The 144,179-nt window shown below is 44.6% G+C and overlaps 1 protein-coding gene across 1 annotated transcript; it reads right to left on the reverse strand.

Moving 5' to 3' along the window:
- Positions 1 to 4,050: 4,050 nt before the first annotated feature.
- Positions 4,051 to 71,454, reverse strand: zbtb10 (zinc finger and BTB domain containing 10). The gene is made up of 5 exons (XM_070891030.1): positions 70,385 to 71,454; positions 30,916 to 31,888; positions 25,658 to 25,726; positions 10,593 to 10,768; positions 4,051 to 8,961 (listed from the first exon to the last, which is right to left on the reverse strand). Exons 1-5 carry the CDS (start codon positions 71,162 to 71,164, stop codon positions 8,617 to 8,619), a joined length of 2,343 nt encoding a protein of 780 aa, XP_070747131.1. The 5' UTR covers positions 71,165 to 71,454; the 3' UTR covers positions 4,051 to 8,616.
- Between the last annotated feature and the right edge of the window lie 72,725 nt (positions 71,455 to 144,179).

Below are 144,179 nucleotides of genomic sequence, written 5' to 3' on the forward strand. Positions count from 1 at the left end.
CCCAGCTTCCTCTGTTCCAAAGAAAACAACCCCAGCCTATTGAATCCTTCCTCATAACTAAAATTCTCCACTTCCGCTGCTTATTTCCACAATTCCATTAAAATTATAATCCTTGCTTTCCATTCTGTTAAAAGGTTGCACAGGAAACATTAACCAAATCTTTTCTCCCCCCCAATAGATGTTAACTGACCAAGTTACATATTTCCATATTTTCTGTTTGTGTTACGTATAAGTAGCAAGTTTTTAAGCTAATTTTAGAACTAATCTTTAGATGGTTCACAAAATGTCATTTGCCTGTTTCAAATATGTTCTTTTGCCTGATCCATACCTTTAAGTTGCATTCCTCTTCTCTCCCCTGACCCCACCTCCCCACCCCAAAACATAATTGTTCCTCCCTCAATGCACAAGGTTGTGGAGAATAAGTGCAAATTCTGTGTTAAGTAAGCATGGGCTCAGAGTTTATGAAAAATAACAAATTAAAGCAGCAGTAAACTGCAGATATATGAAGCAGGAAATACATTTTCTAGAAAGCATCTCAATAGAAAATAAACAACTCTATTTCATTAAAATTGCTAAAATTTAAGTTTAAATATTAACTCTGTTCCCTGAACATAATTTAATACATTTTCAGAATCGGCCACTTCAATAAATGTGATGCACCAACTGTCTGTATTGATAGTGGAAATCACAAATTCAACACATCTGTCTGATTAAAAAAATCATACGTTCTTATTCAATGGTGAAACATTAAAAAAAAGGATTAAAAAGGTCCAAGATATCAAAAACAAATAATTCAACATTTGTGTTGACTTTAGTACAAGTATAGCACCAGCTTAGACAAGCAAGAATAGTCACCAATAGGCAAGTCTGTACAAAAACAATTTAGTTTACTGCATACAATCTACAAACCGATTTATCAAATTTACAGGATTATTAAATCACATCAAATCTATCTAAATGAAAATTAGTGATAAGAAAAAAATGAATGTGCAACACAGAACCATTTTCCATTATTTAAAGTGAACCCTTTATCTCACATATCCATGATTCATGTAATTGTGGTTACCCTGAGGCCTTTGGAAAAGATTAGGAAGGTTTGGAGAGAAGGAAATCATTTATTTCTAAAAAAAAAAATTAAAGAGAGCTCCAGGCTTTAATGCAACTTATTTAATACACAGAAACACTCCTGGTTCTAACTCAATTTTATCATTCTATCTCAAAAGTAAAAACAGGTTTCAAACTGGATGTTTTATCTTACCTGAGGGCAGCCATTAAGTACTTCAAAAATACTTAATAGCCTTATGTCACTGGATGATGCCAGGATACTTGCTCCCAGCTACAAAATAAGAAACTACAACTTCTGTGGTTTGCAGTGTGTGCTCGTGTGTGCATTTACATAAAGAACAAACCAGATTAAAAAGACTTGCTTTTATATACTGTAACACCTTGTTTCAAATGTCTCAAAGTGCCTTGCATATAATGAATTACTTCAATAATGCAGTAACTTATGAAGATAACATAAATGCTACACACAACAGAATTCCACAAACAGCAATGAGATGACCAACCTTTTATGGTGTTGTTGGTTGAGGGAGGAATGATCATAAATGCTGAAAGAACCCCCTGCTCTTGTTTGAATAGTATCATGGGATTTTTAACATCTTCTTGAATAGACAGTGTCTTCATTTACAAGCTGACCCCCAAAATGGGCTCTCAGGAACATATTTTATCTGTTTCTTAAAACTCTGCCTTGGTCTGCTTCCTGAGATTTAACTTATTTTGAACAAAATTAAAGGGAAAACTACTTTGGTTTAATCACGAGTAAAATGTAAAATTTAAAATCTTGAAACTGCATTAGTGTGCAACTGAAAGCATACAATAGTGCAAGAAAAATATACAGCAGACTTCAGTGTATTAAATACAAGTGGTTCAGAGCTTGGAGTTTCTTTAACAAGTTCCAAAATTTAAAACATACAGAAATTACTAATCAATATTTTCCAAAGAAAAAAGTATTTCCATAATTTTACATACCAGCTACCCTTCCACAGCATAAAGAATTGTCCTTGGTGAACTTGTGTCACATTCATATTAACAAATATCTTGTGTTATGTTCAATGCTTCAAAAATGCACAAATTTAGGTACAAAAAGCCACTAAGGAAGGAATATGTGTACTTGGTGTCAAGTGTGTTATATATTTTGTCATCTACAAAAGACACACAGTTGATCTGGGTTTTGAAAATTAACATGCATAGTTTCCCAGTCAATGTTTACAAAACAATCCTCTGGAACTGTATCAATACAGCAAGATTAAATCTTCCTAGGCAATTATATAATGTTAATGCACACAATTCTTTTAGATTCAGGCTGTATGGTTTTTATTTTCTGTTAGTTTCCATGCACAGCTGAAAAAATCACTTTCTTGCTGCTCTTGACCAATGTGCACTGAAATCCAATAGAGTTTGTTACAAAGGTAGTGGTACAATGCTAACTCTCTTGTGACAATCTGAACTATAATTGGTTCTTCCATTCATTTTAAATTACAATTCTTTACCCCTCTCCCAACACACCTACACACACAACTACCCCTTTATGGTTCGCATTTCTTTCTCCTGGTTTTCTACTTTCCTCTCAAATCATTCCCCCTCCCATTTGTCCTTAATTTTCCACAATTACCATCTACTATTGCCAGGAAGTGGGAACATAATGAAATTAAGATTTCAATTCAAGAACACATTCAGTTCTGACCCAACAAAATCTGAACATTGACCAGTGAGCTTTTTGATCTCAAATATATTCATTTGTAAACCATTTTTGCACAGAAAGAAAATCCTCTGCCCTTAACTCTGCTATTAAATAACTTCAAAACAAAACACAACACAAATGTATATGAAGATCATTAATCCTTTTAAGAATTAATGTTTTTCTTACAACTAAAAAAGATGGTTTAAATTGAGCTGCAATCATACAAATAGGAAAATATATAGTTGTTGCAGTGTATATATTATTTGTATAAAGTGTAAAAAAAAAGCTTAATTTTCAACTTGTATTTAAGCTATGTTAGCTAAATGTGGTGCACTATGCAGAAGCTCTTCCTAATTTATCCTTTTGGAAATGACTCGCAGGTCAATTCTTAAGTGACTTAATATCATTTGCACTAGTGCTTGCTCTTTTGATAATTTTTTCTCTTCTTTTGGTACAAAAATTTGTTTTAAGATGTTTGGTCTGCGCACTCAAAGTCACAAAATAGTCCCAACATCAGTACTCTGCTGAACAGGTCAACCAGCCTGTCATTCAAAAGCCACAACTCCTAAATCTGAGGTAAATTCCATGGGCTAATTAGGATTACCATAATTCAATTAATTTAGAATCCTTCACAATGAGGAACTTTTCATTTCCTTTCTACAGTTTGGATTTAAGGTCAAGCCTGCAGATGTGAAGATTCAATCAACTCCTTCATCACAAATACTCCCTTCTCTCTTCCCCCTTCCCCAATATAAATAAATCACCTGTTTTATGCTGCCACTATATACTAGATATTTATTATACACAGCAATCTATACAGTGGAAATAAATCCATTGTGCTAAATAAATAATTGATAGGAAACAAGAATGGAACTAAAATTTGCTATGTTTAAAGGTTTGCAAAAATTACTTTCAAAAGCACAGCTTGTTAATTTTGTCTCATGGGTAATTAACATAACTGCAGTGTTACAAACTATCAGACTTGCTGATCACAATATACATGTTGTTTATGGATTAGACACAGAACTGCCTTAAACAATAGAATACTATGTTCCACTGTAATCAGTGGTGGGCAAATCCTCACAGGTCCCAATCCTTGGCATTATGATGTTCCTAAATCTTGCTTAGTCCCAAACATTTCAAAATTGTCACATCCCAGACAGAAAATTGTTTTGGTAAACTAAAGACATCTGTCAACATCAAATGTAAAATTACAGCTAAAGACAGTATCCTAATGTGTAATAAACATGTTTTCTTTACAGAATAAAATCACAATACACTAATTTGTTTGATCCTAATTTATACACTTAAATATTTAATTCACGCCAAAATTTTAAAAACATTTCCTGTTATTACCCTTCAAAAGAAAAAGAAAATTGTTTTAATAAGCTCATGACAGAAGTAAATGGAAGAATATCCAAGAAATGATGACTCAGCATTTAGCAATTTGCATTTCAGAATAATTGTCCTGTACGAATATTGTAAATGTACTCTGTCATCGCATATCTTTGGTAGTTATGGTTACTGAAATCTAAAGTTGAGGAAGATGGATTACAGTCCATCTTTGGAACAGAAAGTCTTACCTTACCAGCTATAGCCTGAATTATGTGGCAAGGTGCTTATTAATACGAAAGAACACTAAATCAAATTCTAGTTACTGGTCTAATACATTATTAGAGAACAAAGAGGAAGTTGCATGCCTACAATGTCAGTTGGCAGATAGTAAGTGGAAACCTAAAAGTTGGAAGAACATTAAAATGTCCTCAGAAGCAAATAAAAACAACCATGACTAGACTGCAAGGAAAGCTCTAGTGTTGGGGATGATCTGAGACTGCACTACATTCTGAAAAAAAATAGGCTGTAAAAGGAACTACTCAAAATAGCATTTTATGCAGACTTGACATCAAAGGGGCCTCAACATTTACACTGCCATTTCTGTACTTGCATTTATTAAAGCCAAGGTAAACATTTACTGTAACATGCACAATTCTTAATGTGGTGACACAACTGTGCCCCCATTTACAAACATGGTAAAGGGCAGCAATACGACCTGTAATAGTATAGTCAAGACTGCATAAAGGGTTACTTTATACAATTCCAAAATTATCTTTATCTTAATTTTCCACAAGACTGCTTCTAATATTAAAAGGAAATGCACTTTTCAGAATCCTAAAAGTAATAAAGGGATATATGTATACACGTAAGCTATCAGTTACCTCTTGTTTGGATTAAGAATTGCTTGTCAGATAGGCAGGAAACAGACATTTTGTGTTAAACCTCTCCTGAAATAGGATGACATCAATGATAGAGCCAACACAAATATACATGGAATACTACCAAAAAGTGGTATTAAATATTTGAAAAAAAAAGGATAAATATTTGAAAAGGGGGTATAAGGAAATGGCAGGGGAATGGGACTAAGTGTCTAGCTCTTTCAGAGAGCCAAAAGAGGCATGATGAGCCAAATGGCCTCATTTTGTTCTGTAATCAAAAAATTCAACAAGCCAAGATCAAACCTGGGACCTTGATCTGTATTGGTGGCGTCCAGAAATTTCTCATTATACCAAATACATTTCCTAATCTCTATAAGCAGAACTTAATGTTACAGAAAAAGATCCCCCACAACATCGCTCCAGAGCGTTTCTATTCAGTTCTAAAGTACAATGCAGAGCTCCTTCCATAGCTAACTGAGGAAATATTACATCTGATGTGGCACTGAGTTGTACTTGTGCAGACCAGGGGGTTCCAAGTTTGATTTGTGCTGAATTAGTTGATCTCAACCAAGACAACTATGGGAGAAAAATCAGCCAGCGTTCCTGATCACTTTCAGCAATACCAACCAAAAAGAACGTATGTGTCGATATCTGGAGAAAGTAGGATCAGGGTCAGCTTTGATGCCTCACAGGCACATATATGAAGACTGGCTACATGCTCACGGTACTAGAGATGCTGGAGCTTGTGGAACAATACATCAGGATCCTCAGATTAGGACAGAAGAAAACCTGCATGAAAAAAGACAAAGAGGGAATGCTGAGGAGACAGCATTCCATAATCCAAAATATAACAACGGGAACTATTTAACAGAACACAATTTTCCTTTAAATTAATGGTCTTTTATTTTCTCCAGTGCTGCAGTCTTTAAAGAAATTAACACTGTGGTTGCCTTATTCAGTCAAGTGGGTACGTGTACATGGTCTTTATAGAAATTTTGGACGTGTTAGAAATAAAGTAGAACTGGCTGCAGCCATATATCGAAGAAATCCAGTTTACCCAACAAGTTGCCATTCTCATTAGATGTCTGACCATTTATAGCAACAATAAATGGCAGCTATCAATAGTATCTAATTGTTTCCATTTCAGCCAGTACCATCTCTTTTCTAGAATAATTTGTTGAGATTGGACTCATGATTTCATTCTCAGGGTCTTTTAGATCACGGTCATAAAATGGTTGTTCTTTATTTCTCAGTACACAGCCCAGCTTTCTGAAATCAACCTCTACTCCAAATGTAGGAGCATCTTCCCAAAGGGTAACACTAAAGGGAAAACAATTAACAGAGACTTCATCATCTACAAAATCAGGAAACAAATTACTGATATAATTGTAGCTTAACAGTTTTAAGATCTTAATAAAAGAAAATTTCTGCCTTTCCTTATTATGCCAGCCCCTTCAACTGTCCCATTGTCATCAGCTATGGAGTACTCAAAAGCAGTTGCAGCTACAGCAGAAGTGCTTTTGTTGGGGAGGGGGAACAAACAATTTTCTGGCTTTTACAAAGGGTTTATATGGTTTTTAGGTCCTACTATATCCATCCTTGAAAATGCCTGGATTGAAGGAACACCCCAAAATTCTCAATTGCATACTCGTTAAGCAGACCATGTCTGTTGAAGTAGCTCCACTTTAAGACTATCAAATCATTTAGCTTTAATTCAATAAATTGTCAGTTATTTGATACTGATCTGTCTCTGTATTATGCTTATTTAATTTGAAGTGGGTTACAAGCAGAAATTGCATGATTCGATCAAATAATCCTCCTCTTCCCCATTCCCAGCAATTTCAATTTTCACATTGGATCTGTGGTACTACAGACCCCACTTAAATATCCAAAGGAAAGAAAATACCAACTTGTCTTTAAACAAAAGTGCAAACTGAACAGAGCTGCAAATATATAAACATAATATTAGTAGTCCATCATCTTTCTCAGAGTTTAGAACAAGGCCAAACTCAATAATACAGATAAACTGAAGGTCCATAGTTTTAAGTTTTTTTTGGTAAAACCACTATTATGCAATGGTATTTTCCTAATGTAGTGTGTAAAGAGATTCAGAATCAAGAATGCCAGGGGAGGAGCATGCAACTTGTACATTAAATAGATCATTAAGTAAGGTGGTAAGCTTTTTTATATTTCATACCCAATTAAGACAGAACATCCCATTCAACATTGCTTTTTCCTCCTTTAAAAAGGGAGAAAGTAATATTCATTGCTTTTTGGTTAATCAGAATTCAGTTGCACTGGTGACTAATTTATTCAGTAAGACCCAGTCTGCTTCATAACAAGTAAATGGCCATTTAAAAATTGCACATCCAACTGTTTCCTCTCGGTTCTCAGAAATAAGATTATATATAGCATGGTCTCTGTTAACTATGCCACACAGTGAATTTATTTTGTTTAAACTCTACAAATCAGCAGTTATTTACTTAAGCTGCCATTCATTTTGCAGTTTATTTCCCCATGAGCTGCAATAAGATTGTATGTTGGCATTATTCATTTTAAAGAGCACAAAAAAACTTTAAAAACTTAAAAGTTACTAGCACCTACACAATATTAGACAGGTTTTCTTGTCTGGAAGTTTGAGACTTGAAAATGCATAGAAAAGACAAATACCTCAGAAGACAAATTTCAGACCCAATCCTTTCAGTAATTTCAAACCCCAATCATACCTCCATCACTGTTTTAGGTGATGATGGTAAGACACGAACTGCAGTACTGTGTGCAGTTTTGCTCACCTATCATAGGAAGGATATTATTGCCTCCAAGTAGAAAGGTGAGCAAAGATCCTGAGTGCAGGAATTTAAGTCATAAGGAAAGGCTAAGGAAATTGAAATAATTTTCTTTGGATAAAAGAGCAAATTTAAGGTGCCCCAAGTGGTGTTTTAAAGATTGTAAACGGAATTGGCAAACTGATGCAGTCAAATGCTCACTATGGTAAAGGAATACCAGAGAACTTAAAAATGAGAACTAGAAGGAACTGCATACAGAACTGTTTCACCCAAAGGTTAACATTAATAATGGAATAATCATCAGGAAAGGCTAGTGAAGTACACAATATAAATGAGTTCAAGAGACAACTAGGTGAGTTTTTTTTGAGAATACATTGAAAAGATAGGTAAAAGCAGGGGTTGACTTACCCAGAAATCATAGGTTTGTTTGGGCCTAATTGCCTTCTTCTGTTACTAGCAATTGTGTGTTCTCAAACTGTATTTTGTTTTATATCCCAGTCAGTGAGACAGCCTCCTGCACTCCTGTACAATAGCTGTACTTCAAGTCACACACTACTGCATTTTCGTACAATAGTTTTCCAAATAGATTCTCAGGGGAAAAGAAAATTGTAATTTCAATCCCAGTTATTCTAAGGAATTGCCCATCACTGACTCCAATATACTGTCATCATTACTGGTGTGAAACCACACTTACTACAATTAAAATATCAATAATTAGCCAATATTCATAACTATCAGCAAAAAATGGAAAATTTAGTGTTTTGTTGCCAATCCATAATCATTGCAATTCAGATAAAATTCATAGGGTTTGTCTATACAGTGAACAACCATAATTATACTTTTCAGTTTTATAACACAAGGGCTTAAGTGCCAGCTAGTCATTGTCTAATATGACATATGTCTCACTAGCCCCAGCATTTTCCCATTGCTCTCTATCCATCTCCCCTCCTCCTTCTTCATCTGCTACATCTTCGTCAACCATTCTCTCATTTTCTTCCTGCTCCAGTCCTCCTGGATCTTCTTGTTCTTCCTGCTTAAAAAATTCTGGATCAACCATCAGGTCCATACCATCATGGTCACCTTTTGGCTGTCTGTCACCCCCAGAACAATCCAAACATACGCCGTAGCGCCGAGATCCATGCCTAATTCCAACACTGGCTGCCAGAGTGAAGAATTTTTTACAAACCATACACTTGTACTTTTTATCCTTCTTGTGCACCTGAAGAAAAAGCAAATCACACAATATTAACGTGTGAAATACATTTCTACAAAAACAGAATATAAATTTGCAAATCCTGCAGTCAACATTTGTTTTCTGATTTAGCTAGTGGTTAAAGTATTGACTGCTAGTGCACAGTAACAATTATTCAGCAGTTCTATTGAATATACAAATGAATGTTTGTACAAAGAGAAAATTGCTGAATTTGTTTTACAATATAGGAAGAGGAAATTGGAATCTTGATAATGCCTCAGTTGAGAATCCAAGTCTACAATGAGCACATTTTTCAGACCAAGGACCGTCAGCCGAGGTTGTAGAATTCTAAACTTCATCTTAAAAGGTGACTGAAGCTCTGTGTAAAGTTCTAAAGGTTAGAATGCTTCCCCTGTTGATGCCGAGAGCTTACTCATCCCTAAAGACGGTTTTGTTTACCTCCTAACCTAAAAAGAAGCATAGTTCAAGAAATGTAGTCACTATAGAGTAAGCAGGGCCAGTTGAAGACATTGGAACACTCTGGGTTACGGGAGCCGTTACCATAAATGGAAGGTGTGCTGCAGAGCCAGCGACATCAAACTTACCATACAATGCAAGATGCACAATGAGAACACAGAAAACACAACTTTTACTTATCCAACACCTTAAACAAGGGAAACATCACAAAGTGCTTCACAGAGATATAATCAAAATAAATGGATACCGAGCCAACAGATATTAGGAGGGGGTGACCAAAAGCTTGTTCAGAGGTGGGCTTTAAGAGGGTCTTAAATGAGAGGAAGGTGGAAAGGCAGGTGTTTTGGGAGGGAAGTCCAGAGCAACTGAAGACATGACTACTAAAGATGGGCTAAAAGTGGGAGGAACCCACAAGATCAGAACTGGAGGAGAGAGAGAGCACGGGGCAGTTTGCAAGGCTGGAAGAGGTTAGAGATAGGAAGGGGCATGGCCATGAAAAGACTTAAACATGAGAAGAATTGTAAACTAAAGATACTGGGAGATAGGTAGCTAATGTCGGTCAACAAGGATAGGTATGGAATAGAATATGGGAAGCAGAGTTTTGGACAAGCTGAAGTTTATGGAAGGTGAAGGATGGGAGGATAACTAGGAGAGCATTGGAATATATTGAGTCTGGAGGTGAAAAAGGCATGGATGCGGGTTTCAGTGGCAGATGGACTTAGGTACGGGCAGAGGTGGAAGCAGCCAAACCTCCCACTACTCCATAATCCTGGAAAACAAAGATAATCCCCGACTGCTTTACTCCACTTCCAACATCTTTCCCCTTCACCCTCACCTCGAACAAGAACGAGCTCATTCACTACTCGAGGTTTGTCTCCTGTTTTTAAATTATGTTGGATAGCAATATGAATGCTGCCTATTATAAATTAAATATATCCCCCCCACCAAACTTTTGCTACGTAAAGTATAATTAACACAATTAAAATAGCCACTGAATAAATGGCTCAGCATTCTCGAGTTTTCATTTAAGAGAAGAAACACTCATTGATTCACGCAAAACAAAACCTGTATGGCATACAACCATGTTTGTCTTCAAACAAACTTATGCCGAATTTGAAGCACAAGACTCTAAAATCTTTATCCATGCAAGTACAATTCTTGAAAACAGCAACTGTACTTACCAAGGAATGTCTCTTTACATGTTCTCTTCGAGTGAACAACTTTCCACAGATGTCACAAGCAAAGGATCGCACTCCAGTATGTATTAGCTGGTGCCTCTTCAACGTGCGTCGATACTTGGCAATGTAATTACAATGCGGGCACTTGAATTTGTTTTGACTACCAATTGAAGCATCACCTAGCAGACAAAATTCATGCACAGTATATTTACTACATTTCTATTAAAACTGTGAACAATATTTTATTTTCTGTTACTGATATTGCCAACAATGAAAATACTTTCTCTACATGATGCACACAAATAGCAAAGTTAATCGAGTCTTTTTGGATTATGTACAACTGAAGATTCTTGGAAATTCAGCTATCTTTATAGCAGCATAAAAAGTACGCATTAGAGGCACAATTCAGTCAATTGCAACATATTGCAACATATATTCTTTGTATATATATGCTGAGTATAGGGGACCTAATGCCTTCAACAGGTTTAAACGGACTGCTTCCTATATATGATGGACATTACAAGCAATGTCCCTGAAACTGCTCAGCCATAAAATGGACCGAAAAAAGCAGAAATTTTAACGTAACTCGTCATCTCAATTTTGCATGCCTTCCCTCTCGTCCATAAACTGCAGCTATTAAAGTTTTATCTACAGCTTGTGGAAGTTACTGGCTTTTGTAGCACTTAGCTTTGAAATTATTTTGAAGTGGATTGGACACCCACTCCCTCTCCCAGCAAAACAATCGGCCATAACTCAGACAAATGCTATTAGCAGTGACTTATCTACAAACTGGACTGATTTGACAGATTTTGTGGGAGGTTGCTTTTACATAAGAAATAGGAGGAGCATGCCATTTGGCAACTCGAGCCTGCTGCGCCATTTAAGATGATCATGGCTGATCTGATCGTGGGCTCAGCTCCACTTCCCTGCCCGCTCCTCATAGCCCTTCACTCCTTTATCGATCAGAAATCTGTCTATCTCCACCTTAAATATATTTAGACCCAGCCTCCACAGCTCTCTGGGACAGAGAATTCCACAGATTTACGACCCCAAGAAATTCCTCCTCAACTCTGTTCTAAATGGGCAACCCCTTGTTCTGAATCTATGCCTCCTACTTGTAGATTCCCCCACAAGTGGAAACATCCTCTTCTGCATCTACCTTGTCGAGCCCCCTCAATATCTCATATGTTTCAATAAGATCATCTCTCATTTTTCTAAACTCCAATGAGTATAGGCCCAACCTTTCTTTATAAGTCAACCCCTTTTTGGGAGCAGAAGCTTCAGTGCCTTTGTGGAATGCTTTCCTAAACACCATGCTCATAGCCAATTCTATCAAACCTGGCGTGAAGGAGTAGCATATTGACCCAGACCACTCGTTGTTAAATGAAAAAACAAGATTTGATAATCTTGTATCATCTTTCAGAAATAAGTCTAAACCAGACTTTGTATTTCAAAAAGTCATGCAATAGATCTGGCTGTAGTGAAAGTTAAATGAATTAATTCCGCTGTGCATTGAAACTTAACAGAATGATCACAACATCTGGAGTCAGCAGAGATTGCATTATAATTACAAGTACAATTGCAGCCTGTTCACTTGTGGAATTGCTGAGGCATGTTTTATCTGCAACAAATGCACAAAATGCTTCCGAGCATACCAATGTTTTATTTTTTATTAGTTTTATTCACAAGTAGCGATAACTGAGATAGGACAATTCCGATTCATGCTTAAAATTTCACTGCAAGAACCATCTTCTGTTCCCAATCCAAGGACATTATCTAAATCTCATTATTGATCAATGACTGGTAATGAATTTTGTAGTATTCCTCCACTTTGTGTGAAGCTACTCTCCCAATTTGTCACAACTGTCTTTCCCACTGGATTCTGAATAATATTATGACTCTTTCAATGCAAAACAGTCATGAAACTGCATTTAAGAATTTGAGTTTCAGCTCGTAGTTTCCATTTCAACATAACTAAACACCCAAGTCAGTAAGCCAATCTGCTTAAAGCAAGATTTCCATTTAGGTCCAGCTGTTCTCACTCAAAACCGTTCTTTAGATTGCTTCACTTCTTGAAAGATGTAAACTAAACTTAACCTTCACAGGATAGACTGTTGAGAATTAGCTGTCTATTTTCAAATTTTCAAATATATGTTACTTGAAAACAAACCTAAAACTCTGAATTCAGTATAAAATGTTTCTTCAAGAAATTTATGGCAGTGGGAACCCATTTGGCCCATCATGCCTGTATCAGCATCAGCCGTTGAACTGTAGCTAGCTAATCACATTTCCCTGCCATTTCTACATATTATTTGTTTGCCCATTCAAATTTAGAAAAAATTTTATTCCTGGGATATGGACGTCGCTGGCAGGGCCAGCATTTACTGCCCATCCCTAATTGCCCTCGAGAAGGTGGTAGTGAGCCGCTTTCTTGAACCGCTGCAGTCTGTGTGGTGAAGATACTCCCATCGAATTGTTAGGTAGTCCCAGAATTTTGAACCAGCGTTGATGAAGGAATGGCGATATATTTCCAAGTTACCGTGGTGTGTAATTTGGAGGAACTTGCATGTGATGGTGTTCCCATGCGCCTCTGCCCTTGTCCTTCTAGGTGGTAGAGGTCACAGGTTTGGGAAGTGTTGTCGAAGAAGCTGTGGCAAGTTGCTGCAGTGCATCTTATAGATGCTACACACTGCACCCATGGTCATCATCATCATAGGCAGTCCCTCGAAATAGAGGCTTGCTTCCACTCTAAAAGCGAGTTCTCAAGTGACTCTACACTCCAATACGAGAATTAGTCTCTGTCTGCCTCACCTGTGACAGTCATTGAAAGAAAGTGTGGGTGGTGAATCTGGTTTGCCTGCACATTTTCTGCATGCTCTCAGCGACGAGAGTCAAGGTGCTCAGCGCCCTCCTGGATACTCTTCCTCCACTTAGGGCGGTCTTTGGTCAGGTGTCGGTGGGGATGTTGCACTTTATCAAGGAGGCTTTGAGGGTGTCTTTGAAACGTTTTCTTTGCCCACCTGGGGCTCCCTTGCCATGTAGGAGTTCAGAGTAGAGCGTTTGCTTTGGGAGTCTTATATCGGGCACGCGGACAATGTGGTCCGCCCAACAGAGTTGGTTGTGCGTGGTCAGTGCTTCGATGCTGGCCTGAGCGAGAACACAGACATTGGTGTGTCTATCCTCCCAGGGGATTTGCAAGATCCTGCGGAGACATCGTTGGTGGTATTTCTCCAGCGATTTGAGGTGTCTACTGTATATGGTCCACGTCTCAGCCATACAGGAGGGTGGGTATCACTACAGCCCTGTAGACCATAAGCTTGGTGCCAAATTTGAGGGCCTGATCTTCAAACGCACTCTTCCTCAGGCGACCGAAAGCTGCGCTGGCGCACTGGAGGTGGTGTTGAACCTCGTCGTCGATGTCTGCCCTTGCTGATAATAGGCTCCCGAGGTATGGAAAGTGGTCCACATTGTCCAAGGCCGTGCCGTGGATCTTGATGACTGGGAGGTAGTGCTGCGTGGCAGGGTCAGGTTGGTGGAGGAACCTTTGTCTTATGGATGTTTAGCGCAAGAACCATGCTTTCATACGCCTTGGTGAAGATGTTGATGACGTTGGAGTTCAGCCTTTGAATGTGCGCAGATGCGAGCGTTGTCCATGTACTGTAGTTCAACGACAGAGGATAGAAACATAGAAAATAGGTGCAGGAGCAGGCCATTCAATATGATCATGGCTGATCATGCAACTTCAGTACCCCACTCCTGCTTTCTCTCCATACCCCCAGATCTCTTTAGCCGTAAGGGCCACATCTAACTCCCTTTTGAATATATCCAACGAACTGGACTCAACAACTTCTGTGGTCGAGAATTCCAGAGGTTCACAATTTTCTGGGTGAAAAAGTTTCTCCTCATCTCGGTCCTAGATGGCTTACCCCTTATTCTTAAGACTGTAACCCCTGGTTCTCAACGTCCCCAACATCAGGAACATTCTTCCTGCCTGTCCAATCCCGTTAGAATTTTATATGCCTCTATGAGATCCCCTCTCATTCTTCTAAATTCCAGTGAATATAAGCCTAGTCGATCCAGTCTTCCTTCATATATCAGTCCTGCCATCCCGGGAATCAGTCTGGAGAACCTTTGCCTCACTCCCTCAATAGCAAGAATGTCCTTCCTCAGATTAGGAGACCAAAACTACACACAATACTCAAGGTGTGATCCCACAAAGGCCCTGTACTACTGCAGCAAGACCTCCCTGCTCCTATACTCAAATCCTCTCGCTATGAAAGCCAACATGCCATTTGCTTTCTGTACTGCCTGATGTACCTGCATGCCTACTTTCAATGACTGATGTACCATGACACCCAGGTCTCGTTGCACCTCCCCTTTTATTAATTTGTCACCATTCAGATAATAATCTGCCTTCCTGTTTTTGCCATCAGTGGATAACCTCACACTTATCCACATTATACTGCATCTTCCATGCATTTGCCCACTCACCTAACCTGTCCAAGTCAACCCTGCAGCCTCTTCGCATCCTCCTCACAGCTCACAATGCTACACAGCTTGGTGTCATCTGTAAACTTTGAAGATATTACATTCAATTCCTTTGTCTAAATCATTAATGTATAATGTAAATAGCTGGGGTCCCAGCACTGAGCCTTGCGGTACCCCACTAGTCCCTGCCTGCCATTTTGAAAAGGACCCGTTTATTCCCACTCTTTGCTCCCTGTCTGCCAACTAGTTCTCTATCCACGTCAATACATTACCCCCAATCCCATGTGCCTTAATTTTGCACACTAATCTCTTGTATGGGACCTTGTCAAAAGCCTTTTGAAAGTTCAAATACACCACAGCTACTGGTTCTCCCTTATCCACTCTACTAGTTACATTCTCAAAAAATTCTAGAAGATTTGTCAAGCATGATTTCCCTTTTATAAATCCATGCTGACTTGGACCAATTTCTGTCACTGCTTTCCATTGCGCTGCTATTACATCTTTAATAATTGATTCCAACATTTTCTCCACTAATCGGTCTATAATTCAGTTTTCTCTCCCTCCTTTTTTAAAAAGTGGGGTTACATTAGCTACCCTCCAATCCATAGGAATTGATCCAGAGTCCATGAAATGTTGGAAAATGACCACCAATGCATCTACTATTTCTAGGGCCACTTCCTTAAGTACTCTGGGATGCAGATTATCAGGCCCTGGGGATTTATCAGCCTTCAATCCCATCAATTTTCCTAACACCATTTCCTGACTAATAAGGATTTCCCTCAGTTCCTCATTCTCGCTGGACCCTCGGTCCCCTTGTATTTTCAGGAGGTCATTCGTGTCTTCCTTAGTGAAGACAGAATCAAAGTATTTGTTCAATTGGTCTGCCATTTCCTTGTTCCCTATTATGATTGCAAGGGACCGACATTAGTCTTCACTAATCTTTTTCTCTTCACCTATCTATAGAAACTTTTGCAGTCAGTATTTATGTTCCCTGCAAACTTACTCTCATACTCTATTTTCCCCCTCCTAATTAAACCCTTAGTCCTCCTCTGCTGAATTCTAAATTTCTCCCAGCCCTCAGGTTCATCCATGTGATCTTTAAATGTCTGCCATTGCCGATCTACCGTCAACCCTTTAAGCATCATTCGCCAGTCTATCCTAGCCAATTCACGTCTCATACCATCGAAGTTACCTTTCTTTAAGTTCAAGACCCTAGTCTCTGAATTAACTGTGTCACTCTCCATCTTAATGAAGAATTCTACCATATTATGGTCACTCTTCCCCAAGGGGCCTCGCACGACAAGATTGCTAATTAATCCTCTCTCTTATTACACAAGACCCAGTCTAAGATGGCCTGTTCTCCAGTTGGTTCCTCGACATATTGGTCGAGAAAACCATCCCTTATACACTCCAGGAAATCTTCCTCCACAGTATGGCTACCAGCTTGGTTAGCCCAATCTATGTGTAGATTAAAGTCGCCTATGATAACTGCTGTACCTTTATTGCACGCATCCCTAATTTCCTGTTTGATGCCACCCCCCAACCTCACTACTACTGTTTGGTGGTCTGTACACAACGCGCACTGATGTTTTCTGCCCTTTGGTGTTTCGCAGCTCTACCCATATAGATTCTACATCATCCAAGCTAATGTCCTTCCTTACTTTTGCGTTAATCTCCTCTTTAACCAGTAACACTACCCCACCTCCTTTTCCTTTCTGTATATTGAATATCCCTGGATGTTGAATTCCCAGTCTTGGTTGCCCTGTAGCCATGTTTCTGTAATCCCAATTACATCATATCCATTAACAGCTATCTGCGCAGTTAATTCATCTACCCGATTACGAATGTTCCTCACATTGAGACTCAGAGCCTTCAGGCTTGTTTTTTTTTTAAAAAAACATTCTTTGTCCTTTTAGAATTATGTTGTAATATGGCCCTTTTTGATTTTTGTCCTTGATTTCTCTGCCCTTCACTCTTACTTTTCTCCTTCCTACCTTTTACTTCTGCCCTCTTTTTACTTCCCTCTGCCTCCCTGCATAGATTCCCACCCCCCTGCCATATTAGTTTAAACCCTCCCCAACAGCACGAGCAAACACTCTGCCTCGGACATCGGTTCCAGTCCTGCCCAGGTGCAGACCGTCCGTCTGGTTTGTACTGGTCCCATCTCCCCCAGAACCAGTTCCAATGTCCCAGGATGGGACGATCTTGGATCTAGCCTGGAGGCGATGAAGGTTTTAAACAGGTTTCCACTGGTTCTATAGTTTAGTTCCATCTTGTAGATGGTACACACTGCGCCAGTGGTGGAGGGATCGAATGTTTAAGATGGTGGATGAGGTGCCAATCAAACGGGCTGCTTTGTCCTGGATGGTGTCGAGCTTCTTGAATGATGCTGGAGTTGCACTCATCCAGGCAAAGAGAGTATTCCATCACACTCCTGACTTGTGCCTTGGAGACGATGGAAAGGCTTTGGGGAGTCAGCAGGAGACACACTCGCTGCAGAATACACAGCCTCTAACCTGCTCTTGTGGCCACATTATTTATGTGGCTGGTCCAGTTAAGTTTCTGGTCAATGGTGAGTCCCAGGATGTTGATGCTGGGGGATTCAGCAATAGTAATGCCTTTGAGTGTTAAGGGGCGGTGGTTAGACTCTTGTTGGAGATAGCCATTGCCGGACACTTGAGTGGCATGAATTTTATTTGACACTTATTAGCCCAAGCCTGAATGTCGTCCAGGTCTTGCTGCATGTGAGCATGGATTGCTTCATTATCTGAGGAGTTGCGAATGGAACTGAACACTACAATCATCAGCAAACATGTCTTATGATGGAGGGAAGGTCATTTATTTACCTAATTCCCTTTTAAGTGTCATCACCTTCACTTGTGGTAGACCCCTGTGAAAAATATTATCTAATTTATCCCACCTTGATAATCTGCAGTCTAGGCCCCCTGATAACAGATAAATCCACAAGAACAACAATCTTCGACTGTTTATTCTCTTAAAATGATTCATATTTTGGAAAACCTCTATTAAGAGTCTGTTCTGGTGAATGATTTCCACCGCACCCCCCCCCGTCTTTTTTTCTTGATAATTATGATCTCCTATTCATGGCATCCGTCTAGTGTCCTTCCTAAAATTAGGTGTTTGAAACTGCATGCAATACTCCAAAGGTAGTTTTGTACAATATAATTTCCTTGCCTTTATATTCAATGTTCCCAAGTACTAAACCCAGAAGCCCATTGGCATTTTCTACCTGCAGCCTCAGATCCCTAGGGTATACCTCTAGCCACATCTCGCCATTCTGAAAAACATTTGTTTATTACTATTCTTTGTTTTCTGTCCCCTACCCTCCCTCTGTCCATACAATTATATTCCTTTTAATATCACATGCCTTAATCTTCATAACAGGTTCCCAAGGTGGCGCCTCACCAAATGCATTCTAGAAATCAATAGTGTCAATTGCATTTCAATCTGTGATTTCGTGAAAAGATATATTTTATGTTAGACCTGTTAATATAATTAGTATGTCTCTCATTCTTTCATCTCACCTCCCAAGTAGATGTGCAGCTAGATTTTGGGCTCTGACCCTCAGGCAGTTGTAGAAATAATTGCATCTGTTGCAAGACAGAGCCAGGCAGCAGTCAACAAATCTAGGCCAACAGGAAGTGGGTTTGGGAGGGAATGGGGACTGGTATCTCTAGAATGCATTGCGACTCAAGGTCGTATGGCCTTCCAGTCACTGTTGCATTGATCTGGAGCCATGGTCTCCAGTACTACTGACATAGCTCAAAGCTGCTGCAACGTGTGGGTGAGAGAAAATAGTGGTTGGGAGGCAGGTAGGACCAGAGAACAAGGGGGAACAGGACACCAGGACCGATAAGAAAACACAGGCTGGACCGAAACACCAAAAAGGAAAGGTTGGAAAAAGCTATGGTAGAAGTGCTGGGTGAAAAGCTGAAAACAGCAACTATTACCTTCCATTCACAGGAGCACAGGCAGCGCAGCATTAAAGGAAGCTGGAGATATGCTGGAGGCAGAGGACCAGAGGTGACGAACAACTTATATTTATAGAGCACCTTCAACATAGTGAAACATCCCAAGACGCTTCACAGGATTATTAGGAGATAAAAGATTTGACACCGAGCCAAAGTAGAAATTAGCACAGGTAACCAAAAGCTTGGTCAAAGTGGTAGGTTTTAAGGAACGTCTTGGAGGAAACAGCCATGATCTTATTGAATGATGGTGCAGACTCGAAGGGCTGAATGGCCTACTCCTGCACCTATTTTCTATGTTTCTATGTTTAGAGGTGTTTCGGGAGCAAGTTCCAGAGCTTGGGGTCAAGGTAACAGAAGGCACGGCCACCAATGGTTGAGCGATTAAAATCAGGGATTCAAGAGGCCAGAATTAGTAGAGCGCAGATATCTCAGGAGGGTTGTAGAGCTTGAGGAGATGAGAGAGATGGGGAGGGGGCGAGGCCATGGAGGAATTTGAAAACAAGGATGAGAACTTTAAAATCGAGACTTTGCTTAACCGGGAGCCATAGTAGGTCAGCGAGCACAGGGGTGATGGGTGCACAGGACTTGGTGAGAGTTAGGACACGAGCAGCAGAGTTTTGGATCACCTCTAGCTTATGTAGGGTCGAATGTGGGAGGCCAGCCAGGGATGGTCAAGTCTAGAGGTAACAAAGGCATGGATGATGGTTTCAGCAGATGAGCTGATGCAGGGGAGAAGACAAGCGATGTGGAGGTGGAAAAAGGCAGTCTTTGATATGGCGTGGATGTGTGGTCAGAAGCTCAGTTCAGGGTCAAATATCACACCAAGGTTGCGAACAGTCTGGTTCAGCCTCAGACAGATGCCAGGGAGAGGGATGGAGACGCTGACTAGGGTACAGAGTTTGTGGGGGGCACCGAAGACAATGGCTTCGGTCTTCCCAATATTTAATTGGAGGATATTTCTGCTCATCCAGTACTGGATGGCAGACAAGCAGTCTGACAATTTAGAGACCGGGGAAGGGTCATGAGAAGTGGTGGTGAGGTAGAGCTAGGTGTCGTCAGTGTACATGTGGAAACCGATGCCGCATTTTCGAATGATGTCGCCGAGCGGCAGCATGTAGGTGAGAAATAAGAGGGGGCCAAGAATAGATCCTTGAGGGACATCAGAGGTATTGATGCAGGAGCAGGAAGAGAAATCATTGCAGGTGATTATCTGGTGATGATTAGATAGATAAGAATGGAACCAGGCGAGTGCAGTCCCACTCAATTGGATGGCGGTGGAGAGGCATTGGAGGATGAAGTGGTCAACCATATCAAAGGCTGCAGACAGATTGAGAAGGACGAGGGATAGTTTGCCTTTGTCGTAGTCATTAAGGATGTCATTTGTGACTTTGGTAAGAGCCATTTTGGTACCGTGGCAGAGGTGGAAACATGATTGGAGGGATTCAAACATGAGCTCCATAAAAGGACATGGATTTGGGAGGCTTTACACTCTACAGAAACATCAAAAATGTACTACCTCCCTAAACTTTTCACGAGCCTACTGTTATACAGGAGCATCATCCCCAGTAACAGTGCATTATGCATGTTCATATATATTGCATGTGCCCCCCAAGATTGTATCTTTCTATAACGATTTGCGTTTCTTTCCTGCTGCTTCATTTTTTGTCCCCCTCTCCCTTTTGTTTGTGTGCCATCTTTTTCTGTGTTCAGCTCTTGCAGACACTTCTCACTGTTAGCATGATGATGATGATTTCCCTCGCTCTCCACATCTTTCCTTCCCTCCGTCTCTTCTGGGCAGACACAGTACTGAAAGAAAGTGCGCAGCCTCCATGTCAGGCCAGGGTGTGGGTGCAGAGAAGATGATGGTTATGGGTGATGGCAGCTGGGTAATTCAGGAGGAAGAGGCCTGGCAGCACTCACAGGGGACTGAAAATGGCAAATGAGGTTGACCTAGGTAAAAAATGCAACTTCCAAATCTGAAGAGCCTAAAGTTTTGGATATATTAAACAGCTTGGTTAGAGTATTCTGTGGGAAAAATCCATATGCTCGCCACAAAACAGTTTCATAGATTAAATGGTCTATATTTTTGTGTTAGTTGTTTTAATGAACTGGTCTGCAGATTATTTTTAAGAACCCTCAGAAAAATGTTTTTCTACATTAAAACTGACAATAGATTCAGATTTAGTGCACTCTATTTCTCATAAGCAAACCAACAGAGAATTGGCAACTACTTGGTACATTTTTATACTCGTCTTTTAATTTTTACTTGTAAACAAATTTGCAGAGCAAAATTATAGTCTAGTATAAAAAACATAAGAACATAAGAAATAGGCGCACGAGTAGGCCATTTTGCCCCTCGAGCCTGCTCCGCCATTTAATATCATGGCTGATCTGATCCGATCCTGGCCTCAACTCCACTTCCCCGCCCGCTCCCCATAACCTTCGACTCCCTTATCATACAAAAATCTGAATATATTTAAGGTGGAGATAGACATAGACTCAGCCTCTACAGCTCTTTGGAGTAGAGAATTCCAAAGATTCACAACCCTCAGACGAAATTCCTAATTTCTGTTTTAAATGAGCGATGCCTTACTCTGAAACTATGCCCCCCAGTTCCAGATTCCCCCATGAGGGGAAACATCCTATTCTGCATCTACCCTATCAACCCCCCTCAATCTTATATGTTTCAATAAGATCACCTCTCATTCTTCTAAACTCCAAGGAGTATTGGCCCAACCTGCTCAACATTTCTTCATATGACAACCCCTTCATCTCAGGAATCAACCTCGTGAACCTTCTCTGAACTGCCTCCAATGCAAGTATATCATTCCTTAAATAAAGAGCTCAAAATTTTACGCAGTACTCTAGCTGTGGTCTTACCAATGCCCTGTACAGTTGGAGCAGGACTTCCCTACTTTTATATTCATTCTCCTTGCAATAAAGGTCAGCATTCCATTTGCCTTCCTGATTACTTGCTGTACCTGCATGCTAACTTTTTGTGTTTCATGTACAAGAACCCCCAGATCCCTCTGTACTACAGCATTTTGTAATAGCTCCCCATTTAAATAATAATTTGCTTTTTTATTTCTCCTACCAAAGTGGATAACCTCACATTTTCCCACAGTATACTCCATCTGCCAAATTTGTGCCACTCACTGAGCCTATCTATATCCCTCTGTAGATTATTTGTCTTCCTCACAGCTTGCTTTCCCACGTATCTTTGTACAGTCAGCAAATTTGGTTACGTTACACTCGGTCCCTTCAGCCAAGTCATTAATATAAATTGTAAATAGTTGAGGCCCCAGCACGGATCCCTGTGGCACCCCACTAGTTAGCTTTCCAACCTAAAAATGACCCATTTATCCCGACTCTGTTTTTTCGTTAGCCAATCCTCTACCCATGCCAATATATTACCCCCAACCCCGTGAGCTCTTATCTTGTGCAGTAACCTTTTGTGTGGCACCTTATCGAATGCTTTCTGGAAATCCAAATATACGACATCAACTGGTTATCCTTTATCGACACTGCTCATTACATCCTCAAAGAACACCAGCAAATTTGTCATACATGACTTCCCTTTCATGAAACCATGCTGACTCTGCTTGATTGCCTTATGATTTTCTAAATGTCCTGCTATTACTTCCTTAACGATGGACTCCAATATTTTCCTAATGACAGATGTTAGGCTAAATGGTCTATAGCTCCCTGCTTTCTGTCTCCCTCCTTTTTTAAATAAGCGTGTTACATTTGCGATTTTCTAGTCCACTGGGACCTCTCCAGAATTCAGGGAATTTTGGTAGATTACAACCAATGCATTTCTTTTAAGACCCTAGGATGCATGCCATCAGGTCCAGGGGACTGGTCCACCTTTAGTCCCATTAGTTTGCCTAGTACTTTATCTCTAGTGATAGTTTTAAGTCTCCCCCCCCACCCCCACACTAGTTCCTTGATTATCAATTATTGGGATGTTTTTAGTGTTCTCTACTGTGAAGACCGATACAAAATATTTGTTCAAAGTCTTTGCCATTTTCCTGTTTATTAATTCTCCAGCTTCATCCTCTAAGGGACCAACGTTTACTTTAGCTACTCGTTTCCTTTTTATACACTTGTAGAAACTCAGTCTGTTTTTATATTTCTTGCTAATTTACTCTCATATGCTATCTTCTCTATCATTTTTTAATAATTTTTTTAGTCGTCCTTTGCTGGTTTGTAAAAATTTCCCAATCCTCTAGCCTTCCACTGTTCTTCGCAACATTGTATACCTTTGATTTCAATTTGATACCAGCACTTACTTCCTTAGTTAGTCAGGGATGGTTCATCCTTTTTTTAGTATTTTTATTTCTCACTGGAATAAATCTTTGCTGAGAGTTATGAAATATCTCCTTAAATGTTTGTCACTGCGTTTCTATAGTCTTACTCCAATATATTTTCTCAGTCCACTTTAACCAACTCTGCCTTCATACCTTTATAATTTACCTTTATATAAATTCAGGATACTAGTTTGAGACCTAGCTTTCTCACCCTCAAACTGAATTTAAAATTCTACTATGTTATGATCACTCGTCCTAAGAGGGTCCTTCACTACAAGATCATTAATTAATCCAGACTCGTTACATATTACCAGCTCCCTGGTTGGTTCCACAATGTATTCCAAGAAACTATCCCGCATACACTCTATGAACTTTTCCTCAAGGTTACCATTGCCAATTTGATTTGTCCAATCAGTATGAAGATTAAAATCGCCCATGATTATTGCTGTACCTTTCTTACAAGCCTCCATTATTTCTTAATTTAAAGGAAGTCCTTTGCAAGAATATGAAAGTATTCAGAACTATACACCACAATTAGATATTCAAACTGTGTGAAGGCATGCGAGTGAAGTGTCCATTTCGAGGCAATCCTATATGCAGCACAATTGCCACCATGACCACATCATACAGCTTTTATATTTTCCCTCAATATATTGTATTAAAACCATTAACTCAGTTGAGGCATTAAGACTGCAATGACCACACTGAAAGATCACACCCAATAAAATTCCATTTGCCTTATTGCAGTGTAGTTACACAATTATCCAAGCATAAAATACATAAAACATAATATAAAATAAAATAAAGTAGTTCTCCAGAGGTGTAGTTACAAGTAGGATGATTAACTGTTTTATAATAGGATTATTTATACCAGATAGGGCATAATATAACATTGATTTACAGTGACTGAATAAGTCAAATTCCATTTTTATTCAATGATATTCTGAAATATTTACTGGTGCTTTGGGGATTGAATTCCACAACTCTGTCCATTATTTTGTGAAAACCACTCCTTTTACATATTTTTCTTTTACTATGTATTTAATTTTCTCCCTTGCCAAAAGCTGAATACATGCAAAATGCAGGCATGTGCTCTGGTAGCACTGGATTTGCAGTGCTACTCCTGGGGGTTTAGAAGCATGAATGGCTTCTTGGGTCTAGCATCACAGTGGAAAGCAAACCTGAGGCTGAAATTAGGTTTAGCAAGAGGATCCCACATTTGGTGGGGCACTAGTTAGTGACTTTCTAAGGAATCTCTGCAAACATTGAATTTGGTATTTCACAATGTTCCTGGATGTCTGTTTCTCCCCTTTTAGGAAATTACTGTCAATAAAACACAAGCCACAGTGATACAGAATATTTCTGCTTGCTTTCAAAATTCAATTGATTTGTTTTTTTAATTTAAAAAAGGAGCCAAATTATGCCCAAAGACACTCACTGTCTAGAGTGTGTGTGTGGCCGAGTGTGTGTGGGTGCAAGAGATTACATAATTACCATTATTTACCATCAACAAAACAAAGGTGATAATCAAGTGGCACTGAAGACATTCCAGTTGCATAACAATTCAACTTTTTGGGGAGAAATAAATTAGAGCAAGGTAAAGACACTCCATCTAACAGATTTTCTGATGTTTATAGACATAAAAGCTTGCAATCAGTAGTGTCTTATTTATCTCTCATGTGTGCACGCGCACACACACACAGTAGAAAAATATAAACTTTATCTGACTAATGCTTTAGAAATTTATCTTCAATCTTCTTTTAAAAAATTCTGAATAACTCACCAGGAACTGTTAGAAGCCTTAGAAAAATATTCTAGTTTAGATACTTAAATAGTAATGACGGATCTTGGGAAATTGGTGCACTGTGTACCATCAGAGAGCGTTATTTGGCTTTTCAGCTCAGTCATAGCTCGGAACAAAAATATCAAGTCTAAGCCCAAAGTTTTTCGGAGCGGCTGTTGCCTTCAATTAAAAATTCTAATGAAGGCATTAAAGATACAAAAGAATTCAACAGATAAAATGTGTTATTTTATGTAATGTATTTTTTTCACCTCTAAAATAGAAATTCCAGTTTACATTGATTTCTTACATTGGAATTCCCATTAGAAATGTTTACATTGCATCTTGCAATGTGAAATCATGACAAAAATGTATCAGTTTGTGGACGGGAAGCATACTCCATTCACAATGTTTTTAAAAATAAACATTTATGAATGCTTATTACTTTGGGTTAAACACTGCAATTTCACGAAGATTTACTGGGAAAAAAAAACTTACCATTTAACCAGGTTTCTCTATTATGCGCTTCCTGTAACAGTCCAAATCTGAATTGATCTGAAGTTCCAGCTGGAAAGAGAACAATTACATCAATAACATTTTGTTTTATGGCTACCAGATTCCCCTTCTCCAATCTCCTCTCCCATAAGCATTGGTTAATTCATGGGGTATTATTCCACAAGCACCCAGCAGAACCTTGCCCAAGTTGCCCAAGATTCACAAAAGTCTAATGAATATCGACAGGCTATTTACAAATAGAGCACATCACAATAGAGCTCAAACCTAACCTCTCACCCCAGAGAGATTATGCATTTTCAGTAGCTGTTACTGGACAGTGTCCAGAAGCAGCAATCCTGACTGTTACTCTCATCTCCAACCCAGGGGTATAAAAGCAAATTATTGGTGCCCTACCCATTGCTTCAGCTGCATTTAGCTAATTTTGTACAAACCAGAGATGAGATCTAATCTATATGATTACATTTACTTAGCCATCCGGGGGCAGGGGAAGAGGGGGCTGCCACATGCATAATAATTTTTAAATCCCATACTTATTTGCTGATTTCTAAAGTTCACCAAACCAATTTTTAATATATGCATTTCAACTTGGGACTGACATTAACTGGAATTTAGAATGAAGCACAGAGTAAATATAGGCTCCAGCTGTTCAGCCAACCATCACAAAATCTATAGACATCACAGAGAACAATCTTCCAGTCCTGCAGGGTTCCATGATATAATTCAATTTTCTGACATACATTTATTTTGAACTTAAAAAAATAAAACAATCCTTGTTTAACTTTTATCTTGTTCTTTTCAATGACAGCAATTTTGAAGTTATCCTGCATTGTAGCTGTTTCATTGTCACCAGTTAGAATGGCTCGCAGAGGCTGACCATTATGTGCCATCTCTTGCTACAATTAAAAGTTTGTATAATGGGTAGCTATATTTTGGAAAATAACACTTCTATTTTACAAAAAATCTTTGCATGACTGACAATACCCATAAGTACTCTTGTTGAGATAACTACAAAATTATTAAATCATGTAATTAAATTGTATTTATATTCATATTTTTGGCTATTTAACACAAGGTAGTGGTAATGGTGAAAGAAATTGGAAAAATAAGTGCATACAACTGTTCCTGATAACATCTAGCTGATTTAACAATTTCTTTCCCGTTATTCTCTGGCTAGTTAAGAACCATACTGCCCAAGTTATAACCAATGGATCCTTTTGACAGTATCTGTAAGGTAGCTAGCTACCTGAAGCAATTTACACGATTTTGCTAGACAATACTGCAAGGCAAGTAGGTTAACGAGTTATATTTTGAGCTTAGGCGTCATTTGAGATCTCTTCATTCTGCAAATTTTACTCAGGAGGCAATGGGGAAGAGAAGGGAAAACAATCTTATTGCAATTATAAACACTTTGCAAGCAATACTGGTGAATCTGACAAAGGGAATGAATAATGACAAAGAGAAGTTACCTAAATGGGTATGGGATTACTCATTCTCATAGGTATGGTCTTACTTAAACTCACATGCAGTTCAACCTCCACACAGAAATGAATACTCAAGTCAGAGAGGGGGAAACAGTGATAATGGTCTTTATAGTTTCATAGCAGGGCAATCATTTTCATAAGCAATTAACATTACACACAGAAATTCTTGGAAGATTTTTATCATTAGAAAGCTCAAGTTGCACCAAGTCCAAAGAAATAATGAGAAGCAGAAAATAATTTTCGTATATAGACTGGATTGCAAAAATGGCAAATTATTCTTCCAACAAATTTAACACCAACATTTGCCACATTAAACAGAATTATCCTGAGGCAACATGGAAAACAGAAATTGGAGCAAGATTCTTTGGCCTAAACGTTGAGACCAGTTTGAGGGTAGCTCAAAAGCAATCAGGTCAATATATGGAACACTGTGGCCAGAGAAATCAATGGTCTTCAATTTAGGAGGACATCCTATGAACTGAAGTCGGCTTGATATTCTGAAGTATAAATAAAGCCTCCTCTCGTACAGAAAGCTCTGGTAAACAGTTTTTGGCAGATGGAGGCATGCAAAAAGGAGGGGGGGGGGCGCGGGATCACAACTAGCATAGCTTTAGGTTTGCCATCACTTTATGAAGCCCTTCATAGTAGTTTCTACATTATCCAAATGGACTTCCAAGTCCACAAGAGAACTAGATAAACTCAGCAGAGTTTGTCTGCAAAGTGGAATGCTTCTTGCAGTAAATTGGGCCCGTATCAGACACATAAGGTGTCTGGATAATATCCATGTTACTCTGAGAACTATTTCTGACAATCACATCTGAGCCTTAGTGATAGCTTATTTGTGGAAGGATACAACCCAAGATAATCCAAAAATCTTCTATAGGCATATAAATAGTAAACAGGTAGTAAGTGGAGGAGTGGGGCCGATTAGGGACCAAAAAGGAGACCTACACAAGGAGGCAGAGGATATGGCTGAGGTACTAAATTAGTACTTTGCATCTGTCTTCACAAAGGAAGATAGTAAATGAGAAGGTAGAGGAGACACTGGATGGGACAAGAATTGATAAATAGGAGGTACTAGAAAGGATGGCTGTACTTAAAATAGATAAGTTACCAGGACCAGGTGGGATGCATCCTAGGATGCTGAAGGAAGTGAAAGAAGAAATCGCGGAGGTACTAGCTATAATCTTCCAATCCTCTTTAGAAACAGGGCTGGTACCAGAGGATGAGAGAATTGCAAATATTATATCCTTGTTCAAAAAAGGGTGTCTGGATAAACCCAGCATTTACAGGCCTCAGTTTAACATCGGTAATTGGGAAGCTTTTAGAAACAATAATCAGGGACAAAATTGTCACTTGGACAAGTGTGGATTAATTAAGGAAAGCCAGCACGGAATAGTTAAAGGCAAATCATGTTTAATCAACTTGAAATTGTTTTTTGATGAGGTAAAAGAGAGGATTGATGAGGGCAATGCAGTTGATGTGGTGTACATGGATTTCCAAAAGACATTCGACAAAGTGCCACATAATAGGCTTGCCAGCAAAGTTGAAGCCCATGGGATAAACGGGACAGTGGCAGCATAGATACAAAATTGGCTAAGTGACAGGAAACGGTTGTTTTTGGGACTGGAGGAAAGTATATAGTGGTATTCCCTAGAGGTGCAGTTTAAGGGGAAAGGGGGAATGGGACCAGCTGAGGTGCTCTTGTAGAGAACCGGCACGGGCTTGACGGGACAAATAGCCTTCTTCCATGCTGTAACCATTCCCTATTTAAAAAAAATAATAATTCTATAACAGGTTCTGTAAGCAGATCGCACTTGAATAGTTCCCAGATGTTGAGTAACATAGGAACAGGAGTAGGCCATTCAGCACCTCGAGCCTGTGCCCCCATTCAATTAGATCATGGCTGATCTGTACTTGAATTTTATCCATCTGCCTTGGCTTTGTATCCATTAATACCATTGCTGAACAACAATCTATCCTCTAATTTCGATATACATATATTTTTAAAACGAACAAATAATGGGTTTTCATTATGGTTCACTGAATAGGCACACCACATGGTATGGTACTAAGCCATTCGGACCAAAGGACCCTTGGTACAATCCCTGGGTTTGTGCAGAGTTCCAGGCACTACAATTGGCTATCGCATACCCTGGACTAGGCGGTGGAAAATTAATCTCTTTCCAGAGGTCCCTGTTGGACTGAGGATTAATTCAACTGGAACATTTCTCCTGTAAAGAATAGCCATTTGGGCAAGGTAATGAAAGACTAGGAGCAAACTAGCGGAGTTGAGGTGGAAGGAAAAATTGCCAGAAAGAACTGTAGAGGAACAATGGGGTGTTTAAAAAAAACAAAGGTACAGAATAAATATATTCCATTAAGGTTATGAACCAATTAAATATCAAGAGAACCAATGAGGACTACAAGCATTATAGTAATGAAAAAACTAAAAGGAGAATGTTAGGAAAAAGATTAAGAGCAGGATAGGGAAATTTAAGTTTGGATACAGGCCTAGGGTGTGGTATTGAAATTTACATACAATACCAAAATAGGAGTATAATTAATTCTTTAAAAGACCCAAGGAAGCTACTTGGGGATTTTGATAAGGTAGGGGAATGGACAAAAATGTGGCAGATGGAATTCAATGTCAGCAAGTGCGATGTGATGCACTGCAGTTTAAAAAAAAAATCAGCAGTAATTATACTCAATGGAAGTAGGCCCAGTGCTGTAGAAAAGCAAAGGATTTGGAGGTACATGTTTCACAGGACATTAGAGACAGCACCTTGGGTTGATAGGCCTTCAAAAAAAAGTTAATGGAATTCTAGTTTTTAGCAAGAGGTATAGAATAAAAATGCCGAGATATAAATATGAGTCTATATAAAACCTTAAGTGCTTGGTTATCATAGGCAGTCCCTCGGAATCAAGGAAGACTTGCTTCCACTCCTGAAGTGAGTTCTTTGGTGGCTGAACAGCCCAATACGAGAGCCACAGACTGTCACAGGTGGGACAGATAGTCGTTGAGGGAAGGGGTGGGTGGGACTGGTTTGCAGCATGCTCTTTCCGCTGCCTGCGCTTGATTTCTGCATGCTCTTGGCGTTGAGACTCGAGGTGCTCAGCACCCTCTCGGATGCACTTCCTCCACTTAGGGCGGTCTTCAGCCAGGGACTCCCAGGTGTCAGTGGGGATGTCGCACTTTATCAGGTATTGAGCTCCACACACCAGATTATTGAAAAATTGGGGCCCTTTATTAAAAAAAAAGACAATACAGACTATGGGGTGGCATAAAACAAGTGTTTAAAATTTTGAAAGAATGGAACAAGGTAAATGGAAGAAGACTGTTTCCAGTAGTTGGAGTCAAGAATTAGGGGCAAGTGATTTGGAACAGAGGACTGGAGAAACATTACAGCGAATTGTGAATTTATGGAACTCACTTCCAGGATTAATGTGAATGGCAGGAACTGTCAATATTCAAGATTAGATTGGATAGGTGGACGAAGGAAAAGGGATATGGAAACAGTGTAGATAAATATGATGTGTTATTTGCTCACATGGTTTATAAACGCTGACAAATGACCTATTTTCGTGTTGTGGCTTCTATTTCTAAATAGTTCCTGGCACCTATGGAACTACTCCATAAGTTACTGCCTTCAGGAAAAGGGAGAAAATTTGAACGGGAAACAAAAAACACTAATGCACTTTGACGACTTCTGCTACATGCTTTGCTTACATTTCTTGACTGATCTGTGCATACAGTACCTGTAAATGAGTCTACAGGAATTTCCTGTAATCCATCCTCAGAAAATGCCATAGGTGGCTGAATCATCAAGTTATCTTCAACTCCCTCTTCAACCTTTGGTGCAACATTGTATACAATTCTTCTGGTTATGTGGTTTTTCCTTCGTCCGCTTCGAGGCACTGTCTGATGCAACATTAGTTTTCCCAAACTTCCCCACGAAAAAGCTGTACTCTGATCTTGAGGTAGCCCCATCTGCAGATCTTTTCCACCATAATCTGAAAAGTTATCTTGACTCCAGGCTGAATCATTAATCTGGTAGCTCTCATTCTGGTCCATTACTGAACCCATATCTAAACTGTAGCCCTCCATTTCATACCTAGCTCTTTCTTCATGCAGGCCTCCTGTGGCACAATTATTCACTGTACTTGTAGTTTTGACTACCCAAGGGCTGCTGGGCTCATGTTTCAACATGGCTACTGTGCTGTCTCTATGGGATCTGTTGGAGACTTTTACCTTCTCATACTGCATTATTATTTTCTCTGCCGCATTAGATTTTGTACTGATGTTTAGGGCATCCTTTATAAAACCACGGCAAGCTTGAACAATTTCAGTCATTTGTAGATAGCTTGCTACAGACATTACCTCAATTACATTCTGGCTGGTTAAAACCAAATGTCCAGAGTACATGAAATCAAGAATAACTGTGAAACCTTGTACTGCAACGACATCGAGGTGAGTTACTGTGACCTGGTCACAACTCTCATTCGGAGTATAGCAATAGAGAGTCTTAAAGTAACGGCTGCCTGCAACTAATATGTTTTTGTGGGCTTTGAAAACCTGGCCCTTCACCACAATGTTGACATCACACAGAATGCCGTGCTGCCGCTGTTCATTCAGTTCCTGAAGTAGTTGATAACAATAAGAAATTTCATTTCGATCGCTTTTGTACTCGCTGTACATCTCATCTGTTGATTTTGATGTAATCGCAGACTCCTGAAAAGAAAAACAAATCAGAGGATTTAAAAAAATGTTAAAACAAATTATGTTCCACTACAAATCTTTTGAAGTATTCTTTCTTCGGTCTGTCGTTAAGTGAGAGGGGTCAGTGCTGAGAATTTAAAAAAAGCTTTCTTTTTCAACCAGATTGTGCATGCTTTATATGCAACATAAAGCACTATACTCTACTACAATAATAGAATTTTAGAATCAAAGCAGCACAGAAAGAGAATATTCAGCCAATCGAGTCTGCGCCGGCTCTTTCGAAAAGCAATCCAGTTGGTTCCACTCCCCTACTCTTTCCCCATATTCCTGAAATTTTTTCTCCTTCAAGTATTTATCCAATTCCCTTTTGAAGGCAACTATTAAATCTGTAGCCATCCTATCAGGCAGCGCATTCCAAATCCTAATCATTCAAGGTGTAAAAAAAAAGTTTTTCCTCATGTTGCCTCTGGTTCGTTTGCTAATCACTTTAAATCTGTGCCTTCTGGTTATCGACCCTTCAGCCATGTTAGCTGTGGCTCATTTGATAGAACACTCACCGGAGTCAGAAGGTTGTGGGTTCAAGTCCGACTCCAGCATAAAAATCTAGGCTGACACACCAGTACTGAGGAAGCAATGTATCGTTGTAGTGTGCCTGCCGCAAGACAAACAATCTTCCCACTGCATCTGTGCAAATCATTCCATTTGTCATTCACAATGTGAGATTGCTGATATAACAGATTTATGCTGAGCCTAGTAACCACTAAACTAATTACAAGCTGATTAGGACCCTTAGAAGCCAGAAAGCAGATTTTCATTCTATTCTTTTAGACTCGATTCAAACTCTGGCCCCAGAAATGATGGGCAGCGTGGTAACTCACTGTTATATCCATTTTCTTCTACCTAGCTAGAGTGCTACATTGTCATTGCAACAAACGATTCGAAAAAGTTTTAGGGTACCACACTGAATGAAAAGAAATAAAAGGCATAACGATTGTTAAGTGGTAAATCAAAGACTTGCAACAGGAAGTAAGGAACAAGATAGGAACCAACAATGCACATTTGGGACAATAGTGCATCCTGTGTTTAATAGGTTGGTTTTCCCCTGCCTCCAATTTTCTCCCGCTCTATCTCCTTCGTGAAGGCAATGGCACATTCTTGTGTACAGGTTTTTGGGTGCTAGTTATCCTCCAATCAACAAGTCACCCAAACTGTCATTTTTATCCCATATGCAACACCACTGTACAGACTATTCATCCACAGTGGTTATGTCTGTCCCTGTTGTCAAGCAACACTAACATGCGCACTACTCGTGGAAGGAAATGGTTAACATTTAGGAGCATGAACCAGAGATAATTCTCTGCTCCCTGGCCCAGGGATTCCTAAATCCAGCAGAGACTAGCTAATCAGGCTCTACCAAAAGTTTACATCTTCCTGAAGAGCATCTGAGAGAGGCAGAGCCTAGTTTATGCATTTTCTAACGCAAATTCGTGGTCATATGGCATTTTTCAGACCACCACATAAGTGAGCAAGTTGCGCATCTCACCATGCGTTAATTATTTACTTGTGTGATGCAACAGTTTCAGCACTGAATGTCATCTAATACAGCACTAGAATTAATCAGCAGAGTGCTTGAGCAGTTTTTAAAATACATGGAAGACAACATTTGGAAATTCAGTGCAATATATTTAACAACTTTGTTTCTACAATATTTGCCACAATGTTTTATGTACTGTATTACTCTCTTGTTTTTCCTCCCCTTCCCTGTACTGTTCCTACTGGAGACTTCCAATGAGCAAGAAACAGGCGACTTGGTTTCCCTTCATCATCTGTGTCATTGAACCAGTTGTTAGGAAGAGCTGCACAACAGTCTGGCTATTACTCTTCCTTCACTGTTTAGTAGCTTTTATTACAGTAATGTAATATCAATATCATATGGAGTATCGCAATGCATGAGCTGAAAAGAAATAATAGTTTGTCCATCTATTACATTTTAGAACACTAGCACATTCTAAATCAATTTTAAATAATTTTTCCACGATTGAAATTAGTTTTTCTAAAAAGTTATAAAATGAAGAAACTTAAATCTTCCGAAAATTCAGATATATTACAAAATATATAAATGATTTTGATACAATTACAACTTACAGCAATTTGGAGACTCTCACTGCAATTACCTAAAACCAGAATTAAAAAAGAATTAACCTGAAAATTTGTTCTATATATTTGTACCAATTTTTGGCATGCTTCTGATTAAATGGAAAATACAGGTAACATTTGTCTGGAGGAATTACAATGTAGGGGACTGAATTAAAATAGAGTATGTGAAGCACTCTGGGCCAAGGACTTTGTTGGGAGGGAATCAAATTTCTTCAGTACTCACCTATAAACAAAAACTTTCCCAAAGTTAAAGCTAAACAATGCTAAATTGCAATTATTTATGGATTCTAATTATTAACAAGTGCTAGTTTGAACACTGTACTCTACACTTGCATGCTCCTTCTCCAGTTTGCTTACAATTGTTTTTATTACCAGATGCACTGATGGTATTGGACAGGGTGGAGGCAGAGAAAGAAACTAGGCCGAAATTTCTACGTGTTCCATTCAAGAATATCTTCTTGAGGGCTGACTCAGGAGTTGCATTACTATTTATAGATATGCCTGGAGGTTAGATCATCCCACTCTGCAAATAAACATAGCGGATATGGTGGGAAAGACAATTTGCCCCCTTTCTCCAAAGAGAGAAATAAAACAGTTTTTCAAAGCAGGCAGTGTTCCTTTTGTACCAGAGGAAGTTTGTGTGTGCATGACAGTTTGGATGTACAGTAATTGCTAACTCCTGGAAAGAAAAAAAACACAGGATTTCTTTTGGAAAAAATTCAAAAGCAAATCACATTTTGCTACTTACACTTGGAAGTATATTTTCCTCGTCATAGTTGGACACCATAGACAAAGAAAGAATACTTTTCTATGCTACCCAGACTGCTACTCACCATTTCAAGCAACCTCACTGTTCTCTTCTATAAATGAACTGGCTCTGTGCTATGCTGTGGAGTACGATGATGCAGGCTTGCACCCATGATTTTCTCAAGTCCATTCCCAGCCATGCTGTCCGGCAACTATCTAAACATACGTCCCTATCCTTCCCATTCCCCACTGGAAAGTAAAATTGGTATGCAGGGCTTCTACCTCACTTCATATATCCAACAATAGCAAAATCAAAAACAGTATTCACAAATCCTGTCCTCTCAATCATGAAGTGGAGAATAGCAGGGGTGGAAACAATAATACATTTTGTGGAGAAATAGTGTGTCAGGATCACCAGACATAAATGAAAATATTAAGTTAATCAGTTCTATTTGAATGCTCCTACTTAGTTTTTTTCCATTCAAATAAATATGTATTTTAAAAGGCAGTCTTGACGTGCTTTTACTTTACCATGATAAATAGCAATAAAAATCACTCAGTCATCTGTTCTCTCCTCCCCCAAAAGATATTTTACCGAGTCTCTGGTCAGAGAATTTCATTTGTGAAGCTTTGCTAAAGTCTAAGCATTCAAAGTTATGCTGTTATTATGAATTCAAGAAATTTATTGCTCTTTATATAATATAATGACTATTTGTACTGCACTTTTTTTTGACAGACAGGCGTCTATCTAGCCTCGCCACTGCCCGTACTGCACTTTTTTGACCGACAGACGATAAGCCCGCCCCCCCCACCCCGAATCATTCCATGCGCGTGGTGCAAGCAGCAGGACCTCCTCCCAGCCGGCCTGGGTCCAATGGCGACGGGCTTGCGCCCGATGGCAACACGCTGCTGCTCCTCCGCGAGCGTGCTTCTCCAGCCAACCGGGCCTCCCGCTGAGCTGCGAACCTCCGACCGGATCCCCCAAGACTCCCATGAGCCGTTATGGCGGCTGGGGGGGCCGGGCGGAGGGAGAGACGCTGCGGGGGGGCCAGGCAGAGAGCCAGCAGGGCTGGGGGGGGGGGGGGGGGGAGGAGAAAGAGAGGCACAGGGGGGCACGGGGGTGGGGAGGAGAGAGGCCCGTGGGTTGTGTGGGGCGGGGGAAAGAGAAGAGAGGCGCGCGCGTGAGGGGGAAACGAGAGGCGCTGGGGGAGACATGGGGGAGAGACACACAGACACATTTGTGTGGGGGGTGAGGGGGTAGAGGGAACTCAGGAAAAACGTATCACTTTCTTCCAATCCCCTACAAGGTACATCATTGGAGTGGATGATATCCAGAAGTCACGACGCTGTCACTATTCACTTCATACCCAATATTCTGTTAACAATCCATGCCGATATCCCATCTATCGGCGGGCGGGCTACATACACTTCCGCTTGGGCAAGGCACTTTGGCTGGTCCTTGCTGTCTTCTGGGAAGCTCTGCCCACTGTCACTTCAGGAAGTCAAAGTGGAGTGAGTTACAATTTGCAAAGTCAGTGAGCCCTTGGGATCGGCAGATCCAGTGAGACATTCCTGTGAAATTTCCGGACGTGGGTTATCCTCCAAGGGGATCAATCAGAAATAAGGGATGGAGCCTGTTGGCCATTTTTGAAATACAAATAAGCGCGTGTATATAAAAAAATATATATAAATATATATAAGTGTGGTTAAATCCAGTACCAACTTTAGAACTTTCAAATGTCAACACTTGCATGCCACCTGCATAGAATCAAAGAAAGAATGATACAGCACAGGAGGCCGCCATTTGGCTCATTGTGTCTGTGCCGGCTCTTTGAAAGAGCTATTCAATTCGTCCCACTCCTCTGTCTTTTCCCCATAACCCTGCAAATATTTCCCCTTCAAGTATTAATCCAATTCCCTTTTGAAAGTTATTATTGAACCTGCTTCTCCCACCCTTTCAGGCAATGCAATCCAGATCACAACGTCAGCACTGTTTTCTGACTTTCTAGAGGATCCCTATAAATGTGCGTACATGTTGTAAGAAAATGTAAACTTTATAATAATTACCATCAACAAATCATAGGCAGTCCCTCAAAACTAGGATGACTTGCTTCCATGCCAAAAAAGGATAAGTTCACAAGTGTTCCAATGAAGGACCTAAAATTCCAGGTCCTGAGCTACATCCTGAAGGGTGGAAGATGCCTATGCGTGGATTTTTTTTAAAATAAAAGGTGTGGTGACCGTTGCACACCAGCCACCACACGGGCTTGACAGAGCTAGGTCTTGGTCCAGTGGCAAGGATTACCCAAAACAACTGGAGGCCTGCTCTGCTGCACGGACCTAGTGCACACACATATTGCAGTGTGGGCTGGCCCATGCTGCCCCTGGGCCCCGAACTCATGCCTCTCCTGGGCCCCGATCACAAAACCAGCAACAAAACACAGGTAGTGGTTACAGTTTTCAAAGCTCAACTCATTTATGCTTTACATTTTGTAATGAAATGAGGAAAGACTGAGTCTCTGATTCCGATAACTGACAGAAATTAAATTGTTTACATTTTTTAACGGTCAAAGCAACAGGTGATATCAGGCTGTTTTGGCAACACAACACAGGTGATAATCAGGTGAGATGATTAGAAGCTGTAGCCTTCAAAAATGTAACAAATTGCTTTTTTGAAAAATGAACTCAATTACAAAAAGATGATAACGAGTTTAATGCACTTACTGAAGTTTATAGAATGCAAAACATGCTATAAGTGACATCAGTAGCCTGTATCTCCCTAACACACATCACTCTCACACAGCCTGTTTAAAAGACTCAATAATTTTTACCTGAATGCAATGATTTTAGAAATTTTGTCCACCAACTTTTATTACAGTAACAGATAAATTTAGAGCTGAAACTGCAAAGAACAGAAAATATTCCATCAGTACAGCTGACTGCATGATATCTGTGCTTCCGAGCAAATTAGGTGCAACGGAGCCTCTTGTGATGCACGTTCCAAGTTCAACTGAGTCACTGCTCTGGGCAAAAATATCAAGACCAAGCCCAAGCTTTTGAGAGGCTGAAATCTTCAAGCAAAAACTTTAATCCAAATATTAAGACACAAGACAATTTAGTAGGTACATTTCATCGTGTTATTGGCATTAAATCTGTCCCTAACAAAAAATTGCGAATATAAAAAAACCTCAAAAGCATTTTGAGCAATTTGTGGAACTTGGTGGCCAGCTTTCACAATCATTATATTTGTGGACAAAGTAATGTGTGTGAAAAAGTTGGCAAAAAGTGTGACAAAAAGTCAAGTTGTACAGGTTACACACATATACATAATATTTTTAATATATACATATTTGTAGATCTCCTGTGGTATTGCTCACAATATGTTAGAGGTATTCTGTTATGTAACACAAGATGTGTACGGTTCCTTCAAAGAGGTTCTGATATAAAACTCAAAAATTGAAATCTTAAGAGCACTATGGAAGAGCAAAGTTATCCACAAACATGGACAAAATAAAAAACATTAATTCTACTGCTGATTTGTTGAATTTTATAGCATCAAAGATGACCATGTCACATAAATGTCAATGTTTGGATTTCTACACATTCACAGGTTGAAAAACTAGCCCATGGAACTGGTTTCAGCCAGTTAAAAACCTTTTCATTTCCAAAATTAATGGAATGGCATGAGTGGTAGAGGGGAGAAAAAGGCAATCCTTACTGCTTTGTACACTAGCCCATTCACCCACCCATACAGTTGCATTGTGAACTACCAAGAATACTCTTCCTGTGACAACCCCTTCCCATGTTTACAAGGGCCACGCTGCTTCCTCCAATGGCCCTGGGGCAGCACGGGCCAGCCCACACTGCAATATGTGTGCGCGCTTAGTCTGTGCAGCAGAGCTGGTCTCCAGTTAGTCTTGGGTAATCCTTGCCACTGGACCAAGACCTAGCTCTGTCAAGCCCGCGTGGTGGCTGATGTGCAACGGCCACCACACGTTAAAAAAATCCACGCACAGGCATCTTCCACCCTTCAACATGTAGTTCGGGACCTGGAATATTAGGTTCTTCATTGAAACACCTGTGAACTCATCCCTTTTTGGCGTGGAAGTAAGTCATCCTCGCTTCGAGGAAATGCCTCCGACGATGATGATGATTACGAGGGCCAGTAGACTGACCTGGTAACAAGCCAATTGCCACCATTCTGAGTTTTGATTACCTAAAAATTGATCTTGCAGCCACTTATTTTTTTGTAAATTGCTCCCACTTCTAAAATGCAAGATTTAAGCCACAAGGAAGGAAAAGCAAAAGGAATTTTAAATTTTACTTTTTAAAATTAAAAATGATATATACAAAAAACAAATTAGAGCTTCAGGGAAAATTTAAAACTGAAATTTAAAGTAATTAAATACCATTATTATGGTTGCTAATTCAGGCTGAATGTTTTAAATTTTACACAATGCATTGTTTTGATTCTCTTCTGCATTGTTTTCCTCATCCTCCAAAAAATAAAAATAGGACAGAGGGGAAGGGAAAGAAGTACAAAGAGGCAGGGAGATGAGAACTGAAGTGCTTATGTTGCTATCACTAGTGGAAATCTTACTTATGGTTTTTAAATTGTAGCTTTATTACTATTTTAGCATTTGTTGCAGCACCTCAATGTTGGAAACTTACAAAATCCCCCGGCTCAGGGCTATGGGGAGTGGGCAAGGAAATGGAGCTGAGCCCAAGATCAGATCAGCTATGATCTTATTAAGTGGCGGAGCAGGCTCGAGGGACCAAATGGCCTACTCCTGCCCCTATTTCTTATGTTTTTATATAACTTAAAAAAAAATTTGCTTTAAAAGATATTCCTTGAAATATTTAAGAGTGGTAACTTGGTACAGGTAGAGTACCCGAAATCCAGAAATCTCGGAACCGAGGCCATTCCGGATTTCGGAGCATCTTTCCGACGTCCCGAATCTGGAAACGCTTGGCCCGAGGTAGAGGTCAGGCCGGCCGAGCGGGGGGAGGGGGAAGAGAGAGGTCTAGCCAGCCGAGGGGGGGGGGGTGGGGGTGGGAGAGGGAGAAGAGGAGAGAGAAGAGAGGTCAGGCTGGCCAAGCGGGATGAAATTGAGCGGCAGAGTGGGGCTCCGGATTACAGACGACCACGCCACGGATCAGCCCCGGTGTCCGGATTCTGGAACATTCAAAATTCCGGAACTCCGGATTTCGGCCACTAAACTGTAATATTTGATTCATACAGCTGAAAATGGGCTTTTCACAAAAAATAAGCATTTTAAATCGATCAGTGTCAATTCACCACCTGCGAGTACCCTGATTTTAAATGACTGGAAATGACTAAAAATATACAGAACTGTTTTCAAGTTAGATTGGTATACAATTCCTTTGTCATTAAAAAAAATCATTCATAACTTTTCAAAATGTTCCCATTAGTGTCCTTCCACCAAAAGTTCCAGCTTAATTTTTGGAGCCTTCTCAGAGGGCTGCAAACAAGCACAATTAACAAAATCTCACAATGGTGATTAATTCACCCTGGGGGCGTGGCTTGCTTCTACCACGATTTTAAAACTAGCTCAAAAGGTTACAGAAACTCCAGTCACGCTCAAAATTCCACGATCTTTTGTGGTGACATCAGGGGAATTGCGCTGAAAATTCCAGCGCAATTGAGCAGAAACTCAAGACCAGTAACTTCAATTCTTCAAACCAGTGCACAATGTGACTACTAAAATGTAGAACTTTATACTTACCATATACTGGAAGAGGAGAACATTTTTTTTGAACAAAAGCTAATTCAGTCACATTTTGTGCATGTGATTTAACAGGTTTTCTTGAATGAGCTATCCTGTCTATATATTGTGTCAAGAGATTTGACCGACATTGCTGAACTAAATCAACAAAACAAACTTGCTAAATGGGCACTTCCAGCACAGAGCTATGGCCCCAAGTTTCCACATGATTTGCTCCTGATTTTTCTGGTGCAACTGGTGGAGAACAGAGTATCTTAGAAATCGCAATTCTCCACATTTAAGTTTTCTGCAGTTCTAGTCAGGTAGAACAGTTTCACTTTTGAACAGCATTTTTTTTCCCCAAAAGGGGGCGTGTCCAGCCACTGACACCTGATTTGAAAGTTTCCACAGTGAAAACGTACTCCAAACTAACTTAGAATGGAGCAAGTGAAGATTTTTGTAGGCTTGAAAACACCTTGTCTACACATTTAAAAAATCAGGCGCAGGTTACAAATTAGGCGTTGGGAACGAGGTGGGGGGGGGAAAAGAAGGGAAGTCATTACATTCTACAATAAATCCTTAGTTATACTTATACAAATAAATCCAACCTGAATAAAAATTTATAAGCAAAGAAAAGATTAAATAAACCATGTTCCTACCTGTGTGAAAGTGCTTCAGGCAGCGATTTGCCGTCGGGACCAACTGCAGTGGGGGGGGGGGGGGGGGGAAGAAGGCTGCAGGAAGCCTCATTACTTAAGGCAGCCGTTCCCGACGGCAGGGGGGGGGGGCGGGGAGAAAGAGGCAGGGAGAAGGCTGCAGGAAGCCTCATTACTTGAGGCAGCTGTTCCCGACGGCAGGGTGGGGGAGAGGGAGGGAGAAGGCTGCAGGAAGCCTCATTACTTGAGGCAGCCGTTTGCCCTCGGGCCCGACGGACGGCAGGGGGAGAAAGCTGCAAGAAGCCTCAGTGCCGATCATGGAAGGGCAATGTGGTTTTATTAAAAAATTTTAAAAATTGAACAGCTACAAAGAATTTGAATAGTCTCAAACAAGTGCATGTGTCCCGTTTATCACAGTCTATCTTTAATTACAGAATGCACTGCCTCACCCTCACACACAGAAATATCAAGAAAATTAAAATACAAGCCTTTGCAAGGGTTCAATAAACAAATTTTCACTTTTTCTGCAGCACTTTTTAAAATGGCTGAGTGCCAATGTTTCCTTCAGACTGCGCGTGCGCGAACGCTCCAACGCGCACGCGCAGGGTTGCCGGCACGAAAAAAACTCATTTAAATTGTACCCGCCCCCTCCTACTTACAAAATCAGCTTGAGTGGTAGGCTCCGCCCGCTGGGCGCCGCGCCAAGCAGACATTGAGCTGCAAAGCACTCGAGAATAGCGCGTTTTTTTTCAGGCGCCGTTTTCGGCGCAAAAAACGGGCGCCCAGCTCGGAGGGGCGCCTGTTTTGCCGCGTGTGGAAACTTGGGGCCTATATATTGTTTGTGGGGAATGGAAAAATATTGATTACTTAAAACACTCAGCAGAGTACAGTATTATATGCAATCACTATCATTTTTGGCTAGGTTACCTGGACTTCTGCTTTAACAAAAGTGGAAGTGAAGCAGTAGGAATAACCTCTTTTATAATGACAAATGCTGTAATCTTGAGCCTACACTAAACTAGTATTTTTACAATTATGGACTGTTAAAAACTGCAATATCGCTAAACAATTAAATTGCAGAAGACCATAGTATCTTAAAGTTAGACACTAAAAACATAATGCGTGTACTGAGCATGTAGAAAAATACGGTAATCTCATCCAAAAAGCATTCTACACTAGTAACATAGGGCCCAAGTTTCGGCCTCAGTTGCTCCTGATTTTTTGGAGCAACTGGTGTAGAACGGAGTATCTTAGAAATTCAAATTCTCGGCATTTAGTTTGCTCCAGTTCTAGTCAGTTAGAACAGTTTCACTTTGGAACAGAATTTTTTTTTCAAAAGGGGGCGTGTCCGGCCACTTACATCTGTTTTCAAAGTTTCGGCAGTGAAAACTTACTCCAAACTAACTTAGAATGGAGTAAGTGAAGATTTTTGTACGCTCGAAAAAACCTTGTCTACACTGTAGAAAATCAGGCGTAGGTTACAAGTCAGGCGTAGGGAATGGGGGGGGGGGGGGGTTTAAAGGGAAGTTTACAAACATTAAACACTTCAGTTTTACAAATAAAGAGCCATCATCAATAATAAATGATAAAAACAATAATAAATCAACCAATAAATCAATCAAAAAAAATTAATAAGAAATAATTATTTTTTTTAAATCAATAAAACAAAACATTTTCTACTTACCGACTGCAGCATCGGGAGCCCTCCAACAGCGTGCTGGGATGCCCCCCCCACCCCAGTGTGTCGCTGTCAGTGTCTCGATCTCTCTGTGTCTGTCTGTCTGTGTGTCTCTCACTTTGTCTGTCAGTGTCTGTGTTTCTGACAGCGAGGGGAGAGGGAGGAGGGGTGCAGAGGGAGAGAGGAGGGAGGGAAGGATGGGGGGGGGGGTGGAGAAGGGGGAAGGATGGGGGGGGGAGAAGGGGGAAGGATGGGGGGGGAGAAGGGGGAAGGATGGGGGGGGGGGAGAAGGGGGAAGGATGGGGGAGGAGAAGGGGGAAGGATGGGGGGGGGGGGAAGAGAAGGGGGAAGGATGGGCGGGGAAGAAGAGAAGGGGGGAGGATGGGGGGGGGGAAGAGAAGGGGGGAAGGATGGGGGGGAGGAGGAGGGGGGGGAGGAGAAGGAGAAGAGGGGGAGGGAAGGAGAAGGGGGGGGAGAAAGGAGAAGGGGGGGGGAGAAAGGAGAAGGGGGGGGGAGAAAGGAGAAGGGGGGGGGGAGAAAGGAGATGGGGGGGGAGAAAGGAGATGGGGGGGGAGAAAGGAGATGGGGGGGGAGAAAGGAGATGGGGGGGGAGAAAGGAGATGGGGGGGGAGAAAGGAGATGGGGGGGGAGAAAGGAGATGGGGGGGGAGAAAGGAGATGGGGGGGGAGAAAGGAGATGGGGGGGGAGAAAGGAGAAGGGGGGGGAGAAAGGAGAAGGGGGGGGAGAAAGGAGAAGGGGGGGAGAAAGGAGAAGGGGGGGGAGAAAGGAGAAGGGGGGGAGAAAGGAGAAGGGGGGGGAGAAAGGAGAAGGGGGGGGGGAGAAAGGAGAAGGGGGGGGAGAAAGGAGATGGGGGGGGAGGAAAGGAGAAGGGGGGGGAGGAAAGGAGAAGGGGGGGGGAGGAAAGGAGAAGGGGGGGGAGAAAGGAGAAGGGGGGGGAGAAAGGAGAAGGGGGGAGAAAGGAGAAGGGGGGGGAGAAAGGAGAAGGGGGGGGAGAAAGGAGAAGGGGGGGGAGAAAGGAGAAGGGGGGGGAGAAAGGAGAAGGGGGGGAGAAAGGAGAAGGGGGGGAGAAAGGAGAAGGGGGGGGAGAAAGGAGAAGGGGGGGGAGAAAGGAGAAGGGGGGGGGGAGAAAGGAGAAGGGGGGGGAGAAAGGAGAAGGGGGGGGAGAAAGGAGAAGGGGGGGGAGAAAGGAGAAGGGGGGGAGAAAGGAGAAGGGTGTGGGGGGAAGGAGAAGGAGGTGGGGGGAAGGAGAAGGAGAAGAAGGGGAGGGGGGGAAAAGAGAGGCTGAACGGGCCGGGCCCAAGATTTCGGGCAGGGCCCGGTCCCCAGCACCAGATTTACAGGTAGGTGGCGTTGGGTCGGGTCGGGGTTCGGGGGTCGGGAGCGCTTGTCGGGTCGGGGTCGTGAGCGCCGGTTTTACAGTTTTGGCCGCCTGGAGCTACTGCACATGCGCGCCCACTGTAGCGTGCATGTGCAGAGGTCCCGGCACTATTTTCAGCGCAGGGACCTAGCTCCGCCCCCTGCAGCTCGTACTGCGCCGCGCCCGGCCCAAGAGGACCTGCAGGGAGCCGGAGAATCTGGAAGTTTTCTTTAGGCGCACTTTGTGGCACAAAAAACGGGCGTCCAGGTCGGGGCTGCGCCGTTCTAGGCGCGGCCCGAAACTTGGGCCCATAATAGTGAGCAGATACTTAATTCACACACTTAGGCAAAACAAAGGTAAATCCCAAAGGAAAACAGGTAATGTCAATGGTAGCCTGACTAAGAGAAGCCAAGTAAAATGGCCCTTGCCCAGACCTCAGTCACATGACTTGATACAATGCTCAATACATTTGATTAGCCATTTTGCTATATACTGCTTTGCCATCAAGCTACCAAACATCTTTTTACCCGGGACAATTAACTGCCAGGATTTCCCTAAAATCCTGAGTTTTGAAAATATACATGCAAAAAGAGTATTTACAGTTAACCTTAAATCCACATCAAATTGACGAGGCAGCTGACAAAGAGGGAACAATTGCCTGCCCAGAATGAAACTGGGACTACCTAAGGGAATAACTTAAGTGAGTCCAAGAACTACTTCATCCTCATGCTAAATAAAACAGGCTGATCTACATACTAAAACCTCCAGGTCACTAACTGCAGGCTGAAACTAACACGATTAAAAATGTATCTTCTAGGTAAGGAACTTCAAAGCACATGCACAAATAGGTTACGTCCACAACTTTAAAAAGGCTACACGGAGAACCCAGAAGGGACTGAAAATCATCAGTTTGACACAACTTGCACAAAACAAAACATGACGTTTGAGAGATGATCTTGGAGATATACAAGTTTATTAGTGAAATGGAAACAGTAAATCCAGAATACTTTAAATTAAATTGTGAGTTTTGGACAAAGCGCCAGAAGTTCAAGCTAGTAGGTGAACTTAGAACTGATGTCAGGAAATTCTTCAGAGAGTTCACGCACATGGGCAGAGAAATGGCCACATGACATCAACACAAAAATAAAAGTGATTCCCCAGAACCAAATCAAAATGGGCAAATTCCTATAGATGCTTGAATTGTGAAGAATGAAGTCAGTCTATGCTTCAAGGCACTGCCAAAATAGGATCTGGCTTTGAAGTCATATTACTAGGGTAAACTTGATGATTTATTGATCTTGCTTAAAATTATATGTTCTCAATTAATTGAGGAGAGAGAAATCCCAAGCTATATGCCTTACAAAAATCAATACAGGCAATGATATACTCATATTCAGATGCACAATAACATTCTATGTTTGGGACGGAACAATGGAATGCAGTTTCAAAACTATCCTATCTACCAAGTTTCCCCACTACATGTATGTGGCAACAGAGCCTTTACACTGCAGATTTGCCATTATCCATCAGCCCTCAGAATGAAGGATTGCTTAAACTGATGCCAAAACCATTATTGAGGCCTGGATGACATTTGCAACAGGTTACTGTTAGGAACCCCTTATTAACAGATTTTGTTCAAGAGGTAGGGCCAAAAACATGAGAAATGAGCAAATCACTCCAAGGCTTTCTCATACAAGGACAGGATGTTTATCTTCAAGAAATTTCTCTAATGTTATGACTGGCTGCAGTTCACAACTAAAGGCAGTGTCTTTAATATATAAAAAGGAACTTAATAGATACGAAAAGAAAAAAAATCATCAAGCCAAAGCAAGAAACATTGAGCTTTAAAGGGAGTCTTAAAAGGAGGGAGGTGAGAGGCAGAGGAATTTTGGGCAGGAATTCCAGAACATGGGGTCTAGGTGGTGGAAGGTACAGCCACCAATGGTGGGGGAAAAGGGAATGCTGAATAAGCCAGTCAGAGAAAGAGAGTGTTCGGAAGTGGGGGGATTGGAGGAAGTGTGGAGCACTGGAGAATATTACAGAAAGAGATGGGTGAGGCTATGGAGGGATTTAAACACAAGGTAGAGAATTTTAAATCAGAAGCATTGTGGAACTAAAAGCCAATGTACGTCAACAAGAATAGGGACAATAGGGATGGATCAACTGGAGTTGAGAAGAATGAGAGGGGATCTCATAGAAACATATAAAATTCTGACGGGATTGGACAGGTTAGAGGCAAGAAGAATGTCCCCGTTGCTGAGGAGTTCCAGAACCAGGGGACACAGTCTAAGGATAAGGGGTAAGCCATTTAGGACCGAGATGAGGAGAAACTTCTTCACTCAGAGTGGTTAACCTGTGGAATTCTCTACCGCAGAAAGTTGTTGAGGCCAGTTTGTTAGATACATTCAAAAGGGAGTTAGATATGGCCCTTATGGCCAAAGGGATCAAGGGGTATGGAGAGATAGCAGGAAAGGGGTACGGAGAGATAGCAGGAAAGGGGTACGGAGGTTGAATGATCAGCCATGATCTTACTGAATGGCAGTGCAGGCTCAAAAGGACCAAATGGCCTGCTCCTACACCTAATTTTTATGTTTCTATGAACAATGACGGAAAGGCAAAGAGCAACCAGCCCAACCAGTCCACCTCACCACAATGGCGACACCCCTTACACTAAAACATTCTACACTCCACCCCAACTGGAGCCATGGGAGAGGCAAAAACCAGATAAAAACCCAGGCCAATTTAGGGAGAAAAAAATCTGGGAAAATTCCTCTTCGGCCTATCCAGGCGATCAAAACTAGTCCAGGAGATCACCCTGGCCGTATTCTATTCCCTGCAGCACTTACCATTATATCTGCTCCATCCAACCAAAGGTCATCCAGTCTAATCCCAATTACCAGCTCTAGGTCCTCTAGGTGCCCATCTAACCATTCTCTTAAAAGTGGTGAGGGTTTCTGCATCCACCATTCTTCCAGGCAGCAGGTTCCAGATCCCCACAACCCTCTGCATAAAGAAGCCCCCCCCCTCAAATCTCTCGAAACCTTTCACCAACCTATGCCCCCTCGTAATAGACGCCTCCACCAATGGAAATAGACCCTTACTATCCACTATGTCCAGGCCCCTTAATGAGGTCTCCTCTCAATCTCCTCTGTTCCAATGAAAACAAATCCAGCCTATTCAATCTGTCCTCATAACTAAGATTCTCCATTCCAGGCAGCATCCTAGTAAATCTCCTCTGCACCCTCTCTAGTACAATTACGTCCTTCCTATAATATGGTGACCAGAACTGCACGCAGTACTCCAGCTGTGGCCTAACCAAAGTATTATACAATTTAAGCATAACCTCCCTGCTCTTATATTCTATGCCTCGGCCAATAAAGGCAAGCATTCTGTATGCCTTCTTAACCACTTTATCCACCTGGCCTGCGACTTTCAGGGATCTGTGGACAAGCACTCCAAGGCCCCTTTGTTCATCTACACTACACGCTTAATGTGTATACCCTTTCCTTATTAGCCCTCCCAAAGTGCATCACCTCACACTTCTCTGAATTAAATTCCATTTGCCACTGTTCTGCCCACCTGACCAGTAGATTGATATCCTCCTGCAGCCCATGACTTTCCTTTTCATTATCAACCACACAGCCAATTTAACCAATAATGGCTTTGGTCTTCCCACGGTTTAGCTGGAGGAAAATGCAGCTCATCCAAGACTAGGCCAGACGAGCAGTTTGACAACACAGAGGCAGAGAAGGGGTTGAGAGAAGTGATGGAGGTAGCGCTGAGTGTCGTCAATGTACACGTGGAAGCTGACTAGTCTGCAGATGATGATGGCAAAGGGCAGCATGTAGATGAGGAAGAAGAATGAGCCACAGATGGATTGGGAAGTGCAAGAGAGTGTTATAGGAAGTAAGTGTGACACAAAATGTAAGCTATGCACAAGACTTTGAATATACTGTAAGATTGCTTATAAAAAAAGTGTGCTTGAATTCAAACTGTTTATATTTATTTTTAGTATAAGTACAATCAGACCTAAATATGTCCATGATCATACAAAGAAAAGCTGCCTGCAGACTAGAGCACCTAAAATTGAAGTCAAGTTTTCTTTCCTGCTGTGGACAAGAATCATCTGACTGGACATAATTGAATACAAGAGATAATGAGCTGTGTTCCATCCAAGCAAATCCACCATTTCGCCCCTCCCTGCCCCACGCAAGTGCTTTTTGGCACTGTCATTTTTATAACAAATTTAGCACCAAGATTATCAATAGAAAAAGGCTTTTTCCTTCCATGATCACCCCTGTTAAATATTAAATAATTTTTAAAAGCCTACTTCAGGAGATAAAGCTCAGATAACTTGATTCTTTGCAATAACTGATCAATTTAACCACAACATGACCGTTTATCCACAGAAGGTACATCAAAGCAATGTCAATTGTTCCACAATATTGAGTTATGAGAAACATGAACAATTTCAAGCCTATTCTTGGTGGAAAAGCTTACAAGTGGTTATGTTTCAAAAGAAAACTTTTGCTCAAGTTTATCAAAAATTAGATTTGCTACCTCATCTGATAGCTCAACTAGTGAAAACAGCAATTAGCTGAGACATGTGATCCCCATTTGTGCTTTGTTTCTTAATCACAGCTAGGGCACTACATCTAACAGGAGAGATACTATTCCGGTTTACCCTTCCACTGTAGCTTTGTCCCTAATTTATCTTGTGTCGAAGTTCACCCATTTCAAAATTTTCCCAAACATTCCCATCACTTTTGGGGGGGGGGGGCAGAGAAAGAGAGGGAAAGGTCACCTAGTATAATTGCTCTAAGAAAATTGTGTCTTATCAGGCAATCTTTACTCCATTCTGTTGTATACAGAACTTGCTTGGATTGGTCCTTACCTTTTTGGTTAGAGGACGGAACAAGAACACTGAAGCACAGATCCATAACTAGAACCACAGCCATTACAGGTCAGAAGGAAAACAAAAGGTATGCCGAGAGGGAGCTTTGCTATGTATATGTTTAATTTTTTCCCCCTAACCTACAAGTAAATAATCTGGAATGGGTGGACATATGGCATATGAAATTCAATGCAGAGAAGTGCGAGGTGATACATTTTGGTAGGAAAAATTGGGAGAGACCATACATAGGCCCCAAGTTTCCACACGCGGCAAAACAGGCGCCCCTCCGAGCTGGGCGCCCGTTTATCGCTCCAAAAACGGCGCCTGAAAAAAAACGCGCTATTCTCGAGCGCTTTGCAGCTCGATGTCAGCTTGGCGTGGCGCCCAGGGGGCGGAGCCTACCACTCGTGCCGATTTTGTAAGTAGGAGGGGGCAGGTACCATTTAAATGAGTTTTTTTCGTGCCGGCAACTCTGCGCGTGCGCGTTGGAGTGTTCGCGCACGCGCAGTGTGAAGGAAACATTGGCACTCGGCCATTTTTGTAGTTCTTTGTAGCTGTTCAGTTTTTAACATTTTTTAATAAAACCACATTGCCCTTCCATTATCAGCACTGAGGCTTCTTGCAGCAGTGAGAAGGCTGCAGGAAGCCTCAGAAGTTGAGGCAGCCATTTCCCGACGGGCCCGACCGACGGCAGGGGGGCCGCCCCCGCTCCTGCCGTCGGGAATGGCTGCCTCAACTTCTGAGGCTTCCTGCAGCCTTCTCATTGCCTCCTCCCCGTTGCCGTCGGTCGGGCCCTCACTGCCTCCTCCCCCCGCCCTGCCGTCGGGAATGGCTACTTCAACTTCTGAGGCTTCCTGCAGCCTTCTCACTGCCTCCCCCCCCCGCTGCCGTCGGTCGGGCCCTCACTGCCGTCGTGTCCCCCCCCCCGCCGTCGGGGACGGCTGCCTCCTCACTGCCTCCCCCCCCCCCCCTGCCGTCGGAAACGGCTGCCTCAACTTGTGAGGCTTCCTGCAGCCTTCTCCCTGCCTGAAGCACTTTCACACAGGTAGGAACATGGTTTATTTAATCTTTTCTTTGCTTATAAATTTTTATTCAGGTTGGAATTATTTGTATAATATTTGTACAAGTATAACTAAGAATTTATTGTAGAATGTAATAACTTCCCTCCCTTCCACCCCCCCCCCCCCCCCCCCCGCTCGTCCCGGACACCTAATTTGTAACCTGCGCCTGATTTTTTTAATGTGTAGACAAGGTTTTTTCAGGCCTACAAAAATCTTCACTTGCTCCATTCTAAGTTAGTTTGGAGTAAGTTTTCACTGTGGAAACTTTCAAATCAGGCATCAGTGGCTGGACACGCCCCCTTTTGAAAAAAAAATTCTGTTCCAAAGTGAAACTGTTTTACATGACTAGAACTGCAGAAAACTTAAATGTGGAGAATTGCGATTTCTAAGATACTCCGTTCTCCACCAGTTGCTCCTAAAAATCAGGAGCAAATCATGTGGAAACTTGGGGCCATTCATACTAAATGGTACAATTTTAACAGGGGTGCAAGAACAGAGACACCAGGGGGTGTTTGTGCACAAATCTTCGAAGGTGGCAGGGCAGGTTGATAAAGCAGTTAATAAAGCATATGGGACCCTGTGCTTTGTAAAGAGAGGCATAGAGTACAAAAGCCAGGAAGTTATGCTACACCTTGTTAAAACACTATTTCAGCCCCAGCTGGAGTATTGTGTCCAATTCTGGGCACCACACTTTAGGAAGGATGTGAAGGCTTTGGAGAGCGTACAGAAGAGATTTGCTAGAATGGTTCCAGGGATGAGGAATTAATTACATGGCTAGACTAGAGAAGCTTGGGTTATTCTCCTTGGAGCAGAGAAGGCCAAGAGGAGATTTGATAGAGGTGCTTAAAATCATGAAGAGTTTAGGTATAGTAAACAAAGAGAAACTGATTCCAATGGCTGAAGGGTTGATAATCAGAGGGCACAGATTTAAGGTAATTGGCAAAACAACCAGAGGCCATGTGAGGAAAAACTTTTTTTTTTACACAATGAGTAGCTAGGGATTTGGAATGCACTGCGTGATAAGGTGGTGGATACAGATTCAATAATAGTCTTCAAAAGTCTACTACAGGTGGAGTGTCCGAAATCCAGGGTTCCGAAATTCGGAATGTTAGGGAATCCGGACACCGGGCCGATCCGTGGCGGGGTCATCCGGAATCCGGAAAATGTTCAGAAATCCGGACTTTTTCTTTTCTTTATAAACCGATTACCGCTGCGAGTTGGACATAGGGAGGGAGAAAAACACCACACAAAAAAATTCCAAACAAAAAATTAAAATTCACAAAACTCTTACCTACAAAATTGCTGAAAAAGAATTTAAAACTTTAACTTACCATTTTTGCAGGTCTTCAACACAGGTTTTTCCCAGCTGTCGACACCTGACCCGCAGCCGACGTCGCCGAACCTGGAACCACCGCCCCCTGACCCGCAGCCAACGCTACCGAACCCGGAACCGCCGAGCCCTGACCCACAGCCGACGCTGCCAAACCCGGAACCGCCGAGCCCTGACCCACAGCCGACGCTGCCAAACCCGGAACTGCCGAGCCTTGAACCGCAGCCGACGTCGCCGAACCCGGAACCACCGCCCCCTGACCCGCAGCCGCCCCCTGAGCCGCAGCTGTCCCGACTGGCAGCCGACGCTGCCGAACCCGGAACTGCCGATCCCTGACCCGCAGCCGACGCTGCCGAACCCGGAACCGCCGACCCGACCCAACCCACAGCCGGCGCTGCCAAGTCCGCCCCCTTACCTCGGCGTTTCTGGATTCTGGACGTCGCAAAGACGTTCAGAAATCCTGAAATATCCGAAATCCGTAACGGCCTCGGTCCCGACGTTTCCGAATTTCGGACGCTCTACCTGCATTACAAAATACTTGGGAGAAAATAAATGCAAGGATTTGGGGAAAGAGCAAGGGAGTGGGACTAACTGGAATGCTCGTCGAAAGAGCCGGCACACTCTATGGGCCGCGAATGGCCTCCTTCTGTGCTGATTTTATAACTCGATCAAGTTACTCAAACACTATTTACCTTTAACAAATCTGTGCTGTCGTTCATTGATTAGCCCAAACTCAAAATGCCAATAAATTGTGTCCCGGATTATAGGCCTCAATTTTCCCCACGCCAGAACTGGCGTATTGCCAGAGTTCCGCCCATTTTTCGAGGCTAGAAATGCGTCGGAAATGATTTGTCAAAGTTTCCCCAATGTATAACTCGAATTTGAGGGAGGAAATGTTGCAGGGCGTTAAGACACTGTCAGGGCACATGAGGGATGGCATGTTGGAGTTAGCTGCTGCAATAAGGGAACACACCCAGACCCCGCGCCCATTGACAGAATCAAATGTTACTCCCACTCCAATCCCCACACCAGCCTCTGACGAGCCCAAAGCCGAGCCCTCCAACTTGCCGCCTGACACCAACGCACCCCCCTCCCAACCTCAAGAGGTGCGCAGTACTAGAGATATTAGAAATAAGCTTGGTACAAAGCCAGAAATACTGCGCCACCTTGTGGGCAGGGGTGGTGGAGTGTCCAAGACCAAGCGCAGCAGGCAATCTTAGACTAAGGGGGAGGAGATATGGGTGGGTGCAGCCTTTCTTTGCTGTTATTATTGTTGTTACCGTTGTAACTGTTCTCAAATGGAAAGTTTTTTGTAAGTTATGTAAATTTACAACTTTATAAAACTTTGTAAGTGATCTTAAAGTAAAGTTTGATACAAGAATAATTTTAAAGTCAAGTGCATTGTTAAACGTTTAAATAAAATATATTTTACATTAAAACTAAATCATGTTTCATTAACACAACACAACATTACGGAACAGCTCCAAACAGTAAACATGGCCCATGTGGAACAGTTGTCGCTGAGCCCTTGGGCATCAGTAAAGCATTCATGGATGAGCTGCTGGCGCAAGGCTTGAGCCATCGTTAAAGGGGCACGATTGCCCACCCTCTTCCACCGTCGTGCCTCAGGCACTTGCATGGCTTCCTCATCTTAGTCATCATCCTCCTGCTCGTCATCTGCATCTTCATCATTATCATCAGCCACTCTCACCGCAGGTGGGTCCTTCCACTACCAGATGCTGCTGCCTCATGGTGGCTAAGTTATGCAGCATACAACAGTGAACTGACCGACAATCTCAGGGGAGTACAGCAAGAAGCCTCTGGAATGGTCCAGACATCGGAAACGCTATTTCAAGATATCAATGGTCCTCTCTATTCTGCTGTGCATCACAACATGCGACATGTTGTATTCACGGTCAGCTTCCGTCTGGGTTACGCGTAGAGGCGTCGTGAGTCAGGTGGCGAGGCCGTACCCCTTGTCTCCCAGCAGCCAGCTCTGCCCTTCTGGCTGCTGCTGCTGAAACATGGCAGATATAATGCTGTCGTGTAAGATGAAGGCATCATGGGTGCTCCCAGGGTATCTTGCTTCGACTGACATGATATGATGCATGTCGTCACACACGAGCTGTATATTAAGACTGGAAGCCTTTTCTGTTCCTGTACAGCTCGGAATCCTCTAAAGGTGCTCGCAAGGCGATGTGGATACAATCAATGCAGCCCTGTACCTTTGGGAAGCCAGCAATCTGGAGAAGCCCACAGCCCTGTTATGGATTGCTTGGGCGGTCATGGGGAACTTTATGAAGTCATTCCTCTGCGCACACAGTGCAGCCGTCACCTAGCGAATGCAGACATGCGTTGAGAGATTGCGCACACATCCCCAGTTGTGGCCTGGAATGATCCGAAGGCAGAGAATGAAAGTACAAGCAGCCCCCGATGCTTCTAGGTTGCAGGTCTGCTTTGACCAACTCTCAGATCTCAGTTACAACTTATTCGCGGAAACGCAGCCTTCTGACACAGTCTGCATCACTCAGATGGAGGTACGAATGCCTATCTCGATATACCCGAGGTGGGTAATGCCTCCTGTCCAACACCAGACAGGCTCTGATGTTCCTGATGCGATGAGGTCGAATTAATTGTCTCCTACATAGCACCATGATGTAGAAGGCTCGCACAAAGTACAAAGTATGGCATTGTTAGTATTACCACCATACTTAAACTTAACCTTTGAAAGAAGCTCAAAATGGCAGGAAAGCAGGCAGGCAAGGTTCGCAGTCCTCTCTCCCCCCAAGGTCTATATGGATGGACCACACCCAAGGTCTTGTGACTTCTCCTCTCTCTTTCCCCCCCCCCCGCCCCCCTAACTAATTGCAGTATTGACTTCTCCCCCAGCGCAAATTGAGCCCATTGTCTCAAAGTTTCCACATCCCCGACGTTAGACTGACTGGCTTGTATTTGCCGGGTTTATCCCTCTCCCCTTTTTGTTTTCGAACAGAGGTGTAACATTTGCAATCATCCACTCCTCTGGCACCACTCCGATATCTAAGGATTGGAAAATTGTGGCCAGAGTTTCAGCAATTTGCACCTTTGTGGCAGCTTAACCGTCTTGGCAATGTTAGCACCCACTGAACTTCTGGCCATAGCTGGCTAAGTGGTAGCCGAATTAATATGTACAGAATGTTTGTGCTGAGGAAGAGAATGCATTTGAAATACACTCCACAAATATCAACATTTACCACTGTATCTATTAAACCCTTTCTCCACTATCCCAATGTGGAGGCTTGCCTTATTTCAGTATTGTCCAATAGAAATCGCTGAATGGCCACAGGTGAGACTGCGGCGACATCGTTTTTTGTCACATGCTCAAATATTATTTAACAACTGCCTTACATACATTACAGGAAACTGTACTTGACTCAACAAACATCTGCCACCATTCAGGAGGAAACTTTGCAATCTTCCTCTTTTACCAAAGTTTAAGATTCTGGCATGCATTTGAGACACGGCACATCTTAATGAAACTTTTAGATTTTTGTCCAGCAGATGCGAGCGGTACCTTTATTTCATCAGAGTGAATGCTCAGTGACATGCACAGCAAGACGCGCCAGACCCACCCCAACCCGGCTACTCGCCGCTCAGAACGCAGTTCGATGCTGCTCGCCCTTTGCCACATTGTTCAATGTTAAAGCAGTTGGGCTTGCTTTCTTCTGCTCGCCTGAAGCAGTTATTCCGATTGGTCGATCCTAACCGCAATCATAGCTCCCCTCTCCATGCAAAGTTGCTGGTGCTAACATGTATTTTCACCCATGTTACAAACCATTTTAGCAGATGACCAACAAGCAGTAATCAAAGAAGTAATGCACACATATGAACACATGCATACACCATATGAATATGAGCCAGATTACTAATTTTTAAAGTTACTAATCAAAAATAGAATGTCACAGCTGGATTCCCAATTAGCCACATGTAGTTAGTGGCTAATATATTGGATAACACAGCCTTATTGCATTGGCAGTTGAGACAATCGATGATGCAGCAGGTGGCTGTGCCAACGGAAAACCTTCTAAAAGACACGCGGGCCACTATAGTCTTGATAGCTTCCAAATTTTAGACATCTATTTTGAACACTGTTTTTCCTGTATTCATTTTGTGAAGTCAACACAGGCAATGTTATTTGGAGCACTACAAAAATATGCATCTTTTCTCACCCCATAACACGTTATCAGATTCCAAAAGAGAAGCAATTGGACTCGAGTTATATATCTGTTCAGCCTACATCTCTTCCAATACTTATTCCTGAAGTTTCACAGATCTCTTGAAACAGGAACCCTTTACCTGTTATTATCCACCTCAGAGGTAAAGAGGGAATGTTTTAAAAGTATCCACTTGCCTTGGTCACGCTATTCAAATCAAATCAGTACCCACACCAGTACTATTGCTGGGTACATTTAAAATATCACCTATACACTATAGGGAAACTGTACTTAAACCAATAAGCTTTAATCTGGAGTGATATGCTTCTTACATAAATCTCTTAATTCATCACCTCAAATTACTCCCACCACACCACCATCATGTAACCAATAATATTTCACATTAGCGTTACACACCTTAAAATCCTCTTTTTCTGGACATAATCCAAATGCAGAAGAGCAAAATCTACTACCACTAGAATATTTCATTATTCAAGAGCAGACATTCTGAAAATTTTACATGACAATCTACATGATTTACAGAAATCCTAGTGCTAATATTTCTGTACCAGTAAGAAGTTGATTTTAACACATTACTGCTTGTGTTTGTGCTATGACAACTGGGAGATGGGCAGAAGCCCTTTCAATGGCCAAGGACACAGCCCTGAAAGAGAGAGTTCCTTAACTAACTAACTTGCCTGTTCTCTTGCCAGAACCATGTTGGTGTCTAATGATTCGTTCTATGTCTTGTACCATCCTGCTCAGGCTCAGTGTCAGTCAACTCAAACCGATATCTGTTCCAGAAGCAAGGTAAGAGAGACTGGAGTGATTAATACCAATAATCCTCACTGATGTTCTTACAACAGTTGACAGTGACCAACTCTACTCAGCAGCAAGCCAATGACCAAACACAAACGTTGGCCCAATTTGTGACCATGAGTGACCAACTGTGTGGAACCAAGAGTATTCTCCGGTTACTTGGCCACGCAACTCAACCAGTACATCTTTTGCTGAGGGTGGGAGGAGGGGAAATCAACCTTGTAGACAATCTCCACACATTCTTTATTCTCTATATGACCTAGGAGAATTCCCCTCTTAAAAACATTTTATAATTAAGAATATTATACTAACATATGAACATTGCAAGCTGAATCAAAGGAGTAACACAGTTCCATGGTTCAACTGAACCAGGATTTTGTCACAACGGAGGCTTTCCATTCTATTGCATTGATTGAGCACCTTAAGCCAGTATACACAGTAGCTTCTACAAAAATGAAGAAATTACCAATAACACACATAAAACCAGTTAAAGGAGAAATTTTAAACAGACTCCATAACAAATTAACAAAGATTTTGGGCCACTGCTGGGAAAGCACAAATTTTAATTGTGTGTAATTTTCTACTAACTGCAAAATTGTTCATTTAATCAATGAATGTTATCATGAGATCATCTCGTTCAACAACTGATAGAGAATACCAATGTAGACAGAAAGGACAAAATCCTTTCATAATTCCCATAGATGTATATTTGTGTTGAAGCTGTCAACTTGTCGAAGTTGCTATCAGTATTACTGATGTGATGAATAGTACAATTAACGTGACATAACCAGGTTATGTGCATGATGATGACGGATCTTGGCTTATTTTTGCATCAGCTAGGTAGTCTGAAAAGAATCGACATGATTGCCTTATTCGGTGGCAAATGAAAATTAGAAAACCATCACCTTGACATCCAGAAAAGCTTATATTATTTAACCATTTCCTGTTCTCCAGAACAAACTTAAATCACACCTTTTCCTTCCCTATTAATATGATCCTAGACAAGAATAACAATCCTCCAGGAATGTTCACTTAATCAATGAATGTTATCATGAGATCATTTGACCCAGCTACAGGTTCAACAACTGAGAGAAGACACCAATCTGGCCAGAAAGGACATTCTGTTTGTATATATTCCTTACACAAACTTTGATTTGATGTCATTTCTAAAGTAGGCATCAATTACTGTTAGTATTTTGGAAGCTTTAATTTTCACTCAAAAGGTCTTGATAGACATGTCAACATATCTACCGTAGAACTGTATGAGTACAAGTATAAATATATCCACAATATTAACTGGTTCTGTTTTCCTGAATTTCTAGCATGCTTCTCAGTTTTCCAAAGCAAATCAACCCATTACTGCATTTTCAGTAGAATCTTCTGGATTGTTGAGGTTAATAAAAATACACTAGGCAAACAACACTGTGGAAGACGTACTCGTAGAAATATTCTCTACTAATTTTGACCATCAAATTGAAAATGCTCTAATAGAACAGATATTCATGGAGGCAAAGGGAGTTTAATGGAAAACACAGTGCTGCAGAAATTGTTGATACATCAGGAGTATGGATGATAAAGAAAATAAAATTAGATCAATTATTAACTTTACAACAATCTTGTTCCAATACAACAAACTTGAAACTGGATAAATGAAGTAAGTGCGCAAGGCAATAAAAATAAATCAAAAGACTTTACTCTGTAGCCAAACACTGGGCTTAATATTACTTTCTCCTACTTTAAAAAAGTAATGAAATAATTCAGTGGGTTAAACAAATTTAATTAATTCCCATTTTATACTTTTTTTTAAAAAAAAAGCTGTCTTCTTTCCTTCTTTGACATTAATTATTATTCCAATCTGTAATAATTTGGTTTAAATTGATTGTGTTTTGAATCATCCACCATTAAGATGTATATTTTGATTAAAAAGTCACTGAAAATTATCTCTGTGGTTTCGAGCATCCATTTCATTAAATGAATGGACAAATACGTACCTTACCTACAATCTAAACTACTATTTTATCTTCTTTATTCTATTTGACCCTAATGTCTACCTGCAGCACGGCTGAACTATCAACTAAATCCAAAAACAATTTAATCAAACAATCGTTAGATAAATCTTATTTAGCAATGAATTAAAAACTTCAAATATGCTGTTTTAATTTCAATACCAGACTTGTTTTTGTATACAGTACACTAGAGGCAAAGTCTTTAGGTATAATAATTTTAAAAGGGAGATGACGACAATTTCCAGCACATACATTTGTCAAGTAATTCCCGAATTTTTGCACCAGAGATTCAAAGGTTAAATACTCAAAATGCAATGGGGAAATCGACAGGTCTAGATGAACACAACCGTTAAGAATTTTCATCTGCATTTTGTTAAAGTTCCCAGTATTTCCAACAGCTCATGTGCATAAATAAGTCAATTTTGAACCTTGAACCACTGGAATATGCCGCCCAATTTCCATGCTCTGAATTAAAACCTGGAATGGCAGGGCTAGTCTAGATCTTTCGTATTTTGATCTATCCATAACTACAGGGCTACATTTAAACTATCTTACAAGTTTAAATTATATGGCTTCTGTATTCCTGGGGTTAAAGCATTCTCCCACTAACTTCCTGTAGTATCATCCCACTTGTCCTTGTAAGTAATTCTGTTATACCTAAATAAGAGACTTGCCTACAGTATGGCATTATATGGTTAACATAACAGCACTAAGTGGACATGTAGCTCTAATTAAAAAGGTCACCATTGAAGTGCCTACCCATTACAATAAGTAGCACAAACCCTTCCCTTCCCCTATCTTTTTTAAACTGAGGGCGGAATACCAAATGGTCAGAGAACCATGCTAGCTTAACTAATTAAAGGCTGACTGGTTGTATCCAAATCACCTCAATTCAACAGCACATGATGTCGCCTCTAGTTTTAATCTAAATAAACTTGCTAATAGGCAGCTTGCAAGCATTCATTTACACATTCATAGTACGCACTACAGCATGGGTCTGATGGAACAAAATTATTTAGATGATCAGCTGTGTGAAACAAGTTATAATTTATTCGGTATTTTTAGCTCTCAAATACAGAACAAACTCATGACAATCTAATGTAACCAGTGGGAAATGGGATTGATCCTGGTCAAAGCAAGAGTGGGCAGTATTGTAATTAACACATTAATACAGGTACTTAATGACCCAAATATACTTGGTAATGTGTGTTCAGGGGTACAGGACTTGGCACTCAGGTCTTAAGAACATAAGAAATAAGAGCAGGAGTAGGCCATTTGGCCCCTCGAGCGTGTTCAGCCATTAAATAAGATCATGGCTGATCTGATCATGGACTCAGTTCCACTTCCCTGCCCGCTCCCCATAACCTTTATCGCTCAAAAATTTGTCTATCTCTGCCTTAAATATATTCAATGATCCAGCCTCCACAGCTCTCTGGGGCACAGAATTCCCTAGATTTACAACCCTCAGAAGAAATTTCTTCTCATCTCAGTTTTAAATGGATGGCCCCTTATTCCAAGACTATGTCCCCTAGTTTTAGTTTCCCCCATGAGTGGAAATATCCTTTCTGCATCCACCTTGTCAAGCCCCCTCATTGTCTTATAAATTTCCATAAGATCACCTCTCATTCTTCAGAACTCCAATGTATATAGGCCCAACCTACTCAACCTAGCCTCATAAGTCAACCCCCTCATCTCTGGAATCAACCTAGTGAACCTTCTCTGAACAGCCTCCAATGTAAGTATATCCTTCCTTAAATACAGTGACCAAAACTGTACGTAGAACTCCAGGTGTGGCCTCACCAATACCCTGTACAGTTGTAGCAGGACATCACTGCTTTTATACTCTATCCCCCTTGCAATAAAGGCCAACATTCCATTTGCCTTCCTGATTACTTGCTGTACCTGCATACTAACTGTGTGTTTCATGCACAAGGATCCCCAGATCTCTCTGTACTGTAGCAAATTGCAATTTTTCTCTATTTAAATTATAATTTGCTTTTCTATTATTTTCTGCTTCAGTTCAATTGCTTATTTCACAAGAATGCAAAGTATCTTTTTGTTTCACACCATGTGGATATTTACATACGTGAAAATGTTTGCTTGGAACAATAATCTGATCTCCTGTACTCTTCAAAAAAAATCTAAAAAGGCATTCCTTAGTTTCTGTAGGGGTGCTATCTTTCTCAGATCTCGGAGCCTCTTTGGCCCATGCTTTAACTGTGGGCCATCTGCTTTGAGGCCACCTAACAACATTTTAAGCTAACCAGTAGATGGGCCCAGCCTCCACTCAGCTGCCCAGATTAAAAACTGAACTGAACAGGGAATCAAATCTGCATCATTGCACTTTGCTCTGCTGCTGTGTTTGTGCTACATTAGGTTACCGGTTACATTTTAAGTGCTTCCGGGAACAGAATTATTGGTTATTGCAGCTTGAAATTTGGTTATCAATAGTCTGGTTGCAACTTTACAATAGTTGGTTTGCAACTTTACACATGGCAAAATAGAGAACAGTATTTTTTTTTTAAAAAGGCGCAGCTTCTACGATTCTTTAAAAAGAAAATCACAATTGTAGCAATTTGAAATTATACCTTTGGTCTAATTCAGCAGTGAGACACTTGAAGATGATTAGTGCCATTTAGTTGATGAATACAGGGTTTAGAGATACTTGCCTCCTAGGTTCTTGTAATTATTTTACTGAGCTTTTGAATTGTTACAAAACAAATAGGAACTTACGAATTATCCTCAGACACCAGTTCCTTGGTTCTGGTAAACCTCCTAATTTCACCTTTGGCTGTTTGGCACAGGATTAAATAGAAAATAGATAGCTTATACAACTAAGAGGCAGTAATCATTTCCATCGACATATTTCATATAATAGGCACCAAGTTCATAGCAGCAATTTCATTGTTTTAGGTTCTTCTGTCATCGTGAGTGCACAACATGGCTGATGTTTACACTGAAATATTAATCCATTTTATTCCTATGTGATCTTTTCCCTGCTATTTCCTGCTTAATCCTTATTTTCAAAAGCAGGAATACAGTTCAACATCAAGTGATTGCCCACTGGTTCCTCACCAAAATGGTTACCGAGGGGCAGTCAACCAGATTCTATCCTTGCCCAACATCTACATGTGATCAGGGGATAGGCCAATTCCGCCGAGATCAGGAATCAAACACAGGATTTCTTTTCTTATTTGTGCAGCTCAGTTCCAAAAATATTAATGATTTTTAACTCCAATCAACAGGGCCCCAATACCCACTTGAAGATGCGTTACATTTCCATGCCTAAAATCAGAAATATCGCAAAAATGATGGGCTTGACCAGAAAGCTCACCACAACATGGAAAATTTGTTCTTTTTTTAAAAAAAGATAGAATTGAACATTGCTGAATTGTCAGGGATAGGTTTACTGAAAGGTCAAGTATTTAGAGTTTTAACTTCGAGTATTTTCTGTGTTTTATATTAAAGTCCAAAACTTGCAACTTTATAAAATGGAGGTTATATGAATTGTTTCACTATATTATAACTATTTCTCCAATTTAATACCACACAACAGTATTGTCTGCATTTATCACAATGTATGCCAACTTTAACTGTTTCCACTCATCTAATACTGATCTGCTTCATAAGTCCTGGCTCAAATACTTTACCACAAAGAGAGTAGCAGTTGCAAATAAAATCAAAGGTGTAATTCAGATCTCCCACTTAGATCCCAATAGCATATGCAAAACATTGTAATTGGACTGGGGGAATAATTTATCAATGAGATCAATCTAAAAAATATACTTATGCACAATTTGATATAGCACTGGCTGTGTAAGTAAGCATTTTTTTTTTTAAAGTGATGATTTCAGATGTCTGCTACCTGCTTCAAATTTAAGACCATAAACAAGGGCCTCAATCTCCAAGTTAAGAGGTACCAGAAACTTGGATTAAGAAAACAGTAGAAAATTGTGATTGGAGTAAATAAGCAGTACAGTATATTTACAATACATCCGAGTAGAAACTAAATTTAGCTTTCCAAGAGGAGTTATGAGAGTTAATGCTTATGAGCTGAGAGCATTTAACTACCAGACTGGCTTTAAGTTCCAGGTCTGCATTAGTAAAATGTTAATTTAACTTAAAAACCATTTAAATGGGAATGTTCAAATATTATGTATAATCTAATTATCCCACAGACAACCCATCGTCTCCAGTGATGCGATGAAATACAGACAACCCATTTAAAATCTCATTCTTCAGAGCTTGAACACATATTAACAGTTAACAAGTAAATCAAGTCTTTAATGAAAAAGAATTCATACCCATCTTGCCTATACCAAACTTCAGGGCTCATAACTTTACCCACTTTTTTAAAAAATGGTGCAGTCTATACCTGATGATTCAGTTAATTTTTACATTAAAAAATAGAATTATTCAGTCATTTTAGTTAAGCAACATAAGTTATATAGCAAACTGGGAATTTAGTGCCAAAAAAATACAAAATTCAAATGAAGGGACTTTGAATTAAAAGGAATTGACAATTCTGAACAGAACACAAACTGGCACAAGCAAATCTAGGCCAGTACAAAATAGTCACAAATCATGGCAAAAAACAATTTATGTCCTCATTTCAGTGATTTTCACAGTGGTATGAAATCAATTCAAAAATAGCTCAAATATGATAGCTTTCCTCAAATTGAGCCAGTTTGCACTTTAAACTCTTGCCCAATCTACAACTATTGACAGTAAAAGTAGAAATATGAAGGTGAAAAGACCTCGTCCTCACCAATCTACTTGTCGCAGTTACATCTGTCCATGAGAGCATTAGTATGAGTGAGTGACCATTGCACAGTCCTTGGAGATAAAGTCCCATCTTCACACCGAGGACACCCCCCATCAGGTTGTGTGGTGTGGCACTTCCACCGTTCTAAATGGAATAGATTCAGTACAGATCTAGCAGCAGCAAACTGGGCTTCCATGAAACACTGTGGGCCATCAGTTGCAGCAGAATTGTATTCCACTATAATCTACAACCTCATGGCCCAGCATATCCCTCACTCTACCATTACCATCAAGCCAGATGACCAACCCTGGTTCAATGAGAAGTTTAGAAGAGGTCAAGAGCAGCAGCAGGTGTATCTATAAATGAAGTGCCAACTTGTTAAGCTACAACACAGGACTACATGCATGCTAAACAGCAGAAGCAGCATGTTACAGACAGAGCTAAGCAATTCCACAACCAACATATCAGATCAAAGCTCTGCAGTCCTGCCACATCCAGTCGTGAGTGGTTGTGAACAATTAAACAACTAAAGGGAGGCGGCGGCGGCTCCATGCATTTCCACATCCTCAATGATGACGGAGCCCAGCACGCGAGTGCAAAAGACAAGGCTGAAGTATTTGCAACCATCTCAGGCCAGAAGTGCCGAGCGGAGGCTTCATCTCGGCCTCCTCCTGAGGACCTAACACAGAAGCCAGAATTCAGCCAATTCGATTCACTACACAGGATATCAAGAAATGACTGCGTGCACTGGATACAGCAAACGCCTATAAGCCTTGACAACATTTGGGATGTAGTGCTGAAACTCGCCACGTTTCTAGCCAAGATGTTCTAGTGCAGCTGCAACACTGGCATCTACCCAACAAAATAGAAAATTGCCCAGGTATGTGCTGTCGACAAAAAGGTAGAACAAATCCAATCTGACCAACTACCGTCTCATCAGTCTACTCTCAATCATCAACAAAATGATGGAAAGTGCCAACGACAGTGCTATCAAGCGGCACTTACTCACCGATGCTCAGTTTGGGTTCTGCTAGGACTACTCGGCTCCAGAACCCATTACAGCCTTGTTCCAAACATGGACAAAAGAGCTGAATTCCAGAGGTGAGGAGAGTGACTGCCCTTGACATCAAGGCAACATTTGACCATGTGTGACATCAAGGAGCCCTAGTAAAATTGAAGTGAGTCAGGGGGAAAAATCTCCACTGGCTGGTGTCATACCTATCACAAAGTAAAATGGTTGGTTGTGTGGTTGGGAGGTCAATCATCACAGCCCCAGGACATCGCTGGAGGATTGCCTCAAGGCAGTGTCCTAGGTCCAACCATCTTCAGCTGCTTCATCAATGACCTTCCTTCTATCATAAGATGAGAAATTGGGATGTTTGCTGATGATTAAATTTTCAGTTCCATTCACAACTCCTCAGATAACAAAGCAATCAGTGCTCACATGCAACAGCTCACCTGGACAACATTCTGGCTTGGGCTGAAAAGTGGCAAGCAACATTCACATCACACAAGTGCCAGGCAATGATCATCAACAAGAGAAAGTCAAACACCTCCCCATGGCATTCAATGACATTACCATTGTTGAAATGCCACTAACAACATCCCGGGGGTAACCATTAACTTAACTGGACCAGCCACATAAATGATGTGGCTACAAGAGCGGGTCAGAGGCTGGGTATTCTGTAGTGAGTGGACTCACCTCCTGACTCTCCAAAGCTTTTCCACCATCTACATGTCACAATTAAGGAATGTACTGAAATACTCTCCACTTGCCTGGATGAGTGCAGATACAACAACACTGAAGCTCAACACTATCCAGGACAAGGCATCCCGCTTGATTGGCACCTTGTTCACCACCTTAAACATTCACTCCCTGCTCCACCGGCGCCCCGTGGCTATAGTGTGTACCATCTGGAAGATACACTGCAGAAACTCGCCAATGCTTCTTCAACAGCACCTCCCAAATCCACAACCTCTACCACATGGAAGGACAAGGGCAGCAGACGCATGCGAACACCACCAAGTTTCCCTCCAGGTCACACATTATCCTGACTTGGAAATATATTGCCATTCCTTCATCATCGCTGGATCAAAGTCCTGGAACTCCCTCCCTAACAGCACTGCGGGAATACCTTCACTACAAGGACTGCAACAGTTCAAGAAGGCAGCTCACCACCACCTTCTCGAGGGCAATTAGGGATGGACAATAAATGCTGGCATTGCCAGCGATGCCCACATCCTATGAATAGGGAGAAGACAAGGTAACAAAAGATGCTTGGAAGACAAATGTTGAAGCAAAATTAGAATCAAAGCGATTGAATGTATTTATTAATTCTTAAACTCATAGCAAAAGCATTCCAAACAAGATTGAAAACAAAACTTTACAAATTTGAGATGCCGTTCATGAAGGAAGACAGGTCAATCTTGTACACTGCATTACCTCAATATTATGAGATCGTGCATTGCAAAGATTCTGCTGAGAAAAAATGCTGCTTCACTGAGGTTTTCAAGGGACAATATTTAATTATGTATTTTCCAGCAACACTGCTATAAAACCTACTAAAGGGGTTTAGTTCTGACAACAGAAAATTGACCATTTAAGCCTCGTCATGTCAGTTCCATTTTGAATGAGCTCAGGATGCCATGAATTTATGAAAACAAGTTTTTTTTTAAAAAACAATCATAACATTATGCCAAAACACTACTGGGAAACTAGTGATTCCCAAAAACAAAAAATATTAAGCTAGCACTTTGTTTGAAAAACCTAGTTAAGAGCCACACTAGGATATATAGCTTCATTAAAAAACACTGCCAGGCAGCCTCAAAAAAGTACACCACTTCAGTGACTAATCAAGATGGTACCTTTACAAAGTAAACACCCAATACAGAGTTTTGAAATTCAAATGAAGCTACATTGAAGACAGTTGGTCTATGGACTTTTCTGGTGTATTTGCCCAGTTCTACTTTGAAAGGGCTAAGTCTTGAGTATTTGGGAATCCCATTGTTAAAATGCCAAAACATTTCAATTTAAGTTAAATTTTAAAACTCTAACTGAGTTAACAATACTTATCCAGCTATCTCAGGGAATAAGAACATAAGAATTAGGAACAGGAGTAGGCCATCTAGCCCCTCGAGCCTGTTCTGCCATTCAACAAGACCATGGCTGATCTGGCCGTGGACTCAGCTCCACTTACCCGCCCGCTCCCAGTAACCCTTAATTCCCTTATTGGTTAAAAATCTATCTATCTGTGACTTGAATACATTCAATGAGCTAGCCTCAACTGCTTCCTTGGGCAGAAAATTCCACAGATTCACAACCCTCTGGGAGAAGAAATTCCTTCTCAACTCGGTTTTAAATTGGCTCCCCCGTATTTTGAGGCTGTGCCCCCTAGTTCTAGTCTCCCCGACCAGTGGAAACAACCTCTCTGCCTCGATCTTGTCTATCCCTTTCATTATTTTAAATGTTTCTATAAGATCACCCCTCATCCTTCTGAACTCCAACAAGTAAAGACCCAGTCTACTCAATCTATCATCATAAGGTAACCCTCTCATCTCCGGAATCAGCCTAGTGAATCGTCTCTGTACCCCCTCCAAAGCTAGTATATCCTTCCTTAAGTAAGGTGACCAAAACTGCACGCAGTACTCCAGGTGTGGCCTCACCAATACCCGATACAGTTGCAGCAGGACCTCCCTGCTTTTGTACTCCATCCCTCTCGCAATGAAGGCCAACATTCCATTCGCCTTCCTGATTACCTGCTGCACCTGCAAACTAACTTTTTGGGATAGTTGCAGCCCCTGTTTCATTATTTAAAGGGGCTGCTCCTGAAATTCTGGCTGCACTTCAGTCCCACTCTTCTGATCTTTGGGCACCCTGTGCGGAGGGGAGCGGGTAGGTCCGAGGGCCTCCTCGTAGGACTGCTCCTGGGCACGGCCAAGGGTGCCATCAGCCGGTCCAGGCAGCGGGCGGTCGTTCAACCTGACTGCCTGCCTCTCGTCCGCTCTTACATCCGGTCCAGGGTGTCCTTGGAGATGGAGCACACGGTGTCCACCGGTACGCTCGCGGCCTTCCGCGAGAGGTGGGCACCGGAGGGACTGGAGTGCATCATCACGCCCGGCAACCAAATTTTAATTTGATTTTACGTTTTAAAGTTGAATTTGTTTTAATTGCCGGTGCTTTTAGTGTCCCCCTCCCCTTTTATAGGGGGCACTGGAGGAAAAAAAAATGTGATTTTAGTGCCCAAAAAAAAACAACAAAAAAAGAAAAACACAAAAAAAAAAACCACAAAAAAGGAAAAAAAAGGGCCTTGTAAATGTCTGGTGTGTCATCCAGGTCGGGTGGCACGGATTAATGTTTTATGTTTTTCAGATAAACTCCAAAAAGCGTTTCATGCACAAGGACCCCCAGGTCCCTCTGCACTGCAGCATGTTGTAATTTCTCCCCATTCAAATAATATTCCCTTTTATTTTTTTTTCCCCCAAGGTGGATGACCTCACATTTTCCGACATTGTATTCCATCTGCCAAACCTTAGCCCATTCGCTTAACCTATCTAAATCTCTTTGCAGCCTCTCTGTGTCCTCTACACAACCCGCTTTCCCACTAATCTTTGTGTCATCTGCAAATTTTGTTACACTACACTCTGTCCCCTCTTCCAGGTCATCTATGTATATTGTAAACAGTTGTGGTCCCAGCACCGATCTCTGTGGCACACCGCTAACCACCGATTTCCAACCCGAAAAGGACCCATTTATCCCAACTCTCTGCTTTCTGTTAGCCAGCCAATTCTCGATCCATGCTAATACATTTCCTCTGACTCCGCGTACCTTTATCTTCTGCAGTAACCTTTTGTGTGGCACCTTATCGAATGCCTTTTGGAAATCTAAATACACCACATCCATCATACTTCATGCTTCATACATGTGCATGGTGAAAATACTGGCAACTCCTTTGAACTTGCCCTATGTTGCATTTTCATCAGAGCTTGGAACAGGCTCCATCCATTCACCGGATGTAAAAAAGAATTCAATACAAGAAAACTACAAGGCAACAATCTTTAATTATATTAAAGTATTATGACTAAGAGGTTGCAATACAATCTTGGGGTTCAAGTCACGTTAATAAACTTCTATGAATTCACACTTGAAGTCATTGATATTTTCTGAACCCCCTAATTCTGATACAATCTTTTAATATAATCCCAGCTATGTTATTCTATATATATCATGCTCCTATTCCATAGTCCATCCTAACAGACATCATCTTGAAATAATCACAGGATTGACTCCTATGCATCTAACAGAAACATTTTCCTATGAATATCCATTTGACTATACCCTCCACCTGTGATGCTGCATGAGAAGGAAAACTGAAGGAATCAGAGGAAAAAAATACTTTTAGATATATAAGTAAATGAGTGACAGTGGGCTCATCTGGGACAGATGCAATTACAGTAATTTGAGACAGACTGTTCTTCTCGACTGGTACAATACCTTTCACAAGGCAGCTGTGCCTTTTCAAATTACCCTCTCCATAATGCAGTCTTTGGGAGTTGTAAAAAAAATTGTAGCAAGAGACATGTTATAAAGAGGGTTTTATGCAATTTGCCTATTAGTATTAAAGATCTTAGTATGTTTTGTTACAGAACATTATTTTTAAGCCTACCAGTCATCAACTGCTGTATTTTTACACTTGATTTGTATAACCTAGTTATGAACCTCTAACACAATTAATTTTCATTCTTACTGCTATAATCTATGTTGGAGTGGACTTGGTATTATTCAAATCCAGATCAAAATGTTGGTTTAATTGTTTTTAATCTAGATTTGAATTAGACCAAATGCACTCCAACTTACATCGCACAATGAATAGGTTATAGTACTAGGGATGATAATCTGTTGCGACACTCATCGGAAACTTCATTTTTAAAACCCTACAGATATTAACGGGTATAGAAATTCATCTCTCTCCATTATCCTAATTCAGCTTCAGAGTGAAACTAACGCAACAGCCAGTGGGGTAGTTCTGTAAATTGTGTGCTGGATAATTTACAGCTGTCTTGACAATGCATTGCAAAAAGACATTAATATCTGATGGTTTTGCGATCATCAAAATATAGTGAGCAAAGGCAAACGTCACTGGTGCTCTCACTTGATAAATTTAAGTCAGAACCCATGAACAAATTGCAAAACCGTATCTATAATTAATTTTTACTACCTTGAAGATTAAAATAGAATTAGTTTGATACTGACCCAAACTGTAATTCCCATCAAAGTTTGCACAGCTTTGAAAACATTTTGCAAAATGGAAGGATTTGCAGTTGAAGCATTAACTTGCCTGTTCTCTCCACAGAGCCTATCTAACTTGCTGTGTTCAAGCATTGTCAGTTTGTGTTTGATTTCTAGCATCTACTTTTTACTTTTACAAAATCCTATTTAAATGCCGCATCTTAACAGTTTAAGTATAAGCAACTGCTTAACCTCACAAAAATAGAGAACGTTTCCTTTTGATTCAAGAAATTAATTCATCAAGTCAAAAAATAGCACTAACTCACATTACTAGCTGTTGCATCAACTTAAATTCTCAAACCAGAGGTCTTCTAGCTGTGCGGGGCAACAAAATTTACTGAACAAAAAAAGTTGAAACTCTCAAACCTAAGAAATCTGGTGTTTTTTTTGTTGCTGTCTGTGTGCCTCTCTTCCCCCTTCCTTATGCAGCGTCTATTGGTCAGTAATGTGATCCCCCGGTGTTATGTTCTGATCCAGGGACATAGTGCCATGTAAACAGGGTATGAGATCAAATTCCGTTCCGATCAATAGATCCAAACTGAATTCAATATGTTGTGTAAATTGATTAAGGAACTTGGGGGGATGGGACTGAACATGAGAGTTAGAGAAAGCCAACCCCAAACTATAACGTCTATCCTAGCCTCGAGTAATCTGAAGGGCCACTAATGTAATCAGAGCTCGAAGTCTGAAGTAAATGGAGTCACAGCAATCGGAACGAAGGCAGGATCAGCAATGGCTACTTAACACCCTCCCCCTTCCAGAGGAAACCGAGGCTGCCCTTTTGCAGGCTATTTTTTTTTACCCGGTCTCACCTCAACGCAGGCAGCAGCCGACGGGTCGTTCTCCTGGTGCTCGGTGTACAGGTGATGCCGCAGCAGTGTGGTCCTCCTGTAATTGCGGCTTCCTTTCACGAACTTGTTGCGGTTATTGTTGCTGCCCAGCCTGCTGTTGGCCCGCAGGCACCAAGAGCAGTACATGAGGCCCGTCTCCTGCTCGTACTGAAGCCACGGGAACTCCTGCAGCCACGACCTCTGGAAAGTGCGTTGTTGAGGCAGCAAGAAGGACTGGGGCCGACCCAGCAAGGTCAGCCCGGCTCCTCTCCGGCTGCAGCCGCCGTTTTCCTCCTCGTCTTCCTCATCCCGTCCCATTTTGAGTCCGGTACCTTCTGCGGGGCTCACGGCTCGCTCTTCGCTCCCGGGCCCGTCTATTTCTTCTTCTTCCTCCGCCGCCGCCTCCTCCTCTTCGGACTCGTTGCTGCTGATGGAGCCGCCGTCAACCACCCGCACCGAGACCTCTTGCTCCGGGTACTCATCATCCACCACCACCGTCTCAACCCAGTCCTCCTCCTGAGCGGGAGCCACCTCAGCCCCGGGCTCGGCCTCAGCCCCGGGCACGTCGGCGTCCAGTGCAAGGGGAGTAGCCGCCGGCTGGTTCGGACTGACCGAGCCGAAGGCCCCGTTAGAAGCCTCGGTGTTGTTGTGGGACCCGAGATCGGCCTCGATCTTCACGGTGGTGGTGGTGGCGGTGGCTGGAGCCGCTCCCGCTGCTCCGGTGCGGAAAGCCAACGAGCGCCTGTTCCTTTCACCGGACATTGTGTGAGTGCGAGAGAGTGGCGCTGATCCGGAGCGTTGGGTGGGGGTGGGGGTGGGGAAGGTTTTTTTTTTCCCGCGACTGCCTTTTTCTTTCTCTTTTCCCAGAAAAACTCGGGCTGCCGATGGATAGGAAAAGTTCCGAGTGGAGCTGGAGCCCGGGCCCGGGCGCAGCCTCCCCTCGATCGGGCGGGCGGGTGAGGCGGCGGTTTTTGTTCTGCTGCGAGCGGCCGCTGCGCGAAGGTCTGTCGGTTGGTCTGTCCACGCGCCAGCCCCAGCCCCAGGTGGCAGCGCTCTGAGTCCGCGAGACACGCAGCGGACGCCAACGGGCAACGCTCCCACACTGCACCGCGCGCAGGAGCAGTGAGCTGTAGCCTGCTCTTCCTTTTGCAAATCAATCACTGAGCCACTATGTTTTCATTTTTTATTAAATGTGTGTGTGTGTGTGTGTGTACAGGCAAAAGCGTTTTCTTTTCTCTTGAACGAACGCGTTCTCTCTTGGTGACCATTCAGGTATCGTTCGCGGCTTTGAGCCACAAATTTCTACCTCTGACATGTTGTAAAAATAATCGTTTTTTTTGTATAGGATCAGTATAAGTGCCGAATAGTTTTCACGATTGAATTGACAAGAAACACTGTGTTCATCTAGCGCACAATTTCCTCATTTTTTTTTCGCGAAAATAGTGGTGTTGTAAAGCCTGTGGAACGTTCATTAATTTGTGCCCTTGAACAATGAAAAATATCCAACTGTACATACACCTGCCCAAACTTGGATTGTGTCTACAGAAAGCATTTTGAGCTGCCCAACGTTAGGGTGATGTACTGGTGGTAATAGTTGGAAGTAGCAATTTGAGGTGATAAGTTAAGACTAGCATAAAATAATTTTATTCGCAAAATCTTAAAGCGTTGGCTTCAGTGCAGTTTTCCCCATAGCATATTAGCCCAATAAGCACTAAATAAATCTGGTGATAACAGAGAGAGCAACAATAAAAGTTAAGGGCCAGAAATACAAATTCCTGTACATAGAAGCAATTAACGGTTTAATGACTTGCAAACAGATTTTGTGTAGCTTTATTAACAGCATGTCATGACAATGTGTACACTGAGCCAATTCCAGTCATGATGATGCCACTTTGTGTCATGCCATCAGGTCACAGACACACTGATTGCATCGCAACGGTAAATTGAGCTCTGAAAATCAATGGCAGTTAAGAAGACCTGGGAAAACAAACTGGTTGCTGCTGGCATCAGACTTAACAGCCCTGTGAATCTTTGGTGCCATTGGTTATATGGGACTCATGGGGGGCTGGCAGTATATACTGTAAAGGCTCTTAATATAAATACCAGAGGACAGCAGATTACCATGGAGAAAGATTAGATACTGTTCCTGAACTTTGAGTTGAACTTGTTTGAGGCACCGTAGGGGCTATTTTAGATGGGCCATTAGGGTTGTTGTTGGTTTACGCTTGATGTCACCAAATATTCTCCAAGGACTCTCTTATTCGAAGCATGCCACAAATCTGAAATTAAAAATGAAATCAAGAAAGCAAAGAGAGAGCATGAAAAAACTTTGGCAAGTAAAATCAAGGAAAACCCAAAGATGTTTTATAAAACATTAAGCACAAGAGGATAACTGAAGAAAGAGTAGGGCCTATTGGAGACTGTAAAGGTAATCTGTGTGTGGAGGCGGAAGACGTGAGTATGATTCTTAATGAATACTTTGCATCTGTTTTCACAAGAGAGGGGTGATGCAGACTTTGCAATCAGGGAGGTGGAGCGTGACATATTAGATTAAATAAACATAGTGAGAGGAAGTGTTAAGTGGTTTAGCATCTTTAAAATTGGATAAATTCCAGGCACGGATGAACTGTATCCCAGGCTGTTAAGGGAAGCAAAGCAGGAAATAGCAGAGGCTCTTACCATCATTTTCCAATCCTCTCTGGCTATGATGTGGTGCCAGAGGACTGAAGAACCGCTAACATTGTACCCTTGTTCAAAAGGGAGAAAGGGCTAGACCGAGTAATTACAGGCCAATCATCCTAACCTCGGTGGTGGGAAAATTATTGGAAAAAATTCTGAGTGTCAGGATAAATCTTCATCTAGAAAGTCACAGATTAATCAAGGACAGTCAGCATGGATTTGTTATGGGAAGGTCGTGTCCCTGACTAAGTTGATTGCATTTTTTGAGGAGGTAATGATGAGGGTCGATGAGTGTAGTGCCTTTGATGTAGTCTATATGGATTTTAGCAAGGCTTTGATAAGGTCCCACATGGCAGACTGGTCATGAAAGTAAAAGCCCATGGGATCCAAGGTAAAGTGGCAAGTTGGATTCAAAATTGTCTCAGAGACAGGAAGCAAAGGGTACTGGTTGATGGGTGTTTTTGTGACTGGAACGCTGTTCTTGTGGGGTTCCACAGGGCTTGGTCCTAGATCCCTTGCTTTTTGTGATCTATAACAATGATTTAGGCTTGAATGTAGGAGGTATGATTTAAAAAGTCTGCAGATGATACAAAAATTGGCTGTGTGGCTGATAATGAAGAAGAAAGCTGTAGACTGCAGGCTGATATCAATAAACTACATTAATGATTTGGATGAAGGAATTGAATGTAATATCTCCAAGTTGCAGATGACATTAACTGGGTGGCGGTGTGAGCTGTGAGGAGGATGCTAAGAGGTTGCAGGGTGATTTGGACAGGTTAGGAGTGGGCAAATGCATGGCAGATGCAGTATAATGTGGATAAATGTGAGGTTATCCACTTTGGAGGCAATAACACGAAGGCAGAATATTATCTGAATGGCGGCAGATTGGGAAAAGGGGAGGTGCAACGAGACCTGGGTGTCATGGTTCATCAGTCATTGAAAGTTGGCATACAGGTACAGCAGGCGGTGAAGAAGGCAAATGGCATGTTGGCCTTCATAGCTAGGGGATTTGAGTATAGGAGCAGGTCTTACTGCAATTGTACAGGGCCTTGGTGAGGCCTCACCTGGAATATTGTATTCAGTTTTGGTCTCCTAATCTGAGGAAGGACGTTCTTGTTATTGAGGGAGTGCAGCGAAGATTCACCAGACTGATTCCGGGGATGGCTGGACTGATGTATGAGGAGAGACTGGATCAACTGGGCCTTTATTCACTGGAGTTTAGAAGGATGAGAGGGGATCTCATAGAAACGTATAAGATTCTGACGGGACGGGACAGGTTAGATGCGGGAAGAATGTTCCCGATGTTGGGGAAGTCCAGAACCAGGGGACACAATCTTAGGATAAGGGGTAGGCGATTTAGGACTGAGATGAGGAGAAACTTCTTCACTCAGAGAGTTGTTAACCTGTGGAATTCCCTGCCGCAGAGAATTGTTGATGCCAGTTCATTGGATATATTCAAGAGGGAGTTAGATATGGCCCTTACGGCTAAAGGGATCGAGGGGTTTGGAGAGAAAGCAGGAAAGGGGTACTGAGGTGAATGATCAGCCATGATCTTATTGAATGGTGGTGCAGGCTCGAAGAGCCGAATGGCCTACTCCTGCATCTATTTTCTATGTTTCTATGTTTCTAACTGGTCAGGTGAGCGGAACAGTGGCAATTGGAATTCAATCCTGAGAAGTGTGAGGTAATGCATTTGGGAAGTGCTAACAAGGCAAGCGACTACATAATAAATGGTTAGACACTGAGAAGTGCAGAGGAACAAAGGGACCTTGGAGTGCATGTCCACAGATCCCTGAAGGTAGCAGGACAGGTAGATAAGGTGATTAAGAATGCATATGGAATACTTGCCTTTATTAGCCGAGGCGTAAAATACAAGAGCAGGGAAGTTATGCTTGGACTGTATAAAACACTAATTAGGCCACAGCTAGAGTCACCACATTATAGGAAAGGTGTTATTGCATTAGAGAGGGCACAGAGGAGATTTATGAGGATGTTGCCTGGACTAGAGAACTTTAGCTATGAGGAAAGATTGTATAGGCTGGAGTTATTTTATTTGGAACAGAGGAGTCTGAGTGGAGACCTTTTTGAGGTAAATAAAATGATGAGGGGCCGAGATATGGTAGATAGGAAGGACCTATTCCCTTTAACAAAGAGGTCAACAACCAGGGGGCATAGATCTAAAGTAATTGGTAGGAGGTTTAGAGGGGATTTGAGGGGAAATGTTTTCATCCAGAGAGTGGTGGGGGTCTGGAACTCACTGCCTGAAAGGGTGGTAAAGGCATAAACCCTCACAACATTTACAAAGTACCTGGATATGCACTTGAAGTGCCGTAAGCTATAAGGCTACGGACCAAGATCTGGAAAGTGGGATTAGGCTGGATAGCTCTTTGTCGGCCGGCACGGACACGATCGGCTGAAATGGCCTCCTTCTATGCTGTAAATATCTATGATTCCATCTCAGTTGACCCATCTAAACGGTAATTATTTTTTGGTATTCACACCTGTATTTTCCAGAAGTTGTGAATCTCTTGCAGCGACCACTGGTTGTGAAGGGCTTACACCAGCTCTCTGAATGCGGGCAAGCAGACAGAGTCGGGAATGTAGGAGGCCAAAGACGGAAAGGTAAGAGTGAGAATAGGAATGGAATTTAACCACAGAGAGGTTACAACTAAACTTGGGACAGAATAGAGATGCTTAGCAATACAGTTACCAAATCTGTGTGTTTGGTCTCCTTAACGTAGAAGAAACCACACCATGAGCAGTGAACATAGCATACCAGATTAGAAGAAGTACATTTAAGTTGTCCTCTCACTTGGAAGGAGTATTTAAGATCCTGGGCAATGGTATGGGAAGAGGCAAATGGACAGGTGTTGCAGAAGAAAGTGATAAAGAAATGGCAGTCTGGTGGGGTGATGGAAGAGTGAACAGTCCCTCTGGGAAAGAGGAAGAATGAAGAAGTTGTGCTTAGTGGTGGTATTCTTTGAGGCTGGCAGAAATTATGAAAATTGATCTGGCAGATGGGAAGGCTACTGGGAGGAATGCAAGAGCAAGGTGGTTCTAAAATGATGAAAATGGGCTGAAGTGGAAGCACTGGTAATGTGGTGAATGTGGCCACTGACCCAGTCAACCATAGATGAAGAAAACACAAGCTGTGGAAAAAGATGGACGTGCACAAAGTAGAAACAAAGGCAATCAAATTTGTTATCAACTAATACTATTTACCATTGAACCTTTGCTATTATTTTGTGTCATAGGATCTTGCAGCACAGAGGGAGGCCATTCGACCATCACACCTGTGCTGCTCTTTAAAAGAGCTGTCCAATTCCATCCTACAACCTATCCTTTTCTCCATAACCCTATAAACGAGTCCTTGTCGAGCACATGTCCAATTGCCTTTTATGTTTCTATGGAATCTGATTCTACCACCCTTACAGTGCATTCTAGGGGCTCAATTTTTTTGGGTCATTTACGCTGTTTTTTTTGGTATATTTTTTTTCAAAGTTTCCCCCTGCAATCTGCGCGGGTATAACTGACTTAGCTACGATTTTTCTAGGCCAGTTTTTTTTTCATGTCATGGGGGCGTTCCTTCATGTCTGCGGCAGTTTTTATAATTTTTCGCAGTTTAGCCAAATGTTTTCATCCTAGGTCGGCGTATCTGGCCACAACCAAAAAACCTTCTGGGCACTTAAGAAAACCAGCGCACGTTGACAAATCGCGCTGAAAGACGCCATTGTTTTTAATCAAAGATTTTGGAAGGAGTCAGGATCACTGTAACAATCAATAACAAAGTTCAACTTTTTTTACCTGTCAATGTAGTAAATGAAAGTTTGTTGGATTTCAGAAGTTTTCTCATTTTTTTACTCACTCACACGCCATCTCCGAATGTCTAGAAGCAGGGCTGGAGGGTCATTGCTTTGGCTGGCAGTATCGGCCCCGTACCCGGACACAGGGGCTCGGCTGGAAAACAAGCTGTGGGTGCGGGGGGAGGAGAGAGAGAGAGAGCGAGGTGCCGATCGGAAGACTTCTGCAGACTGAGCCCGGGGAGCTAGGTGTTAATCGCAAGGCTTCTGAAGACTGCAATGAGTAGTGTGGGGGAAGAGAGAGGAAGGGCGGGGGGGGCGGGAGGAGAGAGAGAGAGAGAGAGAGAGAAGGGGAGAAGTCACAAGACTGCAATTAGTAATGGGAGGTGAGGGGGAAGAGAGAGGAGAAGTCACAAGACCTTGGGTGTGGTCCATCCATACAGACGTTGGGGAGAGAGAACTGTTAACCTGTCCTGCCTGCCTGCTTTCCTGCCATTTTGAGCTTCTTTCAAAGGTAAAATTTAAGTATGGGGGCAATACTGACAATGCCATATCTTGTGCGAGCCTTCTGCATCATGGTGCTACATAGGAGACAATTGGTTCGACGTCATCGCATCAGGAACATCAGAGCCCATAGAGTGCTGGGCAGGAGGCCTTACCCACCTTGGGTATATTGAGATAGGTGTTCGTACCTCCACCTGAGTGATGCAGACTGTGTCAGAAGGCTGCGTTTCTGCAAAGAAGTTGTAACTGACATCTGTGAGTTGGTCAAACAGACCTGCAACCTAGAAGCATCAGGAGGACTGCTTTGTCAGTTGAAGTGAAGGTTACAGCTGCACTTTCATTCTATGCCACCGGCTCGTTTCAAGCTACAACTGGGGATGTGTGTGCCATCTCTCAACATGCAACACGCGTCTGCATTCGCCAGGTGACGGCTGCACTGTATGCGTGGAGGAATGACTTCATAACGTTCCCCATGACGGGGCTGTGTGCTTCTCCAGGATTACTGGCTTCCCAAAGGCACAGGGCTGCATCGATTGTACCCACATTGCCTTGCGAGTACCTTTGGATGATTCCGAGATGTACAGGAACAGAAAAGGTTTCCACTCCATTAATGTACAGCTCGTGTGTGATGACATGCATCATATCATGTCAGTCGATGCAAGATACCCTGGGAGCACTCATGATGTGTTCCTCCTACGCGCCAGCGTTATATCTACCATGTTTCAGCAGCAGCAGCCAGAAGGGCAGAGCTGGCTACTGGGAGACAAAGGGTACTACCTCGCCACCTGGCTCATGATGCCCCTGCGCGTAACCCGGACGGAAGCTGACCGTAAATACAACATGTCGCACACACAGCATCATAGAGAGGACATTTGGCATCTTGAAACAGTGTTTCTGGTGCCTGGACCATTCCGGAGTCGACTTGCTGTACTCCCCTGAGATTGTCGGTCAGTTCACTGTTGTGTGCTGCATAACTTAGCCATCATGAGGCAGCAGAACTCTTTTGGGGGAAACGAAAACATTAAATCGTGGCCCCCCCCCCCCCCCCCCCGTCGCTCCCCGATCTGGGGGACATTTACAAGGCCCTTTTTTTTTGTTTTTTGTATTTTTTTTTGTTTTTTTTTAAAGTTTTTTTTTGGGCACTAAAATCATATATATTTTTTTTTCTACAAGTGCCCCCTACAAAAGGGGAGGGGGACACAAAACACCGGCAATTAAAAGAAATGAAACTTTAAAACATAAAATCAAATTAAAATTTGGTTGCCGGGCGTGATGATGCACTCCAGTCCCTCCGGTGCCCACCTCTCGCGGAAGGCCATGAGGCAGCAGAACCTGGTAGTGGAAGACCCACCTGCGGTGAGAGTGGCTGATGATAATGATGTGGAAGATGCAGATGACGAGCAGGAGGAGGGTGATGACAAGGACGAGGAAGCCATGCAAGTGCCTGAGGCCGGAGCACGCCGGCGGAGGAGGGCAGGCCATCATGGCCCTTTAACAATTGCTCAAGCCTTGCGCCAGCAGCTCATCCATGAATGCTTTATTGCTGCCTGAGGGCTCAGCGACAACTATTCCACATGGACCATGTTTACTGTTTGGAGCTGTTCCGTAATGTTGTGTTGTGTTAATGGAACAAATGATGGAAATTATTCTTGTTTACTTCAAAAGTTATTTTAATAATCAAACACATAATGGAAATGTCTCTTCTTGAGTTCCAAAAGTTGTGTTAAGAATGGAATAAATAATGGAAATGATTCCATTTTAATGTAAAATATATTTAATTCAAAAGTTTAACAGTTCTTTTGTATTTAACTTAACTTTAATAACATTATTCTTGTGTCAAACTTTAATTTAAGATCATTTACAAACTTTTAAACTTGTAAATTTACATAACTTGCAAAAAACTTTTAATTTGAGAACAGTTACAACAGTAACAACAATAATAATAACAACAGCAGCAAAGAAAGGCTGCACCCACCCATCTCTCCTGCACCTTATTCTAACACCACCCGCTGTGCTTGGGCTTGGACTCTCCATCACCTCTGCCCAGGGGTGGTGCAGTGTTTCTGGGCTTGGTACCAAGCTTATTCTACAGAGAGTAGGAGTAAATGGGTACTTTTCAGAATGGCAGGCAGTGACTAGTGGGGTACCACAAGGTTCTGTGCTGGGGCCCCAGCTGTTTACATTGTACATTAATGATTTAGACAAGGGGATTAAATGTAGTATCTCCAAATTTGCGGATGACTCTAAGTTGGGTGGCAGTGTGAGCTGTGAGGAGGATGCTATGAGGCTGCAGAGTGATTTGGATAGGTTAGGTGAGTGGGCAAATGCATGGCAGATGAAGTATAATGTGGATAAATGTGAGGTTATCCACTTTGGTGGTAAAAACAGGAGAGACAGACTATTATCTGAATGGTGACAGATTAGGAAAAGGAGAGGTGCAACGAGACCTGGGTGTCATGGTACATCAGTCATTGAAGGTTGGCATGCAGGTACAGCAGGCGGTTAAGAAAGCAAATGGCATGTTGGCCTTCATAGCGAGGGGATTTGAGTACAGGGGCAGGGAGGTGTTACTACAGTTGTACAGGGCCTTGGTGAGGCCACACCTGGAGTATTGTGTACAGTTTTGGTCTCCTAACTTGAGGAAGGACATTCTTGCTATTGAGGGAATGCAGCGAAGGTTCACCAGACTGATTCCCGGGATGGCGGGACTGACATATCAAGAAAGACTGGATCAACTGGGCTTGTATTCACTGGCGTTCAGAAGAATGAGAGGGGATCTCATAGAAACGTTTAAAATTCTGATGGGTTTAGACAGGTTAGATGCAGGAAGAATGTTCCCAATGTTGGGGAAGCCCAGAACCAGGGGTCACAGTCTAAGGATAAGGGGTAAGCCATTTAGGACCAAGATGAGGAGGAACTTCTTCACCCAGAGAGTGGTGAACCTGTGGAATTCTCTACCACAGAAAGTTGTTGAGGCCAATTCACTAAATATATTCAAAAAGGAGTTAGATGTAGTCCTTACTACTAGGGGGATCAAGGGGTATGGCGAGAAAGCAGGAATGGGGTACTGAAGTTGCATGTTCAGCCATGAACTCATTGAATGGCAGTGCAGGCTCAAAGGGCTGAATGGCCTACTCCTGCACCTATTTTCTATGTTTCTAAGATCTCGGGTACTGCACTCCTGTTTGAGGGTGGAGGAGGAGGGGCGTCGGCGGCAGGCAGCAAGTTGGAGAGCCCAGGCGGCAAGATGGAGGGCCCAGCTTTAGGCTCTTCAGAAGCTGTTGTGGGTTTTGGAGTGGGAGTGGCAGTTGATTCTGTCAATGGGCACGGGGTCTGGGCATCTTCCATTATTGCACCAGTTAACTCCCAACATGCCGTCCCTCATGCGCCCTGACAGTGTCTCAATGACCTGCAACATTCCCTCCCTCGTGTTCAGTGACAGTGTTTGCACTACCTCTGACAGTTCCTCCCCTGATGGTCATTGACAGAGCATCAGCTACCTCTGACATTCCCTCCCTCATAGCCACTATTCCCTCACTGATGATCCCAGACATCGTTCCCATTTCTCGTGTCATTGCTGTTACTTCTCCCGACAGTCCCGCGTCCAGGAGTGATCGGGTAAGGTCAATGCTGTAGGGGAGGACGAAAACCCCCTCATTTTACCCAGAAGGAAAAGGGGTGTGGGATCAGTCTGTGCTGTGAATTGAAACCGATGGAAGGAAAACTTTGGGACACAAATGGAGACCCCCCCCAGTGTTTGGACTCATAGGAAAGGGAATTTAATTTGGAACTATCTACCAGAAAGTTTGAAATCCTAAAGTGCACATGGAAGAAACTACGAACTTTAATCGAATTTGGGATTTTTTTAAAGGTCTGCAAGAAAAGGGGTGGAGTCAATATCAAAAGGGCCAGTTTGGACATTGGAACTAATCAAATTGTCTGGGAACTGTATACCCTCGAAACTTGCCCCTTGAAAACATTAAGCATTTAAACAATGCCACATACATATTCCAACACCTTTTTCATCAGGCATAGAAATATCTGGCTCAGGCCAGACTAGCACAATGGCTACAGGAGGCCAATGCAATCAACACCCACTCAAACCTTGAGTAGGTTAAGATCAGTGGGGAAAAAACCTAAAAACCTCAAACTGTTGCATTTTTCAAAATCAAAAGTCCACCAATGAGAAGAATCGACTTCAGCAGGAGAGGCGGACTGGATAATCTGGCTATAAAAAAAGGGGTTTCTGACGTAGTGAGAGAGAGGAGTGATGATTTTCCCTGCCCTGGTGATTCAACAACCACAACCACAGGCCTCTCGACACGGAAGGAAAACCAGTGTCCGAAGACACTGAAGATAGAAGAAACAAACCACCAGACTGCAGAAGGCACAGTAGTGAGTATAACCTCTGGTCCCCAGAACTCCCAACTCAGTTAGGCCAGGAAAGGTGGGAGGTTGGGCATTGTACTGCTAAACTGGTGTAAAGATTTTCGTTGTGTCCGTTTAGTGGGATTTAGGGGGATTGTTTTGTTGGTGTATTGCTGTTTGTTGAGATGCACCTTGTCAAATAAATTGGAAGCCTAAAGTTCCTCTTGGAATCACCTTGTCTCAGTTCTATTGTATTACATCTCCTGATCGTGAGTCTTATGTCAGAACAGTGTAAGGGAAGCTAGGAGCACCTCGAAAACGCTCAACTGTGTGTCACAGGCTAGGGAAGAAGGGGTTAGGAGTGTTTGACACTCACAGGTGCCTCACAGGCTAGGCATAAGCTGTGGGGACGCACGAGTCTCAAAACCCCCTTCATAAGCTGTGGACACAGTCTCTCCAGGGGTGCTCTTGCAGCACTCCGGGTACCTCACAGGCCAGGCATAAGCTGTGAGGGCAGAAGCCCAGAGAGAGACACCCAAGGCACAACAACAACCCTGTGAAAACCCCTTACAGAACATGGCGACCCAGATGGGACATAAGCAAACAGGAGATGTTAATATAACAGATGAGGTGATAAGAGAGGAAACTAAAATGGAGGAGAGAATTTCCTCATACATTTTTGGCAAGGTGAACCTCACCAAACCTTGGGTACAAGCCCTCACTCGGGCAGAGCGCCCAGTGGATGCTGCTGCTCAGTGGACAGCAGGGAAGGACCACAACCACAAGGTGGAAAAGGCCATCTGGCTTATCTGCCTCACCCGCCAAGTCCGAAAGCTCGACCAGCGGGTGAAGGACTTGGAACAGAGTCTTCAGAAATCAGAGGAGCTCTCTGCTATCCGGGCTGTGGTTGGGGACAACCTGCTGGCCGAATTAGCTTGGGAGCAGCAAAGGAACCGGCAGTTGGAGGAGACCTTCCGAAATAGCCGGGACTATCTTCAGTGTCAGGTCACTGAGGCCAAGGGTAGTGAGGGGTCCCTCCGGGAACAGAATTCTCGGCACACCCAGAAAATTTGGGAACTGGAGAATAAATTAAAAGACGTACAGGCAGCCTATAAAGTGGCCAGTAGCAGTGAGTTCGCAGATCACGGTCCCTGCCAGGAGAGGATTAAAACTCTCACCCACGCTTTATCCCAGGCAAAGGGGATGGTCGCCCTGATAGGACCTGGAGGGTCCACAGGGGACAAAGGAGAGTATTGGGGGGTAGAGGAGAATCCAAAGGCAAGAGACGCCCGACCGCCTCCTGAGGCACCGGTGGTTTGTCCGGTGGGGTACCAGGAGGGGCGGGGCACGCAGGTAGTAGCATACCCAGGGCTGGGGGCAGGACCAATGTGTCCCGCTCAGCAGCAGGGATGTGAGGCTCCAGCCGAGGGTCAGTTAAAGGCTGGATCAGGCGACCACGCACTGTCTGCTGCACCAGGTATGGTGGGACAGCCGGAGGTAGAGGGACCAGCGCAGAAAGATCCTGAACCAGGGCGGATGTGCCCGGTCAGGCAGTGCAAGTACGGTCCTCCACAGGCAGGTGGCCAAGGTCGGGGAGCGCTGGAGAGCGACTTTATTATTCCCCATGGAGTTCAATCACTCAGGGCCATGGTGGCCCATTTGGCCAAACTCACTCGCAGCGGGGACCCGTCTATCCACTTCATGGAGGTGATGCAGGCAGGGGAAATTAATGGGTGCGACGAGGAAGAGACAGCCAAGCTGCTGCTCTTCTCTCTGGACAGCAAATTGTACCAGGCCCTACCGGCAGAATGCTGGAGAGGACAGCGTACATTTACTGAGGTCCAGAGGGCCGTCCTTGAGGCTATGGGCTTCGATGACGGCAGTCCTTTCGAACGGGTCGAAAGAACAAGGCAGCTCGCAGGGGAAACCCCGCAGGCGTTTGCGGACAGGCTGTGGGTGGTATACCACGCAGCCTGTGGGGAGCTCCTCGACCGGGCGAATCTTTCCGCGGTACAGACTGGCCGCTGGCTGAGGATGCTGGTGGCAAACTGCTTGCCCCGGCTCAAGGCCAGGGCAGAACTGTGGTTCGATTCCCGGGACCCCAACCTCACCGAGGAAGCAGTGGTCAGGCAACTGGCACTGGTCCAACGGAATGGAGGAGGGGAGGAGGAGAAAACCTCCAAAGGTCGGGTAAATGAAGTAAAGCCCAACTCGATTCCCAAAAGGGAATGGCACCAGGAGGGTGGCCGCTCGATTGATAAGGAGGGTGTGTGCTACGGGTGCGGGAAAGCTGGGCATTTTAAAAGGGATTGCAGGAGCCCAGTAAAGAGATATGGGGGGAGAAGTCCTTCAGGAGCCGCCCAGAGTGGGGGAAGTGGAGTGAGCTCCTCACTATCCCTTGACCAGATAGTAGCTGCAGTGAGGACAGCGCTAGAGGGGACTGGGAAGGTAGCCACGGCAACAGGCAGGGAAGCACCAGCAACCCTGCCAGTACAGAGACCGTGACTAGCCCAGACCCAGCCTGCATACCTGTGCCCACTAGAATATGACCCCTGGGGACAACCCTGGGTCAAGATGGAGGTTGAGGGTGTATTGGGTGCCTACCTTTTGGACACTGGTGCTTCCAGCACGATAGTCCATTCGGAGGACCCCGCAACCTCACCTCTATCAAACGGGGTGCCGTATCAACTAGTTGGGTTCACAGGTAATGAGAAGGCTGGGTTTTTCTCAGTCCCGCTTGCAGTTCGTTTAGGAGCACTCCAAACACAATGGAAGTGCGTCCTGATGAACTGGGAGCAGGTGGGAAAAGGGATCTTGGGGGCTGATTTTATCATCGCTCGCCAGATCCTAGTAGACTTGAGGAATCACTGTCTATGGGGCACAGTGGGCACGGGAGCAGAGGGAGAAGTCATGGTTATTGATAAGAAACAGGGAAAAGGGACTCTTGTGTACAATGAAGCCAAAAGGGGGTTACGACCTGGAGGTTCTGGTCAGTAACACCCCGGCCGAGTACCGGGACTATGTGCAAGCAAATCTTGCAGCATTTGCCACCCATAAACACGACTGTGGGAGAGTCACAGGAGTGGAGGTTCGAATAGACGGGGATCCCATGTCACGCCCGCAAAAGCAGTATGGCTTTCCCCGAGAGGCAGAAGCAGACTTGGAGACAGCTTTAAGCTCGCTTGTCGAGCAGGGTGTTTTGAGACCCATAGCCACCCATGTCAACTCCCCGCTTTGGCCGGTTAGGAAACCAGATAATTCTTGGAGGGCTACGGTGGATTATAGGGTGCTCAATAAAAACATCCCAGCTTGTGCCCCCACAGTAGCGGCGGTTGCGGATCTGATAGGGGAAATCCCTGCATCCGCAACCACGTTCACAGTGTTGGACATATCCAACGGGTTCTGGTCTATCCCTGTACGGAGGGAAGACCAGTACAAGTTTGCCTTCACCTTCCGGGAACAGCAGTATACATGGAGCTGCCTCCCACAGGGCTTTCATAATAGTCCCAGCATCTTTCACCAATGCATGGCGAACTGCTTAAAAGGCTTCAGCCAGCCACACCAGCTGGTCCAGTATGTGGACGACCTGTTGTTGTTCACAGACAGCAGTGAGGAACACGGTCCACTGCTGGCCGAACTGCTGGTATTACTGAAGGAAGGGGGTTTTAAAGTTAACCCCAAGAAAGCCCAGATAGGTCTAGGAGAGGTAAAATTCCTGGGCCTGACGATAAGGGCAGGAGAAAGGGCCATTGATGAGGCTAGAAGAAAGGCAGTGCAGGAACTCCCTGTCCCTAGGGATGTGTCGGGGGTAAGGTCTTTCCTGGGAATCACTGGCTACTGTAGGGACTTCATCGAGGACTATGCAGCCACTGCCGCCCCTCTGCTCAGACTCCTACATAAGGGGGTCGAGTGGGAATGGGACAAGGGCTGTGAGGCAGCATTTGTCCGTCTTAAGAGAGACCTGCAGGTAGCACCAGCCCTAGGGGCAATTGATGGGGGGGAGGAATTCTTCCTGGAGGTGGCAGCCAGTGGTGCCAGCTTAAGTGCAGTGTTGCTCCAGGGGCGAAACGGTCAGCTGAGACCAGTGGTGTACTCCTCCAGGGTCCTCACGGAGGTAGAAAAGGGATACTCCAATTGTGAGAGGCACTTGCTTGCCACCCACTGGGCAGTAAAGAGAGCTCAGATCTTTACCGGAATATCCCCCATTACACTCCTCACCGATCATACCCCGACGCAGATGCTGTTGGACGGGAGGATTAAGGACGGGACAGTGAGCAGTGCTAGAATCACTCGCTGGACCCTCCTCCTCTCCCAAATGACTTTAAAGGTCAAGGGCCTCTGCGAGCCCAGGCTCGCAGCAAATTTAATCTATCCAGGGCAGCCGCATCGATGCTCTGTGGAGGGGGTATGGGACATTAACTTTGGATTTCGGGCAGGGATACACCCCACAGGCCGCAAGATCTATGTTGATGGCTCCAGTTCAGTGTCCGCGGGTACAAGACTCACGGGCTGCGGAGTTTGGGATCCCAAGGCAGGAATTGCCTTGGCTCTTAAACTCCCATGCACCCTGAGCGCCCAGCAGGCGGAACTCTCGGCGGTGATGTATGTGGTCACACACCCCGAGGAATTCCCTACCCCATACACGATTTGCTCGGACAGCATGTTCACTTGCAATTCATGTACAGAGTATCTGGCGATTTGGTCACGCCAGGGGTACACCTCTGCAGATGGGAAGCCCCTTGTGACCAAACCCCTTCTAGAAAAGATCGTGGCTGCAGTGGGAGAAACCGGGGATGTATATATCCATAAGGTAAAGGCCCACTCCAAAACTGAGCCACGGGGGGAAGGTAACCAGCAGGCAGACCTGCTGGCAAAGGAAGGTGCTCGCACAGGTCGCCCATGGGACCCATACGAGGCAGGCAGGATAGCAGCAGCAAGAAGCAAGCCAGGGACACAAGGGAGCGTAGGGGCGGCTGCGGCCCCGGACTGTAAAGTAGTCCAGATGCAGGATCCGATCCTGAAGGCTGCCTTGGCTGCTATCAAAAGGGGGGAAAAGGCAGAGGGCCCATACAGTGCTGTAGATATTGCTGTGCGGGAAGGCATGTTGTTTAAAGGGGACAAATGGGTAGTGCCGCCACAACACCGGAGGGAATTCCTTCAGCTGGCCCATGAGGGTCCAGGTGCGGGACACCCTGGGCCAGAATCTACCTGGCAACGGGTAGAAAAGGCAGGGTGGTGGCCAGGCCTCCGGGAAGACGTTCGCAACTTCTGTGCGGGCTGTCTGGTTTGCGCTGCAAACAATCCAGACCCTCAGAAAAGGAAGGCGTCTATAGGACACGTCAGGCGGGTAGAGGGACCATGGCAGTCGATCCAGATCGACTACATCGGACCCCTACCGGCCGCCCAGGGAGGTTATAAATACTGCCTTGTCCTGGTGGATGTGTTTTCCAAGTGGGTGGAAGCCTTCCCTTGCCGAACAGCTACCGCGGTGGGGACTGCAAAAATCCTGGTGAGGGAGGTGTTCTCTCGGTGGGGTCTACCTCAAATCGTGGAGTCCGACCGAGGAAGCCACTTCACCGGCCAGGTGATGCAGGCCACCCTAAAGGTGCTGGGGATAAGAGCCAAATGGCATGTCGCCTACAACCCTCAGTCCTCAGGCCCCGTAGAACGCCTGAACCGGACCCTAAAGGAAAGGCTGCGCAAGGAGACGGGAGACTCACCGAACAAGTGGGTGGAGGTCTTACCGTTGGTCCTCATGGGAATCCGGGCCAGTCAGTCAAAGAGCACAGGGTACTCACCCCATGAGCTGATGACGGGCCGGATCATGAGAACCCCAGTGCATGTGTTGGCGCCGGTTCTCACCGAAGGGCAGCTCCGAGAGGTGAACCGGGACCGGTTTGTCAGGAACCTGTTTGAACACCTCAAACAGATTCACTGGCAGGCTGCTAGTAACATGGGCAGACAGCATCAGAGTAACCGATTGCTGCTAGAACCCAGCAAACACCACGAATGGGAGATAGGGGACCAGGTCATGGTGAGGAACTATGCTCGGGTCGGGGTTTTTGAAGCATTATATATGGGACCATATAGCATAGTCGACAAGGCTAGCCCTATGGTCTATGCGGTTCGACTGCCTCGCCGGGTGAAGTGGTATCACATTAATCAGTGTAAATTGTTTGACCCCAAAAGAGGTAAAAAACAGAGGGGACGAGCAAGGGAAGGGAATCAGGCACTGGGGGAAGAACAGGCCCCAGTGGATTTGGAGGCTCCGGAGGAGGCAGCGGGCCCCGAAGCTCTACAGCCGGGGCTGGTTCACTGCTCCAGCAAGGCTATCCCACCACTGGGTAGAGGTTCCCAGCCCACTAACAGAAGTAGGGAGAAAGGCTCTACCATTAGCAAGGTTCAAGGGGAAGCTGAACCTCCCATGGTGGATCAGCTGGGGCTAGCCCAAGAGGTGGAGGAGATGGCACTGCAGCCCATAACGTGGGACTCTGCACCGACAGTAAGGAGGAGTAACAGAGTGCCACAGCCCAGGGCGCCGTGGTCCCCTGTTAACTTAGCCTCCCGCCCCAGACTGATACGGCGAAAGACAACAGGGAGGGTGCTCTGTTGCGCTAGCAAGGGTCTCCCACCGATCATCCGGGGCTCGGGACGGCCTTGGAGGGCAGCACAAGACTCATTTAGGGGGACCATATGAGCCCCTCAGCGGAGGACATCCTGGTCCCCAGGGTACGGTCAGCCAAGTGGTCGACGACGCCTGTACAGTGACAGGATATAGCCTGGCCACCCGGGGACGGGTGGCGGTGTATATATTTTCACTTCCTGTTTTGTTACTTTGTGTTGTGAGTATATGTGTTTAGGTAAGGCAGTGACGGTTGGGTACAGCATTTTTGTGTTTGGAACATGTTAAGTGGGCCGAGCCTGGAGAGGTCTCTCAAGGCAAGGCCATGTTCTTCTTGCCTTTCAGATGTCAACACCTCCCTACTGGCCGTTAGTGATGCTGGTATCGCTAAGGATCTGCACCGGGCACCGAGGGGACACCGAGGACTCCCTAGTTTTCGGATGCTCCGGGGGCAGAGCGCCGACAGTGACCACAGGAGAAGGGACTCCGGTGGCGGATGGCCGGGTCACCTACTCCCATGAGGGGAAATGGCCTGGGTGGTTGGGATCGAACTCCACCAAGTACTCCAACCATAAGGACTTTACCTACGGAGAGGCCTCCATCCCCTGCCCGGAGATCACTGTGGCCACTTCCAGAGTGAGAGTGACAGAAGGCAGGAAGGTATGCCTAACTTGCCGAGGGGACATACCTCTGGGACGGTGGTGGTGGCTCAGAAAGCTCAAGAGGAAAATGAGAGACCGACACTCGGACTGGGAACGTCTGGATAATGATACCTACCGAACCATCAGTGGGTCATCTGGCGGGGTCACGGTGTGCTGGGAGAAATGGTGGGCGTACGACCAAGGAATTTATTTGTGTATGTGGGAATCCACTCGCGTGTGTTCAGAGGGGGTCTCCATTGCTTTTTATAGGTGGTGGCAGGATGTCGGGGATGGGGTGGTATGGGATCGCAGCGGGGAGGCGTGTGTGATCCCTAATCCCCGGGTACCAGTAAATGCCACTGAACTTGTAGTTCGGGAAAGGAAGCCCCCACCCACGGCCAAGCCCACCGTCCCACACGAGTGCCCGACAACAACCAGGGGGCCGGGGAATGGTTTAGTGTTGGTCCCTACCGAGAAACTACTTTATCAGGGGGTACACTACGCAGTGGCATCAGTGGTGCTAAATCTGACAGAAGTCCGCCTACCTACGTGGTGTCCCCGGGAAACCGAGCTGTTATACCAGGCTCTGCTGCGGGAGATGTTCCGGAAGTTCTATGAACTGGACTTTGGGGATGTCAAAGTGACAGACTTGTATAAACAGTGGGATAGGGCCGAACCGGGCAGGCAGAAGCGTGGCACTTTAAATGACATTCTTACGGGGTTTAACACCGGGGCGTCCGCCATAAACAGTTTGGATAACATGCAGCTGGCCCTCCAGATAAATGGGTTAAAGAATCAGCTGCGCAAAGTCCTGGGGGACGAGAATACCGTAGTGGGATCCGCGCTCCACGAAGAGGTGGCAATGACAGTTCACTTAAAGGAGATTATTTCTCAATTGGAGGCACAGGCCAGGGCTGTAAACGCCTTGATTCGGGAGGATAGAAACGCCTCCGATCAAGCCGCCCAAAATGAGGTGTGCGTGCTCTATGGGGCCTGGTTGCTGGGAGAGGGACGGAGTAACCTCGAGGATCTGAGACAGGGACAGGTCCCCTCCTGGATCAGCAACCAGCACTTAGCAGCACTGCACCCTTATGATAATGTTTTGAGTCCTTGCCAACTTCGTGTAGCATCGGAAGCCTACCCGGTACCGGTGGACTGTGGAAAGTCAAATCATACCATCATGGGTGTGGTGGTCAGGATGCCCGTGATGGGGGCGTCCCCACGACCAGCACCCCTGTACCGAGTGGAGAATGTGGGAGTCATTCGTGGAGGGGTGCATGTTCGATTCCAAGAGGTCCCACCTTATGTCACAATGTGGGAGCACACTGTGACAGGTACAGACCTCTCGGGTTGTCGGAGCAGGGGAGCACAGGTAATCCTGTGCCCCCAGCACTTGAACGCTTTTGCAAGGCCACAATGTGGGTTCAGCACTGCTGGGGCAGAGCCTATCAATTGCACAATGGAGGTAATGGCCCCTAACCATATGCCTCCACAGGTAGCATATGTAGGCGGTGGGACATATTGTGTCACCACAAGTGCCCAACGGTATGAACACGGATCGGGAAGGTGGTGTCCAATTCCGTACAGCAGCTTTTGCTTTAAACCCAGGGCAGAGGTTCAAGTGGCACACACCAGAATCACACCCATCCCTGAACCTTCCACGATTCACCTCACGGTACAAAACAACCTCAGCCATCTACAACAATATGTCGCCCAGTTTGGCTATCCCATTGCCCCACTACCTGAGAAACTTACAGCCCTCCTCCAGGCAGTGGATTTGTCTCAAAAACATTTTTACACCATGGAGCAGAAAACTGAAATTCTAGCAGGGGAGATTGCCCAGATTAAACCCCCAGCATGGTGGGATTTGGGAATACGGGCAGACATACCTGCATGGATCCGGGTGGGATCGCATGCCTTAGTAATCGGCCAACTCCTGATTGTAGCTTATCTGCTAGTTACAAGCTGTAAGCTCAGGAGGAAAAAAAAAAAAGAACGCAGTTCCTCAGGCTACTACACAGCCAGGAGAGCCGTTGCTAAACACTCAAGGCGTGTAAACAAAGCTTGACCGTGACACTTAGGCGGTTTTGTTATTTCCAGGGATGACTGCGTTTTCATACATGGCCCCTGGGGAGTTTGCAGGGCAGGTTTCTTTGTTTTACGTTTGAGACCGAAATGAGACTCAATGTACAATTACTGCTGTAACCTTAAGTACATATATGTATGTTGCTGTCGTGTATTGTAACCTGTTGGATTTCTGTGTTCAGTACCGCGTTAAAAGGAATTACGATATATATTGACGGGATCAGTTTAGAATTAAACTGGGGAAAGTTGGGCAATTTGGGAGACCTAGGGTTTTCTCACCACCCTGAACTTTGACACACTCGAGTGGTGTCTGACTGTGTCAGATGGGGGATTATGTAGGGGAGGACGAAAACCCCCTCATTTTACCCAGAAGGAAAAGGGGTGTGGGATCAGTCTGTGCTGTGAATTGAAACCGATGGAAGGAAAACTTTGGGACACAAATGGAGACCCCCCCCAGTGTTTGGACTCATAGGAAAGGGAATTTAATTTGGAACTATCTACCAGAAAGTTTGAAATCCTAAAGTGCACATGGAAGAAACTACGAACTTTAATCGAATTTGGGATTTTTTTAAAGGTCTGCAAGAAAAGGGGTGGAGTCAATATCAAAAGGGCCAGTTTGGACATTGGAACTAATCAAATTGTCTGGGAACTGTATACCCTTGAAACTTGCCCCTTGAAAACATTAAGCATTTAAACAATGCCACATACATATTCCAACACCTTTTTCATCAGGCATAGAAATATCTGGCTCAGGCCAGACTAGCACAATGGCTACAGGAGGCCAATGCAATCAACACCCACTCAAACCTTGAGTAGGTTAAGATCAGTGGGGAAAAAACCTAAAAACCTCAAACTGTTGCATTTTTCAAAATCAAAAGTCCACCAATGAGAAGAATCGACTTCAGCAGGAGAGGCGGACTGGATAATCTGGCTATAAAAAAAGGGGTTTCTGACGTAGTGAGAGAGAGGAGTGATGATTTTCCCTGCCCTGGTGATTCAACAACCACAACCACAGGCCTCTCGACACGAAAGGAAAACCAGTGTCCGAAGACACTGAAGATAGAAGAAACAAACCACCAGACTGCAGAAGGCACAGTAGTGAGTATAACCTCTGGTCCCCAGAACTCCCAACTCAGTTAGGCCAGGAAAGGTGGGAGGTTGGGCATTGTACTGCTAAACTGGTGTAAAGATTTTTGTTGTGTCCGTTTAGTGGGATTTAGGGGGATTGTTTTGTTGGTGTATTGCTGTTTTGTTGAGTTACACCTTGCCAAATAAATTGGAAGCCTAAAGTTCCTCTTGGAATCACCTTGTCTCAGTTCTATTGTATTACATCTCCTGATCGTGAGTCTTATGTCAGAACCGTGTAAGGGAAGCTAGGAGCGCCTCGAAAACGCTCAACTGTGTGTCACAGGCTAGGGAAGAAGGGGTTAGGAGTGTTTGACATTCACAGGTGCCTCACAGGCTAGGCATAAGCTGTGGGGACGCACGAGTCTCAAAACCCCCTTCATAAGCTGTGGACACAGTCTCTCCAGGGGTGCTCTTGCAGCACTCCGGGTACCTCACAGGCCAGGCATAAGCTGTGAGGGCAGAAGCCCAGAGAGAGACACCCAAGGCACAACAACAACCCTGTGAAAACCGCTTACAATGCTCTCCGCACTCGATGACATCATCTGAACCACATTTGTTCGATGCTGCATCTCAGGAGAACGCGGTCGAGCTCTCCTTCCCCTTCTCCCCACAAGTCTGGCTCGCACCCCATCACTGGGACCCGCAGCCTGGGATGGTGGGGCCCTGGATGTGCCTCGCTGCACCCCAACACTGGGACCCGCAACCTCGGAAGATGGGGCCCTGGGTGTGCCTCGCTGCACCCCAACACTGGGACCCGCAACCTCGGAAGATGGGGCCCTGGGTGTGCCTCGCTGCACCCCAACACTGGGACCCGCAACCTCGGAAGATGGGGCCCTGGGTGTGCCTCGCTGCACCACACCACTGGAACCCGCAACCTCAGACATTCGGAAACCATGGAATGTCCCACCAGCACTCAAACCTCTAGTCACGGAAGGGGCTGTCACCGCAATGAGCGGTATCTCCTCCAAGGTCAGTAAAACAGTGGGGGCTTCATCCAGCTCCATCCCCTCCCCCTCCCCTTCACCCCCATGTTCTTGGTCTGGAGGGTTGGATTCGAAGATGTTATCCTGTTCAAGCTGGTCCTCGTCTGAATTTTCTTCTACATCGTCGGAGTCGGCCTCAAGATCTGCAAAATATATAGAACACAGACATCTGGTTAGCAGCAGAGGAGGGGGCAGGGTGGGTGGCACGAGAAGGCTCACACAGCGCAGGCCAGGCAGCAGGCTGATTTGAAGGACCACGATGAATGATAGCACATTGCATCAACCGAAGCATAACTGATGGAGACATCCCCAGGAACCGACGCATAGCTAGCCTGCGCAATACTTAACATTTAGCAAAGTCGGACTGGAATTTGCAGGACGTACCCTCTCCCTCGAGTGTGGGCCCAGCTTGTGCAGTGATGATTTTCTCCAGGCAGTACCCATTAAAGCAGTGACCCTCTCTTCCAAGGGTGTCAGTGGCTGCAGATTTGCCGGGCCTCCTCCTTTTCGGGTTCTTTTACATTTGTTGTGTGCTACTTTCCTCTGCAAAAATGAAAACATAACTTTTTAGAGAGTGTATCTTTCTGCTGGGTGGGACATATACAGCTGGTCCCATTTACAATGGCCTCCAGATCTCATGGTGGTCATCATTGTGCAGTAATCTTAGTTCCAGCATTTCTTCATTTCTTTGGGTGGAACTTTTATGTGACCTCTGCTAGTGTTCAGCTCCTGCCATCTGTTCTAAATCACAGGAACTAGTGCCTCTGGGGAATACCAAAGGACAGAAAACGCTAGTGGGAGTTGTGTACAGACTACCAAACAGTAGCAACAGTAATATGGTAGAATTCTTTATTAAGATGGAGAGTGACACAGTTAATTCAGAGACTAGGGTCCTGAACTGAAGGAAAGGTAACTTCGTTGGTATGAGACGTGAATTGGCTAGAAAAGACTGGCGAATGATACTTAAAGAGTGGATAGGCAATGGCAGACATTTAAAGATCACATGGATGAACTTCAACAATTGTACATCCCTGTTTGGAGTAAAAAATAAAACTGGGAAGGTGGCTCAACCGTGGCTAACAAGGGAAATTAGGGATAGTGTTAAATCCAACGAAGAGGCATATTAATTGGCCAGAAAAAGCAGCAAACCTGCGGACTGGGAGAAATTTAGAATTCAGCAGAGGAGGACAAAGGGTTTAATTAGGAGGGGGAAAATAGAGTATGAGAGGAAGCTTGCTGGGAACATAAAAACTGACTGCAAAAGCTTCTATAGATATGTGAAGAGAAAAAGATTAGTGAAGACAAACATAGGTCCCTTGCAGTCAGAATCAGGTGAATTTATAATGGGAACAAAGAAATGGCAGACCAATTGAACAAATACTTTGGTTCTGTCTTCACGAAGGAAGACACAAATAACCTTCCGGAAATACTAGGGGACCGAAGGTCTAGCGAGAAGGAGGAACTGAAGGAAATCCTTATTAGTCAGGAAATTGTGTTAGGGAAATTGATGGGATTGAAGGCCGATAAATCCCCAGGGCCTGATAGTCTGCATCCCAGAGTAGTTAAGGAAGTGGCCCTAGAAATAGTGGATGCATTGGTGATCATTTTCCAACAGCCTATCGACTCTGGATCAGTTCCTATGGACTGGTGGGTAGCTAATGTAACACCACTTTTAAAAAAAGGAAGGAGAGAGAAAATGGGGAATTATAGACCGGTTAGCCTGACATCAGTAGTGGGGAAAATGTTGGAATCAATTATTAAAGATGAAATAACAGCGCATTTGGAAAGCAATGACAGGATCGGTCCAAGTCAGCATGGATTTATGAAAGGGAAATCATGCTTGACAAATCTTCTAGAATTTTTTGAGGATGTAACTCGTAGAGTGGACAAGGGAGAACCAGTGGATGTGGTGTATTTGAACTTTCAAAAGGGTGTTGACAAGGTCCCACACAAGAGATTAGTGTGCAAAATTAAAGCACATGGTATTGGGGGTAATGTATTGACGTGGATAGAGAACTGGTTGGCAGACAGGAAGCAGAGTGTCGGAATAAACGGGTCCTTTTCAGAATGGCAGGCAGTGACTAGTGGGGTGCCGCAGGGTTCAGTGCTGGGACCACAGCTATTTACAATATACATCAATGATTTAGATGAAGGAATTGAGTGTTAAATCTCCAAGTTTGCAGATGATACTAAGTTGGGTGGCGGTGTGAGCTGTGAGGAGGATGCTAAGAGGCTGTAGGGTGATTTGGACAGGTTAGGTGAGTGGGCAAATGCATGGCAGATGCAATATAATGTGATAAATGTGAAGTTATCCACTTTGGTGGCTTAAACAGGAAGGCAGAATATTATTTGAATGGCGGCAGATTAGGAAAAGGGGAGGTACAACGAGACCTGAGTGTCATAGTACATCAGTCATTGAAAGTTGGCATTCAGGTACAGCAGGCGGTGAAGAAGGCAAATGGCATGTTGGCCTTCATAGCTAGGGGATTTGAGTATAGGAGCAGGGAGGTCTTAGTGCTGTTGTACAGGGCCTTGGTGAGGCCTCACCTGGAGTATTGTGTTGAGTTTTGGTCTCCTAATCTGAAGAAGGACGTTCTTGCTATTGAGGGAGTGCAGCGAAGGTTCACCAGACTGATTCCCGGGATGGCAGGATTGACATATGAGGAGAGACTGGATCGACTGAGCCTGTATTCACTGGAGTTTAGAAGAACAAGAGGGGATCTCATAGAAACATATAAAATTATGACGGGATTGGACAGGTTAGAGGCAGGAAGAATGTTCCCGGTACTAGGGAAGTCCAGAATCAGGGATCACAGTCTAAGGATAAGGGGTAAGCCATTTAGGACCGAGATGAGGAGAAACTTCTTCACCCAGAGAGTTGTTAACCTGTGAAATTCTCTACTGCAGAAATTTTTTGATGCCAGTTCATTGGATATATTCAGGAGGGAGTTAGATATGGCCCTTACGGCTTAAGGGATTAAGGGGTATGGAGAGAAAGCAGGAAAGGGGTACTGAGGTGAATGATCAGCCATGATCTTATTGAATGGTGGTGCAGGCTCGAAGGGCCAAACGGCCTACTCCTGCACCTATTTTCTATGTTTCGTTACTTCCTGTAAGAAATTCTTGGTCTTTAAAAATGGCCGATTGCCAACTCTGATCTGTACTGCGCATGTGCGTCCATTGTGCAACATCAGAAATGTAATATATTTACCCCGTGCATACGCAGAAGGTACAGCATCGTTTTTTGGCACAGACAGCAAGCTCCACCCACTGAGGCAACTGGACACGCTGCGCGGCGCCAACTTCGACTTATACATCGGGGAAACTTAGGCCAATTATTTCTGGCGCATTTCTGGCCTAGAAAAACGGGCATAACCCTGGCAATACACCAGAAAATGGAAAAATTGAGCCCTAGATCTTAACAGCCTTCTGTGTGAAGAAATTTCTCCTTTAGGTCTTTTATCAATTATTTTAAATCTATGACCTCTGGTCACTGATCCACTTGCCAGCGGAAACAGTTTCTCTATATCAAAACCTCTCATAATATTGATTACCCCTATTAGGTCTCTGTTGTATGTGTGGACCTGTGGATGCCTTGTGTGGCTACCAGAGGGCTCATCCCCTGGAGACCCAAGGGATCCCACAATCCCTTGGGAGCAACTGTACTTAAGGAGGCCTCACAGGCTGGAGAGGCATTCTGGAGACCTGCAATAAAAGACTAAGGTCACACTTTACTTTGAGCTCACAGTATCTAGTCAGACTCCTTATTCATATATAACAACTGGCGACATACAGATGACGAACCCAACGATGCAGTGAACAGTGGGCATCCTGGAGAAATTTTCAGAGGGAGATGATTGGGAAACCTTCATGGAGCGACTCGACCAATACTTAGTGGCCAACGAGCTGGAAGGAGAAGCGAACACTGCCAAACGAAGGGCGATTCTCCTCATCGTCTGCGGGGCGTTAATGTATGGCCTCATGAAAAATCTGCTTTCTCCAGTGAAACCCACAGAGAAATCGTACGATGATTTGTGCACACTGGTCTGAGAGCATCTGAACCCGAAGGAAAGCATCCTGATGGTGAAGTACGGGTTCTACTCCTACAAAGGTCTGAAGGCCAGGAAGTGGTGAGTTATGTCGCCGAGTTAAGATGCCTTGCAGGACATTGTGAATTTGAAGGACATTTGGAGCACATGCTCAGGGACTTCTTCGTACTTGGCATTGGCCATGAAGTGATACTTCGCAAACTTTTGACTGTACAGACCCCAACCTTGAGCAAAGCCATAGCGATAGCCAAAGCGTTCATTGCCACCAGTGACAATACTATGCTGCAACAAGTACTGTGAACAAAATTATGTTGTTTTCAAATCACAACGTACAGGGCCGGCCCCACATGCGTGCAGCTGCACGTCCGCAGATGTCTCAAAGTCCATCATCAAGGGTGATGAATGCAAGGCCATTAACACCTTGTTGGCGCTGCGAGGGTGATCATCATTTCCATTCATGCCGCTTCAAAGGGTACGTTTGCAAGGGCTGTGGAACAATGGGACACCTCCAATGTATGTGCAGGCAAGCTGCAAATACTGCTAATCCTGCAAACCACCATGTTGCAGAGAAGGACAGATCCACGGCGGATCACGACGAACCAAAGCCTCAGACTGAGGAGGCAGAGGTATATGGGATGCACACATTTACCATAAAGTGTTCCCCGATAATGCTGAAGGTTGAATTAAATGGACTCCTGGTGTCAATGGAGCTGGACATGGGCGCGAGCCAGTCCATTATGAGCAAAACGACTTTCGATAAATTGTGGTGCAGTAAGGCGTCAAGGCCAGTCCTGACTCCCATTTGCACTAAACTGAAAACTTACACAAAGGAACTGATTCCCATAATCAGCAGTGCAACTGTAAAGGTCTCCTATGATGGAGCGGTGCACAAGCTACCACTCTGTGTGGTACCGGGCGATGGTCCTATGCTGCTCGCCAGGAGCTAGCTGGGAACGATACACTGGAACTGGGATGACGTCCGAGAGCTCTCGTCCTTCGACAACACTTTGTGTGCCCAAGTCCTAAACAAGTTGCCCTCGCTGTTTGAAGCATGCATCGGGAAGTTCCAAGGAGCAAAAGTGCAGATCCATTTGATTCCAGGGGCACGACCCATCCATCACAAGGTGAGAGCAGTACTGTACATGATGAGAGAGAGGGTGGAGATCGAGCTGGACCGGCTGAAACGAGAGGGCATCATTTCGCCGATCGAATTCAATGAGTGGGCCAGTCTGATTGTCCCAGTCCTCAAGGGAGACGGCACTGTCAGAATCTGTGGTGATTACAAAGTAACTATCAATCGTTTCTCCCTACAGGATCAATACCCACTACCAAAGGCAGATGACCTTTTTGCGATGCTGGCGGGAGGAAAGACGTTCACGAAGCTGGACTTGACCTCGGCCTACATGATGCAGGAGCTGAAGGAATCATCGAAGGGCCTCACCTGCATCAACAAGCACAAAGATCTCTTCATTTACAACAGATGCCCATTTGGGATTTGATCAGCCGTGGCGATATTCCAGAGAAACATGGAGAGCTTACTGAAGTCGGACCCGCGCACGGTGGTCTTCCAGGACGACATCTTGGTTACAGGTCGGGACACAGTCGAGGAGGTTCTTAGTCGCCTCAACTGCAAGGGGCTCAGGTTAAAATTCTCGAAGTGCATTTTCCTGGCGCCTGAAGTGGAGTTCTTGGTGAGGAGAATCGCGGCAGACGGCATCAGGCCCACCGATTCGAAGACGGAGGCAATCGAGAACGCACCGAGGCCACAGAACATGACGGAGCTGCGGTCATTTCTAGGACTCCTGAACTACTTTGGTAACTTCTTACCGGGTCTCAGCACACTGTTAGAACCACTGCACGACTTAATGTGTAAAGGAGACGAATGGGTATGGGGTAAAAGCCAAGAAAATGCTTTTGTAAAAGCTAGAAAATTGTTATGCTCAAACAAATTGCTTGTGTTGTATGATCCATGTAAGTGTTTGGTACGAGCATGTGATGCATCGTCGTACATGCTAGTCAGAGTAGGAATCGCAGGATAGCTCCGATGAATACGTGGCTTGAGGATGAAGGATGCAAAATTCACGAGAAACCCCTAGTGTTTGGACTCATTCGAAAGGAAATTTAACTTGTGACTATCTACCGGAAAGTTTGAAGTCCTAAAGTGCTTGTGGAAGAAACTACGAGCTTTAATCGAATTTTGGATTTTAAAAGACAAATTCAAGCCTGTGGGCGGGTCTAAAGAACTAAAGAAGCCCACTTGATTATTGGAACTGTCTAGGTGTTGAGACTAAGTTAACTTGTCTGGAGGAATGGACATTCGAAAACCCTTCTCCACAGGAGACATTTACATTACAACAATAATTCAGAGATGGCCAGCCATCAAACCAAACTGAGAAAAGCCATCTTCAACATGAATAAGAACAAAGGGCCCACTACAGCCTGTATGCGAAAAACCAAACACAAAAGAACATTGCGATTAGCAAGCTAATATTTCCATCAGGAAATAGATTCAGAAATGCAACCCACCCAAGACATATTAACTTTTAATGAGCCCGCCAAAATATTACAAAGAGAAGTCAAGCCCGCCAAATTTAAACAAAGAATCCTGGACTGATTTGGCGCAAAGATTAGAACAACGCAAACAGTATAACTGGCCCCCTGTTTCAACAGAGGGGATGCCACACTACACCTAATACCATACTACACTTGTGTCATCAAGACAGGGAGAGAAACCAACGCGACAGTTGTAAACTAACTTCTCCAACATCAAAGTCCTGAAGTCCTGAAGGAAGGAAGAACATCACCATCGTGGCAGCAACCGACCACAGCCAACATGGTCCCAACGACAAACCACTGCGATCGATCAAACTCGAAACAAAACTCCAACGGGAAGAAACCGAAGAATCGAAAAGTTTCCATTCTACAATCTAAGGCCTGACTACCAACAGATGAAAACATTACCAAAAGAGACTTTGAACCTATTTCTAACAAAGAAAACCGGGTACTTACCCCATAGATCCAAAACACGCTTTACCGCATCAGCGGACTCAACCCAACTGAAGATTGCGCAGCTAGAAGTCTTCTCCGACATTCGGGGTACGGCAAGCAGAACCTACAGATTTCAACGAACACCGAAATCATGAACTACCGCTAACTGACCATAAAGGATTGGTAAGCATAGTCCCTGCCTGCCCTGGAGTCTAACCAAGCCAGAATTAGGTATTGGGAGGTGGGAGGTAAAATTTTACTGTAACCCCCTTTGAATGTGTAATGTATTCTTTATTAGAGTAATTATAAGTTTGACATTGTATTTTCTTGTCTTTAATAAAATCAAAGTTCTTTTGCACCAAACCAGTTGTCCTTTGCACTTTATCACATCCCCCAAATAAACCCAGAGTCTAGAACCCAAGGGAGTGGGAGAAATTCGAACCGCTCAAGTTGGTCAGAGGTGAATCTGACACCCGGGACTACCCGCTTACAAGGTGTGGTGCAGAAGGGAGGGATTCAAATTCCTGGGACATTGGAACCGGTTCTGGGGGAGGTGGGACTAGTACAAACTGGACAGTCTGCACCTGTGCAGGACCGGAACCAATGTCCTAAGGGGTCTGTGTGCTAGTGCTGTTGGGCAGGGGTTAAACTAATATGGCAGGGGGATGGGAATCTATGCAGGGAGACAGAGGGAAATAGAATGGGGACGAAGCAAAAGATAGAAAGGAGAACAGTAAAAGTGGAGGTCAGAAAAACCCAAGGCAAAAATCAAAAAGGGCCACATTGCAGCAAAATTCTATAGGGGCAAAGTGTGTTAAAAAGACAAGCCTGAAGGCTCTGTGCCTCAATGCGATGAGTATTCGTAATAAGGTGGACAAATTAACTGCACAGGCAGCAATTAATGAATATGATATAATTGGCATCACGGAGACATGGCTCCAGGGTGACCAAAGCTGGGAACTCTTAACGTCCAAGGGTATTCAACATTCAGGAAGGATAGGCAGAAAGGAAAAGGAGGTGGGGTAGCGTTGCTGGTTAAAGAGGAAATTAACGCAATAGTAAGCAAGGACATTAGCTTGGATGGTGTGGAATCTGTATGGGTGCACCTGCGGAATACCAAAGGGCAGAAAACGCTAGTGGCAGTTGTGTACAGACTACCAAACAGTAGTAGTGAGGTTGGGGACAGCATCAAACAAGAAATTAGGGATGCGTGGAATAAAGGTACAGCAATTATCATGGGCGACTTTAATCTACATATAGATTGGGCTAACCAAGCTGGTAGCAATATAGTGGAGGAGGATTTCCTGGCGTGTATTAGGGATGGTTTTCTCGACCAATATGTCGAGGAACCAATTAGCGGGCTAGCCATCCTAGACTGGGTGATGTGTAATGAGAAAGGACTAATTAGCAATCTTGTTGTGCAAGGCCTTTGGGGAAGAGTGACTATAATATGGTCGAATTCTTTATTAAGATGGAGAGTGACACTGTTAATTCAGAGATTGGGGTCCTGAACTTAAGGAAAGGTAACTTCGATGGTATGAGACGTGAATTGGCTAGATTAGACTGGCAAATGATACTTAATGGGTTGACGGTGGATAGGCAATGGCAAACTTTTAAAGATCACATGGATGAACTTCAACAATTGTACTTCAATCCCTGTCTGGAGTAAAAATAAAACTGGGAAGGTGGCTCAACTGTGGCTAACAAGAGAAATTAAGGATGGTGTTAAATCCAAGGAAGAGGCATGTAAATTGGCCAAAAAAAGCAGCAAACCTGAGGACTGGGAGAAATTTAGAATTCAGCAGAGGAGGACAAAGGGTTTAATTAGGAGGGAGAAAATAGAGTATGAGAGGAAGCTTGCTGGGAACATTAAAAACTGACTGCAAAAGCTTCTATAGATATTGAAGAGAAAAAGATTAGTGAAAGCACACGTACGTCCCTTGCAGTTAGATTCAGGTGAATTTATAATAGGGAACAAAGAAATGGCAGACCAGTTGAACAAATACTTTGGTTCTGTCTTCACGAAGGAAGACACAAATAACCTTCCGGAAATACTAAGGGACCGAGGGTCTAGTGAGAAGGAGGAACTGAAGGAAATCCTTATTAGGCGGGAAATTGTGTTAGGGAAATTGATGGGATTGAAGACCGATCAATCCCTGGGGCCTGATAGTCTGCAAACCCAGAGTACTTAAGGAAGTGGCTCTAGAAATAGTGGATGCATTGGTGATCATTTTCCAACAGTCTATCAACTCTGGATCAGTTCCTATGGACTGGAGGGTACCTTATGTAACACCACTTTTTAAAAAAGGGAGAGATAAAGTGGGTAATTATAGACCACTTAGCCTGACATCAGTAGTGGGGAAAATGTTGGAATTAAAGAAGAAATAACAGCGCATTTGGAAAGCAGTAACATGATCGGTCCAAGTCAGCATGGATTTCTGAAAAGGAAATCATGCTTGACAAATCTTCTAGAATTTTTTGAGGGTGTAACTAGTAGAGTGGACAAGGGAGAACCAGTGGATGTGGTGTATTTGAACTTTCAAAAGGCTTTTGACAAGGTCCCACACAAGAGATTGGTGTGCAAAATTAAAGCACATGGTTTTGGGGGTAATGTACTGACGTGGATAGAGAACTGGTTGGCAGACAGAAAGCAGAGAGTCGGGATAAACGGGTCCTTTTCAGAATGGTAGGCAGTGACTAGTGGGGTGCCCCAGGGCTCAGTGCTGGGACCCCAGCTATTGACAATATACATGAATGATTTAGATGAAGGAATTGAGTGTAATATCTCCAAGTTTGCAGATGACACTAAACTGGGTGGCGGTGTGAGCTGTGAGGAGGATGCTAAGAGGCTGCAGGGCGACTTGGACAGGTTAGGTGAGTGTGCAAATGCCTGGCAGATGCAGTATAATGTGGATAAATATGAGGTTATCCACTTTGGTGGCTTAAACAGGAAGGCAGAATATCATCTGAATGGCGGCAGATTAGGAAAAGGGGTGGTGCAATGAGACCTGGGTGTCATGGTACATCAGTCATTGAAGGTTGGCATGCAGGTACAGCAGGCAGTGAAGAAGGCAAATAGTATGTTGGCCTTCATAGCTAGGGGATTTGAGTATCGGAGCAGGGAAGTCTTACAGCAGTTGTAAAGGGCCTTGGTGAGGCCTCACCTGGAATATTGTGTTAGTTTTGGTCTCCGAATCTGAGAAAGGACGTTCTTGCTATTGAGGGATTGCAGCGAAGGTTCACCAGACTGATTCCTGGGATGGCAGAATTGACATATGAGGAGTGACTTGATCGACTGGGCCTGTATTCACTGGAGTTTAGAAGGATGAGAGGGGATCTCATAGAAACATATAAAATTCTGACGGGACTAGACAGCTTAGATGCAGGAAGAATGTCCCCGATGTTGGGGAAGTTCAGAACCAGAGGACACAGTCTAAGGATAAGGGGTAAGCCATTTAGGATTGAGATGAGGAGAAATTTCTTCATTCAGAGAGTTGTTAACCTGTGGAATTCCCTACTGCAGAGAGTTGTTGATGCCAGTTCATTGGATATATTCAAGAGGAAATTAGATATGGCCCTTACGGCTAAAGGGATCAAGGGGTATGGAGAGAAAGCAGGAAAGGAGTACTGAGGTGAATGATCAGCCATGTTCTTATTGAATGGTGGTGCAGGCTCGAAGGGCTGAATGGCCTGCTCCTGCACCTATTTTCTATTTTTCTATGTACGGGGTCGGGTGTGTATTGCAACAAGCTAATGAATCTGGGAAATTTCAACCGGTTGCTTATGCATCCAGAGGTCTGTCTAAGGCTGAGAGAGCCTACAGCATGATTGAAAAAGAAGCGTTAGCGTGTGTTTATGGGGTAAAGAAAATGCATCAATATCTGTTTGGGCTCAAATTTGAATTGGAAACTGACCATAAGCCACTGATTTCCCTTTTTTCTGAAAATAAGGAGATAAATACGAATGCGTCGGCCCACATCCAGAGATTGCCGCTCACGTTGTCCGCATGCCATCTGCCACAGGCCAGGCACAGAAAACTGTGCTAATGCTCTCGGTAAGCTACCAGTGCTCACTACGGCGGTGGAAATGGCACACCCCGCAGATTTAGTCATGATAATGGAAGCATTCGCGAGTGAGCGGTCACCCGTCACAGCCCAACAGATTAGAACCTGGACGAGCCCGGACCTCTTGCTGTCCCTAGTAAAAAATTGTGTGCTTCATGGGAGCTGGTCCAGTGTCCCATTGGAAATGCAGGAAGAGATAAAGCCGTACCAGCGGCGCAAAAATGAAATGTCTATACAGACAGACTGCCTTCTGTGGGGTAATCGGGTAGTGGTCTCCAAGAAGGGCAGAGACACTTTCATCAGTGATCTCCACAGCACTCACCAAGCATTGTAATGATGAAAGCGATTGCCAGATCCCACGTGTGGTGGCCTGGTATTGATGCGGACTTAGAGTCCTGCGTGCAGAAATGTAACACATGCTCACAGTTAAGCAATGCACCCAGGGAGGCTCCACTAAGTTTATGGTCTTGGCCCTCCAAACTGTGGTTCAGGGTCCACGTCGACTATGCAGGCCCGTTTTGGGGTAAAATGTTCCCAGTGGTTGTAGAAGCGTATTCCAAATGGATTGAATGTGAGATAATGTCGGTAAGCACATCCACTGCCACCACTGAAAGCCTGCAGGCCATGTTTGCCACGCACGGCCAGCCTGATATCCTTGTGAGCGTCAACGGGACATGTTTCACCAGTTCTCAGTTCAAAGAGTTCATGACCTGTAACGGGATCAAACATGTTACATCTGCCCCGTTCAAACCAGCATCCAATAGTCAGGTAGAGAAAGCAGTGCAAACCATCAAGCAGAGCTTGAAGAGGGGAACTGAAGGCTCACTGCAGACTCGCCTATCCTGTGTCCTGCTTAGCTACCGCACGAGACCCCACTCGCTCTCTGGGATTCCACCCGCTGAACTGCTCATGAAAAAGGCACTTTAGACAAGGCTCTCATTCGTCCAACCTGATCTACATGAACAGGTAGAGAGCAGGCGGCTTCAACAAAGTACATATCATGATAGCGCAAATGTATCACGCGAAATTGAAATCAATGATCCTGTATTTGTGTTGAACTATGGACAAGGTCCTCAGTGGCTTCCCGGCACTATTGTGGCCAAAGAGGGGAGCAGGGTGTTTCGGGTCAAACTTTCAAATAGACTCATTCACCGGAAACATTTGGACCAAATCAAACTCAGATTCACGGACTATTCAGAGCAACCCACACACATTGGACCCTGCCTTCTTTGGCCCCCCAACATACACACCAGTGGCAACCGACACTACGGTTGACCACGAAGCTGAGCCCATCACCCGCAGCAGCCCAGCAGGACTCACCACGCCAGGCAGCCCAGCAAGACCAGCTGCACAGCAGCCCAGCGAGGGCCCAACAAACGATTCACCAAAACCAGCATTTGCACCAAGACGATCAATCATGGAAAGAAAGGCCCCAGATCGACTCACCTTGTGAGTGGTTGCACTTTTGACTTTGGGGGGGAGTGTTGTTGTATGTGTGGACCTGTGGATGCCTTGTATGGCCACAAGAGGGCTCATCCCCTGGAGTCCCAAAGGATCCCACAATCCCTTGGGAGCACCTGTACTTAAGGAGGCCTCACAGGCTGGAGAGGCACTCTGGAGACCTGCAATAAAAGACTAAGGTCACACTTTACTTTGAGCTCACAATATGTAGTCAGACTCTTTATTCATACATAATAGTCTCCCCTTGACCTTTTTCTGGTCTAAGAAGAACAAGAACAATCCCAGCTTGTCCAATCTCTCCACATAACAGAGCTCCCTCATCACTGGTATCATCCTGGTAAACCTCCTCTGTACCCTCTCTAGGGCCTTGACATCCTTCCTAAAGGGTGGTGCCCAGAACTGTACACAACACTCCATCTGAGGCCTAACCAGAGATTTATATTCAATGTTCCTATTTTCAAAGCCAAATATTCCATGCACTTTCTTAACTGCCTTATCAACTTTCCCTGGCACATTCAAGGATTTGTGAATATGCACCCCAGGTTCCTCTGCTCTTGCACATCCTCAAAATACAGGATAGTACCATTTAGATTATACTGCCTCTTCGTGCTGTCTCTCCCAAAGTGCATCACTTCACACTTATCTGCATTAAATTGCATGTGCCATGCATCTGCTCATTGCACCAGTCTATCTATGTCCTCCTTAAGTCTGCTACTATCATGCTCACTATTTACTACATGGCCAAGGTTTGTATCATCCGTTAACTTTAAAATTGTACTCCCTATATCCAAGTCCAGGGATTAGACTTTCCACTTTTGCGCAGATCGCTCAAAAATGGGCAATAATTCCAGTTTGGATGGTAAATATGGAGTTTGAGATCGTCGGATTATTAGCCATTTTCAAAACCCCAAATTTCCATTTTTTTAAATGGGCGTTACCATGAGGGATCTGAAATGGGCGTTAGCATTAATTTTTTTTGACCTTCTGCCGTAAAGTGTCACTGTCCATAGCAATGGAATGGTCGTTTCCCGCATTTCCGGAGGCCAGGGATCATCATTACATGCGCAGAAGAGGAGACAGAGAGAGAGGGAGCAGAGAGGAACTGAAAGCGCATGTGTGTGTGGTGTGTGCTTGTTTGGCTGTTTTGGGAGATAGGAGGGAGATTTTCGACCAGCAAAAAGAATTCTGAGCAAAAATTAAGTTGTTCCCACCGACATATTTGTGGAAATTTGATTGTTATAATGGAAGGGATGGAGAAGGTGACACAGCATACTGTGGAGACTGACGCTGGCGAAAGCAGTGAGCTGGGAGAGGAATAATTGGGAGGACAAAAACGAGCTCGGAGATTCTCCAACGAGGCAAATGCCTCCCTCATGCAGGAGGTGGAGTCACGCTGGGATCAATTGACCCAGGGTGGGAAGCCCACCTCAAAGGCCTACCAGAAGGTATGGGCCGAGATAGCCGAGGTGGTCTCATCGGCGATCAACGAGGTGCGTGAGGGCAACCAGTGCAGCAAGCGCTGGAATGACCTTGTCGGATCCGCCAGAGTAAGTATTACATTTACTTACATATACTTGTATATTTATATAATTCGATTTGTAAGTGTAATGAGTGATTAAAATCAGATGTGATGTCTTGCACTTATACCAGGAATGTTGTACTCAAAGCCTGCATTCACGGTGTACGTCTTTAAGTAAAGAATGATAAGTTTCATAATAATCATGATTATATCTGTTGGTTATGTGTTGTATCAGTCTCTGTGACAGTACCTAGCAATGATTCGGAAGGGAGTTGGATGTGGTCCTTGCGGCTGGGGGGGGGGGGGCGAGGGGTGTGGAGGGGGCGTGGGGGGGAGGTACTGGGATGGGTTATCAGCCATGATCTTCTTGAATGGCTCGAAGGGCCAAATGGCCTAGTCCTGCTCCTATTTTTTATGTTTCGATGTTTCTATGATAACACCCAATGACCTCAGGCCATGTCATGCTGGTGTTACCTTTTACAGAAGAAGCTTTCCAAGAATAGGGCCGAGCAGAGGTGAACGGGTGGCAGGCCACCAGTCATCAGCGAGCTGACAGACTTCGAGGAGCGGGTGCTGGCACTAGGGGGGAGCTCGAGGTGCGTGGTGAGGCCTATAAAGGCCCAGCGACTGCGAGAGGTGGCGGCAGATCGGAGGCGGGAGCTCGAAGTGCATGGTGAGGCCTATAAAGGCCCAGCTTGTGCAGCTCCAAGCGGGAGAAAAAGCAAAAAGAAGTAGAAAGAAATCAAAAAGTGACGTCACAGCCAAAGGGGTAAGTGATTGGCTGGTGATTGGTGAGTAGCTTTTCTTTTTCTTTTTTTATATCAGTAAGTAACCCGTTAACATTGTTGTCGCCAAATTAAGTGTATCTAAGGGTTAAGTCATGGCAGGAGAGCTCGGTCACGTGATATGCTCCTCCTGTGGGAACTCAGGGACACTTCTGGTGTCCCTGACGACTACATGTGCGGGAAGTGTATCCGCCTCCAGCTCCTGATGGACCGCGTTGCGGATTTGGAGCTGAGGGTGGATTCACTCTGGAGCATCCACGATGCTGAGAATGACGTTTAGCACGTGTAGCAAGTTGGTCTTACCGCAGGTGAAGGGTCCACAGCCAGCTAGGGAATGGAAGACCAGCAGGAAGAGCAGTGCAAGGAAGGTAGTGCAGGGGTCCCCTGCGGTCATCCCCCTGCAAAACAGATACACTGCTTTGAGTACTGTTGAGGGGGATGACTCATCAGGGGAGGGCAGCAGCAGCCAAGTTCATGGCACCGTGGCTGGTTCTGTTGCACAGGAGGGCAGGAAAAAGAGTGGGAGAGCGATAGTGATAGGGGATTCAATTGTAAGGCTAACAGATAGGCGTTTCTGCGGCCGCAACCGAGACTCCAGGATGATATGTTGCCTCCCTGGTGCAAGGGTCAAGGATGTCTCGGAGCGGGTACAGGACATTCTAAAAAGGGAGGAAGAACAGCCAGTTGTCGTGGTGCACATTGGTACCAACGATATAGGTAAAAAAAGGGATGAGGTCCTACGAGACGAAATTAAGGAGCTAGGAGCCAAATTAAAAAGTAGGACCTCAAAAGTAGTGATCGCGGGATTGCTACCAGTGCCACGTGCTAGTCAGAGTAGGAATCGCAGGATAGCGCAGATTAATACGTGGCTTGAGCAGTGGTGCAGCAGGGAGGGATTCAAATTGGAACCGGTTCTGGGGGAGGTGGGACCAGTACAAACCGGACGGTCTGCACCTGGGCAGGACCGGAACCAATGTCCTAGGGGGAGTGTTTGCTAGTGCTGTTGGGGAGGAGTTAAACTAATATGGCAGGGGGATGGGAACCAATGCAGGGAGACAAAGGGAAACAAAATGGAGACAGAAGCAAAAGACAGCAAGGAGATGAGTAAAAGTGGAGGGCAGAGAAACCCAAGGCAAAAAACAAAAAGGGCCAATGTACAGCAAAATTCTAAAGGGTCAAAGTGTAATAAAAAGGCAAGCCTGAAAGCTCGGTGCCTCAATGCGAGGAGTATTCGGAACCCAGGAGAGGGCTCTGAGCTAGTTAGAGTGGATGAGAGCGCAGATGAACAGGACCCCAAGAAAGAATGCAAAAGGCAGGAGGCAACAGAGCAGAGTAGCACTGGGGTAAGTGTAAATCACAAGGTGATAGGAAGGGACAATATGTATGAATATAAAGGGGCTGCAGGAGGGGTCAAAACTAAAAATCATGGTTTAAAAACTAGTATTAAAACACTCTACCTAAACGTACGCAGCATTCGAAATAAAGTAAATGAGTTGATGGCACAAATCATTACAAATGGGTATGATTTGATGGCCATTACAGAAACGTGGTTGCAGGATGGCCAAGACTGGGAATTAAACATACAGGGGTATCTGACAATTCGGAAGGATAGACAAGAAGGGAAAGGAGGTGGGGTAGCTCTGTTTATAAACGATGATATCAGGGCAGTTGTGAGAGATGATATTGGCTCTAATAAACAAAATGTTGAATCATTGTGGGTGGTGATGAGAGATAGTAAGGGGAAAAAAAATCACTGGTGGGCGTAGTTTATAGGCCCCCAAATAATAACTTCCTCCCCAATGAAGCAGCGCCTGAGGTGTTCCTCGGCCAGACGGCTTGGAGTCAGGAAGGGAAGGGGTAGAGGTGGGGAGAAGAGGGGGGGTTGGCGGGGAGGAAAGTGAAGTGCATGGCCGCAGGTGTTGTCTTGGTCATATTTTTATGTTGCTGGTGCTATTTTGTTGGGAGGTTTGGGGGAAAGGGGTTGTCAGGCGCTGCTTCATTGGGGGAATGACGACAGAACCGGTGGTTGGACGGATAAGGGAGAGGATGGTCCAGAGGTGCGAACGTGCTCCGGGCCAGAAGCAAGATCTTCCTTCTGGCTCTCATGTGCTGTTGGCAATGGGGGTGCGTCACCTTGGTGTTTTGCATTTGTGTTCTGTGTTGTTGGAAATGTTGACCATTTGATTGATCTCAATGTTATAAATTTGTTGTGGGGTGGTGTGGGGTGTTTTTACAATTATAATTATGATTTCATACAAATGTTCTCATTAAATGTTTTTTATTTAACACAACCTTGTTGAACATTGCCTCAGATAGCTGCACCGTTACCCTCTGGTGATTCCTTAACATGAAAGGGGATAATTAAACTTAACATGAATCAACAAACTTTAACTGTCACCAAGGTGATGCACACCATTAATGTATGTGCTGCAGACACAGCAGTGTTGCAACATTGTAAATACCAACAACGTTCTTTCAAGGAAAGCACTCATTTATGAGCTGCTGACGTAAGAGTCTTGCAGCCATGTAGCCACCACGGGCCCTTTCCTGTGTTCCAGAAGGGGGCGGGGGCATGGTTTCAGTGTCAGCCTGATTGTCTGGCCCGAGGTCAGCGTCCACCTCCTCATCCTCCTCTTCCTCTCTCTCCTGAGGTGGACCATCAGTTCCTTCTGGCAATTCTTGTCCCCTCCTGATAGCCAAGTTGTGCAGCATGGAGCACACCACCACAAATTGAGCTAACTGCTCAGGGTTATATTGTAGCTCACCTCCTGAGTGGTCCAGGCATCGAAAGCGCTGCTTAAGCACTCCAATGGTTTTCTCGATGATATTACTTGTGGCTCTGTGGCTCTCGTTGTATCGCTTCTCGCCTTCTGTCTGGGTGTTACACAGGAAGGTCATCAGTCAGGTGGCGAGGTCATATCCTTTGTCACAAAGTACCTAGCATTGACCTTGTGGCTGACTGGTAAACATGTCAGATACAGCGCTGTCACGCAGGATGTGAGCATCATGGATGCTGCCGGAATTTAACATTCACTGCCATAACTATTTGCTGGTGGTCAACAACGAGTTGCACATTCAGGGTGTGGAATCCCTTTCCGTTCCGAAAAACCTCTGCATCCTGGAAAGGTGCCCGCATGGCGATGTGCATACAGTCTATTGCTCCCTGCATCCTGGGAAAGTTAGCAATTTGGTAGAATCCTAGAGCCCTCTCAGTCTGAGCCTACATGGTCATAGGGAAGCTGATAAAGTCTATCCTGCATGCGTAAAGGGCTTCAGTGACCTGTCGATGTGTGGCATGCTGAGGCGCAATGTCGCCAGCTGAGGCCTGAAAGGAACCCGACGCGTAGAACGAAAGTGCCGCGGTGACCGTGACCTCGATGAAAAGTGCGGTCCTGATGGTGCTGGCAAGACTGCAGATCTCTCCTGATGAGCTGGCATATCTCACTGATAACCTCTTTGTGGAAGCGCAGTCTCCTAAGGAAGGTGTTATCGGACAAGTTGAGGTAAGACCGCTTCTCCCTGTAAGTGCCGTGGCTGTAAGGTCTAGTCCTCCTCATCAGTCTGGCACTTCTTTGATTGGGCACATAATGCTGTCGCATATACCATCTGCCATCTTTAGTCTGCAGCATGTGAGTGGTCATCCAGACAGGCTGAGAAATGACAGGCCCCATTCCATTAACTATCAGTATTATACTTATTGTTCACAAACAATAAATTTCCCCACTAAGACACCTAAACTAAATTCCAAGCGTCCACAGTATGATAAGATGTTTGTTCAGATGTTCACATCACCTTAAAAGAACTCCAGAGTACATCAAAACTCCCCAGAAGTTGAAGCAGCCTTTTAAATGAAGCGACCTGCGATGTAGACAATGGCATCCATACCGCTGTGATTAGTTCAGGTGAGAGCAACTTTTTCACAGCGGTTTTTTCGGATGAGCAATTTTTTCGCCGATGTGTGTGTGAGGTGCCGAAAGTAACGCTCGGCGATATTTTTGGCGTTAGTTTCGGCAAATCTGATCTTTATGACAAAAAACAGTGGACGGGCGGTATTATTAAATCTTGGTGTTAATTAAATGCTGGGCGATATTATGGGCGTTGGTTTCGCCTATCCTGATCTTTCCGCCCCAAAAAAGTGGGCGGGCGGTATTTTTTATCGCCGTTAAGTACATGGGGAATAGATAGGCGTTTCTGCAGCCGCAACCGAGACTCCAGGATGGTATGTTGCCTCCCTGGTACAAGGGTCAAGGATGTCTCGGAGCGGGTGCAGGACATTCTGAAATGGGAGGGAGAACAGCCAGTTGTCGTGGTGCACATTGGTACCAACGACATTGGTAAAAAAAGGGATGAGGTCCTACGAAACGAATTTAAGGAGCTAGGAGCTAAATTAAAAAGTAGGACCTCAAAAGTAGTAATCTCAGGATTGCTACCTGTGCCACGTGCTAGTCAGAGTAGGAATCGCAGGATAGCACAGATGAATACGTGGCTTGAGCAGTGGTGCAGCAGGGAGGGATTCAAATTCCTGGGGCATTGGAACCGGTTCTGGGGGACGTGGGACCAGTACAAACCAGACGGTCTGCACCTGGGCAGGACCGGAACCAATGTCCAAGGGGGAGTGTTTGCTAGTGCTGTTGGGGAGGAGTTAAACTAATATGGCAGGGGGATGAGAACCAATGCAGGGAGAAAGAGGGAGACAAAAAGGAGGCAAAAGCAAAAGACAGAAAGGAGATGAGGAAAAGTGGAGGGCAGAGAAACCCAAGGCAAAGAACAAAAAGGGCCACTGTACAGCAAAATTCTAAAAGGACAAAGGGTGTTAAAAAAACAAGCCTGAAGGCTTTGTGTCTTAATGCAAGGAGTATCCGCAATAAGCTGGATGAATTAACTGTGCAAATAGATGTTAACAAATATGATGTGATTGGGATTACGGAGACATAGCTCCAGGATGATCAGGGCTGGGAACTCAACATCCAGGGGTATTCAACATTCAGGAAGGATAGAATAAAAGGAAAAGGAGGTGGGGTAGCATTGCTGGTTAAAGAGGAGATTAATGCAATACTTAGGAAAGACATTAGCTTGGATGATGTGAAATCTATATGGGTAGAGCTGCAGAACACCAAAGGGCAAAAAACGTTAGTGGGAGTAGTGTACAGACCTCCAAACAATAGTAGTGATGTTGGGGAGGGCATCAAACAGGAAATTAGGGGTGCATGCAATAAAGGTGCAGCAGTTATAATGAGTGACTTTAATATGCACATAAATTGGGCTAGCCAAACTGGAAGCAATACGGTGGAGGAGGATTTCCTGGAGTGCATAAGGGATGGTTTTCTAGACCAATATGTCGAGGAACCAACTAGGGGGGAGGCCATCTTAGACTGGGTGTTGTGTAATGAGAGAGGATTAATTAGCAATCTCATTGTGCGAGGCCCCTTGGGGAAGAGTGACCATAATATGGTGGAATTCTGCATTAGGATGGAGAATGAAACAGTTAATTCAGAGACCATGGTCCAGAACTTAAAGAAGGGTAACTTTGAAGGTATGAGGTGTGAATTGGCGAGGATAGATTGGCGAATGATACTTAAGGGGTTGACTGTGAATGGGCAATGGCAGACATTTAGAGACCGCATGGATGAATTACAACAATTGTACATTCCTGTCTGGCGTAAAAATAAAAAGGGGAAGGTGGCTCAACCGTGGCTATCTAGGGAAATCAGGGATAGTATTAAAGCCAAGGAAGTGGCATACAAATTGGCCAGAAATAGCAGCGAACCCAGGAACTGGGAGAAATTTAGAACTCAGCAGAGGAGGACAAAGGGTTTGATTAGGGCAGGGAAAATGGAGTACGAGAAGAAGCTTGCAGGGAACATTAAGGCGGATTGCAAAAGTTTCTATAGGTATGTAAAGAGAAAAAGGTTAGTAAAGACAAACGTAGGTCCCCTGCAGTCAGAATCAGGGGAAGTCATAACGGGGAACAAAGAAATGGCAGACCAATTGAACAAATACTTTGGTTCGGTATTCACTAAGGAGGACACAAACAACCTTCCAGATATAAAAGGGGTCAGAGGGTCTAGTAAGGAGGAGGAACTGAGGGAAATCTTTATTAGTCGGGAAATTGTGTTGGGGAAATTGATGGGATTGAAGGCCGATAAATCCCCAGGGCCTGATGGACTGCATCCCAGAGTACTTAAGGAGGTGGCCTTGGAAATAGCGGATGCATTGACAGTCATTTTCCAACATTCCATTGACTCTGGATCAGTTCCTATCGAGTGGAGGGTAGCCAATGTAACCCCACTTTTTAAAAAAGGAGGGAGAGAGAAAACAGGGAATTATAGACCGGTCAGCCTGACCTCAGTAGTGGGTAAAATGATGGAATCAATTATTAAGGATGTCATAGCAGCGCATTTGGAAAATGGTGACATGATAGGTCCAAGTCAGCATGGATTTGTGAAAGGGAAATCATGCTTGACAAATCTTCTGGAATTTTTTGAGGATGTTTCCAGTAAAGTGGACAAAGGAGAACCAGTTGATTTGGTATATTTGGACTTTCAGAAGGCTTTCGACAAGGTCCCACACAAGAGATTAATGTGCAAAGTTAAAGCACATGGGATTGGGGGTAGTGTGCTGACGTGGATTGAGAACTGGTTGTCAGACAGGAAGCAAAGAGTAGGAGTAAATGGGTACTTTTCAGAATGGCAGGCAGTGACTAGTGGGGTACCGCAAGGTTTAGTGCTGGGGCCCCAGCTGTTTACATTGTACATTAATGATTTAGACGAGGGGATTAAATGTTGTATCTCCAAATTTGCGGATGACACTAAGTTGGGTGGCAGTGTGAGCTGCGAGGAGGATGTTATGAGGCTGCAGAGTGACTTGGATAGGTTAGGTGAGTGGGCAAATGCATGGCAGATGAAGTATAATGTGGATAAATGTGAGGTTATCCACTTTGGTGGTAAAAACAGAGAGACAGACTATTATCTGAATGGTGACAGATTAGGAAAAGGGAAGGTGCAACGAGACCTGGGTGTCATGGTACATCAGTCATTGAAGGTTGGCATGCAGGTACAGCAGGCGGTTAAGAAGACAAATGGCATGTTGGCCTTCATAGCGAGAGGATTTGAGTACAGGAGCAGGGATGTGTTGCTACAGTTGTACAAGGCCTTTGTGAGGCCACACCTGGAGTATTGTGTACAGTTTTGGTCTCCTAACTTGAGGAAGGATATTCTTGCTATTGAGGGAGTGCAGCGAAGATTCACCAGACTGATTCCCGGGATGGTGGGACTGACCTATCAAGAAAGACTGGATCAACTGGGCTTGTATTCACTGGAGTTCAGAAGAATGAGAGGGGACCTCATAGAAATGTTTAAAATTCTGACGGGTTTAGACAGGTTAGATGCAGGAAGAATGTTCCCAATGTTGGGGAAGTCCAGAACCAGGGGTCACAGTCTAAGGATAAGGGGTAAGCCATTTAGGACCGAGATGAGGAGGAACTTCTTCACCCAGAGAGTGGTGAGCCTGTGGAATTCTCTACCACAGAAAGTAGTTGAGGCCAATTCACTAAATATATTCAAAAGGGAGTTAGATGAAGTCCTTACTACTCGGGGGATCAAGGGGTATGGCGAGAAAGCAGGAAGGGGGTACTGAAGTTTCATGTTCAGCCATGAACTCATTGAATGGCGGTGCAGGCTAGAAGGGCTGAATGGTCTGCTCCTGCACCTATTTTCTATGTTTCTATGCCGAAAGTAACATTCGGCGATAAATGACTGAGAAATGGGCATTAGTTTCCATTTTGTGGCTATATGGGTGTTATACCTCATTTCAGCGTTAAAATGGACTTTAAGTGGGCAGTATGCATGCAAAAATAATGGAAAGTCTATCCCTAGGTCATTTATATATAATAAAAAAAGCAATGTTCCTAATACCAAGTCCTGGGGGTCCCCACTGCATACTCCTTTCCTGTTAGAAAAACATTTGCTCACCACTACTCTCTGCCTCCTATCCCTTAGCCAATTTTGTACCTGGGATACCACTCTCCCTTAAATACCATGTGCTTATATTTTCTGAATATGTCTGTTATAGAAACATAGAAAATAGGTGCAGGAGCAGGCCATTCAGCCCTTCTAGCCTGCACCGCCATTCAATGAGTTCATGGCTGAACATGAAACTTCAGTACCCCCTTCCTGCTTTCTCGCCATAACCCTTGATCCCCCGAGTAGTAAGGACTTCATCTAACTCCCTTTTGAATATATTTAGTGAATTGGCCTCAACTACTTTCTGTGGTAGAGAATTCCACAGGTTCACCACTCTCTGGGTGAAGAAGTTTCTCCTCATCTCGGTCCTAAATGGCTTACCCCTTATCCTCAGACTGTGACCCCTGGTTCTGGACTTCCCCAACATTGGGAACATTCTTTCTGCATCTAACCTGTCTAAACCCGTCAGAATTTTAAACATTTCTATGAGGTCCCCTCTCATTCTTCTGAACTCCAGTGAATACAAGCCCAATTGATCCAATCTTTCTTGATAGGTCAGTCCCGCCATCCCGGGAATCAGTCTGGTGAACCTTCGCTGCACTCCCTCAATAGCAAGAATGTCCTTCCTCAAGTTAGGAGACCAAAACTGTACACAATACTCCAGGTGTGGCCTCACCAAGGCCCTGTACAACTGTAGTAACACCTCCCTGCCCCTGTATTCAAATCCCCTCGCTATGAAGGCCAACATGCCATTTGCTTTCTTAACCGCCTGCTGTACCTGCATGCCAACCTTCAATGACTGATGTACCATGACACCCAGGTCTCGTTGCACCTTCCCTTTTCCTAATCTGTCACCATTCAGATAATAGTCTGTCTCTCTGTTTTTACCACCAAAGTGGATAACCTCACATTTATCCACATTATACTTCATCTGCCATGCATTTGCCCACTCACCTAACCTATCCAAGTCACTCTGCAGCCTAATAGCATCCTCCTCGCAGCTCACACTGCCACCCAACTTAGTATCATCCGCAAATTTGGAGATACTGCATTTAATCCCCTCGTCTAAATCATTAATGTATAATGTAAACAGCTGGGGCTCCAGCACAGAACCTTGCGGCACTCCACTAGTCACTGCCTGCCATTCTGAAAAGTACCCGTTTACTCCTACTCTTTGCTTCCTGTCTGACAACCAGTTCTCAATCCACGTCAGCACACTACCCCCAATCCCATGTGCTTTAACTTTGCACATTAATCTCTTGTGTGGGACCTTGTCGAAAGCCTTCTGAAAGTCCAAATATACCACATCAACTGGTTCTCCTTTGTCCACTTTACTGGAAACATCCTCAAAAAATTCCAGAAGATTTGTCAAGCATGATTTCCCTTTCACAAATCCATGCTGACTTGGACCTATCATGTCACCATTTTCCAGATGCACTGCTATGACATCCTTAATAATTGATTCCATCATTTTACCCACTACTGAGGTCAGGCTGACCGGTCTATAATTCCCTGTTTTCTCTCTCCCTCCTTTTTTAAAAAGTGGGGTTACATTGGCTACCCTCCACTCCATAGGAACTGATCCAGAGTCAATGGAATGTTGGAAAATGACTGTCAATGCATCCGCTATTTCCAAGGCCACCTCCTTAAGTACTCTAGGATGCAGTCCATCAGGCCCTGGGGATTTATCGGCCTTCAATCCCATCAATTTCCCCAACACAATTTCCCGACTAATAAAGATTTCCCTCAGTTCCTCTTCCTTACTAGACCCTCTGACCCCTTTTATATCCGGAAGGTTGTTTGTATCCTCCTTAGTGAATACCGAACCAAAGTACTTGTTCAATTGATCCGCCATTTCTTTGTTCCCCGTTATAACTTCCCCTGATTCTGACTGCAGGGGACCTACGTTTGTCTTCACCAACCTTTTTCTCTTTACATACCTATAGAAACTTTTGCAATCCGCCTTAATGTTCCCTGCAAGCTTCTTCTCGTACTCCATTTTCCCTGTCCTAATCAAACCCTTTGTCCTCCTCTGCTGAGTTCTAAATTTCTCCCAGTCCCCAGGTTCGCTGCTATTTCTGGCCAATTTGTATGCCACTTCCTTGGCTTTAATACTATCCCTGATTTCCCTAGATAGCCACGGTTGAGCCACCTTCCCCTTTTTATTTTTACGCCAGACAGGAATGTACAATTGTTGTACTTCATCCATGCGGTCTCTAAATGTCTGCCATTGCCCATCCACAGTCAACCCCCTAAGTATCATTCGCCAATCTATCCTAGCCAATTCACGCCTCATACCTTCAAAGTTACCCTTCTTTAAGTTCTGGACCATGGTCTCTGAAATTACTGTTTCATTCTCCATCCTAATGCAGAATTCCACCATATTATGGTCACTCTTCCCCAAGGGGCCTCGCACAATGAGATTGCTAATTAATCCTCTCTCATTACACAACACCCAGTCTAAGATGGCCTCCCCCCTAGTTGGTTCCTCAACATATTGGTCTAGAAAACCATCCCTTATGCACTCCAGGAAATCCTCCTCCACCGTATTGCTTCCAGTTTGGCTAGCCCAATCTATGTGCATATTAAAGTCACCCATTATAACTGCTACACCTTTATTGCATGCACCCCTAATTTCCTGTTTGATGCCCTCCCCAACATCCCTATTACTGTTTGGAGGTCTGTACACAACTCCTACTAACGTTTTTTGCCCTTTGGTGTTCTGCAGCTCTACCCATATAGATTCCACATCATCCAAGCTAATGTCTTTCCTAACTATTGCATTAATCTCCTCTTTAACCAGCAATGCTACCCCACCTCCTTTTCCTTTTATTCTATCCTTCCTGAATGTTGAATACCCCTGAATGTTGAGTTCCCAGCCCTGATCATCCTGGAGCCACGTCTCCGTAATCCCAATCACATCATATTTGTTAACATCTATTTGCACAATTAATTCATCCACCTTATTGCGGATACTCCTTGCATTAAGACACAAAGCCTTCAGGCTTGTTTTTTTAACACCCTTTGTCCTTTTAGAATTTTGCTGTACAGTGGCCCTTTTTGTTCTTTGCCTTGGGTTTCTCTGCCCTCCACTTTTCCTCATCTCCTTTCTGTCTTTTGCTTTTGGCTCCTTTTTGTTTCCCTCTGTCTCCCTGCATTGGTTCCCATCCCCCTGCCATATTAGTTTAAATCCTCCCCAACAGCACTAGCAAACACTCCCCCTAGGACATTGGTTCCAGTCCTGCCCAGGTGCAGACCGTCCGGTTTGTACTGGTCCCACCTCCCCCAGAACCGGTCCCAATGCCCCAGGAATTTGAATCCCTCCCTGCTGCACCACTGCTCAAGCCACGTATTCATCTGCGCTATCCTGCGATTCCTACTCTGACTATCACGTGGCACTGGTAGCAATCCCGAGATTACTACTTTTGAGGTCCTACTTTTTAATTTAGCTCCTAGCTCCTTAAATTCGTTTCGTAGGACCTCATCCCTTTTTTTGCCTATGTCGTTGGTACCAATGTGCACCACGACAACTGGCTGTTCTCCCTCCCATTTCAGAATGTCCTGCACCCGCTCCGAGACATCCTTGACCCTTGCACCAGGGAGGCAACATACCATCCTGGAGTCTCGGTTGCGGCCGCAGAAACGCCTATCTATTCCCCTCACAATTGAATCCCCTATCACTATCGCTCTCCCACTCTTTTTCTTGCCCTCCTGTGCAGCAGAGCCAGCCACGGTGCCATGAACTTGGCTGCTGCTGCCCTCCCCTGATGTGTCATCCCCCTCAACAGTACCCAAAGCAGTGTATCTGTTTTGCAGGGGGATGACCGCAGGGGACCCCTGCACTACCTTCCTTGCTCTACTCTTCCTGCTGGTCTTCCATTCCCTATCTGGCTGTGGACCCTTTCCCTGCGGTAAGACCAACTCATTACACGTGATACTCACGTCATTCTCAGCATCGTGGATGCTCCAGAGTAAATCCACCCTCAGCTCCAATTCCGTAACGCGGACCGTCAGGAGCTGGAGGCGGATACACTTCCCGCACACGTAGTCGTCAGGGACACCGGAAGTGTCCCTGAGTTCCCACATGGTACAGGAGGAGCATAACACCCGACCGAGCTCTCCTGCCATGTCTTAACACTTAGATACACTTAAACTGGTAATAACAATGTTAAAAGTTACTGACCAATATAAGAAGAAAAAGAAAAACTACTCACCAATCACCAGCCAATCACTTACCCCCTAGGCTGTGACGTCACCTTTGTTTTTTTGCCTTCTCCCTGTAGCTGCACCGGCACGCCTCTCGCCGACCCCGGACTCGCGCTGCTCCGAGCTCCCGCCTCCTCGACTGACTGCTCGAACTGCTCGACTCCCGCTGGCCTTTATAGGCCTCTCGCCGACCCCGGACTCGCGCTGCTCCGAGCTCCCGCCTCCTCGACTGACTGCTCGAACTGCTCGACTCCCGCTGGCCTTTATAGGCCTCTCGCCGACCCCGGACTCGCGCTGTGGTATGTGGTACTATATCAAGTGCCTTTTGAAAGTCCATATATACAACATCTACTGCACTACCTTCATCCACCCTCTTTATTACTTCATCAAAGAACCCAATCAGATTAGTCAGACACGATTTGCCTTTAACAAATCCATGCTGGCTGTCCCTTATTAATCCATGCTTCTCCAAGTGAGAATTAATTTTGTCCTTGACAATGGTTTCTTTATAGTTTTCTCAGCACTGACAGTAGACTGATTGGCCTGTAGTAACCAGGTTTATCCCTCTCAACCATTTTTGAACAGGGTTGTAACATTTGAAATCCTCTAGTCCTCTGGAACCACTCCAATATCCAAGGAGGATTGAAAGATTATGGACAGAGTTTCTGCAATCTCCATCCCAGCTTCCTTCAGCAACCGAGGATGCATCCCACATGGACTGAGTGACTTGCTAACTTTGAGTGATGCCCAGCAGCTCCTTTGTATCTATTTTAACCTATCCAATATCTCTACTTCACTATCTTCTCCTCCGACATTAACTTCATCCTCTTCTTGTATGAAGACAGATGCAAAGTATTCATTCAGTACTTCAGTCATGCCCTCTGTCTCGACAATAAGATTTTTTATTTTCCTTAATTGGCTGCATCATTTCTTTAACTATTCTTTTTACTTTTTATATGTTTATAAAAGATTTATGGGTTCCCTTTTATATGATCTGCTAATCTTTTTTCATACTCTGCCCTTCTTATATTTTTAACATTTCCCCCTGCATTTTCTATATTCTGTTGGTTTTCAATTGTCTGTATTTGACATTGTCATAAAGTTCCTTTATCTGTTTTATTTTAACCTCCATTTCCTTTGTCATCCAGGGAGCTCTAGCTTTGGATGTTCTATCTCTCCTCTCTATGAGAATGTACTTGGTTTGTCCCCAAACTATCTCCATCTTGAAGGCCTGCCATTGCTCATTTACTGTTTTTCTGTCCAATATTTTTTTTCCAGACCACCTGTGCTAGATCCCTCTCAAATCACTGAAATTGGCTATCTCAAAGTTGGATACTTTCAGTGTTAATTTTTCTTTGTTCATTTCTCTAACTACTTTAAATCTAATTATATTATGATCACTATTATCCAGATGTTCTCCCACTGAAGCATACTCCACTTGTCCTACTTCAGCATCATCAATAGATGAAACTACTATTTTAATGCAACAACTATACATTTTGAATAAATGTTTTATATGGCATCTTTGAATATATGAAAAGAAGAAAATTGTAGTAGCTTAGATCATAAAATATAAGAAACAGGAGTAGGTGTAGGCCATTTCACCCCTCGAGCCTGCTCCACCATTCAATAAGATTATGGCTGATCTGATCTTGGCCTCAACTCCACTTCCCTGCCCGCTCCCCATAACCCTTGACTCCCTTATTACTCAAAAATTTGTCTAGCTCCACCTTAAATATATTCAATGACCCAGCCTCCACAGCTCTCTGGAGTAGAGAATTCCAAAGATTCACGACCCTCTGAGAGAAGAAGTTCCTTCTCATTTCTGTTTTAAATGGGTGACCCCTTATTCTGAAACTATGCCCCCTTGTACTAGATTTCCCCACGAGGGGAAACATCCTCTCTGCATCTACCCGGTCAAGCCCTCTCAGAATCTTATACATTTCAATAAGATCACCTCTCATTCCAATGAGTAGAGGCCTAACCTGCTCAACCTTTCTTCATAAGGCAACCCTTTCATCTCAGGAATCAACCTCATGAACCTTCTCTGAACTGCCTCCAATGCAAGTGTATCCCTCCTTAAATAAGGACACCAAAACTGTACACAGTACTCCAGGTGTGGTCTCCCCAAACTCCTGTACAATTGTAGTAGGATTTCCCGACTTTTATACTCCATCCCCCTTGCTTCAAATGTCCGCAGACATCGATGTTTTCCTCAAACCAGCTCTTATATTTTTGGGGTCATTTCACCCTTCTGAATCTGGATTCTTTTGATTCTTGTATCAGATCCCTCAATGGGCAAGTTCCAATTCCCTATACCTTCAAGAGTGTGGGGCCGAAATTGCCCTTTTCTATAAGGGCCATGGCTGCCTGAAAGCAGCGGCCATGGATCGGAGGGGACTGGCCGCCGAGTCGCAGCGGATTGACCGTTGCTCGCGGAATTGCCCTGAAGGATATTTCCGGTGGTGTAGGTATCTGCCCTGCTCCCACCACTTCCGCCCGCTCCTGCATATGTGTCGGTAATGACGTCATCAGAGCGCGCACTGCCTCAGACCCGCCCCAGAAGCTAAATTGCCCTTAAGTCGTTTTCCGGGCCGCTTGTTGGTGCCAACGACAGGTTTTTGGGTCAGTGCACACTGCGTGCTGAAGACCACATGCGCCATATAAAGGCGCGGTGCGTTTCCCAGCATTCTTGTTGGCCAGATTATTTTGGATGGTTTAAACCATTGAGAGTTGCCTTCTTGACATCGGAATTGAGGAATAATGGGCTGCGACAGAGAGCACTGATTGAGGCGGCTGGGCTTGACTCGGATTACTAAATGGGGTCAGTGCTGGTAGCGGACCACCTCCTGCACATTGTGCACGGCAGGGAGGCACGCGGGAGAAGGTGACTCCGGCTCCAACGGTTGGAGAGGCAGCGGGCAAGGGACGTAGCACACATGACTGAGGAAGATGCTGAAGGCCATGGAGATGGCGACAGAGCTGAACCTATAGAGATGCCCCAGGAAGGACCTGAGGAAGGGTCTGCCATCAGGAGGAGGGTCAGGTATGCAGACCTCCAGCACCACATAGTCGCCCAGATGGAGAGGAGGCAGTATTCACAGGAGGCAGATGCTTGCCAGCACCAGGCTGAAGAGGGTGAGGACCAACAACAGCAGGAGGGAGAAGGCAATGAGGCAGCTATCAGAGGAAGACGCCAACATAGACATGAGGGCAGACGGCCCTATCATGAAAGGGTCTACAGACAGCAGTTCTCTTTCATGGACCTGACGGGTGACCAGTGTCTCTGTAGACCGCAAGGACATCACCACGGAGCTGTGCAATCTTCTGCAGCCTGACCTCCAGCCTCAAACAAGGTTGAGGACAGCTGTCAGTTGCATCAAAGGTCACCATCACCCTGAATTTCTATGATCGTAGCACTCAATTTCTATGCGACTGGATCTTTTCAAGCCGCAACAACAGACATTTCAAACATTTCAGTTTGCCGCGCATGGCTCCATCCGTCAGGTGACAAATGCTCTGTATAAGAGGAGGAGGGGCGACATATCCTTTCCTATGCGCAGGGAGAAGCAGTTGGAATGGCAGACCAGATTCGTCAGGATTGCGGGCTTCTCCAGGGTTCAGGGCGCCATAGACTGCACCCACGTCACATTAAGGGTGCCACAGAACAATCCCGAGGTCTTCCATAACCGCAAGGGATTCCACTCCATCAATCTCTAGCTGGTGTGCGACCACAACCGCAAAATCATGGCAGTTGATGCCCGGTATCCTGGCAGCAGCCACGATGCTTTCATCCTGCGATAGACCGGTGTGCTAGGCGTCTTTGCTGGGCCAAACCAAGATTGTGACTGGCTCCTTGTAGACAAGGGCTACCCACTGTGCACTTGACTGCTGACTCCACTTCGCCACCCCACGACTGCAGTGTAGAAATCATACAATGACTGTTACTCAGCCACCAGGTGCATCATTGAGCAGACCATCGGAATCCTTAAACAGATGTTCCGATGCCTGGATCGCTCAGGAGGAGTACTGCAGTATTCGCCTGAGCGGGTGTCCCTATTCGTCGTCATCTGCTGCACGCTTCACGACCTGGCAGTCATGAGGACACAACCATTGGAGGATGAGGCAGCAGTACCACCTGAGGAAGAGGACCCACAGGATGAGGAGGAGGCACAGGAGGAGGAGCAGGATGAGGGTCGTCGGCCATGCAGGAGGCGGCGTCACCATCATGACCCTGCAAGGGAAGTCCTAAACCATCTCATTGCTGCTCGTTTCCGCTGAGATCATGCGCACTTTAGCCTTCATCTGTGCATCTACATGGGCAAAACAATGAGCCCTTTCACATATCATTCCTCACAGCGAAATGAGAGACCTGCGCAAATATTAAAACCCAAAATAAAGATTTATTGCACAAGAAATAATGGTGCAAAAAACAAACACATTATCAATTCTCACCCTTGTTCATTTCCTTATAACCCCTCTTATGCATACCTATTCTGGAACTACACCGCATGTGGCTGCATCGTAGCTCTGGGAAGGCAGGTGTAGAAGCCCCCCCCACCCTCCACACCCCCGCCCCCCCCAGCGGCAAATGGAACATCTCCAGCAACGGCAGTCTGGACCTCCCCGACGACAGCTGGACCTCCCGTGGCGACAGACAACCTCCTACTCAACAACCTTCCGGATGTATTAGGGGTCCGAAGGTCGAGTGAGAAGGAGGAACTGAAGGATATCCTTATTAGGCAGGAAATTGTGTAAGAGAAATTGACGGGATTGAAGGCTGATAAATCCCCAGGGCCTGATAGTCTACATCCCAGAGTACTTAAGGAAGTGGCCCTAGAAATAGTGGATGCATAGGTGATAATTTTCCAACAGTCCAATGACTCTGGATCAGTTCCTGTGGACTGGAGGGTTGCGAATGTGACACCACTTTTTAAGAAGGGAGGAAGAGAGAAAACGGGTAATTATAGACCAGTTAGCCTTACATCAGTAGTGGGGAAAATGTTGGAATCAATCATTAAGGATGAAATAGCAGCACATTTGGAAAGCAGTGATAGGATAGGTCCAAGTCAGCATGGATTTATGAAGGGGAAATCATGCTTGACAAATCTTCTGGAACTTTTTGAGGATGTAACTAGTAGAGTGGACAGGGGAGAACCAGTCGATGTGGTGTATTTGGACTTTCAAAAGGCTTTTGACAAGGTCCCACACAAGAGATTGGTGTGCAAAATCAAAGCACATGGTATTGGGGGTAATGTACTGATGTGGATACAGAATTGGTTGGCAGACAGGGAGCAGAGAGTCGGGATTAACGGGTCATAGAAACATAGAAACATAGAAAATAGGTGCAGGAGCAGGCCATTCAGCCCTTCTAGCCTGCACCGCCATTCAATGAGTTCATGGCTGAACATGAAACTTCAGTACCCCCTTCCTGCTTTCTCACCATACCCCTTGATTCCACGAGTAGTAAGGACTTCATCTAACTCCCTTTTGAATATATTTAGTGAATTGGCCTCAACTACTTTCTGTGGTAGAGAATTCCACAGGTTCACCACTCTCTGGGTGAAGAAGTTTCTCCTCATCTCAGTCCTAAATGGCTTACCCCTTATCCTTAGACTGTGACCCCTGGTTCTGGACTTCCCCAACATTGGGAACATTCTTCCTGCATCTAACCTGTCTAAACCCGTCAGAATTTTAAACATTTCTATGAGGTCCCCTCTCATTCTTCTGAACTCCAGTGAATACAAGCCCAGTTGATCCAGTCTTTCTTGATAGGTCAGTCCCACCATCCCGGGAATCAGTCTGATGAATTTTCGCTGCACTCCTTCAATAGCAAGAATGTCCTTGCTCAAGTTAGGAGACCAAAACTGTACACAATACTCCAGGTGTGGCCTCACCAAGGCTCTGTACAACTGTAGCAACACCTCCCTGCCCCTGTACTCAAATCCCCTCGCTATGAAGGCCAACATGCCATTTGCTTTCTTAACCGCCTGCTGTACCTGCATGCCAACCTTCAATGACTGATGTACCATGACACCCAGGTCTCGTTGCACCTTCCCTTTTCCTAATCTGTCACCATTCAGATAATAGTCTGTCTCTCTGTTTTTACCACCAAAGTGGATAACCTCACATTTATCCACATTATACTTCATCTGCCATGCATTTGCCCACTCACCTAACCTATCCAAGTCACTCTGCAGCCTCATAGCATCCTCCTCGCAGCTCACACTGCCACCCAACTTAGTGTCATCTGCAAATTTGGAGATACTACATTTAATCCCCTCGTCTAAATCATTAATGTACAATGTAAACAGCTGGGGCCCCAGCACTAAACCTTGCGGTACCCCACTAGTCACTGCCTGCCATTCTGAAAAGTACCCATTTACTCCTACTCTTTGCTTCCTGTCTGACAACCAGTTCTCAATCCACGTCAGCACACTACCCCCAATCCCATGTGCTTTAACTTTGCACATTAATCTCTTGTGTGGGACCTTGTCGAAAGCCTTCTGAAAGTCCAAATATACCACATCAACTGGTTCTCCTTTGTCCACTTTACTGGAAACATCCTCAAAAAATTCCAGAAGATTTGTCAAGCATGATTTCCCTTTCACAAATCCATGCTGACTTGGACCTATCATGTCACCATTTTCCAAATGCGCTGCTATGACATCCTTAATAATTGATTCCATCATTTTACCCACTACTGAGGTCAGGCTGACCGGTCTATAATTCCCTGTTTTCTCTCTCCCTCCTTTTTTAAAAAGTGGGGTTACATTGGCTACCCTCCACTCGATAGGAACTGATCCAGAGTCAATGGAATGTTGGAAAATGACTGTCAATGCATCCGCTATTTCCAAGGCCACCTCCTTAAGTACTCTGGGATGCAGTCCATCAGGCCCTGGGGATTTATCGGCCTTCAATCCCATCAATTTCCTCAACACAATTTCCCGACTAATAAAGATTTCCCTCAGTTCCTCCTCCTTACTAGACCCTCTGACCCCTTTTATATCCGGAAGGTTGTTTGTGTCCTCCTTAGTGAATACCGAACCAAAGTATTTGTTCAATTGGTCTGCCATTTCTTTGTTCCCCGTTATGACTTCCCCTGATTCTGACTGCAGGGGACCTACGTTTGTCTTTACTAACCTTTTTCTCTTTACATACCTATAGAAACTTTTGTAATCCGCCTTAATGTTCCCTGCAAGCTTCTTCTCATACTCCATTTTCCCTGCCCTAATCAAACCCTTTGTCCTCCTCTGCTGAGTTCTAAATTTCTCCCAGTCCCCAGGTTCGCTGCTATTTCTGGCCAATTTCTATGCCACTTCCTTGGCTTTAATACTATCCCTGATTTCTCTAGATAGCCACGGTTGAGCCACCTTCCCTTTTTTATTTTTACGCCAGACAGGAATGTACAATTGTTGTAATTCATCCATGCGGTCTCTAAATGTCTGCCATTGCCCATCCACAGTCAACCCCTTAAGTATCATTCGCCAATCTATCCTAGCCAATTCATGCCTCATACCTTCAAAGTTAGCCTTCTTTAAGTTCTGGACCATGGTCTCTGAATTAACTGTTTCATTCTCCATCCTAATGCAGAATTCCACCATACTATGGTCACTCTTCCCCAAGGGGCCTCGCACAATGAGATTTCTAATTAATCCTCTCTCATTACACAACACCCAGTCTAAGATGGCCTCCCCCCTAGTTGGTTCCTCGACATATTGGTCTAGAAAACCATCCCTTATGCACTCCATGAAATCCTCCTCCACCATATTGCTTCCAGTTTGGCTAGCCCAATCTATGTGCATATTAAAGTCACCCATTATAACTGCTGCACCTTTATTGCAGGCACCCCTAATTTCCTGTTTGATGCCCTCCCCAACATCACTACTACTGTTTGGAGGTCTGTACACAACTCCCACTAACTGCAGCTCTACCCATATAGATTCCACATCATCCAAGCTAATGTCTTTCCTAACTATTGCATTAATCTCCTCTTTAACCAGCAATGCTACCCCACCTCCTTTTCCTTTTATTCTATCCTTCCTGAATGTTGAATACCCCTGGATGTTGAGTTCCCAGCCCTGATCATCCTGGAGCCACATCTCCGTAATCCCAATCACATCATATTTGTTAACATCTATTTGCACAGTTAATTCATCCAGCTTATTGCGGATACTCCTTGCATTCAGCCTTCAGGCTTGTTTTTTTAACACCCTTTGTCCTTTTAGAATTTTGCTGTACAGTGGCCCTTTTTGTTCTTTGCCTTGGGTTTCTCTGCCCTCCACTTTTCCTCATCTCCTTTCTGTCTTTTGCTTTTGCCTCCTTTTTGTCTCCCTCTGTCTCCCTGCATTGGTTCCCATCCCCCTGCCATATTAGTTTAACTCCTCCCCAACAGCACTAGCAAACACTCCCCCTAGGACATTGGTTCCGGTCCTGCCCAGGTGCAGACCGTCCGGTTTGTACTGGTTCCACCTCCCCCAGAACCGGTTCCAATGCCCCAGGAATTTGAATCCCTCCCTGCTGCACCACTGCTCAAGCCACGTATTCATCTGGTCCTTTTCAGAATGGGAGGCAGTGACTAGTGGAGTGCCGCAGGGCTCAGTGCTGGGACCCCAGCTCTTTACAATATATATTAATGATTTGGATGATGGAATTGAGTGTAATATCTCCAAGTTTGCAGATGACACTAAACTGGGTGGCAGTGTGAGCTGTGAGGAGGACGCTAAGAGGCTGCAGGGTGATTTGGACAGGTTAGGCGAGGGGGCAAATACATGGCAGATCAGTACAATGTGGATAAATGTGAGGTTATCCACTTTGGGGGCAAAAATACGAAGGCAGAATATTATCTGAATGGCGGCAGATTAGGAAAAGGGGAGGTGCAGTGAGACCTGAGTGTCATGATTCATCAGTCATTGAAGGTTGGCATGTAGGTACAGCAGGCGGTGAAGAAGGCAAATGGTATGTTGGCCTTCATAGCAAGGGGATTTGAGTAGAGGAGCAGGGAAGTCTTACTGCAGTTGTATAGGGCCTTGGTGAGGCCCCACCTAGAATATTGTGTTCAGTTTTGGTCTCCTAATCTGAGGAAGGACATTCTTACTATTGAGAGAGTGCAGCGAAGGTTCACCAGACTGATTCCCGGAATGGCAGAACTGACATATGAGGAGAGACTGGATCGACTGGGCCTATATTCACTGGAGTTTAGAAGGATGAGAGGGGATCTCATAGAAACATAAAATTCTGACGGGACTGGACAGATTCGATGCAGGAAGAATTTTCCAGATGTTGGGGAAGTCCAGAACCAGGGACATAGTCTTAGAATAAGGGGTAAGCCATTTAGGACTGAGATGAGGAAGAACTTCTTCACTCAGAGAGTTGTTAACCTATGGAATTCCCTACCGCAGAGAGTTGTTGATGCCAGTTCATTGGATATATTCAAGAGGGAGCTAGATATGGCCCTTGCGGCTAAAGGGATTAAGGGTTATGGAGAGAAAGCAGGAATGGGGTACTGAAAGAATGATCAGCCATGATCTTATTGAATGGTGGTGCAGGCTCGAGGGGCCGGATGGCCTACTCCTGCACCTATTTTCTATGTTTCTATGTTTCTATGACAACCTGGTCCCCCTCTCCCACGTTGGCGACTGGCCTCCGCATCTCCTTCAGCGACGACTGGAGCTCTCCTTCCCCATCGGTGACCTGGCCTCTTCTCCTCCTCCAACCCGTGGTGAGTACCATGGCTGTGAATCCCCCCTGCCCTCCCACCCTGAACCCCGGTGGGCCACTGACCGTCCCAATGCCTGCCCCCAACCAAGCCTCGGGCCACCTACCACCAAGGGCGCTACCCAGCGCCGAGCCTGCGGCCAACATCTCGCCGTAGGCAACTAGGCCCATACAGCAGTGCCTGGTCTCCAGTCATCTTGGACCCCCTTGCCACTGGATCAAGACCTTGCTCAGCTAAGCCCGTGTGATAGCCGGTGTGCAACGACCACCCCACATTAAAAGAACTCACGCACAGGCATTTTCTACTCCGTTAACATGACGTTCGGGACCTGGAACGTCAGGACCCTCATGGACAACCCCCTCAGCAACAGGCCGGAACACCGCACTGCCATAGTTGCCCGGGAACTTAGACGCTTTGATATCGACATCGCCGCCCTAAGCGAGACCCGGCGGGCAGGGGAAGGCCAGCTCAAGGAACAAGGTGGAGGTTACACCTTCTTCTGGAAGGGAACCAGAGGATGAACGCCGCCTCCACGGAGTCGGCTTCGCCATTAAAAACAAGCTGGTTGACCACCTCAAAGACTCCCCCTGCGGGGCTAACGAACGCCTCATGACTCTTCGACTCACCCTATCCCGGAACCAGTGCACTATAGTCATCAGTGCGTACGCCCCAACACTCAGTGCAACTGATGAGACCAAAGAGGGTTTTTACTTCAACCTCGAAAATTCCCTGTCCTGCGAACCCATGGGAGCCAAACTAATCCTCCTCGGTGACTTCAACGCCGGGGTTGACAAGAACACAGACCTCTGGGGAGGCGTGATATGCAAAGAGGGAGTAGGGAAAGCCAACTCCAGCGGTACCCTACTCCTGACAATATGTCTAGAGCATGAACTTGTCATCACCAACACCTGTTCCGCCAGAGGGACAAAGACAAGGCATCGTGGCAGCACCCTCCCTCCAAGCATTGGCACCTGCTCGACTATGTCATCGTCCGAGCCAGGGATCGCAAGGATGTGCGCATCATCCCATGCCATGACAGGAGCTGACGACTGCTGGATGGACCACTGCCTAATCTGATCCATCATCGACATCAACATAGCCCCAAAGCGGCAAGGGCAGCAGAAGCAGTGCCGCAAAAAAGTAAATGCCGGAGCACTTAAGGACCCAGCTAAGCGAGCCCTATACAGCCAGCGCCTCACAGCTAACCTGGTGTGCCTTGATGACCCTGATATGCAGAATGCCCACAGCGCTTGGTCTGCCCTCCAGGCCTCCATAATCAGTGCCTGCAAAGAGACGCTCGGTCACTCAACCAGGAAACACCAGGACTGGTTTGATGAGAATGATCAGGAGATCCAAGAGCTAATAGATTGCAAGTGCAGGGCATTTCTGAGTCATAAACAACAACCCAACGCGGGAGCAGCAAAGCAGCATTACAGACGGCTCAAGGCTGAGGTCCAACAAAAAACCCGGGACCTAAAGAACAGGTGGTGGATGGAGAAAGCACAGGAGATACAGCCATGATGTGCGAGGATTATTAATTACAGTCAAGGCCACCTACCCAAGGCCCCACCCCACTGCTGGCCAAGAATGGGGAAACACTCATCAAGGACACCGAGGCAGTCAGGGCCCGCTGAAAGGAGCACTTTGAAGATCTCCTCAATAGAGACTCTGCCTTTGACTCGAGTGTTCTCGATTCCATCCCGCAGCATGCTACCCGCCACCATCTCAGTGAGACCCCAACACTGCACGAGGTAGAAAAAGCCGTAAGACAGCTTAAAAACAACAAGGCTATGGATGCGGATGGAATCCTTGCTGAGGCATTGAAGTATGGCGAGAGGCACTGCTGGCGCAAATACATGACCTCATCTCGCTCATCTGGACGGAAGAGAGCATGCCGTAGAGATACAGTAATCGTGACCACCTTTAAAAAAAAGGGACAAATCCGACTGCGGCAACTACAGAGGAATCTCCCTGCTATCAGCCACAGGGAAAGTCGTCGCTAGAGTCCTCCTCAACCGTCTTCTTCCCGTGGCCGAGGAACTCTTCCCGGAGTCACAGTGCGGATTTCGTCCCCAATGGGGCACAACGGACATGATTTTTGCAGCGCGACAGCTACAGAAAAAATGCAGGGAACAGCACCAGCCCTTATACATGGACACCTTCAATCTTACAAAGGCCTTTGACACGGTCAACCGTGAGGGTCTATGGAGCGACCTCAACCGTTTCGGATGCCCCCAAAAGTTCATCACCATCTTCCGCCTGCTCCACGACGACATGCAGGCCGTGATCCTTACCAACGGATCCATCACAGACCCAATCCACGTTTAGACCGGGGTCAAACAGGGCTGCGTCATCGCCCCAACCCTCTTCTCAATCTTCCTCGCCTCCATGCTCCACCTCACAGTCAACAAGCTCCCCACTGGAGTGGAACTAAACTACAGAACCAGTGGGAACCTGTTCAACCTGTGCCGTCTCCAGGCCAGGTCCAAGACCACCCCAACCTCTGTCGTCGAGCTACAATATGCGGATGATGCCTGCGTCTGCGCACATACAGAGGCTGAACTCCAGGACATAGTTGACGTATTTACTGAGGCATACGAAAGCATGGGCCTTATTCTAAACATCCAGAAGACAACTGTCCTCGCCACACAATACTGCCCCCCAGTCATCAAGATCCACGGTACGGTCCTGGACACCGTGAACCACTTCCCATATCTCGGGAGCCTCCTATCAACAAGAGCAGGCATCGACGACGAGATCCAACACCGCATCCAGTGCACCAGTGCAGCCTTCGCCCTCCTGTATGGGTCAGAGACATGGATCATGTGCAGTAGACACCTCAAGTCGCTGGAAAAATATCACCAACGACGCCTCTGCAAGATCTTAGAAATCCCCTGGGAGGACAGACACACCAACATCAGCCTCCTGGTCCAGGCTAACATCCCCAGCATTGAAGCACTAACCACACTCGATCAGCTCCGCTGGGCAGGTCACATAGTTCGCATGCCAGACACGAGACTCCCAAAGCAAGTGCTCTACTCAGAGCTCCTTCACGGCAAACGAGCCAAAGGTGGGCAGCGGAAATGTTACAAGGACACCTTCAAAGCCTCCCTGATAAAGTGTGACATCCGCACTGACACCTGGGAATCCCTGGCCAAAGACCGCCCTAAGTGTAAGTGCATCCGGGAGGGCCCTGAGCACGAGAACATGCAGAAATCAAGCGCAGGCAGCGGAAAGAGCGTGCGACAAACCAGTCCCATGCACCCCTTCCCTCAACAACTATCTGTCCCACCTGTGACAAAATCTGTGGCTCTCAAATTGGGCTGTTCAGCCACCAAAGAACTCACTTCAGGTGTGGAAGCAAATTTTCCTCGATTCCGAGGGACTGCCTAAGATGATGATGATGATGTAGTAGCTACAGATGTCCTTCTAGGATACCCTCGACCAGCTATGGCCCTGGAAGGGCCGGCTGCAGACTGGGCCGCATCATCCACGGCGCCATCAGTTGGAGTTAGCTGGGACGAAGCCATGGTTGGTAGCAATGGTGGACTGGGAGGTCTCAGCTCAGGACTGCTGTGATCCTGAAAGACCACATCAGGATCCTGGTCCGAGAAGCCGGCGCCACTCCCCTGGGGCAGCACCTCACCATCACCACCAATATGCTGGAGCATAGTTCGGTGGTGTGGCGTGACACCGGGAGGTCCCTGGTGGACCGTGGTGGAACCAGCCACAATGGCAGCAGTCAGATCTCGCGTGGCATCCAGCTGAGAATGTATGAGAGCAGACACAGTCTCGCTGCCACCAGACACGACAGCAGTGGGATGCTCCATGTCCTGTTGCTCAGAGAGCATGAGAGTGTTCTGAGCTTCCAGGCCAGCGGCCATCCTCTCCAATACAGCACTGAGGCATTGGTTCCCTTCCGCTGGTGCTGCAATGGCAGCTGCTACATCGCCCACGACACGCCTCATCACATCTGGATCCACTCATCTGGAAGTCCACCATCATCTGCACACTGGCAGATGGTGTGCACAGAGCTGTCCGCAGTGCAGGAGGCAGACTCCTCCACGCTCCTGATCACTTGCAAAAGGCTCTCGGGCACCCTTGCCATTGCTCCCAACACTTGTGAATTCATGTGCCACTGTAATACAAACAATAAAAGAAAGCAGAAAATTATATTTTAGTTTATACTTTGATATCTGCAACACCAAAATATAAATTATAATCTGACAAATACTGTGGCTATCAATATAACTTAAAACTCAGGTACTTCAACCTGCAGACACAGTCTCGCTGCCAATAATTGTTAGACTGAGTACTGTTTAACTCCAAGAGGTAATACTTAGGCTCTGCTTTATTAAGGCCCAAAGTGACTAATATACAAAATGGCTGGCCTTTTATATTTGGGCTGCACACATGTGCGTGCAGCCCAATGGCCTCTAACAGTGACGCCATCTAGTGGCTAGTGATCCCAAAAGTACATACATGACAGCCTGTACCCTTGTTTCAAAATCCGCTGCATTGAGGGGCTTGTCTGAGTCCTCTGCAGCAAAACTTGCGTGCGACCTCGCCCCCCAGAGAGCTGGCACCCGAGGTTCCCTTTGCATTTCACCATGCTGCAGCCCGCTAGACCCCGGTGCATCACGCAGTGCAGACCCCTCTCCTAAATATTACAGCAACTAACGTGTGCTCCCAGTGTCTGAGCTGGCACGTGGAAGTGTAGGAAGCAGTGACGCGGTGCTGGCAGCAGTGTCCCCCTCTTCCTCAGCCTCATCGGACATGCCGCCAATCTCTGCACTCAGCTCAAGGGTGTCAGTCTGACTCAAGCTCACACTCGGCTTAAGGATGTCGATCTGACTGTGGCTCACACTCTGGGTATCATCTGCAATCAGAAATGGCACAAGGGTTCCGTGAGGGTGAGGTAAGGCATTGCACCATGCAGCAAGCAACTTGCACACAATCATCACCAATTGACTGGTTAGCGCTTGGACTTTCAGGGAGAGATGGCATTAAAGGAAGGCCTTCACTTACCGATGCTGCCCCCAGCGGGATCCACACTGCCGACAGCCACAAGGAAGGCAACATGTGGGCCTACTAATCGCTGCATCCTCTATGTCACTGAGCTGCTGGATATCGGCCTCGACCCCACCAGTCCTCTGTTACTCCAAACAGTTGTGGGAGACCTTGGCCAGCAAAGCAAAGACGGGTTGCTGAGTATCAGTGTCATGAGGCCTTGGCAATTAGTCTATGTTTGGGTCCATTTCATGCAGGTGTCACTCTCACATGAAAGGGACCCTCCATTGTGAGTATGTACACACAGATATCGATGCCACAGCAATAAAATAGTGCTTCAGTGACTATATCGTGAAGGTGAGAAATAAGAGTAGGTGAAGGCGAGGCTCAGATATGGAAGGTCAGGAGTTGAGGAAACATATACTCACTTTCATCAGTCGAATTATGTCATTCAACCTTTTGTGGCATTGGGTGGCAATGCAGTCACGAATTGAGGACCCCGAGATCTCCACAGCAATCTCTCTCCAGGCATTCATTAAGACGGCACGACTGGGTCTTCCTGTACCGGATAGAGAACGCGCCTCCTTCCCTCCACAGCCTGGACCAGGGTCTTAATTTCCACATCGGAGAAGCAGCTGGCCCTCCTTAAAACTCTTGCATTAGCCATTCCGTCAGAAGCACCCGAGACAAACTCAATGCTCAGGGCCTAGCTGCAAATCCTGCCCTTTAAGCAGCTGCCTCATCATCAGTCAATGGGAATCAGCTGAATTTCTCGGCCTAATCGGTCAGTCCGCCCCCACACCGCTGCAAAGAGCCCATTCCCGCCACCATCACTGCACCGCTCCTTTTTCCCCCCCCAAAAATGCTGAATTTCGCTCTAATGCTCGCCCCATTCCATTGGAGCGGTAATGCATGCCAAAAAGCGGTAGGTGCACCCTGTTTCGGGCAGAGGGCAATTTCAGACCCTTTGTCTTAACCTTATTATCTAAGTAATACACCTGGAATAACAAAACAACAAACCTTGTCTGTTAATTGCTTCAGCTACTATGTGTGCCGACAAAATAGAGCATCATAACTTTGGACATTGTTTTAAGTTAAAGATCATTAAGCAAATTTATTTAGGAAAGATGAGAAAGTACATAAGTAACAGTCATATAATGCAGTTAATGTATAAGATACAAAAGTTGAAACGTAATGGTGAATCTGTATAAAACATTAGGAGTCCTCGGTTGGAATAATGTTTGCATTTTCGGGCTCCACACTACAGACAATAGAAAGAGTAAGTGTAGGTTTGCTAGGATGCTAGGAAATAAAAAATACAAAGAAAGACTTTAGGAGATTATGGGATGATTTGATAGAGGTGTTTAAAAGTATGAAGGGATGGGCTGGAGTATATAGAGAAAGACTGTTTCCAATGGTTGAGGGGTCTAGAATGAAGCGAACATAGACACATTAAATTTAGGAGATTTACGACAGAGAACAGGATAACCCTTTTTTACACAGGGGGTTGTGAGACTGTGGAATGCACTACTGGAGTTAGTGATTTAAATAGAGACCATGTCAACATTTAAGAATCAGTTAGATAAAAAGTTCAAGAAAAGGGAGATAAAGGGACATGGGAACAAGGCATACACATGGGATTAGGACTGCTGCTTTTGTGGAGAATGAACACCAACACAGACTGGCTTGGCCAGTTTCTATGTAATTCTATGTAATATAAAAGATCGCAGATCTCGGAACTAAGCTAATCCTTTATAAATAACTTTGAAATACACACAGTATTGCTTTTTAATGTGTCACCGCTATGGAAACGTAATGTTAATCTAAGCTGTTTTTTCGACATTTTGAACCATTTTTCTCTCTTTCAAGATTTTCAAACTGATCAGTTTCTATTCTGAATGTTTTCAAGTTAACACCGAATTTAAACCAAACACCCCTTTTTATGTACCAGAAAAGAATTAACAGACCTATCTGAATTTTGAATATCCGAGCATTCAAATTTAAAAAGGTACCATCAGTTATACACAAAACCAAACCAATCACACAGCCTTTAGCTTTGAATTATTCTTCTCTACGGCCTCTAACTTGCAAAATTGCATTAAAATAAACTTGATACAGAAATTGGAACAACAGTCATTTTTTAACTTAATTGTTTTATGTAGTATGGGTAGATTTAATGGAATAGGCACCAAAAAAACAAAAAAACTAACCAGCGTTTTCTCCCCAAATCAGCGTAATATATCGAGGAATTTTAATCCCAAGTTATGTCCAGTGCAAATCAAGTTTCTGGAATCTTTTGTGCTGATTTAAAAAACTTTGGCCCAGGTTTTGCGGTTATAATGACAGAGCACTGTCAGCATTCACCACCATTACCCCTCTGAAACAGACTTAATTTCAGGATTTAGCAGATGTGCAGCTAAACCCGGCACTCCTGAAGTTGCAGTCAGTCGTTCACTGTTCCACCACAGGCTGCGCTTGGGACACCACCCATAGCTGCCAATCAGTGGAAATGACAAAACTTAAGCTTTTCCGCACTAATGTCGCTGTTAAACACCCCATTAAATGTTAAGCTTTGTTGGAATAGGTGCAACTGGGGTTTTAACAGCTTATTGACTGCTGCAACCATTCTGGCCCTGTAAAACAAATTTTATATTTGTGAGATGTCAGATTTGTCCATTAAAATTATTAGATTTAAAAAAAATTTATACTTTAACCCCATGTGTCCATCCCAATCTTTATTTCACTCTCTGTTAAATTTTTTTAAAGCCCTAAAAATGGCTAACTGAATTTTTCTCCAGAACCTATCACCATCTCTACTGCCTGCCCTGCTACATTCAATCACAGCGACTGGGTGTGGCTTAGGCCTCTCCATCTCTGCCAAAGCTCCACTTCCCCAAATAACATCTCAATAAAAGAGGCATTCTCCAGGCAGATATAGTGACCCACAGCTGGAGGGGAATTAAGGTGCTCATTTAAAGGACTGTGAACAGAGGAGAGTGCAGTACCTCAAAAGGAGACTGCTGACTCACACATTGCTACTGCTGACAATATGATGCTGATGGAACAATTGCTCCTTTAAGTTGCTGCAGCATGTCAATCGCTGCTGTCGCAGTTGATTTTCCTACCAGTCAGTGGTGTACTCCTAATAAGCAGCACGATTCGTGTGTGAGCTCATGCTGAATACATAATTAACCATCACAACGGGGTTGGATTAGTGGCTATAACTCCAACTATGCCCTGCCCTACTTCTGATGGGAATCCCAACAATCTGGAAAATCTAAGTCAATGGAGAAGAAAATCAAGGGAAGGATAAATGGGCTGCCGACTTACTATTGCCTGTTTTGGTCTACCGCCAAGAAAACTTTCACCCCATAATATGACTGCACACGATTTTGGGGGAAAAAAGGCAAACTATGATTATTTCTTTTGCACTTCAAGTTCAATTTAAGTACACCAATAGTTGCTGCTTCCATTGCACTGAAAAATGGTGAAAAGTTTCAAGATATCATAAATCTGCACCTGATCTTTGGTATGTATATCCCTATTCTTAGAGGCACAACTGAATTGCATTTTCTCTATATTATAGTGCAAGTACTTCCACCCCTGACATACGATGCCTCTTGAGACATGTGATGTTCCTTACAGTTTTAGACAATTATTAACCTGTTTCAGGAGCTCACAAATATATATGCTGGAACTGGTAATAAGTCTTATCAAAGGTACAGCAAGGAGCGCTCTTGCAAACAATATTTTAAAAATGGGCCGCAATTTTATGTTTGTAAATACTGTAGTAGAAGGATTGCCTTTAAAGGGTGGGGGCGTGGTTGGTGAGTGAATGCAGTACTTTTGGTCACCGTACGTTTGCTCTGCTTTCAGCTAAGCCAAATAAACTGAAAAGCATTATAGCCATCCACACCATATAGTGTGATCTTTCAAATTTTGCAGCTTTCAGCCCATTAACAGTATGCTTAGTACCTTCATAGGTAGATCATCTTCAGTGTCTTTCCATCTCCGGGCTCACTCCTTGCTCTCTCTGTCTCACTCCACCAACTCTTGATCACCAAATTCCCCTTCCTGGCACCAAGTGAAGCAATATTAGTAATGGTTCCCTTTCCTCAAGTACTGCCTGTCTTTTGTAGGTATGTTTCCATTGCCTTTTCAGTTTCAGCAGAGAACTTTCTTGAGAATAGTTAAAAAAATAAAAATTGGAATCCTAATTTAGCATATTTGCATTAAAAGCTATTTTCTTCCCCCTGGACGCATTGCAGGGGGCGAATATCGCGAGAGGCTAGCACCACTTAAAGCTAGCCTGCACTGCTTAAAGCTAGCCAGCACCTCTTAAAGGAAGGTGTATTGAGGCAGCAGCAGGTGCTGGGAGTCACAGTTGAAGAGTTTCTGGCCTGGGAAAGAGTGAGAAATGGCACAACAGGGAAGAGAACAGGCACCAAGGTTTTCGGACATTGCACTGGAGCATTGGTGGAGGAGCTGGAAAGGAGGACAGATGTCCTGTATCTGTAGGGGGGAAGAAGGCCCTCAAGACACACAGGCAAATGGCAATGGGAGCAGATAACCATGGAGGTCAAATGCCAGGAGTCAAACTCCGAGGACCTGGATGCAGTGTCGCAAGAAATTCAATGACCTCACGAGTGGTCAAGGACAGTGAATGCATCTTCAAATGCTATGTCCTCCCAACTGCACCAGTAGCCTCAACCAATGCTCAAATCACAGCACCCCTTTCACTCACCTACCAACAACCTCGATCAATCAGGCCTCATACCTAACATGTATATGCTTTACCTCACCCTCACACATTTAGTACTGTTCCAAGCCTCACATCCCCATCTCACAGATTGCATACACTGTCAGCTATTCAACCATGACAACCACATCAGCCAAACAGATAGCATGACACTGACTGACACACTTCTCTTTCTGTCTTACAGGACAAGGTGACGCACAGCCGGAGGCAGTTGGAGTTAACCAGAGGGGAATAGGTGCGGCTGCATGTCCTAACCTCCATGATGCTAGCCATTATTGGGATGGTCATTGCTGAGGCTGTGGCCAGAGTGTGGGGCTGAAACTATCGAAGATGATGGTATTCTATATCTAACTCTCCTTCTCGCATCCCACTTCCCCCCTCGTCCCACACTCTCTTCTGATTTGCAATCTGCTGATGGTGTAAGTATGTACCTCTTGGTTTCCCCCCCCCACCCCCCCAACTGCACAACAGCCTTAACCTTGTGCCATTTTCCTTTCAGATACCCAAGAGGTGCAACCTGCTCAACCTTTCTTCATAAGACAATCCCTTCATATCAGGAATCAACCATGTGAACCTTCTCTGAACTGCCTCCAATGCAAGTATATCCCTCCTTAAATAAGGAGACCAAAACTGTACACAGTACTCCAGGTGTGGTCTCAGTTGTAGCTACTTTTATTCGCCACTCCCCTTGCAATTAAGGCCAACATTCCATTTGCCTTCCTAATTACTTGCTATACCTGCATGTTAACTTTTGTATTTCATGTACAACGACCCCCAGATCCATCTGTACCACAGCATTTTGTAATCTCTCTCCATTTAAATAATAATTTGCTTCTTCATTTTTCCAACCAAAGTGGATAACCTCACAGTTTCCTGCATTATACTCCATCTGCCAAATTTTTGCTCACTCACTTATCTATATCCCTTTGCAGATTCTTTGCGTCCTCCTCCCAACTTGCTTTCCCACCTATCTTTGTATCATCATCAAATTTGGCTACGTTACATTCGGTTCCTTCATCCAAGTCATTAATATAGAGAGTAAATAGTTGAGGCCCCAGCACTGATTCCTGTGGCACCCCTTTAGTTACTGTTTGCCAACCAGAGAATGAACCATTTATCCCGACTCTCTGTTTTCTGTTTGTTAGCCAATCCTCTATACATGCTAATATATGACCCCCAACCCTGTGTGTTCTTAACTTGTGCAGTAACCTATTGTCTGGCACCTTATTGAATGCCTTCCGGAAATCCAAATACATAACATCTACTGGTTCCTCTTTATCCACCCTGCTCATTACATCCTCAAAAAGCTCAGCTCAGATATTGACATTGCGCATATCTTATAGGATAGATTAGAGGTGCCTGAGATAACGGGCACGAGTGGTCTGCAGCCAGGGCAGGGGGCAAGGATAGTACAGGTTCCAGCACCCTGGAGGGCAAAATCGCAGATTGTTTCAGATGAGGACTGTGATGTGGCAGCCGACAAAGAATGTTGATGGGTTTGCACAACAAAATCCTTGGAAGCCTGTGGCCAAAGTTAAGGAGCATGGAGGAGTGCCGCACTAACTTGGCACAGGGCTATGCACAGAGCTTGGAGCCCATCCTTTCCAGCAAGGAAGTGGTGGGCAACTCCGTTCGCACTCTTGTGGACTCAAACACGATACAGTGTCTGATGGCTGATGTTGCAGCTTCCATTGCAGCACAAGTAGCAGCTACTCAATGTCTGAGTGCTGCAGTAGAAATACAGACTGCTGTCATGCAAGGTCAGCTTGCTGCCATCATGGCTGTGGATAATATTATATTCAGAATAACAACAGAAGACTGTTGCAAGCTCAAACCATTGTGACCTTGGTCTCTTTAATGTAATTCCAAAGTGAGTCAGCAGCATGGTGGATTGCTTTTTATACCTGCTTACCCAGGGTGCACAGGTGACCCTTAGGTCTCCCACAGGTGTGCCCCCTGGTGGCAAGTCTTACACATTGGTGAGGTTTGCATAGATAACAGATAACATTGTGCAAAGGGGCTTGCAGGCTGTCACAATTGTCTAGCAGTCTGTCCTCTAACAGATTTCTAGGATTGCTGAGGCGCTGTCCCAGGGGTGTGGTAGTGGCTCCATGGAGCACGGACCTGCTGTCCTCTCTCAGGATGACAGCATTCATCCTCTCACTCCGCCAGTGCCCTCGCTGTTGCCTGTCAGCCAGCCAGCCCATGCTGCTGCCACCCCCTGCCGAGATGGTGCAGTCTGCACCCAGACCTTCTAGGCCCGGAACTGCTCGAGGTCATCCTCCAAGGCCATCTGAAGTCTCCTTTATTGAAAATCAGCAGCATTCCACCAACCATAGAAACATAGAAAATAGGTGCAGGAGTAGGCCATTCGGCCCTTCTAGCCTGCACCGCCATTCAATGAGTTCATGGCTGAACATTCAACTTCAGTACCCCATTCCTGCTTTCTCGCCATACCCCTTGATCCCCCTAGTAGTAAGGACCTCATCTAACTCCTTTTTGAATATATTTAGTGAATTGGCCTCAACAACTTTCTGTGGTAGAGAATTCCACAGGTTCACCACTCTCTGGGTGAAGAAGTTCCTCCGCATCTCGGTCCTAAATGGCTTACCCCTTATCCTTAGACTGTGACCTCTGGTTCTGGACTTCCCCAACATTGGGAACATTCTTCCTGCATCTAACCTGTCTAACCCCGTCAGAATTTTAAATGTTTCTATGAGGTCCCCTCTCATTCTTCTGAACTCCAGTGAATACAAGCCCAGTTGATCCAGTCTTTCTTGATAGGTCAGTCCCGCCATCCCGGGAATCAGTCTGGTGAATCTTCGCTGCACTCCCTCAATAGCAAGAATGTCCTTCCTCAGGTTAGGAGACCAAAACTGTACACAATACTCCAGGTGTGGCCTCACCAATGCCCTGTACAACTGTAGCAACACCTCCCTGCCCCTGTACTCAAATCCCCTTGCTATGAAGGCCAACATGCCATTTGCTTTCTTAACCGCCTGCTGCACCTGCATGCCAACCTTCAATGACTGATGTACCATGACACCCAGGTCTCGTTGCACCTCCCCTTTTCCTAATCTGTCACCATTCAGATAATAGTCTGTCTCTCTGTTTTTACCACCAAAGTGGATAACCTCACATTTATCCACATTATACTTCATCTGCCATGCATTTGCCCACTCACCTAACCTATCCAAGTCGCTCTGCAGCCTCACAGCATCCTCCTCGCAGCTCACACTGCCATCCAACTTAGTGTCATCCGCAAATTTGGAGATACTACATTTAATCCCCTCATCTAAATCATTAATGTACAGTGTAAACAGCTGGGGCCCCAGCACAGAACCTTGCGGTACCCCACTAGTCACTGCCTGCCATTCTGAAAAGTACCCATTTACTCCTACTCTTTGCTTCCTGTCTGACAACCAGTTCTCAATCCATGTCAGTACACTACCCCCAATCCCATGTGCTCTAACTTTGCACATCAATCTCTTGTGTGGGACCTTGTCGAACGCCTTCTGAAAGTCCAAATATACCACATCAACTGGTTCTCCCTTATCCACTCTACTGGAAACATCCTCAAAAAATTCCAGAAGATTTGTCAAGCATGATTTCCCTTTCACAAATCCATGCTGACTTGGACCTATCATGTCACCTCTTTCCAAATGCACTGCTATGACATCCTTAATAATTGATTCCATCATTTTACCCACTACCGATGTCAGGCTGACTGGTCTATAATTCCCTGTTTTCTCTCTCCCTCCTTTTTTAAAAAGTGGGGTTACATTGGCTACCCTCCACTCCATAGGAACTGATCCAGAGTCAATGGAATGTTGGAAAATGACTGTCAACGCATCCACTATTTCCAAGGCCACCTCCTTAAGTACTCTGGGATGCAGTCCATCAGGCCCTGGGGATTTATCGGCCTTCAATCCCATCAATTTCCCCAACACAATTTCCCGGCTAATAAGGATTTCCCTCAGTTCCTCCTCCTTACTAGACCCCCCGACCCCTTTTATAACCGGAAGGTTGTTCGTGTCCTCCTTCGTGAATACCGAACCAAAGTACTTGTTCAATTGGTCCGCCATTTCTTTGTTCCCCGTTATGACTTCCCCTGATTCTGACTGCAGGGGACCTACGTTTGTCTTTACTAACCTTTTTCTCTTTACATATCTATAGAAACTTTTGCAATCCGTCTTAATGTTCCCTGCAAGCTTCTTCTCATACTCCATTTTCCCTGCCCTAATCAAACCCTTTGTCCTCCTCTGCTGAGTTCTAAATTTCTCCCAGTCCCCAGGTTCGCTGCTATTTCTGGCCAATTTGTATGCCACTTCCTTGGCTTTAATACTATCCCTGATTTCCCTTGATAGCCACGGTTGAGCCACCTTCCCTTTTTTATTTTTATGCCAGACAGGAATGTACAATTGTTGTACTTCATCCATGCGGTCTC

This window comes from Pristiophorus japonicus, chromosome 1, assembly GCF_044704955.1.
Source record: "Pristiophorus japonicus isolate sPriJap1 chromosome 1, sPriJap1.hap1, whole genome shotgun sequence".
Lineage (NCBI taxonomy): Eukaryota > Metazoa > Chordata > Chondrichthyes > Pristiophoridae > Pristiophorus > Pristiophorus japonicus.

Coding starts and splice junctions, on each gene's coding strand:
- zbtb10 (XM_070891030.1), bottom strand. CDS start 71,164: ATGTCCGGTGAAAGGAACAGGCGCTCGTTGGCTTTCCGCACCGGAGCA. Junction 31,889..70,384: donor CGGCTGCTGCCTGCGTTGAG/GTGAGACCGGGT, acceptor TTTTCTTTTCAG/GAGTCTGCGATTACATCAAA. Junction 8,962..10,592: donor ATGTAAAGAGACATTCCTTG/GTAAGTACAGTT, acceptor CTTTTTCTTCAG/GTGCACAAGAAGGATAAAAA.